The following is a 144,179-nucleotide window of genomic DNA, read 5'->3' as shown; positions in this document are numbered from 1 at the left end:
CATATTCATGTATCTCCATATACGAAATGAAGCAAGGGTGTAGACATAAAAATTATTGGCTGCAGGGGGACATCAGAAAATCCACGTACTTTATGTACATCTTTGGAATAATGCATAAAAAAAACTTTACTGGAAATGACCATGTGCATAAATTCAGTTTGGGTTGAGGTGGATAAATGTTTTATCCCAATAAAAAAGGTGTTCTCAATATCCTCTTAGAAGACATGGTATAAACTATGATGGAAACGCATTTACCGAATAAAACGCATTCGCACAGCATCTCAAATCTTGGTTTGATCCTTCTGAAATGCCTGAGCCAAAGTCTGTCATCAGGATGATTTGGTTCATTTCCCTGCCTGAAGAGTCCCGAACACCATTTTTTTACAGTCTATGGTCCGAACGCAGGAGAACATGACAGCGTTTATTGCGTTTTGTCTGCGTTCTCTGTCTCTTTTCTTCTCCATCATAAATGCCTCAGTTTCTTGCCTGTTTGCGGCAAATTCCATTTTTATTTCAGATATTTTCTCATATATTTTGCCAATTTCCCAGGAAGTGATGATTTTGTCCTCTTGAACACATGGGGTGGAAACGCTGCTTCATTCGCAGATGTTTTATTGATATTCCAATTTTGCACATAAGTTAAATTCACATCTTGAATGGAAACATAGCCAGTTAGACACCTATAGAGAGTTGTTCATCTGATGTCAGACATGTGTTTTTTTTTTCTCAGCATGCAGAAGTTAAGGAGGATGGGATGGAGGTGGAGGAGGGAGAGATGGGTGACGAAGATGCACCTGCTCCGTGGTAAAAGATATTCGAGTTTTCACAGCCTCTAAGTTAAAGTCAGTGGCTGCGTCCGAAATCACATACTTCCCTACTATATAGTAGGCGAATAACTGTATGTGACAAAAGAAGTATGTCTGAATTCACAGTTCTCATAAAAGAGTAAGCAAAAAGGGCTTATGATGGACACTAGAGGCCACAGGAGAGGATTTGTGAATGGGTAACACTTTATTTTGATAGTCCACTTTAGAGATTCTACTAACAATAAGTAACTTTGCAACTACATGTCAACTAACCGTCGTTAGAGTATTAGTAGACTGTATGCTTAATATCTGCTAACACTTTATTTTGATGGTTCTCCAACAGAAATTCTTCTGACTATAAGTAACTTGGCAACTACAAGTCAATTTATTCTACTAACCCGAACCCTAACACCTAACCATAACCTAACAGTCTACTAATACTTTAATGACAGTTAGTTGACAAAGTTACTTATAGTTAGTAGGATGTCTAAAGTGGACTATCAAAATAAAGTGTTACCAAGTGATGTAACTGGCACCGGTAGGTCACATGATAATGACATCATAGAGGATGTAGTACGTCCAGGTTACATTCATACTTTGCGAGCGCTAAAAAAAGAAAGATCCATATAGTAAGTAGTTATTGGAAATAGAGTATGTGATTTCGGACGCAGCCCAAGTCTTGCGTTTGCTTTATTTAGCCTGTTATCAGACTCTTGTTTGTTAGTCTAATTCAGAGGGCTTTTGTTTTGTAGCTCCATTCCTATTGACTACAACTTGTACAGAAAATTCTGGACCCTGCAGGACTATTTCAGAAACCCTGTACAATGCTACGACAAGTTCTCATGGATGACTTTCCTTAAGGTATTTGAATTTTTTTTTTATTTTTTTTTATCCAAACCAATATACAACAATCGGTTACACTTTATTTTAAAGTGACATTGTTACAATGTAATTACACAAACATGTACTGAGTAATATTAATTAACTGTACTTACTACAGGGTTATGGTTAGGGTTAATCACTTAACCAGAAAATTATGTAGCACTATTATGTTATTACTGGTACGTGTCAAAGTACATGTAACAATGTAACCTTAAACATGTTATAAAATAAATACATATTTTAATAAAATAAAGTGTTACCAAAACCTCATCCTCAAAAACAGTCCTGTTGGTTTCATTTGAGGTGAATATATTTTATGAATGGCAAAGTGGTGATAGTTCATGAATCAACTCTTGAAGAGTTTGCACTTCACTTTTTCTGGTCAAGCTTCTCTTAAAATTTGGTTATTAAATGTAATTTTAAGTCATTTGTCTACATTTAGAAATGTAACCATTTAAGACTAAAGTATATCAACACTGTGGTTGTCCGTAGTGGATGTTTACTCTGATAGGACACCTTTGTGAGCTTGAGGGAAACTGACTAGAAACATCTGAAAAAGGAAACCTGACAGGATTGGTCCACATGCATCTTGTTTTAATGTTCCCTCACTTGTATTCTGTGTGCAGTATTCAGATGAGACTCTAGCTGTGTTCAAGAGCTATAAGCTGGATGACATGCAAGCGTCGAAGAGGAAGATGAAGGAGATGAGGACCTCTGCTGGAGACCATGTCTACTTTGCCAAGTTCCTCACCAGTGAGAAAGTCAGTTCTTCCAGTCTTTCAATCAACTACTCAATAAAAAGAAACCTCCAGTCATTGACCTGCTAACACAAGGCAACTTCCCATCTCTCTCTGCAGTTGATGGACCTTCAGTTGAGTGACAGCAACTTCAGACGACACATTCTGCTTCAATACCTCATCCTCTTCCAGTATCTCAAGGGCCAGGTCAAGTTCAAGAGGTCAGGGGAAACCGCACGCTTATCTTTTCCAGCTGTGAAGAGAAGTTTACCCTGCTGTCAGTGTCAATAAATGTTTTTGTCTTTAACCTTTGCAGTTCCGGCTGTGTTTTGAATGATGATCAGTCTTTGTGGATTGAGGACACGGCTAAACTAGTCTATCAGGTCAGTCTTAACCTTACGTGTCACTGATTGGAGGTGTGTGGCACATATTAAGAGAGTATACCTATGTTCCCAGATATGAAAAAGTGTCCCATGTTCCCAGGATCCTATGTTCCCCATTTCAATGGTCTGTTAACACACTGTAAATAACACACTCTCAACTTTATAAACTTCTAACCCTAACCTAAGGAAGCAATGACCTTTTGTGATATCCCAACCATTTGTTTAGTTCCCTCAAGTCTATGATATTGAGAGCCATGCGGCAGTGCAGAGGAGCAGAAAACCCCTTTGACAAGTTCCACAATATCCCATGCAGAGCTTTTTCAGGTTCCCTCACTGTAAAATATAAACTCATACAATGTACATTAAAAAACAGCATCTGTGGTTGTCAGCACTTTGACATAAAAACATGGTAGCGGCATTTTAAGTTTTATGCGAGTGAACTTAAATTTACTGTATTTCATTAACTTGTATGATGTTAACACATATAGGCAATAGGACCCTATGTTTTCTTAAGAACCCTCTGAATCCCGGGAACAGTGGACCCTGGGTACAGCAAACGGGAGTGACTTCTATATCAATCACTCCGCTGTGTCGTACTGTGTTATTACTATTTCCTTACCATTGCAGTTACTGAGAGAAACCCCTCCTGATGGTGACAAGTTTGCATCTATGGTTGAGGTAAGTTGTGTCTATAAAGTATGCATATGGGGACGTATGGGTTTTAGGTTTCGCTCTCATCTTGAGAAATGTATGAATTATGTCTCCAACAGCACATCCTAAACACAGAAGATAACTGGAACTCTTGGAAAAATGAGGGCTGCCCAAGCTTTGTGAAAGAAAGGTATTGAATAAAAACAGCACACAAACCGCTTTATCCCATTACACATTAGATACACACTGCATTCATGCGAGGTTAATGATGACTCCTTTATCATATTGTACTTTTACTCTGAAATCAGTGAAAAAAAATCTGTTCATCTCTCATTAGTTTGCAGTTTTGGTCACTGCTATTTTTGAAGTTCTAAATGAATCTGTGAATCAAATCTTTTGTTTCTCTCAGACCCGCGGAGACCAAACCCATCCGCCCCAGCCGAAAGAGACAAGCACCTGAAGACTTTTTGGGGAAAGGTCCTGATCGCAAAATCATCATGGGAAAGTAAGATAATATTTGATTACTGTGTAACTTCATCGAGACTTCGATTCAGATCTTAATTTGCGTTTCTGCTTGTGTTTTTGACCATCAACAGTGACGAACTCACAAGACTCTGGAATCTGAACCCTGACAATATGGAGGCCTGCAAGTCAGAAAGCAGGTGTGTGTTTGGCAAACACTTGCTTAGAGGCGTTTAATACGGGACATTTTGCATTAATACATGTTTTGTTTAAAGGGAATTCATGCCATCACTGGAGGAGTTTTTTGTAGAAGCTATTGAACAGGCAGATCCATCAAACATGGTGGAGGATGAGTACAAGTACATTAATCATTTACTCTCTTAAATCAACATGATTACAAACTATACCTCAGAATTAATGAATTCTTCGTCTTCCCTCAGAGTTGTGCGCAACTCAAACTACGGCTGGCGAGCCTTGCGATTGCTGTCCAGGAGGAGTCCTCACTTCTTCCAGCCCACCAATCAGCAGTTCAAGAGCCTGGCCGACTATCTGGAGAACATGGTCATCAAACTGGCCAAAGAGCTTCCTGTGAGTGGACATCCACCTTATCAAACACTAGTTTTCTAGAAAAGTAGATAACATTCAAACTTGTGCTTGACCAATAGAGCCTTTTCAGTGGCTAATATTGATGGGCTTTCGCATCGGGTAGGAACTCAGTTATAGGAACTAGGCTCCAGGGTGGACCCCGACTTCTACATGTTCCTCCTGTGAGAAAGCCTCTATTATATGACATGTATGCAGTGCTGTCAACACATTTTGCCACCGTTGGTAAATATGGCCATGGAAAATATGGCCATGGTCTTTGGTGTTTATCTTTTTGGTTTTTCATTAAAAATATCCACAGAATCTAACCTTTAATAAAATAATCGAAAGAAGGATAAAACTTTTTCTTCTTTTTTTTTTATCTATGCGTTCCATAATTATTGACAAGCATTCATGCGTGACATAATTATTCATGGTGAATGTGTGTAGTAGAGAAAACTGTGCCACTTCACTTGGGACTTGCATGCAGACTTTTTAGCGATACACACCTGATCATCTAGTGATGTAGGTGGAGTAACAATAAAACAATATATCAATTAATTAATCGCCTATCCCTTGTTTAAACAGGGAGGCAACTATGGTAATTAATCCAAAACTCCTCTTTTTTTACTCAATAGAATTTGCAGCTGTGCCAATAATTTTGGCACATAATTTGGAGAAAAACGTTTGTACCACATATATATTAGTTTTGCTCATATTTATGAAGGATGCCCGTATTAGTGGAGGACGATGTATAATATAATTTAAATCAATTTAAGTGAGACACAAACTCACTCAAATATTTTGCTTACTATTTTACTCAAATATTCAGTATTTTATGAATGCATAAATGTGACAGAATGTTTGTTTTTCTTTTGACAGAAAGACCTTCCTTCTGAGGAGATAAAAACCGGAGAGGAGGATGATGATGAGAATGGAGATAACCTGTTGAAAGAGAGCAATGACAGTGAGTCTCTGTTGCTCTTTTTTTTTTTTTTTTTTTTTTTTTTACCTCAAAAGCTGTTTTCATTGCTATTGCCTCCACTGGACTCTGTTCACGCTAGACTCTTTGGATCAGAACGGCATTATCAAAAGTGGCAGCTGTTGCTAGGTAACAACTACACTGGAGAACTCAGCGAAACGAATGGTGTTGCTATTAGTAAAACATACAATAAATTATACAATCAAATGACTCATGGTAATTATAGCTGAAAGCCGTCCTCCAAACCTAAGGTAGGGACAGGGTTGGAAAACACTGTTTCAGGGCTCGGTGGCGATATCATATCAAGATTTATAATGACACACCACTGCATTTGTAAAATAAAGCTTTTTTTCTTTTTGGTCAGAATTCCAAAAGACACTCAAGATGGTCAGTATGAAAATTGGGCTTGGTTTATCTCTATATGCTGCACTAAATCTAAAAAGTCCAGTCTTGTAATATTATAAAAATATTTTGGCCAATTTAAAATAGCCATTTTTCTTATTTCCTTTCCAAAACTGCTCATCAGGTCATGCGTGTGATGGAAGGTTGTCCAGTTTCATCTCAACACACCAGTGTTTCAGAGATGAAGCCTCACCTCTACTTTGGCATAAACAAAACTTTTTTTTGACAGCTTGGCCTCACAATGATCTGAGCCAATTTTCATGATGGACTGAACCGTATAAGACGAGTAGGTTATGAAAATTCTAATTGGAAATATCTTAAACTGTTATGCATTCGACTCAGAAATTGGTTATAGGCTTTGTTAATGCTAATAATTATTTAATTATAGAGTATCTCAAAGTCCTATTTTTTGTTTTGTTTTACCATATAGTTCTATGGGCTGCCAAACCTAACAATTACATGAGGTCTTTGCCCCTTTGTGGCTTCACCCTTAAAAACATATATACAATATGGATGCCCGTGGTTTGCCTTATCTCCATTTGGGCCGAGATCTCCTTTCAGCGAGTCAGTGGAAGTAAGGTAGATTATGAAATCCAAGAACAAGTGGTCACAGGAGATAAACGGCTTCTGCTTTATGAATGGTGTAGATTTAGGAGCGTTTAGTTTGACTCGAAGTGAAACTGTCTTTGTCCAGGTCCCAGCATTCGGAGCAAGGCGGTGACCAACAGTCAGATGGACGAGATCGCAGCCAAGCTCGGGTCCCGGTGGAAGACGCTGGCGGATCAGCTGGAGATGAGCGAGAAGGAGATCCGCGTGATCGAGTCAGACAGCGAGGATGTAGAGCTACAGGCCAAGATGCTGCTGGTGGCCTGGCAGGACCGAGAAGGCCCTCAAGCCACGATGGAGAGCCTGGTCACGGCCCTCAACACCGCTGGATTCAGGAACATCACAGATGGCCTCAACGAAACATAACCTTTTTATTCTTCCGTTTTAACTATTTGATATGTTTTTGCTGTACTTCGATGAGTTGTTTTAATAAATGGTCATTTGAAATGAATCAGTTTTGTTTGTAAAATACACACAAGAGTGTTAATGGCATGTTTATTTGTCTTCACGGTTTATGAAAAGCCAGTAAACAATAACTTATTACAGAGGTAAATTCTCTTTGTTTGATTGTTTCTGAGTATTTCAGGACAGATAAGTTTACAGTGGCATTTGTTGCATGGCAGCTAGAAGACAGAAGCAGTAATCGAGCAGAAAAACATCCTCTCAAAGTGCTTTGATATGAAATCCACCTTTTGATAGATCAGACACAACAGATCCCAGTATCATACAACTCCTTGTTTTACATGTCCAAAACTTGTGGCCAAGAGCATCTTTAGATACCAAGTCACTACTTCTGTCTATTGAGCATGAACACCTTTTCACAGGCTTAAAAAATATTCAATGCATATAGAAAACATTAAAAAAAAAAGTCCAATAAAAAGGATCAGGTCCATCAATCTACCATCCATGAAAGGGGGAAAACACCCTTAACAGACACGCCACTCGAGTTGATGCATGAAGAGTTCAGAAATTAAGGTCGTGTTTTTAAAGACACAAATTTATTTGCACATCTATACAGACAGTGCTTTGAAAATGGCAATTATGGTTTTAAGTTTCTCCTGTGAAACACCGTTACTCGAGTATTTCCAGACGCCGCGGGCCGTACAGAAGGACATATGCTATATGCCAATCGCCTCCACCAGACAGCTTCAGGATGTCCTCAGGGGTCACCACGCTGACCTTGTCATCGTCAAACTTCATCCATTCATCTGTTCAGAGAGAGAGAGTGAAGTATCAATACCAGATACAACAGCAAAGCACTCTATAGCATTAGCAGGGGGATCCAATTCTGGTTAAAACTACTAATCAAGGTCTTAAAGGGTTAGTTCACCCAAAAATGAAAATTCTGTCATTAATTATTCACCCTCATGTCATTCCAACCCAATAAGACTTTCATCTTCAGAACACAAATGAAGATCTTACTGATTAAATCTGAGATTTGCTCAACGTGCTGCGTAACAGGAGAATGAACCTCATTGGTTCTCACACGTCAAGCGAACATAGTTGAGCTGATGTGTGAGTTGATGAATGTGAATAAAAGCCTAAATTCAATCTGTTCATCATATAACGCTTTCGAGTCTTTTCAGCAAATTTAGAGTAAACCGCTCAATTCATATGGATTAGTTTTGTGATCTCTTTATGAAGCGTCAAAGTTTCATCAAAAAGTTAATCTGTGTTCCGAAGATGAACAAAAGTCTCACGGGTTGAGAACAACATGAGTGTGAGAAAATGATGCAAATTTTCATTGGTGGGTGAACTATCCCTTTAAGGAATACTAGAAGCGGTTTAGCTGCTCCTCAACGCAGGACTGGACAACCCCTGCTCGACACAAATTACATCAGGAGAAATAAACCGTCCAAAAAATAAAAAGCTTGAGCCGGAGATTTATCTTGCAAATTTGCCTAGATATTTTGCCAGGCAGTGTTGGGTAACACACATTACAGTAATCAGATTACTTTTACAAGTAACTAATTTAAATATACAAGCGTAGTTATTATAAACAAGTAACCCTGTCACTCTTTCCATTTCCTGAGTGACTGGTGTCCTCGGGATGGGAGTGATGTGGCAGGTGTCCTAGGAGTGCTTTGAGCATGTAGATACTGTAGTTCAAGAGCTATGATGCACTGCACACAAAAACATCTATTTGAGACTCGAGTTATTTTGAGATTGCATGCAACAGCCGTAGTGAGTGTGTCATTTTAAACCGTGCTGCGCTAATCATAGTTATTTCCAGCACTTGATCAAACCACTTATTTAAAACATGACTTTTTTTCTCATGCATTTGTGCTGAATCTATCGAGCTGTTTTGTACCCCGTGCATTAAAGTGTACCGACAGGGCGTGATCGGGCTCACATCATGCTCTATGAAACCTGTCTATCTAACTCTACAGCGGTTGATCCAAACACTGCAATTATGTATTATTCACTAGAATACAATGTAATGGCTTTCCCCACACATATTACTTCTACCTTTTCCACAGCGTTTTATTTATTTTTTCGTGTACGGACGTGCCTAGCTTAGAGGGAACAGTGGGTACATAACTTTCTATAAAAATCAACTAAAATAATGAGTTACTTTTCAGGGAATAATGAAATATTGTAATGGATTACTTGTAAAATTACCCAACCCTAGGAAACAATGCTATCAAGTCGCGTTTACAGTTACAAAGGCAAAAATCAAGTACGTTTAACAAATAATGAAAGCAAAAACTTGATTTGACAACGACAATACTTGACCTTCTTTCCTTTTAACCCAGCCGACATAGTGGCCAGATGAACTGGATCGGCCCTGGTGCGTCAGAACCGCTTGCAGGTCGTAGTAACCGCTGTTGTTGGAGCCCAAGTCTGTAGAGAAGAAACAAGTAAACAGCTTATAAATCAATCTGCAGACTCAACTTGCAGGACCATGTTGAAATTAGCATCTTTGCAGTGAGTGCTCACCTTCAGAAAAACAGAAGGGTTCATATTTTTTATCCTTTGGAGCCCCAACCTTCTGAACCACCTATTGAATGAGAAACAAAATGTTAGATGGCTTTTCAAAAAGCACGAAGTGTTCAGCATGACATCACAGGGCACTTGCTTTCGGCTGCTGTTGCATCTCCAATTTCTTGTCTTCGTCCTCCTTAAACTTTGTCCTCATAGGAAGCATCTTCTCCTGAAGTTCAGGAGTGCACAGCTCAAAGACGTCCAGCATAAGAGGAAATTTGACATCCTAAATGCAGCAAAATTAAAGTTTACAATCAATTTATAGATATTTTGGTGACAGCACCTGATATCCCAAACCCCTCCTCAGTAAAAGACCTACCTTGAGGACTTTGGCATTCACAGACTCTTTTTCTTTGTAAAAGAACCGCACCATTTGAACCGTGAGGTATGCCGGGAGACGGCTGATTTTGGACTTGAATGCAGAAACATAAAAAGTGACTGTTCAGTTTATTCATGTACGAAAGAGGAAAACATTGAACAAAGCAGCCAAAAGGTAAAACATACCGATTTGATATAGAGGGCATTTCTTTGTAAGGATGGGGAGAACTTCGTGATGTCCTCCTGTAGCCTCTGGATGTAATGAGAGACGGGTAAATATTAACAGGGATTGTGAGCACCGGAGGCTCATCTGCGTACGGGACGTTCCACTCACCAGTCGGAGTCCAGTGGCGAGATACTTCACTTCCTGGTTGATGAAGCAGCTGAGCTGCAGTTGGCTCTCTGAGCCTTTAGTTGGATCCTCGTCCTCTGACTCGGTACATTTCATACTGGACACATTAAGGCTAAGTACCGTGATCTATGGGCCTGGTGAAAATTAGACTACAAAACACATTACGCTCAATCTGGCCATCCCCATAATATCTCATTATGGCTGCAAAGCATAATCGTGCAGTGAATTCAAAAGAGTTACATAATCAAATAGTCAGCGGGATTATAGATCATTCCCCCAAACGTGAAAAGTCGATCATCCTTCTCGTATCAATTTTCTTCAGGAGTTCATTTCTCAGTGTTATCAGAGTAGCGTAAAGCCCAAAGTATTCTTCAGAAAATAAAGTATACCCGGGCCTTAAGTGAACTCAGACTACAACATCTGATGCGTAATCTGTACACCTCCCAAACCAGCACATATCAATCAAATGACTATCTATTTATTTATCTTTAGGCCAGGCTTCCAACAAGCAATTACTTAGCACCAGGGTGTGAATTCATTTTATCGTTTTACTAAATCCAAATCAGGTTCTGGAGGTGCGGGGGAATGATTCACTGAAGCAGGTAAACATTAGGGTTGGGTATCGATTGAATTTGACCAATTCCGATTCTGCTTATCGATTCTGATTCTAATCGATTACTAATTTCGATTCCAATTAAGAAATAAACTTAGTTATTATTCACATTTATTCTAAGTCTTATTGCAAAGCATTTCATTGTAGCTGAATACCATTACCAAAAAAAATCAGCAGACTAAAGAATACGTAGACAAGAAATGTTTGCCTATATGGTTTAAAAATACCATAGCAAAAACAACTAGACAACTACAGTTGAGACAAAAACAACTACAATTAGCAATCGCATAAAAAAATACCATTGAAATAAACAGGTATTCAGGTACAGAAACTAATCAAATGTAAAAACACTGCACTTTATAAATAAAACAGACATTACAAATATAGTTAAGGTTATTCGGTTTTTTGTTTCAGGATCTTTTGACGTTTTTGTGTGTCCGTTCAAGTGCAAAAAGATGCAGAAGGAACTCAGTATCACACAGTATAAGAGACGGCTTTCTGCGCAGCACAGAAAACAGTGGGCAGGTCTTCTTGCGCTTAAATGGTTTAAAGCCATATTAATGCACACAAAGCAAATTCTTGACCTTAAGCATCCAATTTTCGATTCCCAACCCTAGTAAACATTGAAGTAAAAACAGAGGCAGCCCACATAATTACTGACTGAGAGAGCACATGATATAGACTTGTACAACAGGCACTTATCAAAGGATACGTAGTTTCAATTTCAACACCAAAATACTGATCGATGAAATTCTTCTTTTTTGCGGCGACAGCAGCTCCACTGTCACTGTCAGTCTGTTATTCCACCAAAAACAAACACAGAGGAAAATGAATACATTATTTGTAAAATTGTTTTTTAGCTTCCAGACAAATATGATAAAGACCCATTTTATTACACTAAATTCTCTGCATTTCTGTAATGAAAGAGTTTGAATATATTAGGGTTGTCACGTTACTAAAATTCCAGTAGTCGGTACAAATACCAGTGAAATTTCACGGTTGTCAGTACCAATTTCAATACCATAGCAAGAACTAATTTACTATTTTATTGAACTATGTGAAAATAAAAAACTAAAAGTTTAATTATGATGATACTAATTATAAGTAAATATAAACATTTAAATGTAAACACTGCTTATAAAAAGATAGAACAAGTGGCAGGTCAATTAGTGTTCATTTACACTAAGACTTAACGTACATCTGTTTTGACGTACAGTATCAGATTGCTTCGTCCCATCTGTTGCTATGGTTATATCCCTGTCAATCATTGCAGTTTCGGATTCAATCGCGCAACTCAAAACCGATGTAAAGAAGCTTTGCAGTGTGCACTATGGATGTCAATTTACATAAATTCCCATGATCGGTCGTTGTTTAAATTAACGATCAATTAATCATTAGCATTAATACTGCAATACGCGTCCACTGCAGTGGCACATCGCCAACAGCATGACAGGTGTGCAAATCTGCTCAAAACGCCATGTTCCGCACCAAATTAATGAGATGGGGTTTTAATTTAAATAAAGGGCAGGTGGGATTGTAAAATGAGTTGATGTGATTGATCATTCACTAAATTACTTATTTAATAATTAGGGCTGCACGATTAATCGCAATAAAACCGCACGCGATTTGGCAAAGGCTGCGATTATTTTAAGCGCAGCTTGTCAGTGGAGTGCGGCTGATCGGTAGTAAACACTGCCCCATTTGAACACCAGAGGGCGCTCACACGCAAACACGCTAAATATGCCCCGCCGCAGAAGTACAATAATGCGCATCATTCCAGGAAATCCCTGTCGCTGTAGCTGAATAGTCAGAAGATTGAAACGCTTTGATTAAACATGACTTATAAATGCACGACTGCCTTATTCTGTGTCAGAAGCTCATCATCTCACAGAAGGAGGAGCTCAACTGTCCTTATGAAGTGAGTTTGGAGTAAATGCATGTTATTAAATGTTGCATGTTATTAAAACGAGGTTCATAAATGATTCTCGTGTTTGGAAAGATATTTGACTCGTGTTGTTTTTTTCAAATGCACGTTATAAGTGACTCAAACTCACAGTGCTTTCAGATGGAGCAGCGTTTACAGAGCCGTACATCAATGACAAACTGCGCATAAAAAATAATCGCAGCCTTTGCGATTTTAAAATCGCGATAAGCGATCTCGATTTAAGTGCGATTACATGGAAATTGCGATTAATCGTGCAGCCCTATTAATAATCAAATATAACGACTACAACGTCCCCAACGGCGCCTCAGATTACGCGTGCTTAGAACCGGCTTAATCGACGATCGATGAGTTATCGATAATAATTAATAAATTATTATCGACAATTAATCATTCATCGATTAATCATTAGCATGTGAAAACTCCCGGTATTGTCAAAAAAAGCTGTCCACACTGCACAAATTAATCTCTTATTTACATCGCGTTTACACTTTTTTGGTTATAAAGGATTCACGAGCATGTTGAGTGGATTATAACATCTCTGATTGGCAGTCATTGCATCCATGCGCAACACAAGTCTGTGATTGGCTACAATGATCAACGCTTCAAAAACACATTGTAAATAGAAACCTTTGATGCTCCTCATAGAGTTCAATACCAACTTGTAAACAAAATATCTGTACTTTTGAATGATGTATATATATATATATATATATATATATATATATATAATACAGTAGATAATACAGTAGCCTTGCCTCTGGGGGGGTTTCTAGTTCTTCAGGTTCTAATTTCTGCTGAAGGACCCGCATCATCTGGACCCAGCACTCATTGGCATCCTGAGTAAATGGAAAAATAACATATATATATAAAAACGTTCCACTTTGACAGAACATATTCTGCTTAAACGTATTAAGCCAGAGATATGTGACCTGACCTGCTGAAGGTACTGGCCCTGGTCTCCTTTTTCGGCAAACTGTGGGAAGGCCATGTGCAGGAACTGCAGCAGAATGATGGGTGGAATGCTTGACGAGGTCTTATCCATGGACTCGTACAAATCACGCAGAGCTAAGAGAAGAATCAAACATGAGCTACATGCGATCCACAAACCCTGTGGGATTCAGTATGGCTACACAGCTTGACTCTTACATGCATTAGCTGATCCCAAATAGTTGGGCAAATAAGTAATCAAAGAGTCAAGAATTTGGTAACCTCAAAACTGATAGTGGAAGTTGATCACCTGCTGTGATGTACTGGGAAGGTGCGTTAGCTCCAGAAGACCGCAAGGCACCAGAATACCTACAGATGGAGGCGAATTACCACAAAAACACATCGATGCATTACACCACATGACATCTGTGGACTTGACATGAAGGACATGCCTAAACTGTACCTCCTGAGAGCGCCTTTGAGCTCAGGCACGGAGCGTAGACACTGCACTGTTGCATTCATGTAGCACGTGTTGCCCAGATTCGTCAATCCACACGGCAGCTCCATCTGAACATGACACAGATAGCAGAGATGATTTCACAGCTGTTGGCTTGTTTCTCTGATTCCTGCTAAAATATTGTAACAGGCAAATCTGTCGGCTGCAAACGTACGGCAGACGCGAGCTGCTCCTCCGTCATGTCCTCTACAAACATGGGTCGCACTACGGGCTCCTCAGGCAGGGCATCAGCGGAGCCCATCATCAGAAGAGTCATCCCCTACATAGATCAAAACATCTATTTAGCTGAAGAAAACGCACATTTAAAGTCAACATGAAACCATGGAGCCAGACCTCAGTATGCAGCGAAAGCAACTATTTATTTTTACCTAGAAATATCAGTTTCAAAATTATTCTAATGGTACACTGACTTCTAATAAGCCAAATGTTCTTTGATTCTTTCCCAAGCGCCTCTCAACGGAGTAGGTTTGGTGAGCAGGTTCAAAATTCAGCTAAATATGACAAACTAAATCAAAACTGTCTGTCAAAATTAACACTGTATTTTAGTTTTTTTTTTTAGCTAAAACCTTTTTAGCTTATTTCATATAATTTAATTATGTACAGTTTCGTTTTTTTTGTAGTTGTGCATTCTGAAGCACCCTTAAGCACCCTGGTCCTGGAGGAACGCGGGTTCGTTTCGCTATGTAAGGGCTGCATTGAGCTGAAATGACAATAAAACTGCTCACTCGGAAGTTATCAATAAATCTTGCCAATCATTTTGTATTTTGAACTGGAGTTGTGTAATGGGAATGTATTTATACGATTTATGAACGGCTGTAACATTGTTTTCGGTAGTCCACCAACACCTGAAGTGCTCCAGCACAGTCATGCGATTAGCTGCTACGCTAGTCAGTCAGTCACGCGACTGCTCGCTGTTCTAGACAAGCGCGCGATTGGCCATCAACAAACGCGCTCAATAAGACCAGGAACGTGTATTAAGGAACGAATTAAATTAAGGTGTACTGTTGGATAAACTATTGTGGATCTTATGTTTCAATATTTAACTATTAGCTGCTGAACTCTTATTACAGGTCGACTCTTAAAGGGCATTTTCTGAATCAACCAGAAGTCAGGATACAGCCACATACTTACATTTTTCAACTTGATATTGCCCCACTCATCATCCTGGTGAACAAAAAGTAAAAGAAGTCACACACCTGCAATAACAGAGGACAGTAAATATGAAAGCTCTCCATTACAGATCCCAGCCAGTACCTTCAGTGTTCCTCCTTTCACCATGACTTTCTGTCTCTCCGGCTGAACTCCTGTTAGAGCGAAAAGCTGGGCTTTGAACACCATGGGCGGCTCCTCCGTGTTCAGCTCCACCGCATCAAACTTCTCCTTTCCCCATTTCACATTCACTAAGATATTCAAAGAAAGAAAAATCAAGACACAAAAAAATTGTGACACAGCAAAATGACTCAGTACCACGCATCTGCACATTGCTGATAGTCTACAGAAAGAGAACATGTGTGTGTGTGTTGCAGCTAATAAAACTTCATCAGAAGGCTTTGTATGTTTTTTCTAGTCTCAAATGCCTTGGCCTCATATGTTTTTTGCAAGTTGAACTATCCCACATCCAAAGAGCACCGAGATACAGACTTCATACTTTGCATCTTGTGTTTTAAGAAAAGATGTATGGTTTTAATTAAAGCAGGGGTTTTCAAACTATCCCATGGTTCTCCACACCCAGTACTGCACATTTAACTCATCAGCTGATCTGCAGAGTGCTGGAAACCTGAGTGTTTCCAATGGACTTTTTCACAGACAGTGATTTTCACAATTATTAACATAAGAAAGTGTCAAATATTTAGATTTTAATTTTTAAAAATGTATTGTACATTAATAACTACACTTATATTACCTTGGTGTTAAAAAGACAAAAGACAAAAAAAAAAAAAAAAACGTGTTCAGGAGAACATAGTCGTCACTTCCTGGGAAATTGACGAAACATCAAACAGCCCCTACATCCCCACGTGTTCGTTTGGGAGGGTTTCAAGAAAAATCCTCCTCGCTCATCCAAAAACAAACTCCAGCAAATTCAGCTGTCAGACACGACTGGAACTTCAAACGGGACAGGGTTCTGTGGTCAGATCAAACTAACAAAAAAAGGGCTTTTTGGCAGCAAACACACCAGATGGGTTCTGTGCAAACAGGGATTTAAAAAGTCCCCCATGCCCACGGTTTAATATACCGCTGGATCTTTAATGTTGTGGGCCTATTTTTTTGCTGGAGGTCCTGGACTTCTTGTTCAGATACATGGCATCATGGATTCTAGCAAATACCAACAGAAAAAAAAAAAAAGGACTTCTCCTAGAAATCTTATAATGGGCCGTGGTTGGATCTTCCATCAGGACAATGATCCAAAACAAACTCAAAATCAACACAAAAATGAGTCTCTGAGCACAAAACCAAGCTTCTGCCATGACCATCTCAGTCCCCTGACCTGAACCCTATAGAAGATGAGTGGGCTGAACTGAAGAGAAGCGCCAACATGGATCTGGGAATCTGAAGGATCTGGAGAGATTCTGTATGGAGGAATGGTCTCTGATCTCCAAACTCATCAGGCGTTATAAGAGAAGACTCAGAGCTGTTATCTTGGCAAAAGGAGATTGCAAAAAGCATTTAATAAAAGTGTGGCAATAATTATGCCCAACGTGTTTTGGAGAACAACATTTATTTCATAATGTGATTTTGCCCCCACTTTCAATTATTTTACTTCAATGAATGGTTAGAATTTTTGCGAATGAAAGATCAAAAGGATAAACAATGCAGATTTTTTACAGCCATCTTTGATCATATTTATCAGGGGTGCCAATAATTGTGATCACAACTGTATGCGCATCTTGACAATTCCATCCAGCATTTTTTTTTTATGTGATATCCCAAAATGCGCATAACAATAGGTGGATGTAAACATGGCTCATGATGACACTTGCTGCTTCTGAGAATCCCAGAAATGTGAAAAGGGTCCATAAGGGAAACCTCCCAAATGTGTGGGGAGCTGGGAACAGCTTTAAAGCACATGCTTTACAAGTGACCCAAAAGTAGATATATAATCATATTTTACTCACCTTCATGTCTTTTTGAAACAAGACAATTTTATTTCTGCTTAGGTTAGTTTGAACCCCCATTAACACAGCTGACATTTGAGACTACACACAAAACATGCTAACCATATGAGATGCTACAAAAATAACACATGAAAGTTGTTACAGCAGTAAGACATATATAAATAATATAGCTTTAACACATTTATCACTGGAAATCTATTGCAGTGAACAAGTAAATCTACAACACACCAGATTTGCAGCACGGCGGATACAACTATGGATACAAGCCATGATGCATCAGTTTTGATGTCTACAAGCTATCCTAGAGCCAATTTTGCAACAACAAAAATGTTTTTAGTGCAAAGTCTGTATCCACTGTTCAGCAATACTGTCTGTTGATTGAAAAAGCTAATAGGTTAGTTTTGAAGGTGTTTAAATAAAGTGTGAGCCGCCTAGCCGGCATGATAACATGCTTCTTCACTAATAACGTTCCTCAAGTCTGAACGTTTACATTTCACATCATACATTTCCATGTAAAATAAACGCAACGCCTAAATACAAGTCACACCAGAACGCTTGCTATGGGATTTCTGCTTCTTGTTTAGCTTTCCCTCTGTTTTTAAACTGAAACCATCAACTGCGGCCTGAAGCTAATGTCTCATGCTAACGGCGCTGCCTCTTCTCAATTACCTCTTATCGTTTAAAGACTAACTATGATTTATGTCAAATCATACTGTGAACAGACCTGTAAATACGGGCATCTTTCTGTTGGCTTGTCCTTTAAACAGCTCTACTCCAAAGGCCGGGTTTTAAGTTGGGATGCGGAAGATCTGTGTGTCTTGTAACTTCATTCAAACGACAGCCCACAATGACGCTGCAACTGCATGATGACCAGATCGATGAGCTCGGCTAGCGACTAACTAACCTCGTGCCAGATTACTATGACGAAGGATTGGGTTATGAATATTAATAAGGTCTTCCTTCTTCTTCTTCTTTTTTTTTTGAGATTTTATAGACTTTCAGCCCTTATTTATGAATATTAATTACATAATGATGAAGGCTTGAATAATGAATATTAAAAAACCAAGCAGTCCCATTAACAATTTAAACAAATCCTTAGACACTAAAAGTGATACTTGAGGCCCACTCACTGAAACCATTCACTCATAATCTTTAGACCAAGTCTGCAAAACTACAAGCATTGCTATTGTAAAGCAAACTTCTTTTTGCACAACTCTAAACAGTTCTCTACATTAGACACTTCAAAACTAACAGCTCTTGTGTTTCATGTGAGAAACACTATCATTTTAAATGCCACTCATTTACTGATGACCTACACCCAATGATCATGTGAAAGCACTTATAAAGGCCTACATAGCCTAAATTGATCACTTGGTCATAAATCAAAACTCCGTGTTTTAAAAAATTAAATAAATTATTTTTACACCTTTGACAAAATCCTGTACACTCTGCACACTGAACAAGCAAAAGAGTAACTTAGTGTTTTTACATCTGTGTGTATGCGTGTATGTTTGTGTGGAGTTACTACACACAAATAGCGTTTTTTTAAAAGTTAAAATAGTTTTGAATGTGTTTGCCTTTGCAAGAGACTTGTGACGTTTTGCATCTTGTGTGTGTGTTTTGTGTGTAGCGTTTATAGAAATGGAGTCATAGTTTAGTTTCAAAAATTGTAATACACTGCTTTTCCATTGGAGGGAGACCGTTTGCAGTAATATATCTACATTAACATTTACTCGCGTATAACTCTTTATATAACTATAAAATATTGTGTTTCTACTGCGAAGACGTCAATAATAGCTAATAAAAAACAAAATTACATTTACCTCAGGAAAGTCATTCAAAGTCCATAATAGCCAGAATGAAGAGAGGACATATTGCTAAATATTTGCACTATATGTTTTAGTTTTACTTAAAAACTGCTTAATACATATATCATTGCCTTTTTTCATTCACTCACTAAAACTAGAAATGTGTTTATTCTGAATGTTTGTATTCAACTGATTTGTTTGAGTGTTAATTAGCCTTTTATACCTGAAATACCAATTGAATATAACAGTTTGGGCTGTTTTGCCAAGTTTAACTTGTGAGAAGTTCAGTCAAGTCAGTCATGTCAAGTCACCTTCATTTATATAGCTCTTTTAACAATATAGACTTTCAAAGCAGCTTTACAGTGATAATAGGAAATTAAAGTAACAGAGATTGTTTTGGCTTTACAGCAGCTCTAGAATAAGAATAAAATAAGAGAGAGTAAGCCATTAGCCCTATAGGTCACAGCATTTTTTTCTTTAAAAATGACATATATTTAGAAATGAACTGGTATCGAATCACATTGAAAGCTTGTGAAACCTATTCAAATTGTGAAATCTGTATCAATGCACCAATTTAATTGTCTTGAGTGTGGCTAAAGGTGTTTTTTTTTTTTTTTTTTTAGCTCTGAAATGTAACAAATGTGAAAACGAAAGGTTTTTCCACAAACAATTGATGTGCCTGTTATAGACTGTGGATATTAGTTATAGTCTTCATTAAGGTTTTGTTTCAACCTTTGATTTCCAAATGCTCCAAACTCTACAGAGTAGAGTTTTATAACTCCACATTATAATGTGTGATTTATTTTCTCAAATTTATTGCCATGTCCAGATTTTATGGAATTTTGTTAATCTCAAAATTAACAAATGAATGCACAATTAACTTGAAATGTTGCAAATGTATCTTACTATACACAACCAAATTAAATGTTTTATGTCTGCGAAAGTCAGAATTAAATGAATGAACAGTGATTTGTACAAGTAGAGACATGATCATCAATACAAATGTTTTATTTCATGTAGGTGTATCATTTGACATTCAATTTGTAATCTACGAGGACACATCATCAGTGATGTTTTGGGTCTCTTGAAAATCAGTCAACCTCTATCAGGTGAGGCGACCCGGATGAGATGTTTGAAGCCTCAGCTTGCTAGCTCAGTCTCTTGATCCACAGCTTTCTCTGCTGTTATAGATGGCCTTCCTCCTTCTCTCACCAGTGATGCCAAATGTAGTATAAACCCTGAAGTGGGACTGTCCTGTAAAGTTTGAAAGTGACGTGTAGCCAAGTATGGTCTCTCATCCAAGTGCACACACACAGCAGTGAGTATTGAACACACACACCATGGACACACACACCCGGAGCAGTGGGCAGCCATTAGTGCTGCAGCGCCCGGGGAGCGATTGGGTTAGGCGCCTCGCTCAAGGACTACTATGTTATGGGTAATGAGAGTGGAAGAGATTTCCAGCCGCTACTGAGACTCAAACCCGCAACCTTTGGGTTACAAGTCTGACTCTCTAACCATTAGGCCACAACTGCCCTAAAGCCTCTGTACCTTACCGACGTTATGTTCTCAGTCACGGTTCTCCTGTCTGATTTGAGTGCATCTACGCCGGTTCACGCATGCAGACAAAGTCGTTGTGTTTACTGTTGCTGTTCTAGCCAGAGCAAGTGTAAGTTGAAGTCGAAGGTGAAGTAGGCTAATGACAAATTTCCATGATTTAAACAGGGCAACAAACACAACATAAAGAAAGAACAAGGCTCTGAGTTAGACTATTTGCAGGGCGGTACAGCTCTCTTCATCTGCTAGTCAACGACGAACATTAACTGCAAGGTAGTTGGCTAGCACTCCAGCTTGTCACTATTGACAGAGACAAAAATGTCCATGAATACTTGTTTCCTAATTGGGAAACACGTGGCTTATTGTGATAATAAAATCGCAAAGGCTGCTATAATTTTTTTGCGCATCATGTCAGTGATCAGTAGTGAATGCTAATCCATCTGAAAGATCTGTGAGTTTGAGTCACTTATGTGCATTTGAAAAAGCAACACGCGTCATTTGAGCATCCTTTTGTGAGATGATGTGGTTTCTTACACAGAATAAAGTGTATTCTCCCTGTAAAGGGGAACATAGAAATATTAAAATACAGACAGACACTTGTTGTGTTTTCCTCAATCTCTGTATTATGAGTAGGGGAAGGGAACTGTGTGCCTGATAACAACTCTCCATGCTCGCCCCACCCCCTGCTGGAGTCTTTCGGTACTGCACCATAACAAACTACATGAACCAATGAAATAACCAATCATAACAATAAAATATTCTCTTCTCAATACCTGCTACATTATTGAGTTCATTGACTTGTGAATACGCTTAGTTTTGTCTCAAGTCATTGAGGGTCTATTCAACTATCAAGAAAGTATTTGAACTTACATTCCATAAGAGTATACCGGCTGATAATAGTAAGGTTGCAATTAATATTTCCACGCTTGAGGCATGGTATGGAATGGTAGTGCAGTAAGGCCATAACAAGAGGGGGACCCAATTTTATCATATCTAAAGATCTTTGGTGATCTACATTCCCTCTGTGGTCGCTTTGGCATAGTCTCTGTTTCACTTCCATCACTGCTTCCAGAGAACTGTGGAATTTCCTCAACTGTTTCAGTTTCAACTAAATCCTCCGCTACCCCAGGTAAGTCACTGGCTGGTTTATCCTGACTGAGACAATCATCATTCCTCTCGAGTTCTGTTGTTTCTACTGCATGCCTTTCGACTTGAGGTGTTTCTTCACATTCAGCCACTTCCTGTGGTAGCTGGAACTCCATGACATAATCGTAATCCTTATCATCCTCTACCTCTCCATCCAGCTCTCTCCTGACTTTCGCTGGTCTGGCATCTTTTCTTTTTGGTTTTACAGGTGGAAGCCCCTCAGTTTCCAACGGTAAGTGATCACATGGTAATAAGAGGTTTCTGTGCATGACTCTCGATCTCCCTTTTCCATGTTCAGGTCTCAGTTCATAAATAGGAACATCGTTTCCCACTTGTTTAACAACAACATGAATTGAGTCCTCCCAATGATTTCTCAATTTTCCAGGTCCACCTCGTGGAGTCAAATATCGGACCAACACACGGTTGCCAGGACTCAGTACTGTGCTCCTTACTTTGCCATCATAGTTTCTCTTATTTCTCTGGACAGCTTTGTGAGCATTTTCCCTTACAATAGTGTATGCTTCCTGCATTCCATGTATCCATTGTTCCGCATAATTCTGTTGACCACCTCCATCTACATCACCCAGAAGATTGAACAACATGTCGACAGGTAATCTCGGAGAGTGGCCATACAAAAGGTAGAATGGGGAAAACCCTGTCACTTCGGTGCGTGTACAGTTGTAAGCAAATATAAGCTTGTTCAGAGAGTTCTTCCAATTGGTCTTATCTTTTTCTGTGAGGGTCTTAAATATCTGTAGCAAGGTTCGATTAAAACATTCCACCTGGCCGTTCCCCTGTGGGTGGTAAGGGGTTGTTCTCGAGCCAGCTACACTGCAGTACTTGCTGAGTTGTGAAAAGAGTTGATTTTCGAACTCACCTCCTTGATCATGATGAACGCTTATCGGAAAGCCAAACTTGAGGGCATAATCATTGAATATTTTGTCCGCTACTATACCTTGCCTGATTTTGATGTGGTCTGGTACGCTTGCGCAAAGCACGTAAAGTGATCTAAAATATATTCATAGCCACCTTTACATTTGTCAAGGTGGAGGAAGTCAACAGACACAAGTTCAAATGGATGGGTTGAGGTGATGCTTACGAGAGGTGTTCTAGTTTCACGGTTGGGTTTCTTTTTTTTTAAACATGTACAACTCATAACATGCTGTTCTGTTTCATGCTGCTTATATGGCCATATATGGCTGCATCTAATGGCATCCTAGATAAGAAATCAGCGTCTGTGTTTTCCTTGCCTGGGCGGTACTTAAAGGGGTTATATAATGGTACATGCACTTTTACAAGTTGATTGTACTGAAATGTGTGTTGGCAGTGCCTGTACACAACCATCATAAAATGATAAAAATCCATCCAGTGTTTTTTTTTTTATCTCCTTATATGTTTTCCCCTGTCTCAAATCAAGCCGTTCGATTTTGTGACGTCACAAGATCGGACGCCCCTCCCACGATTGTTGATTGACAGCAGTGTTTCAACACAGACCCGCCCTCGCTCGTGAGCGAGCTGTCTGTCATCATAGTCCGTGCGGTCATTGTTGATACGCTGGAGCAGAATGGCGTCTAAGCAATTGTGGTGTTCTGTTCTTGGGTGCAATAAGGAACACAGCAGTCATTTTGGTGTTCCTAAATCCGAACCGCTGAAGACGCAGTGGCTGAGTTTTGTTTTCGAAGGGAATATTCCCCACGATCAACGTCAATGCTTTCATGTTTGCGCGAACCATTTCACACACCAGACTGCTTTACAAACGAGGGTCAGTATAAAGCTGGTTTTGCTAAGAAGCTGCTCCTGAAAAAAGGATCGGTACCAACTATTCGTGTTCCTGCTGCACCCCCAAAAGAAGAAGTGAGTGTAACGTTTTATTAACCTTTATATAATATATGGTGATTGTGTTACAAACAGTGTACGCACAGAACAGAGGGGCGGGGTGAGCAAAGCTCATTATCATTTAAAGACACATGCACTTAAACGGCGTGCTGAAAACAGAGCTGTTTTTGACCAGGTAAAATTAGTGTTTTCTTACAATACTAATGAGAATTTTTAATTAAAGTATATTACAAACTTTTAATTTAGACCCTAAAGAATCATATTAGCTTGTACAAAAATGGCATTATATGACCCCTTTAATAGTAAAGTTGAAGCCAGCTAATTCTGCCACCCATCTTCTTCCTGTAGCATTTAACTTAGTGGTGGACAGGACATATGTTAGTGGATTATTGTCACTGTAGACTGTGAAGAAGGGTGCACAATAAACGTAGTTGCGGAACCTCTCAGTTATCGCCCATTTAAGAGCAAGGTAATCGTTTTTCTCCGATTTTATCAACGCTCGTGATCCATATGCAATTACACGGAGCTTCCCATCTTGTTGCTGATATAATACAGCTCCAAGTCCCTTGTTAGAAGCGTCTGTATGTAACACAAATGGCTTAGAAAAGTCTGGGAATGCAAAAACTGAGGGTTGAACCAGGCAATCTACCAGTTTCTCAAGAATCTGTTGATGGGTATCAGTCCATTTAATGAGTGTATGTGATGGCACTCCCTTTTGGGTGCAGCTTTTGGGCAGCTTTCTCCTCTGTTGCCACACTAGGCCCTTTAGTTAAATCATACAGGGGACCGGCAATGCAGGAAAAGTCTTTCACGTAGTGACGGTAGTAACTTATTAACCCCATCACTTGTCTCAACTCACCAATTGTACTTGGTCTCTTCTCTTTCAGAATCCTGATGGCAGCAGTGTCGGCAGGGTCCATTTTGTTTCCTTCGGCAGACACTATCCTTCCCAGGTAACGAATCTCAATTCTGAATAGCTCACATTTACTGGGTTTTAATATGATGCCGTACTGCCTCAGTCTTTGTAACACGTTTCTGACAGCTTCAACATGACTCTGAAATGTTTTACTGAAAACAAGAGTGTTGTTTAGGTATGGAACGCAGATCTTGTCACGGAGACCCTCTAGGCACTCCTCCATACAGCGCTGAAAAGCGGCTGGCGCATTCATAAGCCCAAAGGGTATCCTAGCCCACTCATACAATCCCCAGGGGGCACGAAGGCTGTCAAGTGTTTGCTGTCCTTTGTCATGAACCCCTGGTGATAGGCTTTTCCTTGGTCTAATAGCGAGAACATAGTGTTACCTCCAAGGCCATCCATCACATCCTGAACTCTAGGGATTGGCTGCCTGTCAGGGTGTGTCTTGCGATTTAACTCTCTATAATCAATGTACAAGTGGAGAGAACCACGTTTTTTCCTGACACACACTACCGGGGCGTGCAGAATGAGATTTCTCTATCCACCCTTGTGCTATTAGGTCAAGTAAGTAATCTTTCATTTCTTCATATAAGGGCTTGGGGACTGACATGTAGGTCCGTGCCACTGGTTCTTGGTCTTTCAATGAAATCTTGAGCTGCAACTTTTCAATACAGCCTATGTCAGGAAAAACAGCCTGACTCTTCCCGCAGCATCTCACAAAATATCTGTCTCTTGTCTTCTTCTAGGTGGCTTAGATCGATTGGGGGGTCCCAGAGGTCTGCATCCGCTTTCTGGACTTTAGCATGTTCAATCTAAATACTGCTTACTTCAACAGGTGAGTGTGTGTGCGAGGGTGTACTAAGTGGACACACAGACGCAACTGGTTGCTCAGTGCAAATAGTGATTTTACCTGTCAGCATAATATCATGGGTGGTTGAATTCTGCACAGTGAGGGTGATGTGTGGGGGTGCTCCCTTTTTAATCTCAACTAGGGTATCACAAAACTCAAGTCCATCTGGCCACTGGCTGGTGTCATCAGGCTCAAAAACTAACACTGTGTCCTCTTTCAGTGGCTTAGTTTGTACTCTGCACTTAACTTGCATAATACTGTGGCTCGGTACATTCACTCCATGACATACTGTTCTCACAAGATATTCACTGGAACGTTCAACACTCGCTGCCTTAATGAATGCTCTGGCCATTTTTTTCTGCAGGTTAGGGAAAGCCTTAGTCACCATTGTAATTAGTTTTTCATCCTCAACATTTCCTTCCTTTGTTTGACTGTTGGTCACAACAAGCTCAATCACATTGAAGCCGATTATAGGGCGTGGCTGTTGGTTGCCCTTCATGACAAGCATAGGAACATGAAATTCTGCAGCACTGCCAACAAGTCTAATAGTCACTTCTACCCAACCCACATATGGCATGTTTGTGCCATTAGCTTCTTCAATTTGCAAGGGTTATCTGGGTCGACTATCTCTGCTATGTCTCTCAACCCAATGTCTGGTAAGTTGTCAGCTTTCCACATCTCATCAATAGCAGATACCTGTGAGCCGGTGTCCCAAAGCACCTGAGTTCTCTGTCCCTGTATGTAGCAGTTGACGAGACACTTCTTCCCAACCAAATTCAGGTACTGTCGAATGTTTTTTCGTCACAACATTTCTCCTTTTGTCAGTGATAGTTTTGCATGAGTGTGTTTGCTGATTTCTTGGATGTGCATGTAAGCTCTGGGTTTTTCTTTGTTCAGACCGATTTTTCTCTGTACCACAGCTGACAATTCTATGGGACATTCTAGTCAGCTCAGCTACTCCCTGTCCCTCGGGGGCAGCCACTGTCCATTTAAATGAGCCTCTCTCACCATGTCAGGTTGTCTCTGGTATCTCCTGCCACCAGCACGGAAATATTCGCCACTTCCACACCTGTTACTGGTAGTATTCTTCCCCTCGCTGCTGGCACCCAAAACACCTAGGCCTAGGACGGGGCATGGGGTATCTCTGTGGTGCAAATCTCTGCTGAAACTGGGCCGGCGCCACAACTCGCCTGAGATATGTGTCTCACCTGAATGTGAGGTTCTTATTTATACCAGTATTTAGTTTCTCCACTGACAGGAAAAGGACAGCAACCACTTCTAGAATTTATACAATTTATTTAATAACAATTTACTCACAATGATAAAATAGGCAACAGGATAAAAAAGTAAAGAAAGGCAACTCACTGGTCAGTTAACGCTACAGCACAATTCATCACAATTCATCAATTCATCAGCTTACATTCATAATCCAAATCCTGTCCTATATCAGTATATAAAATCATCAACCAAGCATAAAAATCACGAATATAAAATGTATTGAAAGAAAAGTTCAGCAGTCTTTAGTCAAATCCCAAACCACATTCAAGGTCCATTGGCCTTATATGGAAGTTTGATAGACGAGCGGGCCGCGGAAGGGGGTGCTGATTCAGATAAGGCAGTCTAGTTAGTTCGTCCCTTCACGTAGCTCTGTGATCCAATATAAGCAGCGGCAGCACTGAGGAGGAGTAAAAGTAGCCTTTAGTCTCACGCAAAATACTGGCCCAGCTCTCACACACGCACATAAGTTGATAGACAGGACAACTTTCCTTTACTTAGCTCAAATCAGGCGTTGAATCCACCGCATGAACATCTACGTCCCTCTTCTGCTCCGCTGTACACAAAACCCTCAGATCGCAACACACACAGGCATGGATCACACGCACCCAAAACACCAGTAAGCTGAGCACTTTCCTTCACTTATCTCCATTAATGCGTTGTAATCAGATCTGTGCCCACTGCTCGTCTGGCTGTGACTTTCTGTAATCAATCGCAGCGATCGTTGTTCCTGCCCGTAGGTTCAGCTCACGGTGTGCGTGCATTCCCCTGCACACCTTCACTCTGTCCCACTCTCCCCTCCGTTTCCTGCTTGTCTCTTCTTATCATGCAATCTGCCGCAACTGTCCTTAATCAACAATCCATTAGTCCGAGCAGCGCTGCCAATGCTGCCAATGTCAGAGAGAGAGGGTGGGGTCTGTCAATCATAACTGTTCATGAGTATTTAGGCCCACAATTAAGCAACCAGTGATTAAGCGACCAGTCACTGATTGAGTGATCAAAAATACACATAAGGCACAAACCAAATAATAAATTACGTGGGTGAAATAAATGACACACAGGGGGTTCAATACTATAGACAGACAGATATTCCACATTTGACACCCCCCCCCCCTTTAATGGAGGGCGTCCTGACCTCCTACTCACTGCGGTACTGGGCTGGGGGTATTCCCAAAATGGGGCGCTCGGAGCAACGTACAGTAGGCGAGCTAGCCTCACCATGCTGGGCTGCAGGTTCAGCTGGAGGGTCAGGTGATTGGGCCAAAGCTGGATCTCGCTCTTCAGTAGGTGGCTGACGATTGTACGTCACCACCTGGCCAGGAAGCCACCAAGTTGGAGGGGCCATTGGTTCATCGGGCGGCATGTTGGAGGTCGTGGTTCCTCTGGTTCCTGACTGTGCTGCAACATATTCAAGGGGCATGGTTGGAGGTTATTTCTATGTTCTGTGTGGGTGGGTGCTTCCTTACCCTCTGGTCAAAGTACATAGACTGGGTGGTTCTCCCGGAGCTGCTTGACCACCACATACGGTTCTGGTGCCCACCTCAGGTTCAGCTTCCCTTTTGCCCTCCTGCGGAAGTTGCGGACAAGCACTCGTTCTCCTGGGAGCAGGGATGCCAGCTTGACTCTTCTGTTGTGTCTGGCCTGGTCCCGGTCCTGTCGTTATTGAGTATGCCTGGTTACCGTCTGATAGGCATGATTCAAAGCTTCCTGGTGCCTCTTCACCCATCCCGACAGGGTATGAGGCTCGGTTTCAGGTTTCAGGCCAGTTGCCCAGTCGACAGGCAGCCTGGCATGCCTCCCAAACACAACGTAGTGAGGGGTCATCCCAGTGGTGCTGTGGATGGTGTTGTTGTATGTCTGGACAAGAGCAGGGAGCCGGTTTGGCCACTGTGCTTGGCTGGTTTCATCCAGGGAGTTTAACAGCCCCAACAGGATCTGATTGAACCTCTCACAAGCTCCATTCCCTTGGGGGTGATAGGCTTGGGGGTGATAGGCTGTGGTGCGGCTCTTCTGGCAACCGTAAAGTTGGCAAAGTTCCTTCATCAGTGATGACTCAAATGATTCCCCCCGGTCCGTCAGGATCTGTTCGGGACAGCCAAAGGTCTGGATTAGGTTGTTGTACAAGGCTTGAGCTGTTGTGTTGGCAGACTGGTCTCTCATGGGCACTGCAAGGGCATACTTTGAGAAAAGGTCTGTTACAACTAGGATGTAGGGGTACCTGTGCTCAGGCCGCCCCAGGGAAAAATAGTATAGCCCAACCACCTCAAATGGGTAACTAGTTAGAATGGATACAAGAGGAACCCTTACCTCTGGCCCAGCCTTGGCACAGACACATTGAGGGCAGGTAGTCGTCCACTCCTTTATATCCTCAGTCATCCTTGGCCAATAGCAGCGCTGTTGCAAGATGGTAAGGGTCCTTTCACTACTTGGGTGTTACCGTGAAGTCTCCCACACCTTCCTAGCTTATTGCTTGGGGACTCCCACCTGGAAGATCTCTTCTCCGGACCCTGCCTGCTGGTATAGTCGTCCCAGAATGCTGTCTCGCAGCACAATCCGATCCCTTTCTCGTTGTTGTTTCGCATGTGAGGACAAAGGGCTACTAACCTCCAGGGGTGGAAGTCCCTGTTCCTTCCTCTGCCGTATCTGCATCAGCTCTGGGTCCTTGGCCTGCAGGTCTGCCCAATTCACAATTATCTGTGAACACAGTAAATTCAGCCCCATACAGATAATCTTTGAATTTCTCGGTTACAGCCCATTTCAGGGCTAATAGTTCTAGCTTAAAAGAGCTATAATTCTGATCATTTCTTTCCGTTGGCTGGAGACTATGGCTAGCATAAGCAATCACTCTCTCTTTTCCCTCTTGTACTTGAGCTAATACCGCCCCCAGACCATCTAAGCTGGCATCAGTATATAGCCTAAATGGTTGGGAAAAGTCTGTGTAAGCCAAAACGGGTTTGGTGAGTAAGGCTTCCTTAAGTAAATCAAAGGCCTGCTGGCATTCAAGTGCCCATATAACCGTGGCAGTCTTGTGCAGCAGTGCCACATGTCAGAGCATTCAATGGAGTGGCTATTGTGGAGAAGGCAGGTATAAACTGTCAATAATACCCTGCAAATCCAACGAAGGATTTTACCTGCTTCACAGTCTGGGGAATTGGCCAGTCTCTTACCGCAGCGGTCTTTACTGGATCGGTTGCCACCCCCTGCTCACTGATAACGTGCCCCAGGTATGTCACTTTGCGCTGGAACAAGTGGCATTTTGCAGGTTGGAGTTTCAGCCTGTGGTTGTGGAGGCATTGAAATACCTCTTCAAGGTGGCGCAGGTGACTACTAAAATCAGGGGAAAACACCACTACATCATCCAAAAATATCAGTAATGAATCATTTACTAAGTTGCCTAGGCTGCATCTGCAGTTGCATTAGTCTTTGGAATGTAGCAGGGGCATTACATAATCCAAATGGCATCCTATTGAATTCATACAGCCCAAACAGAGTTGTGAATGCAGTCTTCTCTCTATCTATTGGGTGCATTTCCACTTGCCACTGCTTCTCTCGTTGCAAGTTGCGCCCTGACCTCTTCCATTAAGCTGGCCGAAAGGACCTCCATCTGCTCTCGCATCTCCCCCATTAAGCCCTGCTGCAGTTCCTCTCTTAACTGGCTTTTCAGTTGTTCTAGGTGGGATCTATCATTTCTTGGTGGTGGGGCTGTGACCCTCTGAGAGATGGCAACCTCCTCCCCCTCCTGTAGCTCCTTTTCCAGAGCCTGCGCTTCTTTGCAGGCTGTGCTGAAGTCAGGCGTTCATCTCGCCGGAGCTGGCGGCTTAACTCCTGTTTGATGGGCCCTGCGCATAGGCCAACCATCAGTTGGTCCAACAGTAGGTCCTCTCCATCCTCAGTTCCACCTGCATCTCGCTCCTGCCATCTGGAATAGAATTCTCTCAGCCTTAGTATATAAGTACTCACAGTTTCTTCTGCATGCTGTCTAAAATTGAAAAAACTTGCTCTCAACTATGCCTTAGTGGTTGGTTTAGCATACAGTGTTTGTAACTGTTGCAATACTTTTGCTCCTGTGTTCTTGCTTGCAGGTTGCACGAGATGCAGCTCACGCTTGGCATCGCCTTCCAGAGCCCCCAGCAAAAAGCCTACTTGCTGTGTTCACTCAGTCCCTGGGCCCTCAGCATGGCCTCCACCTGAACCCTCCATTCTCCAAATGTATCTCTATTGCCATCAAATTTCGGGATCCATGCAGCCCCCATGAACCATGGCATAACAAACTGAGCCATAATGGCTGGATTATTGATACCCCCTACTGACGAGTTACCGCTATTGCCTGGAGTCGAGTCCATTACCTTTCAGTATAGCTGGTATCCTGCAGACTACGCCACTTAATATGTCACACCTGAATGTGAGGTTCTTAATTATACCAGCATTTAGTTTCTCCACTGACAGGAAAAGGACAGCAACCACTTCTAGAATTTATAAAAAAAAATTAACAAAACTTTACTCACAATGATAAAACAGGCAACAGGATAAAAAACTAAAGAAAGGCAATTCACTGGTCAGTTAACGCTACAGCACAATTCATCACAATTCATCAGCTTAGATTCATATTCCAAATCCTGTCCTATATCAGTATATAAAGTCATCAACCAAGCATAAAAATGCATTGAAAGAAAGTTCGGCATGTCTTTAGTTAAATCCCAAACCACATTCAAGGTCCAATTGGCCTTATATGGAAGTTTGATAGACGAGCGGGCCGCGGAAGGGGTTGCTGATTCAGATAAGGCAGTCTAGTTAGTTTGTCCCTTCACGCAGATCCGTGATCTAATATAAACAGTGGCAGCACTGAGGAGGAGTAAAAGCAGCCCTTAGTCTCATGCAAAATACTGGCCCAGCTCTCACACACACATATAAGTTGATAGACAGGACAACTTTCCTTTACTTAGCTCAAATCAGGCGTTGAATCCACCGCATGAACATCTACATCCCTCTTCTGCTCCGCTGTAGAGGAATACACAAAACCCTCAGATCGCAACACACACAGGCATGGATCACACGCACCCAAAACACCAGTAAGCTGAGCACTTTCCTTCACTTATCTCCATTAATGCATTGTAATCAGATCCGTGCCCACTGCTCGTCTGGCTGTGACTCTCTGTAATCAATCGCAGCGATCGTTGTTCCTGCCCGTAGGTTCAGCTCACGGTGTGCGTGCATTCCCCTGCACACCTTCACTCTGCCCCACTCTCCCCTCCGTTTCCTGCTTGTCTCTTCTTATCATGCAATCTGCCGCACCTTTCCTTAATCAACAATCCATTAGTCCGAGCAGCGCTGCCAATGCCGCCAATGTCAGAGGGAGAAAGTGGGGTCTGTCAATCATAACTGTTAGTGAGTATTTAGGCCCACAATTAAGCAACCAGTGACACAGCAATCAGTGATCAAAAATACAAATAAGGTACAAATCAAACAATAAATTACGTGGGTGAAATAAATGAAACACAGGGGGTTCAATACTATAGACAGACAGATGTTCCACATTTGACACATGCACCGCTACGGTAGTCCTGTATTAGCCTGCCATTTTGATGAAGAGCAGTAGGGCTCTCTGTGTTTCAAGGGGCAAACTGAGGCTGGGAATTCACTGGTTGTTGGCAGGGCCGGCTCTGTAAATCTGGGAGCCCTAAGGATAATTTTGGGGCCCTGCCTTGAAGTGAATAATGGAGTATTGCCACAGCAAACCAGCAACTGTATACAATCTAACCCTTACACATTTCATCTGTACCTCTTTTAACATGATTGCCCACAATTATTTTACTGCTTATTAAAGTACACTCACTGAAACAGTAAAAGTAAAGATTACAGATTTGCCAAATTTCTACATCTACTTTATTACTGTCTGAATGCTTTGTAAATTAAAAAAAAATCTAAAATAAAGTTGTTGCACATACTACAGGTGTTGCTGGAGTCTCGATCTTTGAACTTCTTTTCCCTTTTCCACACTTTAAAAAGAGGGAGAAGTTGGACCAGTAATTTCTTTGCTTCCTTCTAAAGTGATTTAAACATATTCTTCTATATTAATGTATCAAAGAGATTAAAAATTCTACAAAAGATTCTAGTTTGAGTTGGTATTTATTTTTTATATATTCCAACTACAAAAACACTACTTCAGCGAACAATCATTAGCCAAATGTGTATATAAAATGTTTAGTTATAAAATATATACATAAATCTAATAAAAACTCTAGGTAACACTTTTTATATTTTACAGTAAAAAAACAAACAAACATTTTACGGAGTCATTGGTAAACGTTACATGTAGTTCATACAAAAAGAATTCTACAGTAAAAACTGCTTAAAATGTGGATTTCGTTGGAGTAGTGCCTCTACTATGATGGGATAATGTCCACTTTAACGCACCCTCTGAGGCTGCCGTGAAATAGCACCGCGAATTGTGCAGAAAATGCAATAGACGGCTCTTTGTGCATTGTGTAATGTCAAGTTAAAAAATTCATAAGAAAATAATTCTACACTAAAAACTTCTTAAAATTTGGATTTAATTAGAGAAGCAGCTCTACTATAATGGGCTTATGTCCACGGTAACGCACCCTCCGAGGCTGCCGTGAAATAGCACCGCGAACTGGGCTGAAGGTGCAATAAGCGGTTATTTGTGCATTGTGTAATGTCAAGTTAAAAAATTCATAAAAAAATAATTCTACAGTAAAAACTGCTTAAAATTTGGATTTCGTTAGGGTAGTAGCTCTACTATAATGGGATTTTTTCCCTCTTTTTTCCATGGATAGACTTGTTTCATTTTTGCGGTCGAATTTCCAAGTCCAGGGAAGACAACGATTTTACACGGTTGGTTGACTGTTAAACCGCGGCGACACCGGCGAGTACCATCTGTAGTTAGGGGGCCCCCTAGTGGTGACGGGGCCCTAAGCAGCCGTTTAGTTCGCTTATAGGGAGAGCCGGCTCTGGTTGTTGGGCTGACTCACAATCCATTTCCCTGTTGACAGAACAGTTTTGAAGTCTTTTAACAATACCATATCTGCTTTGAGACCCTTTAAATCTGTCAACACATCTGGGGGCAAAGTAACAGTGTGCTACTGAGCTGTCTGTTTTCTATCTCCACTGGCATCACTAGACTTTACAATGTGCATACCTGCTGACCGCTGTGGTGTCTGCCGCCTTTTATCTTGTCTCTCTTTCTCATGCCCACATGCTACATTGAGTCTCTCTAGAAGCAACTCATCTGAGGTGGTCGGCTGCAACAGGTAGGGTTGGAGGTCACTTCTGATGTTATCACTCTGCAGACCTGTAAGTATAGTGTGCATGAACATGCTCTGTACGAGTACCGGATCATACTTCAGATTCGACTCTGCCTCTTGTGATGCGAACAATATTTTTTGCCTGAGGTCCATGGCTCGAATTAAATAGTTCTGCGGGGTCTCTTTATTGTTCTGTACTTCGGTGGTAAGCTGTCTATAAAGCTCTGTGGCACTCCGTTCCTGATAGTGTGAACGGAGAATTCTGTAGGCAGAGACAGATCACTTTTACCTTCAAGGTAGCTTCACAGTTGCAGACCAGGTACAATGGCCCTGATAACAGCATCCACTATTTCTGCCAATGAATACCCTCTGCTAAGGCTATTCTCAATTTGACGCGCTAAACTGGAAAACGTGAGTCGGTCCTTTTGGCCCGGTTCACCAATCTGGCCTGAGATTTTAAAGTCTTCTCGCCATGTGAGGCTATTTACCTGGGTTGTTGGTAGGTTTCTCTGGAACAATTCACCATCACCTCTGCTTTTCATTTCCCTTGTTGTCAATTCCTGCATTTCAATTTCCTTTTGTTGGACTGCTAATTTTAAACTCTCTTATTCTCTCATTAATTTGGATTGTACATCTATTTTAACTTCTTTCTCTTTGGTGTTTTCACGAAAGAAAAGCAAGCCTTTGACAATGTCCAATAAACCTAACAGTTCCGCCATGCCCTCATCTTCGAGTTCGGCTATTTCGTCACGGTCAATATACTGACTGATGTAAGAAACAAGAGAGCTTCGGCTTTTTTCTGCAATCTTTTCCCTGTCAACTCCTGATATTTTCAAAAAGTCACTTACTCGCATCAACTGTTCAATGGTGAGCTGAAATAACAATCCTTTAATTTCAAATTGCAAGTTCTCAATCTCTGACTCCATTTTGGCAGATGAGTAATGGGTTGGACTATGGGTTAGTGTTTTGCCTTGCCTGGTCGTTGTTGTTGCCTCCCTAGTGAATAAAGCACCTTGGGCCGGACGGGGCCACCTCCACTTCCGTAGCCAACACACCTCGCTGTCTACCATCTGGGTCGATTTTGGAGAATGGTCGATGTGTGGTCAGTTCCTCTGTTAGAGGACAACCTCACTTCGAACATCCCAGTGGTACCTCCAAATGTAGTCTCCCTGAAAAGGGGAACATAGAAATATTAAAATACAGACAGACACTTGCTGTGTTTCCCTCAATCTCTGTATTATGAGTGGGGGAAGGGAACCGTGTACCTAATAATAACTCTGCATGCTCGCCCCAATCCAATCATAACAATAATATTCTCTTCTCAATACCTGCTACAAAAGCAGTCGTGTGTTTATTAGTCATGTTTAATCAATCAAAGCGTTTCAATCTTCTGTTTATTCAGTCACAGCGATCGCATAATGCCCATATTTCCTGGAATGACATGCGTTATCTTCTTCTGCGGCAAGGCATATTTGGAGTTTCTGCGCCAGAGCGCCCTCTGGCTTTCAGACGGAGCATTTACTACTGATCACAGAGCCGTACTGCACTGACAAGCTGCGCATAAAATAATCGCAGCCTTTGTTAAATCACGTGCGATTTAATTGTGATTTATCGCGATTAATCGTGCAGCCCTATTGGTAATGTTAATTTCTTCATAACTTGATTCTTATAGATGGAGGAGGATGAAAATAAGAGAGGATGCAAATGAAAGATCACTGATTGTTTCCAAGGGTAAGGATTGGTCTGGAAATGCTGCCTAAACAGAAAAGGAAGAAAATTACCCTGAAGGACTAGCTGATAGCCTAAGTCATTGTTTTTAGATTTTTTTTTTTTTAATCAGGCAATGGATAGCCTATAAAGTCTACCAAGCATTGTTGTTATGTGATGTTTTGATAATGAATTGGACAATAAATATTTAGTGTTTTAATATAACTTTAGTCTTTAGTGTTATTTAGTGGCCATGCCATGTGAATGGACAGTTCCAACCAGTCCATGCCATGGAACTGGGTAATTTGCGCTGTGCTGGACTATAAAAATGACTTATTTGGCCAGATGCAGAACAGATTGCGCTCTCCATTTTTTACTATAGCCCAGAGAAGCATCAGTAGAAGCATCGCAGCCCAATATCAGCAGCTCAGCCCAGCTCAGTCCAGCATCAGCACCACTGCACAGCTCAGCAGCAACCCAGCGGCCCAGCCAAGCAGTAGCAGCACAGGCCCGTAACAGCGTAGCCCAAAGCAGCATCAACACCACAGCCCAAAACAGTTCCAGTAGCCTAACCCAAAGCAGTAGCACTCACATAGAACAGAATTTTCCAGATTGCTGGGGAATTTCTCAATATGAATATTTCAAACAAGCATACCCATTTATCTATGTCTCTAACAAGAAGTTACGGTGTTCTGTGTGCAAAAGTGCCACATCACTTGGTGTTTACAGACAAGGATCTCAAAGGTACACTTTTTCCAGTGAATGGCAAAACTGTCAAATTTCCCCATATGGAAGAACAAAAAACAAACAAATGACATCACTGCGGAAGAAAATACATCAACACAAGTCATCGCAAAATCACATACAGGCAGTTGCAATACTGAAAAAGATCAGAAAAGCAGCTATACTCAAGTTTACTTGTGGCACAAGAGGAGATAACCTCCTCTACAATGTCAGTATTCAGAACAGCTTATTACATTGCAAAACGTAATAAACCCTTCACAGACCACCCGAACTTCTTGACTTGCAAAAGGCAAATGGGATCAACATCGGCAGAGTACATTGTTTAAACCATAGACATGAGCTGAGATGCTGTTAACTTAAGCAGAGCACATAAATGAATAATTCAAGTTTCATGGACAAATTGTATTGTCTGTACCACCAATCCCCCAAGAATCAAAGGGAGCTCAGTTCTGCCGTCTCAGAATTAGGAATTGTGGTTAAAAAGATTGGCAGAGTCCTGAGTGTGAGATGGGTGGCCTCATCACACGGAACAGTGAAGGCAGTGTGGACAATGCATGAGGCGCTTTATGCTCACTTCTGCAAAGCCAGTCATGATGCTGAACCCAGTCCAAATGAGAGATGCATGTTTCATGGTCTTGCAACAAAGCTCTCATCAGGGGACTTTATAAAGAACATGGGTCTCATGCTCAAGATTTATCTGAAAGTTTGCAGTCAAGGGACATATACAAAAGGACCCTAGGGTAAAACCAGTTGATCCTCAAAAAATGTATAAAGCTCTGGCTGAAAGTGTGCGCTCAGAAGAATGGTGACTAAAAGTGAAAAGTCACTTTTTGACAAAATGAATGTTCTTGTGCCAGAAGCCTGGCCATCACCGTTGCCAGTGTTTTATGGAGAGGATGAGATAAGAGAGCTCTGTGACCTTTTTGACATCAGCTTTTCTGGTGTCAGACAGAGATTCAGAGATTTCAAAGAGCATCCAGAAATTCCTGTAACTGATGGCCTGCTAAAACTGCAGCAGGCAGTGGAATCACTTGCTGTTAGCAGTGCTGACTGTGAAAGGGGATTCTCTGAAATGAACATCACAATAACACCACTGAAGAGCTCAACTAAAAATCCTAAAGGTGTCAGCACTGATGTTCATTTCTTTGCTTGGGGCGTCCTGTGAATGTGTACAAAACTATAAATATTGCTATATTTCACTACTATATGGGATCATACACAAAATATGCCATAATTTAAAGCTCAATAGGATTTGAAGATAATGACTTACAGTCATAAAACCAACTGTAAAGTGTTCATAGGTGTCAGGTATGATGCACACCTTTTATATTTTTGATATGCATTAAAATAAAAAGTCAAATCATACAAAATATTGCTATGTATTTCACCACTGTATAGGATGTAATTTGCTATAATATGTTTCATAACTATATTATGTCTGTGTTTAAAAATACAGACAGGATCATGGGAGAAGTTTTGTAAAGTGCTTGCTGTGATTTGACTATACAACAACTGATGCCATATGACCTGGAGGAGGCAAATCCTTGGCTTACAGCCACAAGTCTCAACAGCTTTTTGAGTAATTCACAATTGAGTTTCACGTACAAATAAATATTGTTATTGACAAAACCATTTTAAAAATACAATGGTACATCAAAATAATAATAATAAAAAATATATACGTACTTCGCACACTTCATTAGAAACATCTTGGCATCAATCTATTGCCCTATACATGATAACCAACACAGATAATCAACATACTGCCTTTAGAATGACATAACCACACGTGACTGAGCACAACAGACAATAGCCTACATGTATCATTTAATGAATAAAATTATTTTGGACTTTCCTGTCCGTGTCCGAGGCTTAAAGGGATAGTTCACTCAAAATTTTTAATTCTGTCATCATTTCCACTATGCAGATGAGATGATACTTAGGTATTTCTTCCAGGCTAGATACAATTTCTAAATCCAAGTGTTTAAGACATTAAAGACTGGATGGCCGGTAGTTTTCTTTTATTCAATTCTGATAAAACAGAGATATTATTAATTAGACCAAAATCCTATACACAAAAGCTTTTAACTTATCTTTTGAAATTCATATTTACCATGTTATAAAAACAGCATTTTTCGCACCTTAGAAACTCCTCCGGGAGTATCCCCAACACTGCACATTTTGATGTCTCTCTTTTCTATCACACATGTTTGAGGTTTTGGAGTCTTTACTGAGCCTTACACTTATTAGTGAGACATCTAAAATGTGCTGTGCTAGGGATAATCCAGGACCAGGTTTGGGAACCAATACCTAAACGGTCTAGCTATTTTGTCCTTAACAGATCTCATATCATGCTAGCCTACAATCCATCATACTCTTTAAGGTCACAAAACTCTGCGATTTTGATAGTACCAAGGAAATCAAAGTCTACTAAAGGAGGTAGAACCGTTTCACATTTGGCTCCTAAATTCTGGAATAGCCTTCTTGAAAATAGTCGGAGCTCAGGTACACTCACACTCTCTCTATTTAAATCTAGATTAAAGACACATCTCTTTAGCCAAGCATTCCCTTAAACTTGTAATACAATTATATCCTATTAAATAGTACCAAATACACATGATCATCTATTTTCTGAAATGCTATGAACAGCAGCCATGCTAAATTTCCTCTGTTCACTTTATTGCATCTCGAAGTAACTACAGATTAAGATCCAGAGTTTGGATCTTCCCTTTGCAAAGGCTTTAGACGATGCCAACACTTGTGAAGATTCCAGATAATGCCAACTTTGGATTATACAAAAATGTCAAATATTATCCTTATATTGTTATATCATTACAAGCTCAAACTGTAATCACTGACTAACATGATCGGTGGGTCTTGCTAACTGACTTTGACAGGTCACACTGGTTGTCTCCAGAGCCGGACAGTAACGGAGTACATTTACTTGAGTACAGTACTTAAGTACAATTTTGAGGGATCTGTACTTTACTCGAGTATCATTTTTGGGGAGTACTCATGACTTTACTCAAGTACATTTGAGAGGCAAATATTGTACTCTTTACTCCGCTATATTTCTATCCATAACCGGGAGTACCTGTTACTTCTTCTAAAAAAAAAAAAAGAAAAAAAAGGAAAAAATTTAAATCTCGGAAACCCTCAATTTGTTGTTTACCTCTCAAACGTGATTGGATTGTGCAGGCACAACTGATTGGGACAGCCTATCAGCAATCACCTTCAGCTTTCCGCCAAAGTCAACTCCATGGTCAGATTTAGATAAGAGACTGAACCATGGACGAAACAATGGATGAAGACGCAGCAGATCCATATCGGGAATTTGCCAACCCGTGGCCCCACCTCGCCAGACTATTTCAATTTTCTGAACAAGTTAATGATAGTTTTCGCTTCAAGTGTTTGCTGTGTTTACCAATGTAAGCACTGTGGCAGTAGTAATGCAATATTTAGAAAATGTACTCTTGTACTCTTGATACTCAAGTACTTTTAAAAACAAGTACTTCAGTACTTTTACTTAAGTAGACATCTGACTGTAGTACTTTTACTTGTACTTGAGTCAAATGTAGCAAGGGGTATCTGTACTTTTACTCAAGTAATGAAGCTGTGTACTCTGTCCGCCTCTGGTTGTCTCAAAGGAAAGTAGGAAGAGGGGGCTGTCAGTAGTGCATCTTTTTATTTATTGGAAATGATGAAAACAACAAAATGTGCTTTTCAGCATAGGACAAATTTCTCATGGGACACACTCACAGCGGTTCCCTAGTCCGGCTCTTTCTCTCTTCCCATGGACAGTCAGCTTTTATTCCATCTCTTCTGACTCACTGCAAATTGATAACAGCTGTTAGTAATTTTTCAACAAATTCTCCCTTACCACTCACTTCCGCCACTCGGGAGATCACATGAAACAGACCTTCCGCAAAATTTTGTGCCGACACGTTGCAGAGAAGTACTGCCTCGGGGTATTGTGTTTCATAATCCACTATACTGACGAGTACAAAGTGATGCCAACAAGCTGATCGTTCTAATGGCCTGAAGAGGTTTGTCCCAATTCTTTCCAAGGGGACCTCAATTAATGGGAGAGGGCACAATGGTGCTTTAGGAGTGGCTGGGGGATTCACCAGCTGACATTCACGGCTAAAAGAAACAGGCAATGAGATGATTTAAGTGATTTTTGTTGCCTGAGGTGTCCAACCATTGGATTATGTTGAGTCACCTAGAACAACATTTCCCGACGGCTCTTCAGGACTAAGAGTTGTGTTGTATCATCTTTTGTTTGTCAACCTGTGCGTGATCCTAGAAAAATAGGGATAAGTGCTCGCTGTACTGCTCTACCGGCAGAAAGCTCCCAAGCATATTTCCCCAATAACAGTGAAAACGCAGGCCAATTAATGACCAAGATCAGGGGGTTATTGAGGTGGAGATTAACCACCGCCTCCACTATATGCTTTTGGCCCCTGATGTGAATTATGGCTATTACTTGTGGGTACCTAAGAGGGAAGAGAGGGAAATAGGAAAAGGGAAGCTCTGAACACGTAATACAAATGTGCATGACGTCATCGTCTTCAGAGATTGCTGGGGACCCACTGTCCTGCAAAGTTTAGCTCAAACCCTAACCAGCTAATCAAGACCTTCAGGATCGCTTGAAAATCACTGGCAGGTGTGCTGAAGCAGGTTGGAGAAGAACTTTGCAAGACAGTGGGTTTCCAGGAGCAGGGTAGATGACCTCTGCTTTATATAATGAAAAAGGGGATATCAGATTAATGTGATGTTTAATGTTCCTGAAAACGTTAAGCATGCGTGATAGGATGTATGAGCTGGAATGAGAATGGAGTTTGCAGGGAATTTGGGGGATGGTTGAGAAAATAAGGGAATCTTATCTCTCTTTATTTTTCTCAAAGTCACCATAAAATTAAAATGGACAATTCTTTTTTATATATATAATATTGCAGTGTTTATTTTAAAAGATTTATCCATGCACATCTTTTTTTAATTCATGTGCCATTGAAATCTTTAACAAAATAACTTTCCCTTCCTCTACAATAACCTCAACAACTGTCGAATCAATTCTGGATGGACAAAATCAAATCCTGCCCTACATTTTTTCTTGTTCGAGAAGCCATTTTACTCAGATATAAGTCACAATAAGTCACAATCACAGCAAGGTAGCTGTCAAATCTAATACAGTTGGCTGCTAGAGAGTTTTATGTGAGCTCTCCACTACATCGTGCCTTGACTAATATAGAAGTCAAACGCTCCGAACAAACATATAATCCTCTAATGCGATTTGGGACGCCATTAAAAATAAACCCTCCACAAGTGGGTGCAGAGTAGCAAATGAGCTGTTTAAAACAGAATGCTTTAAAGTAAGCATTATTTTACTTGTCAGCAGACTCATGCATGTAGAGTGTAAATTTAACGGGCATCTGTATACTGTAGCTAGTGTAGACAGCGTCAGTGCTTATAATGGGTTTTGTTTGCTTTTGTAGACTGGTGCAGCCATTAAGCGGAGGAATGCCAGTGGGTGGGGCATATGGTGCAATGATGTTTAAGCAGTATGTATAACTATTCGTTGATGTCTGGTTCTAGAGGCAGTCTTATGCAAATGTATTTGCCCCTGTGACATCACAGATCCCATAAAATCTAAACAAACCATTTTTGAGCTTTGTTAAATAAATGCTTTGTTTATAATGTGAGGGGAATATTTTAAGCTCTGAAACTTGCAGGATGTTTTAATGGTACAAAGACCTCTTATATGTCAAAAGATCAAGGGAAATTTTAGTATTTTCTCCTTAAAACTGCAGTGAACCAAAGAAAGTCTCAAAAATGCGGTTTGAAGTCGCTGGTGTTTCTGACGTCACAAACTACCCTGTAACCAGTCAGGTCAACGTGTGATCATCAACGAGTGGATCTCTGAGCTGCTGTGAGTGAGTGGAGACGGGGCTAGGGTTGCAAAGGGGCTGAATATTTCTGGTAAATTTCCAGAAACTTTCTAAAAGTTCCAGAAAATTTCCAAATAATCCTGAAAAGTTTCCAAAAGTTTCCAAATAATCCTGAAAAGTTTCCAAAAATTCTGGAAACTTTGCAACCCTAGACGGGGCTCATATGCATATTCATAGAACCATGTATACTAAATGAAGCAAGGGTGTAGAGTTACATTCAAGCTTTTTTAAGGCATGGATATTTTATTTTTTCAAGGAAAAAACTTTTAAATACGTCATTTTGGTGATCAAAGATGAGTTTTAAGGGATAGAATTATTGACTACAGGGGGACTTAAACTGAATCTGAATTCAGATTCTGAATCTGTGCACGTCTTTCAATCTTCGCTCTTGAACATCAAAATGGGCATACCACAGGGCTCTATACTTGGTCCTTTGCTGTTCAGTCTTTTTATAAATATATTTTCATAAACTGTTCAGGTGCCAGCTTCCAGCTCTATGCAGACGATGCAGTTCTTTATCACCGCCAAGTCACCAGAGCTGGCTGCTGATGTACTGTCTACATGTATGGCTGATGTCACACAGTGGCTCAATCAAAATCAGTTGGTGCTGAATCTTACAAAGACAGTCTCCATGTGTTTTTCTATTAAGAAACTTGATCTAAACGAAAGATTTAAAATGAACTTACAAAATGAAAATATTCACTCTGTTAAATAACTTGGATTTGTCCTAGATCCTCAATTTAAATTTACTAAACGTATAGAAAATTTCTAAAACAATACAAAGTAATCTTAACTGTTTTAACCTAATCAGAAACTATATGGCAAACCAGGCAGCCCTGCTGTACATGCATGCTATGGTGTTTTCACATATTTCATACTGCATGACAGTTTGGGTGCAAGCAGCTCCGTCTGCAACAAAACACATTGGTTCACTTTACAATCAAGCAATAAAAATGATGGATAAAAAGCCAAATACCATCACTGTCACATCCTCAAGAAATATAATTTATTAAACTTTGAAAGCTTCAGTAATTTATGTTTTCTAAAATTAATTTGCAGGTGTATTCATAATTTAGCACCTGAGCCACTTAGCTAATTTATTCAAATACAGAACAGCAAAAGAGTTTCCATAACTGTACAACACCACACTGCAGAACAAGCTTCGCACAGACAGCCTTTTCTGTTAAGAGCTGTAAGCTCTGGAAATTGTTACCATCTGACATTAAGACCATATCTGACTTCACTTCCAGGCTTAAGTTGTGGCTAAAGACAAACCAAAATTGTAGCCATTTTTAAATATAGTCATTTTTCTGTTTGTTTGAGTGAGTGAGTGAGTGAGTGAGTGAGTGAGTGAGTGAGTGAGTGAGTGAGTGAGAGAGTGAATAAGTTAATGTTTGAAGAAATGTGAATGTTTTATACTTTTATGTATCTGTTTTATAATGTACTTAGAAAAGCCCAACCAGGGACAGGAGTTGAAAATTAGCACTAGCTATATACTCTATGCTGCGCATCAGTTGCAGGATTTGTATTGTAACTATGTTTGACTGCATTGTCCCTGTTAAAAAATTAAAAAAAATAATTAAAATGTTTTTATTATTAAACCTTGAATTTATTGTCAGGCTTTATTGCATTATACACACACACACACACACACACACACACACACACATTTGACTTCTAAATGGCTGTTGGCCTGGTGTTATAAACCAGAGAAACTAATATATAACAGGTTTACAACAGCTTACATGAACTTCACAGTACAGTGGTTAAAAATATTGTAAAAACGCACTGTTTATGTATTTGTTATTCTTGGTTAATATAGTTTAAGCATTTATTCATATTTTTAATACAACATTGTATATTCTACTTCATGCAATGTGAGCAACGAACTATTATGTTTGTATCCATTAACTTTAAACATGATTACTATGTAAAAAAAAAAAAAGAAAAAAAAAGGTCGTTATAAATCATGATACATTATGCATGTACGATTTGAAAAGTGACCGTATTTAAACGGTAGCTTTAGTAGAGACTGGCCTGGAGCTGCTGTCCTGAAACTGATGGCTATACCGTTCTGCAAGCGGATACTACTACAACACGACCCGCCATTGTACTAGTGTGTGTGTGTGTGTGAGAGAGAGAGAGAGAGCGAGAGAGCTTCTGCGCATGCGCAGTCGGAGAGGTTTCGAAGTTGACTCTCCGGGGTGTTTCAACAGGAAGGCGGACATGTTGGTCAGGCAGTGGGAGAAAATCGGGCACCCAGTCTTTCTTTTTTTTTTTTTTTTGAATAATAACATCGATTAAAGCTTGAACTATCCTCACAGTCACAGCACAGCGGATTACATACTTTTTTGGAAAAGTAGAAGCCGGCGTGCGGACTCGGAGATGTTTTTTGCAGAAGAACCGTAAAGGATCGTTTTAACCAGGATCTTGTTTTAACTGATCGAAATTTGTAAGGCGAAGTTTTTTTTTTCGCCACTTCTCACTTTGCAGCTGTCAGACTCGTTTGGCCTGGCAGGCATTTATGGACAGAGGCCTGGAGAAACTTCATTTCATGTGGCCGCATGCTAACTCTGCAACATTTATTTTATCCCTTCTTCTTTTTGCGCGGATATGATCTGTTCGTCTGTTTTAAAAGAGCTTGTTCTCCACATATCTCCTGAAGCTAAATTAGCTTAGCGCACTATAATCTGTTGCTGCTGCTTTTGTGTTTGCCAAGTTGTCATGGACTAATCCGACACCTTGTCTTGTTGTTGTTTTGTTTTTGAAAATGTGGCTTTTCGTCACCTCTCGGTGTTGTACACGTTTCAACGAGAGCGATAATAAGACTGTAAGACACAAAACGCTGCTTTGATCAAACTAGTGCTTGCTTTGTGAGGGCAGAGGAAGTTGGCGAGTTCATTTGCTAACCTTAGCCAGTAGACTCGCATCTCTTTCATACGTCTGAATCGGATCAGTTATGAATATGTCTGCTGGGGAAAGTTTGACAGCTCGCTTCGAGAAGATCGATGCTATGCTGAAGGATCCCAAATCGGAGATCAACACAGACTGTCTGCTGGTGAGTTTATCAGATTTATTGGAACTCTGTTGTTGCTTTTATAAGGAGTTTGTTTGCGTAATTGTTACTAAGGTAGGCAAAAATCTGATATAAATCTTGAAATGCATGCATGCAGAACAGTACAGTAGAATAATACGCTATATACGCTGTAAATATGCAAAATCATGCTTAATGACATTGCAATGCACGCGCCAGCCTGTAATCACTTGTGTACAAGTCAGACTTGGTAAGCGATGCTGAATTTAAATTTGAATATTTTTTCTAGAATCTAACTACCTTAAATAATTAATTTTTTTCATGAATTACGATAATTACTGTATTCATTCTTGCTATTTCAAAGTTAGCCGTTTGCATTTGCAGTTACAAACACAGTCATTGCAGGACCACTGGCCCCGGAACCAGCAGGTTCAGTTTCTTGTTTAAATAGGGAATAGGTCATGCCTAAGTTTTCAGGGTTGAACCTACAACCATTTGGTAACCAGCAGGGTATTTAACCACTAGGCCTCACCACCCATATTCCATGCTCAGATTTTTCAATAAACTTAAATTTGATCTGCATTTGTACTTGAAATGTGCCATTTGTAAAGTGATTTCTTACATTTGAGCATCTATTTCTTTAGGAATTTGAGCCCTCCTGACTCCTGTGAGTTGACGTTGCATACTCAGGCACACAGATTGTGTGTGTTATAGTTATAGCCTAGTATTAAATCTTGCCTTACATTAAGAGCTTTCTCACTGAGAGCTTCAATTATTAATAGTGGCATCAATGACACTTCATAAGTACTCTTTCTGTATAGTCTTGAGTCTCACAGGCTTTGACAACCACTGTAGTAAATACAGGTCACAGGATTTCACAGTATAGTAATGTAGGCTATTGAATCAGGCAGCTATAAATTATATGTGTGTGTGTGTTTAAATGCATATTTATACATGAGTGCAGCCATTCATAACCCTTTTCGGTTGATCAATTACAAGTGTGTTTAACAGATAGTTTCGTTTCGTCAACTTAAAAATGTAACTACAATATGATTCAAGTAACAAACGTTCTCTTTATTAACCATCTGGTTAAAAAAGTTCTATTCCAATAAGTGCGCCACACCTGAAGTGATCAACATGGTGTAAATGTAAAACAAATGACTTATTTGTTAAATATCTTTGCAGAAAATATGCATGAAATATGAAGGCAAATATTGTACAAACTTATCCTATATACTAATATTAAATAAGAAAAATGCTGAATATTTCTTAGCCAACAAGTAGACATTGAGTTTTGGAGGTCAACCCAAAAAGTCAAGGCCATTCAAATTCAAAATGACTGTAAGTATAATACCAGTAATAGGCCATTAGTAACAGGAAATGCTTTGTAAAAACAAAATAACAGCACCTTTCAGCCTGTCACCATCATACAAACATGAAATATTAAACATACAGTAGTTCTTGACAAGTTTTTGCATTCCATTGTGCTGCTTTTCTATAGTTTTTATGTTTGGCGGACGTGTTTGTCTGTTGCGCTCGTGTCTTTTGCAGCGTCCCAACCGTGAAACGCCATTTTAAAAAAGCGGTGCTCAAGTTAGAAGTTCAACTCGTGTCTAAAAACTTTGCTTTTTTTTAGTCATCACTGCCGTGTTGTCAACATTTCTAATTGTAACGTTTGCTAACATGTATTCAAACCAGCAATTTCTCAATTTAAAAATAATAAAAGGCAAAACATTAAATTCAAATTAATCGAAAAAATCTGAAAAATCGCCCAGCCGTAGTGAAATCTCCAATAAAATAACAGCTGTGACACGAAAGAGCTGTTACCACACCATAGGCTATATTTATGCTTATAGCAGCTTGCTTTGCATTCAGGTATGCATTTTATCAGTTCATTCTGCTGTTCATGCAGCTGTTGGAGCTACAAGAAGGCTATACAGTTATATACTAGAAATGTTTGTTTTTTTGTTGTTGTTGTGGTAATTATTGTTTTAGAATATAGGTCTTTGAATGGTTTTATCATATACCTCATGTTGTGGACATGTTGTAGTGCTATTTGACATGAAAACCACATGTCTCCCACTTATTCTGAAACATTTTAAAGGGTTTTCACCCAAAAATGAAAATTCTGTCAGTAATTACTCACCCTCATGTTGCTCCAACCATGTAAGTCTTTCGTTCATCTTCGCATCACAAATTAAGGTATTTTTGATGAAAGCTGAGAGCTGTCTCACTCCTCCATAGGCTTTCAGAGGGACCGAAACTCGCCGGCCCAGAATAGTTATTAAAAACATCGTTAAAATAGTCCAAGTGACTACAGTGGCTATACATTAAGTTTATCATGCGACGACAATACTTTTTGTGCGGAAAAACAACTAAAATAACGACTTTATTGTAAAAACGACAAAAAAAAGACAAGTAAACATGACTAATAAAATAAGAACAAATAACGAATTGCAAATGATAGCACAATTACATACAACAGAATAAATAGACAAATGAAATAAATGTGGCTTTACATTTTTCAGGTAAGTCTAACAGTAGTATTCAGGTAAGAAATACTACAGAAATTAAATAATCAAATGTAAAATAACACTTGATTAATTGCAAGCATTAATAGGTATAATTTTTACAATGGAGACCATTGTAAAAATTATACCTATTAATGCTTGCAATTAAAGTTATTCATTCAAAAGCCGCAAGTGATTTTTCTCTTTGTCTTTTGTTCTTTGATTAACATGACAGGTTTATTAGGCTGCTGTCACTTTAAGAGCTTAATATGCACAGGTTTAATTTACTGTTACACAACATGCAGTTTCTTTCTTAATTTAACTATTAGGCTAAAAGGGAATGTTTTGTATTTACCTGTGGAGTAGACATGCCACGTTATAATCATTTTCATAGTGGTGTTCAGACTGGCAATACAAGTATTAGTGCTGTACTGGTTGGATGCTAAGTGGTGATATGGGATAAGTTTCGTTGCTCAATTGCCTACACAATGATGCAAGGCAGTTTGACTCAAAACTTATTTGAATACATTTTTTTATAGTAGTCAACCGATATATCGCCAAGGCCGACATGTTGGCCGATTTTTCAAATTTCAGCATCAGGCCAATAGGGGTTCTGTTTGGCCGATGTGTCTGAAGCAGGACTTTTATTTTGACGACGCTGAGAACGCCTGAGCACACAGCGCATCCCTTCTCTGTCTTCCATTAGTTTATGGTCTCTGTTTAACAGTTTGTTACATTATTGGATAAACAAAGAAATTAAAAGGTAGGCTGTATGAAAAAGTATTAGCTTATAGCCTATAGCTTTTGATTTGATATTATCAGTAATAACAAGGAAAACGCTATAATACTTTCTCATTTACTGTCAACATTCAGCAAATATGCATTTATAACATGTAATAAGTAAGCAATGAGCCCCGCGAAGTCGTGTTTTACAGTGGATTACAGTGGACTCCGTTCCGCGTCGTAGCTAACAACGCCCCTTAGCGGAGTCCACTGTAAAACACGACTTCAAGGGGCTTATTGCTTTTATAAAACGGTTACTCCATAAAAATATTCATTTCAATATTTATTTTATTCATAAAATAAACACCAGCAACAAAAAAATAACGTTATAACACATTTATTCCTCTGTCAAGCAATGTAGTTCCACAGAGGTTGCTAAGCAACACATGCGCCAACAAAGCATCACAAACAGCAATTGTGCAGTAACCACTAATGTAATGCGGTCACAGGTGTGTGTTTGTTGAGTCATTTACAATGGCTTCGAATGCAGCTCAACCAATCAGAATCAAGGACTGGAACTATCCGTTTTTAAACAAGTCTTTGAATATCTAATAAACATTTACAAACCTTACAGACTTTCAGTTGTGAGATGTTCTGAAGTACGCATGTGTAGCCTCATGAATGCGTGTGCTGTGTGTGATGGTTGGTCTGTGTGAACTGAATGCAGACGAGAGTTCAGCTTCACTGGAGGCTCGCGATCGACACTTTAAACCCTTGATTTCAATGCGCAGTATCCATTCGGCCACTGTCATATTCATGTCATTTTCACCGTGTGCTGTATGTAGAATTAGTGTTTATTACTGAGTGCCCTGTTGGTTACAGCGTTTACTTCCTTTTATTCATATTTTTTAAAGTCCTTGTGTCCCTGTGGCGAAACCCAAGTTTTTAATGTTGTTTATATGTCTATGTGGTGATTTTAATATGCTTAAAAAGTCAATACCATTGCTGCTTAAAACTGCAGTGAACCAAAGACAGTCTCTAAAACACGGTTTGAAATCGCTGGTGTTTCTGACGTCACAAACTACCCTGTAACCAATCAGGTCAACGTGTGATCGTCAACGAGTGGATCTCTGAGCTGCTGTGAGTGAGTGGAGGCGGGGCTCATTTGCATATTCATAGAACCGCGTATACTAAATGAGGCAAGGTTGTAGAGATACATTCAAGCTATTTTAAGGCATGAAGACATTTTTTTTCAAGGAAAAACCATTTAAATGTGTAATTTTGGTGATCAAAGATGAGTTTTAAGGGAAAAATGATTGACTATAGGGGGACTTTAACAATTTCTTTATTTGTGAAAATAGTCAAGTCAAGTCACCTTTATTTATATAGCGCTTTTTACAATACAGATTGTATCAAAGCAGCTTCACAGTGATAACATGAAAATAATACAACAAAGTTTGTTTCTAGAAGAAAATTGCGTCATCGTCCACCTTAAGTAAGGCAGATCAATAATATTGTTGAATGTTAAATGTCCCCAACTAAGCAAGCCAAAATACTGTAATAGGATTACAGAATCAAGAAGTTTTCATCTAAAGTATAAGGGTATACTAATATTTAGTGATAGCCTCAGATGCAGGTTATTTTCAAGCACAGCCACAAGCAGGTATTGCTGTTCGCTACCATGTCCTCGTTGAATGCGCTTCATGTATGAAATAGGGACGTGTGCAAAAAAATATATTTGTCAGTTTTCAGGTCCAATCAGATCCCAAAAGCAAACTACAAATGGTAGTAATATACACACACAGAATGCTGTTGGCTGTTCCGACATGTCATTCCACACAAATTGACGTATTTTCGTAATCAGCATCACCGATTATTTGTGTGCAGTGTGTGTATGCGTCTCACTGTTTATGTTCATCCCTAATCCCTTGTCAAGTTTCACAAAACAAGACTTAGGCTTACCTAGAGCAGATGCTCATGACTAGTAGTGCAGCGCTATGTGTTTTACGACTGTGAACCGCGTTCTGTAACCGAACGGACACCTGCACGTGTTCAGGACTCAGAACCACATTCTCGACAAACCCGCGCTGAATGAACGGAACCGCAGTAAACAGCTGGTTTTCTGCCACACCATATAATGGGGCTGCGACAAATGATTATTTTGATAATCGATTAATCGAATGATTTTTAGAACGATTAATCGACTAATCATTGATTATTTCACCGATTAATGAGAAGGCTTTGATCGATTATTTAGCATTTTCAATTAGTTCAAATATTGAGTTATACCTATTCTAACTAAATGAATATATCAAGGAAATCACTTCAGTGTTTGGAAGTGTCTTTTTTTTGGACTTGACCAGTCTCCTTCCGGTTTTCTGTCCTCCTCGGAAATCATCAATAGTCCACTGCTACAATTACTGGTACTGTGTTTTTGAGGCTGGACATTGACACAAATTTTCTTAAAAATAAGCATAAGTTTGTGATTCGATTCCGATATAGATTCAGTTTGATTCATTTGGATAAATATAAGGTACAGTACAGTACATAATTTTTCTCAAGGAAAAAAACTTTCAAAATGCTTTAAACTATACGGAGAACCCAGTCAGCTGGTACATATAATATTAAAGGTTAAAATTAACAACTTATTTATATACAATTCCATAAAGGGCTGGGCGATATGGCCAAAAATATTATCACTATATTTTTTCCATATCATACGATATCTATATTTATCACAATATTCATTTACCATTCAGGAAATGCTTTCCACATACAGTATTTGTTAGACCTTGAGAATGAATGTAATCTTGTTTGTTCACAATTAAACTCCACAGAATTGCTACTTTTAAATGTAGGGCCCCATGAAATCCATGTTATCCCCCCTAAATTCTGTTTTCATTTAAATATGACAATTAATTTACAACAAAACATTGCATTTTTATTTTTGTCCAATAAGATGCTGCACAACAGAAGTGTATAAATTTAAAACACGAATGAAAAAATATCTTGGCTGTATGATGTTACTTAGAAATAAAAAGATTATTATTATTACTTTGAGAAGTACATTTTAGTATACTCTAAATGTAATTCTATACTCACTAGTATACTTTAGTATATTTCTGTCATCATTTCTTGAAGTTAAACCAAACTTTTATTTTGACGGTTTGTCATGAAGATCTTTCAGTTTTATTTTCAGTTTCAATGTGTATTTGATGGTAGTTTTTCTCAAATGAAACGGTGAAAAGCCTGTGAAGTGACTTTCAAAGCCGTTCTGGAGATGAAGTTCACGTGGTCATGTCCTCGTATATTGAGACGACAGACGCTGAAAACACTTAAAGGGTTAGTTCGCACAAAAAGTAATTACTCACCCTCATGTTGTTCCAACCCCGTAAGACTTTCGTTCATCTTCGAGCACAAATTAAGATATTTTTTATGAAATCTGAGAGCCGTCTCACTCCTTCATAGGCTGCAAGGTAATTTCATCAGCCGGCCCAGAAAAGACAATGTTAAGTGACTCCAGTGGCTCAACTTTAAGTCTATCAAGCGACGAGAATACATTTTGTGCGCAAACCCCCCCCCCCCCCCAAAATAACGACTTTATTCAACTCTTCATTTTCTTCTGTGTGGGCCTCTGAGTGAGTTCACGAGAGCGTCACGACGTAACAAGAACTGAGAAGATGACCAGATGGGTCTCGATGTAGTGTTTAAAATGATTCTAAAGTGTGCATGTCCGAATGGATGGCTTACCTTTCACGCTTTCCCATCAATCGATCGTGAGCGTCATCTTCTCAGTTCTCGCGCATGCGTCGTGGTGCTCTCGTGATTACATGAACTGTGTGTGTGTGCGTGTGAGAGAGACTGTATGGAATAGCTGTAATACCACCTATAATCTTGTGCAAATATTGCACCTCTGAAGTTGGCAAACCATGTGATCAGGATGTAAAAAAACACATTTTCTATTCAGTTGTTTGTGCTCATGAAATAAAAGCATTCTGAGAAATAACAATGTCCTGGCCAACTTTACTAAGGTTATAACTTACGCTAAACTGGTGCAACTTACCTTAAAAAATAACTGATTCTCAGTAGGTGTATATTATCTATCTGTTCCAAAGGGTAAATCATTTTCTGCTCTGAGATGCTTCATTATTTGGAAGTTATTATCACAGCTATCTGGGGCTTCTAGAGCCCTTTACGTTTTTCAGACTCCCAGTAAATAAACACCACACGATGAGGGTGAACATGAATAACCCATGAATAACTCCACCGTCACGCATAAATAACTCTTCGCAAATCACTCTCCCGTTTAGATTCCATAAAATAGTTGCAAGTCTTCCTGGGGTCCATATTAAATTAAATGTAATTATGTCTAGTATTCCAACCACAATACATTATACATACTTATACAAATAAATTGTTATATTTAAATGATGTGGTATATTATTATACAGATAATATCTGTTGGGTTGTGTGCTTGGAACCTTACTGGAAAAGTTGAGGATGAAAAACTCCTGGTTTCTGTAGATTAGAATCGATGGGTTTATAAAAAGATCCTGTTAGATTGGCTGTGAATTACATGGCACAAGTGATTGATAAATTCATACACATTTGTATGGGTTTACGCCTTGTGTTTGCGCTCTCGAAGAGCAAACAGAAAGAGTAGAGTCGCTTTTGTTTTATTCATCTGAAGCTTTCACCTCTGGCCAGTTTTTTCCATGTGTATCGTCTCGCCTGTCCCCGCATCCGCCTCTAATGCTTCCTAATCCAGGGTTAGTTCGAGATATGACATGTCTAATGAAGCTGCAGTGTTCAGAGCGTCTAGAACTGCGTTTACCTCAGGGCAACTGGCCGATCAAGCACACTTTGTGCTCGGGAAGCTCGTGACAGTTTCTTTTCCCTGGCCTCTGCTCTGAGCGACCGGCATCAGTGTTTCCAGCGTATGTTATATTTTCCTCTGACTTTACATTCCTGGAGGAATGTGTCAGAAATTACTACTTCGACAACATTTCTCACCGCACACTGACCTCATTTTGATTTTGTGAATGTGTTTTAGTCATTGTTAGGGCCCTACCTACTCTACAAATGACATCAACTGGAACTTCATTGGAGTTGCACAATAAGCTGACTATGCTTTGAGGTCTCTAGACAGATGAATATAGAACATAGTCATCTGAACATAGGCAAAGTTTAGAATTAGAGGTCATAGCCTCTAATACATATAATACAGTATAAATCAGGTGCTTTTTTAGTTGTATGTTAAAAAACCCTGATATAAATAACAATTTGAGCAACAACAACAACAACAAAAAAGCTATAGATGAAGATTACTTTTAAAATTATTGTCTTAATGCCAGAAATGAATCAGTAAGTTCAATCAGAATAGTAATAAGACACCATAGGGCTGTTGCCAATCAAATGAAATCATCATTGGTCCACTAATATAGTATATGTGAGTGAATTCGGACACTGGCTGCGCTGGAATTCGGACTGCCGCTTGTGCATAGTTTGTGCTTTCTGTTTAATAATACTCATTTGAAACTCTGCCATGGAAACTAGCCTTAATTAAACAATTTAATAATCAATTACAAAAGAATTTATACCTGTATGATATTAGGCTGGTCCAGCGCGGTTTGGAAAATGGATGGATGATTGGTTGAGCTGCGGGCGAGATTCAGCGCGCGACTCTCACAGTGCATTACGGGTATTCTCTAGCCGTTGAGCATACGTCGGTTGTTCACTCATTAATGGGGTCATTGAGTCATTAATCAGGAACGAAACACCAGCGTGTTGCTTGGAGACATAAAGTGACTTTATGACCTTGTTTGGGACTTTTTTTGGCATAGCAGAAACAAACCAAATAGAGTGGTGCAGGAATGACGTCAGTTTGTTGGCCAACCGGCAGTTCGCATCACACTGGCTCCCTCGAGAAAAACCCAATAGGATTTTCCCATCGACTTTTGGATTATCGCCAAAAGCAAGTTCTGTGATCAACAAAAGTTTAGGATACTTGCATGTTTTGTCCATCAAGATAATTATCACAGATAAACACAACTTTTATGAATTTTGAAGCCTAAATGCAGTCGCCAGAAGTAAAAAGCTAAACTGGACGATGGAACCGGAAGAGCTAAAATGTTAACTCGCTACAGCGTTTTAGCCTACACAGTACCTGCACCACTCTATTGTGTCTAAAATAATTTTTACTTAGTAATAACTTCTTGTTTCTGGAACAGTTGCATAAAATCAGCGACACATTTGTGATCATGTTGATTTTTGTTTCTATTGGAATTATCACCATCACATTGAACCAATGTGATTTTTCTCAGACTCAAACATGAAAAAATAAAAACTGGTCTACATAAAACGACCTATACTCTTATCAGCTGATCAGTTTTAAATATTGCAAAAAGGATTGGAACGAGAGTCAGCTTCCATGAGCCTTCCCTCTCAAAGTCAAAGAGCTTTTGTCTTCGTTGAACTAAAATGAATGAATTCATTAACATCAGGATAAGTCTTAACTCTGTGAAGAGAAAGCATGTCTTCAATACATCACGCATTGACAGATGCAGGAAGTCCTGAGTAATGAGCATTCAGGAATCTTCTGATCTTTCGAACAGGAGATCCCATTTTACTGGTCCTAAAATACAGAAAGAGATCATAGAATAAGCATGCATATTTTTTTGTAAGGAAACGTTCATTGTAATAGTAATAAGACCAAGTGTGTAATAGTGACAATCATGTCGACGATAGATGATTTAAGAAAGAAAGATACTGCTGATTTAAGGTTAAGAATTTGCAATTTTCATCAATTAAAATAAGTAGTTAGATATATAAACAAAACACTGCATAGTCTTCAGTGTATGAATTAAATCCACAACAATACTTATTAAATCTACTAAAGTTTAATTCATTCAATTCATTTCTCTTTTTCATTTGTTTTCTGGTTAACATTAAAGGGACATTTCACCCAATAAATGAAGATTCTGTCATCATTTACTCACCTTGATCTTGTTCTTAACCCAAAAGACTTTGTTTAATCTTTGAAACACAGTTTTTTTTTAAAGAAAAAACGTGAGGTCTCTGCCCCTCCATTGAAAGTCCAGGTCACCAAAACATAAAAGATCCAAAAAAAGATGTGTTGTAAAACAAATCCATATGAATAGAGCGGTTAAACCCAAGTCTAGTGAAGTGAAATGATCTCTTTATATAGGTTGAGGATGAATAGTAATGATCTTTGAAGACAAGCTCCCAGGCCTCTGAACACGAGAGTGTTGTTTTTGCCCTTAAGAAGTTTCCATTGATAAATGAAGTCCTTTGCTCGCCCCCTCCCTCCCGCACCCTCCGGCCACCCAACCCACCTCTTAATAAAATTCCCAGATTATCAACAAACCTCTTGTCTTGGACCACAGGGTGGCTCCAAGTGTATGCGTGTTACAGTGCAATGCTTTATGGCCCATGTATATTCTTGTGGTTCGAGGCACAGATTTGCAGTTTGGAGAAAAAAAAAAAGTTGGTGATTCATAAATAGCAGGACTTGATCCCAGACAAGCAAAGTTTGAGTCATGTGGAAAAATGAAACTTTTGTTGGAGCAATTTTTTTTCCCATTCCTGAATTACGTAGTATGTCACTAACTAAATGGGCCATTGGGTGTGTCTAGAGCAGGTGACAATCTTTTGACCATTTACAAAAAATATATATATGAATAATTGTTTCTAGCTCTTGAAGACTCAAACAGTTTTGACTTATCAGTGTGAGATGCATATTCTCTCTGCAGTGTTTAGAGTTAAAGCCTCTGATCTCGTTTGCTTTGGTCCTCGCAAGGTCTTGCTTCAGTGAAAATGAAGAGCAAGGGTTTTACCTGATAGCTTTATAATGGCATGTGAAATTGAAAATCAGGGCATAATAATTATTACTATATACAAACATCCAAAAAATTAACTGTGTTTGTCTAAAGAAAGTACTGAGACCCTATCACATTGATGTGGTCCAGAACAGGGACTGTGCGAATTTAACCAGAACCTTTTTCATAACAGAAATTGAGGAAGGAGGAATAATAAAGTTTAATGTGACAAACGAAAACAAGGCTACGTTTACATGCAAACTAATAATCCATTTAATAATCCATTTGATGCCTCAATTGAACTAAACAAATCCTTCCTGTAAACACCTCAGTCGGTCTTATTGCGCTTGATCTGAAAAAAAATATGGAGCTTAAAATCCATTAAATGGGTGAATATTAGACACATTTGCATAAGACTGCCTGCCTCCAGAGCAAGACATTGACGTATAGTTATACATATTGCACTATTGGTCATGCCCACTGGTGTTCAATCTTTTAATAGCTGACAACTGTCTACATGGGCTGTTGTACACATTCAAATCCCATTGGGAAGTGGCGTTTGGGACACAGACATTGGCGTATAAAGTGAAATAAGTGCTGCATTATGGGACATTCACACAGGACATTGAATGGAACAGGAACTGGCAGTTTCATACTGACAAGCACCACTCATTTTCTTCAGGAAAAATAAAAAGCTAGTTTGAAAAAGGAAATTATGACACAAAGTTTATCCTCTTCTTTAGAATAGAAAGTGACTATTTCGCTTCACCTACCTGCCATCAAGATCACATCTAAACCACTTCTTCATTCTGAAATGCATTCCATGCATTAGCTGTGCGTCGCTGCACATGTGCTAGTGAGTGACATCACAGCTGAGACTTTGGCCGTTTCTCAACATTCACCCTTCTTGTGTTTGAAAGCAGGAGTCTATCAGTGGATATATTGGGGATCCGCTGATAGACGCCTGCTTTAAAATGCAGTAAGTGTGTATCTGTGTAAGCGCTCGGTGAAGACAACATGTTTTCGAAGCGTTGATCATTGTAGCCAATCACAGACATATATGTTGAGCACGTGAACACAATGACCAATCAGAGACATATATGTTGAGCGTGTGAACACAATGGCCAATCAGAGACATATATGTTGAGTGCGTGAACACAATGGCCAATCAGAGATATATATGTTGAGCGTGTGAACACAATGGCCAATCAGAGACATATATGTTGAGCGTGTGAACACAATGGCCAATCAGAGACATATATGTTGAGTGCGTGAACACAATGGCCAATCAGAGACATATATGTTGAGTGCGTGAACACAATGGCCAATCAGAGATATATATATGTTGAGCGTGTGAACACAATGACCAATCAGAGACATATATGTTGAGCGTGTGAACACAATGGCCAATCAGAGACATATATGTTGAGCGTGTGAACACAATGGCCAATCAGAGACATATATGTTGAGTGCGTGAACACAATGGCCAATCAGAGATATATATATGTTGAGCGTGTGAACACAGTGGCCAATCAGAGATATATATGTTGAGCGTGTGAACACAATGGCCAATCAGAGGTGTTTAAGAATCTGTTCAACAGCGTTTAAAACACTAGAGGGAAATGCTGGTGCCGAAGTCTGTACTTTTGACAACATTAATATAAATATTGATCAACGCACATGCATAGAGCATATCAAATAGGGCAAGTGGATTCAGTTAAGAGAGTAAGATGTTTCATTGAGAAAGTTTAGTCACAGACACATTAATTCATTTACAAGATCGCCAGAAGGCAAAATGTTAGGTACTGTATCTGTATCAGTGTTGCTGGCTTGTACAACTGTGTAAAGAAGGCTGAGTATGAGGTCAACTAGATGTTTAGTCCAGGCCTACACCACACAACAGATCTGGATTAGTGGTTCAGTTGTCCCATGTCACGTGTCACTTCTGAAAAAAACAAGACTTTGTTCCAGCCTTACATAGCTGTTTCTCTGAGTTTAATTTAATAATTAATATAAAAACTCCACCGGTTGATAACTATGTTGTAAAACTAATCTAAAACAGTTTTGTAAATTGAAATTTGTCATAGTGATACTAACAAAGCATGGCACTTCCTTTACACCTCTCGCTAGCAGATTTGTTTCTTCGCCCTGAGGTTGTGTTAACTGCTTAAAGACTTCCGGGCTTTCTCATGCTTTTTGTCACGTAATTACTAGAGAAACACCGTCTGTGGTTTTGTCAGTGCTTGCTAAAGTAGGAGGTGACTGAGTGGTGAGTAAGGCTGTCTCTCACTCCCAAGAACACACAGAACTTGTGTTCTCGTGAAGACCAGCCAAGCTACCTTGAAAGAACGAAGGACACGAGGACACCAAACGCATGTTTGTGAGGATTGAGCTTGTTGCTCACATTTTAAGTTGGTAGACTGATTAAAACATTCACTTGAATTCTTTTTTTAAATATATTTTTATGCCCATGGTTTTTAAATGTTATATACCAATGAGAAGTGCTGCAGGCTTTCTGGAAGTGATGAAGTGTTTTTATATCACTTTATTAAAATTATGCCAAACAAAACATCAGATGTGCACTCTCATCAGCCATCACACATTTGCGCTTGCTGCGGGAATCTCTTAATTGAGAACAAAAATATTCTAATACTTGCTGGCTTCTGCCCACAATGACTTCTGGGATTTCTGTTGGTTCGATTTGATCAAGTCCGCAATCGATGCGTCCTTATCAAAAACACGTCCAGGTAATTTTATGTGTCCTCTGTGAATGTTGAGAAACGGCCAAAGTCTCAGCTGTGATGTCACTCACTAGCACATGTGCAGCGACGCACAGCTAATGCATGGAATGCATTTCAGAATAAAGAAGTGGTTTAGATGTGATCTTGATGGCAGGTAGGTGAAGCGAAATAGTCACTTTCAATTCTAAAGAAGAGGATTGACACTCACACAAACCGAGATCATCATGCACACGTAGAAACATTCAGGAACACAGAAATTCATTGTCTTCCCGCGGGTCCTTTAAAGTCTTGAATTGACTGAATTCATTTTGATCAAATTTAAGATCATAGAAAAATCTTAAATAACTTAAACGGTAGGCTATAACAAAAGTCTTGATTATCGTTGTAAGAGAGCTTAAATTTGGGTCATAATATGGCCTATTGTGATTATTGTTGACAGACTCAAGTATGTCAGAAACTGAACGCACATCTGTATACTGTATCAGGTGTAGACAGCGTCAGTGATTATAATGGGTGCCTCACATCCAATTTAGGCAAATGTCAGCCGTTAAGCGACTGAGCGCCAGTGGGCGGGGCCTACGGTGCGATGATGTATAACTATTTGTCGATGTTTTGCATTGGAGGCAGTCATATGCAAATGTATTTCCCGCGTGACGTCACGGCAATTAAATCCTTTGTTTATAATGAGGAGGGTGTTTTATGCTTTATGCTGTTTTAATGGTACAAAGACCACTTATATGTCAAAATATCAAAGCAAATATGATTTCTCGTCATATGCTTCTTAGGCTGATTTGAGTGTTCAGAAGGTTTTCTTATGCTGAGAGATAATCAGATGTATGTGTATTAGAAAATATCATATGCTGTGTTTAAAAAAAAGTAAATGATAGTTTGGATCCTAAAGTTATTCAAATATCTTCTGTTTCACTTCACGTTATCTTCCATTTGTCCTCAAATACTGAACAAAATCAGTACTCTATACTACCAATACTGCAGAAAGACAGTTTTACAATTTCAGTATTTAAATTTTTTTGACAACACTAGTCAAATCTGTGATTGCTGAGGTTACAAGAGACATTTTAAAAACACTTTTTATTATGGCCTTGGCTTTTGGCCGGTTTTTAGAAACTGTTCTCAGTCTTCATGTTTATCTTTTGAAATAGTCTACAGGTTAAGGACCTGCTTGCACTGGTGCCAACACCAATTCCTGTTCCACACGGACCATTGATCAGCTTTGCTCCAAACAACAGCTCAGCATGAGCTTAGAACAAATACGTTTACTCGTTGACTCATGATCACGTGATCAAACTGTTCGATTTCTCTGATAAAAAACACAAATGTCTCAGTGATTTCAACTAGTTTATAGCCAGATGAACCAGTGCTTACATTTTCAACAACACTGATGCGGAAAACAAGAGAAACATTGAGCCATTGAGTTTTTTAACCCACAAATCATCAACATTTTCCATGGATTTACTGTAGTAACACTAACTGTAACCATGGTATTGTGGCAGATGCATTGCATATTCAAATAGAATTGTATTAAATATTAAGCTATAGCAGTTGTTGTGTATTAGTTTCTTTTAAATGTGTTTAGGCAACTATTTTTCATAACAAATAACCATAGAAACCATGGTTAAATTTTACTATTGTAGTTATCTGCCTTTTGTGGTTTAACCTGTGGTTATCATGATCTACTAATGGATGATACTATTGAAGACCAATGGCTAATGTTAATAGGTAGTAATCCTAACTCCGTCAGTTAGAATATAACAATTTTATCTTATAAAAATGCTAAAAATATATATTTTTTTTGTTTATGAAAATAAATTTACATCTGCATCCCAAATTGAGCTCCTGTCAAATTTCTGAGAGACAAAACATGTAATATTAATAATCGGCTTGTCTGTAGAAGTTGGTGGCACGCCTCTCGGATCTTAGTCTGGAGCCCTGTAAGGCCCTCTTCACTTTCTGACTGTGGTCTCGGCTGTTTTTTCCTCTACTTTGTTGGGAGCTTGTTTGGCTGCATTCTTAAAATAGCTCTCTGACGTGTACAGTCCTGCTGAGGAATGTGACTGTGGCCATCCAGAATTCTCTCTGGCAGGATGTTATGCAAACATTCATTTCTGAACGGAGAGGTTTGTTATTACCACAGTTTGTAAAATGTTTAGAAAATGCTTGATTTTATTTTTTCTAGGTTTAAAATTGCCGGAATTTTGAATATTGTCCTTGAAAATGCTTTAAAAAAAGATTATATTGTGTCTGATTACATCTAGTGTGATTTTTAAAAAACCGAAATAATTGTACGTACAAGTACTTGTGATACATTGGTGCCCAAAATCATTGAATCTGCTCGTCCTGTTTTCAGTTTTCAGTTTAATGGGGCACAGAATTGTTCATGGCATTGTTTTAATGACAGCTGATTGGAAGAGGAGAATTATAAGCTATGGTCGAGGAATAACACAACCCTAAAGCTAGGCTATAGCTCGGAATGCCAAAAAAGAGACATTGATGTGGGGGTGCACGAATAATCAAAATAAAACTGAAATTGCAATATGGCTTAATGCGATTATCAAACTGCAAATTTGATGATAAAATGAATATGGTGCGCCGCATGTTTCAGTGTGTTTTTACACATTAGCAGCTCATTGTCTGCCGCTGTTTGCAACTTTACAGTTGTAATTAGAGCTGCTCTAGAATTGAGAATCACGATTCTGAAGACAACTTAATGACAAAACAATGTAATTTACTAGAGGTTCTCACAAAATGTGAATTGCTGCAGTCTATTTAAAATTTGAATGAAGGAATCATTCAATGACTCATTCCTAAATACTTAACTTTTTTTCATTACTGGATGAATCAGCATTTTTGAACAAATCTCTTGAATGAATGATTCAATAAAAAATTTTTTTTTTTTTTTTTAAGTTAGGCTACTCGATGACGTAACGATGTAATCTATTCAAGCGTTATTTGAAGCGCCATGTTACTTTCTAAAGGTGATTTACTGTATTTTAATTGCTTCCGTAGCGGCAGTGTTTACATCAGAACAATAACGTTTTATCCTGGTTCTTCTTTCATTGACGACTGCTCTCTCTGGATCAGCAGAGCGGCAACACACATCTGAATGTTCTGGTGTGATATTGTCGTGATTTATTAATTTAATAGAGACAGACGAATCATCGTTTAGGAATGAGATTGTGTGGGTGTTTAAATCGAGATCTTTTAACGATTAATCGTGCAGCTCTAGTTGTAATGTTAAGTTAAATTATTATTATATTAAGGATACTCTTTATTTTAAAGTGTGTCCTTGTAACAGTGTAAATATACATTTAAGTACCGAGTAATATTAATTAACAACTTGTACTTACTATATATGTGTGGTTGGCGTTAGGCTTTGGTTTAGGGTTAGTTGCATGTAATTATGCATAATTTACTGTTATGGTAACACTTTATTTGGCAGTGTCCTTGTTACATAACATGTAATTACCATAGTAATAACAGTAAATTATGCATAATTACATGCAACTAATCCTCAACCAAATCCTAATCCTACCCTAACCCTATAGTAAGTGCATGTAGTTGCTTAATATTACTCTGTACTTAAATATATAATTACACTGTAACAATGACACCTTAAAATAAAGTGTAACCACTGTTGGATTACTATTAAGTAGGCTACTTGTAACATGTAAAAGAGACACTGTAAAATGAAGTGTAACCTTATTGAATATAATTATAAAGGTATGATAATCATTTTTTACAGTAAAATATAACAATTGTAATAAAATAAAATGTGAATAAAATTCATTCAATCTGTTCATCATATAAAACAATCGAGTCTTTAGAAAATTTGGACTAAACCACTCAATTCATTTGGATTATTAAGAACGTTTTAAAGTGTCAAAGTGGTGGACTGTCAATGAAAATATATAATTCTCTCATATTTCATTAAAATATCTTCGTTTGTGTTTCGAAGATAAACAAAAGTCTTATGGGTTTGAAACGATATGAGGTTGAGTAATTGATGACACTTTTTTTTTTTCCTGCATCTTGTTCTTTTGGAACCAGGAACGGCAGCACAGCTGAACGCCATCACAGGAATAAATTACATTTTAAAATATTAAAATAAAATAAAAAATTCTTTTAACTCTTTCCTCGCCATTGACGTAAATTTCCGTCATTAATGAGAAAACGCTTCCCTGCCATTGACGGAATTTTCCGGCTTTCATTGTTTTCACTATTATAAGGTAGGGAGAGCTATTAGGCATCTTCTGAAAGAGTACTGAATCTCCTGATCAAAACACAGGCTAAGAAGAAGCAGAAACAAGCGATATCATATGTAAGCAGATGCATACAGTTGTGGTCAGAATTAATGGCACCCCTGGTAAATATGATCAAAAAAATAAATCTGCATTGTTTATCCTTTTGATCTTTCATTCGCAAAAATTCTAACCTTTCATTGAAGTAAAAGAATTGAAAGTGCGGGGGAAATCACATTATGAAATAAATGTTTTTCTCCAAAACACGTTGGCCATAATTATTTGCACCCTTTTATTAAATGCTTTTTGCAATCTCCTTTTGCCAAGATAACAGCTCTGAGTCTTCTCCTATAATGCCTGATGAGTTTGGAGATCAGAGACCATTCCTCCATACAGAATCTCTCCAGATCCTTCAGATTCCCAGATCCATGTTGGCGCTTCTTCTCTTCAGTTCAGCCCACTCGTCTTCTATAGGGTTCAGGTCAGGGGACTGAGATGGTCATGGCAGAAGCTTGGTTTTGTGCTCAGAGACTCATTTGTCTGTTGATTTTGAGTTTGTTTTGGACCGTTGTCCTGTTGGAAGATCCAACCACAGCTTTGACTTTTTTTATCTGTTCATATTTGCTAGAATCCATGATGCCATGTATCTGAACAAGAAGTCCAGGAACTCCAGCAGAAAAATATGCCCACAACATTAAAGATCCAGCGGTAGATTAAATTGTACACATGGGGTACTTTTTATCCTTGTGTGCACACCAAACCCATCTGGTGTGTTTGCTGCCAAAAAGCCCTTTTTTAGTTTGATCTGACCATAGAACCCTGTCCCGTTTGAAGTTCCAGTCGTGTCTGACAGCTGAATATGCTGGAGTTTGTTTTTGGAGGAGCGAGGAGGATTTTTCTTGAAACCCTCCCAAACAACATGTGGGGATGTAGGGGTTCACCCCAAGACTCAACTAATCTCTGCAATTCTCCATCTGTGATCCTTTTGAAGAGTCTTTTGCCACTCAAACTCTCCTCCTCACCGTGCATTAAGACAATATAGACACACGTCCTCTTCCTGGCAGATTCGTAACATCTTTAGTTGATTGGAACTTCTTGATTATTGCCCTGATGGTCAAAATGGGGATTTTCAATTCTTTAGCTATTTTCTTACAGCCACTTTCTATTCTGTGAAGCTCAACAATCTTTTGCTGCACATCAGAACTATATTCTGTGGTTTTACGGTGATGGATGATTAAGGGAATTTGGCTTTTGTGTTTCCTCATATTTAAACTCCTGTGAAAGAAGAAGTCATAGCTGGACAATTTCATGTTCCTAGTCACCCTGGTGTGCTAAAAAAAAGGTAAATATTAATGGAAATATACTTCAGAGATATTTTACTCGCAAAAAATTCTAGGGGTGCCAATAATTGTGGCCAACAATGCAGATTTATGTTTTACAGCCATTTTTGATCATATTTACCAGGGGTGCCAATAATTCTGACCACAACTGTATGTAAAATAACATGATGATCATATTAAACAGCAAATAAATCAAAACTGCCTAAGGTTACTGAATGAAATGTCGACCCAGGACGAGGTATTGGACTGTGAAGCATTAGGGATGATGGACTCGATCTACTCCATCTGTGTTTTGATCATCGTTCTGAATCCGATCCAGATGTAGTCTTTGAGAACAACTCGATTTTCTCAGCTTTTTGTTTAAAATGTTGCTTTTTCTTTTTTTATGCACTTTTTTTTTTTATGCATATATTTTTCCACACATTTGTGGTAAGAAAGAATGCATGCTAGAATAAAACAAACATTTTTGTTTAAAAGCAGAGGATCTGTTCTGTTTTTTGATATATTGCATTCAGAAATGCATAAAGCTAAAGGGGCCATGAGACTTTTGTGAAAATGATCAAAAATGCTGGCGCTGGCGGGGAAAGAGTTCATTTGTAATATTTTATATATTGTTACTTTTTTTTTTACTATATTTGATTAAACAAATACAGCCTTGGTTTGCATAAGAGACTTCAAAAACATTAAAACTATATTCTAACTTTTGACTGGTAGCGTACAGTGTATATACTGTACATACTGTATATAACGTATACATGCCCATCAACTTTTCAAGGTTAAGAAACTGCAGACTGATCTAACCAGGTTAGCAGTGGCATAAGTGACATCAGCAGGATTAATCTTAATCTAGTGTAATCCTCGATGTCTAAGTCACCCGTGACTTGTTCAAGCGTGCTGTGTGATCACTCAAACCCTCAGACTAACCCTAATCTTCAGGCTCCTCTTTTAAAGGGGGCATGACAGTCTTTTTTATCATTTTAATATTTTCCTCGACACCCTTTGCAGGAAAACACTAAAATATGGTGTAATGTTCATTGCTGCTTATGGTGTAATGTTCATTGCTGAATTCAATGAATATTATATGTAGCACATTATTTTTGTTGATTATTTCGAGATCAACGTGTTCGTGTTTTGTGTAGTCAGGCACAAAGTTGATCACATAAAATTTACTTCAGTTGGCATCCCTGTGACACATCACTCCAGAGGGATGGACAGCTAAAAACTGCAAGAATTAAAGGGGACCTATTATGCCCCCTTTTACAAGATGTGATATAAGTCTCTGATGCGTGTTCACAGAACACAACTTCACAGAATGTGTCTGTGAAGTTTCAGCTCAAAATACCCTACAGAAAATGTATTATAGCTTGACAAATTTGTCACTCTTCGAGTGTGAGCAAAAACACGCCGTTTTTGTGCGTGTCCCTTTAAATGCAAATGAGCTGCTGCGCCCTGCCCCTTTCCAGAAGAGGGCGGAGCCTTTACAGCGCGTGCCTCGGATACTCCGGCAACAACAAGACTGGAGAATCTCACGCAGCCAAAATGTCACAAATGGTCAGTAGCGGTGCTGAGCCTTACATGTTCCAACCGGAGTCGGACATGATGATGGAGACACTCAGGAAGAAGTTACAACTTTTAGACTTTTCTGAATGGTTAGTGGATACATTTATGTAGTTGTTGTGGGGTTTATTCAGTCATCGACTAGCATGTACCGTCATGTTAATCTAAACATCTTTTAGAAACAACTTTAGTGCAAATCCAGCATGGAACTGACCCTTGTTTGTGAAGCAGTCTGGCATATAACACTTTAACGGCTTTCTTGGACACATTTCCTTCATAAACGAAATTCAACATGTGTGTCCTCAGTGGCTCAGATGCTATGGAGTCTATGGAGACTCTTATGTTTGTTGGTACATCCAGTAACAGAACATTTGTAATGTTTATTTTTATTTGTGGGTGACATTGCGTATCTCCAGCTGCTACAGCGAGGAGACAGAAACAGCGGCTGCTGCGTCTCACTCAGGGCGGGATCTATGCTGATAGGGCAGATCGTCATCAGTCAGGGTAAAAGAGTTGAGGGAAATCTGGAACTGCTCGTTTGGAGAGACTATTTATGATTTATTGGGATTATAAAAAAGGAGTGGGTGGATTTTTACCATTATAGGCCGGTTGTTTACACACATTATGGACACACGTTTGTGTGGACACAAACACACCTTATAAAAGTGAATTTTGCATAATAGGTCCCCTTTAAATGAATATCTCTGCTGAGAATCACTCTGTGCAGTCATATAAAGACTAAAACAAGCCTTAATCTCTGTCTGTGGACTCACTGCCAGGTCTGTGCCATAATAGTTGAACAGTTTATCAAAACGATCCTTGAAATGTTCCTGAGCAGCAAATCAGCACATTAGAGTGATTTAGAGTAATGATGCTGACAATTCAGCTTTGATCACCGGAATAAACTACATTTTATAATATACTACAATAAAGTTATTTTAAATTGTAATGTTATTTCACAATATTACTGTTTGTACTCTATTTTTGATTCAAAATATAGGCCTATATATATACAGTACAGGCCAAAAGTTTGGAAACATTACTATTTTTTATGTTTTTGAAAGAAGTTTCTTCTGCTCATCAAGCCTGCATTTATTTGATCAAAAATACAGAAAGAAAATGTAATATTGTGATATATTATTACAATTTAAAATAACTGGTTTTCAATGTATTATACTTTAAATTATAATTTATTTCTGTGATGCAAAGCTGAATTTTCAGCATCATTACTCCAGTCTTCAGTGTCACATGTGACATCCAGTCTATCACATGATCCTTTAGAAATCATTCTAATATTGTGATTTATTATGAGTGTTGGAAACAGTTCTGTTGCTTAATATATTTGATGAATAAAAGGTTAAAAAGAACTGCATTTATATAAAAAAAAAAAAAATAATTATAATAATATAAATCCTCTTTACTATGACTTTTTACCAATTTAACACATCTTTGCTGAATAAAAGTATTGATTTATAAAAAAAAATAAAAAAAAATTACTGACCCCAAATTACTGACCAGTAGTGTATATTGTTACAAAAGATTTCTATTTTTTTTACTTTTTATTCATCAAAGTATCCTAAAAAAGTATCACAGGTTATGAAAAAATATTAAGCAGCAGAACTGTTTCCAACTTTGACAATGAATCATCATATCAGAATGATTTCTAAAGGATCATGTGATAGACTGGAGTAATGATCCTGAAAATTCAGCTTTGCATCACAGAAATAAATGATAATTTAAAGTATAATAAATCGAAAACCAATTATTTTAAATTGTAATAATATATCACAATATAAAAAAAAAAATTCTGTATTTTGATCAAATAAATGCAGGCTTGATGAGCAGAAGAAACTTCTTTCAAAAACATTAAAAATAGTAATGTTTCCAAACTTTTGGCCTGTACTGTATGTGTGTGTGTGTATATATATATATATATATATATATATATATATATATAGGCCTATATTTTAAAAGAGCATTATATGTTTGAGTAAAATTACCATTTTTGTTGTATTCTATAAACTACTGACAGTTTCTTCAAATAAAAAAAATGGTCATTTTGAGAATTTATTTGCAGAAAATGATAACTGGTCAAAATAACAAGCTGCCATGTTTCCAGACCTCGGAAAATGCAAAGAAAACAAGTTTATATTCAACACCATGCTAAAGTTTTATTTAAGGAAGAGTTCAGAAATCAGTATTTGGTGGAATAACCCTGATATCCAATCCCAGCTATCATTCATCTTGACGTGCTCTCTATCAGTCGGTCACATTGCTGTTGCGTGACTTTATGCCACTCCTGGCACAAAAATTCAAGCAGCTCGGCTTTGTTTGATGGCCTGTGACTTTGTGTCTTTCCTCTTGATCACATTCCTGAGGTTTTCATTGGGTTCAGGTCTGGAGATTGGGCTGGCCGTGACAGGGTCTAGATCTGGTGGTCCTCCATCCTCACCTTGACTGTCCTGACTGTGTGGCATGGAGCAAAACCAATCCTTTGAGTTGGGGAACATTGTCAGAGCAGAAGGAAGCAAGTTTTCTTCCAGGATAACCTTACATGGCTTGAGTCATGCATCTTTCACAAAGACGTGCAACGGTTCTGCTGTGGCTCTTGTGTTTACGAGGATACTCGGGCATTTTGACTGTGTTTTAGACCGTTTAAGTCTAATAAGGCGCTAAAGAGAACTCTGTTCAGGACTCGCACGCTGAATGAGCAGCGGTTTTATGCGCATGCGGTGCACGTTTCAGGTGTGTGCGCTCAGAAACGTCTCTAAGAAGAGAACGCGCATGTACCGAAATGCGTATTGGTATAAAATCACATGTTTTTTAACCACAAGGCTAACGTGAGCATAACCACGATAGAGACGATAGTCCAGTATCCCTACAGCTTGACGGATTTCTGCTGGTATATTGCCAATGCCCACCCCTAATAAAATCAAAATCACATTTGCAATGCTAATATTAGCAAAAAAAGCACCCTTGCTTGTGTAATATTGCTAAATAATAAGACCAAAGCACACAAGGGCATTTTTCTGCCCCCATATGTTGAATTTTGGGGTAATTCTTCTAACTGCATTCTGGTAGACTACATCACACAATCAGAGTGTGCTCTCTCAAGGCATGTTTTGTTTGGTTGTTGCAAAGTGAGTGACTTTTTTGTTCCATAAATGTACATTCACAGTTGATCACACATTTGCTTTTTGTATTGTCAGTATGAGGTGTGGAGATGGATGTGAAAAATAATACACACATAGCCTAAGGCACATAACAATGAACCGGCACTTGCTGGTGTGTATTTAAACAGCAGGTAAATCAATCAGTGTGTGATCGTGCAGAATCAGATGGTTACTTTTATCAACATCTCCTGTATTACTCCTGTTTTAAATAGTTTGCATTATCTTCCTATTGAGTTTAGAATTGAGTTTAAGGTATTATTATAAGTCCCTGGTAGGCTTGACACTGTCTGATCTTCTTTCTTACCATCAGACCAATAGGCCTCTAAGGTCATCGCATACTTAACACTTGAAACTTAAAGGCAGGGTAGGTAGAAATGGTCTAAAAATTTTATTTTTCAAATTTGTTTAAACTTTATGTACATATCAATACATAATTAAAATGTAAGTACTCTGAAAAAGAAAGTATCAAAATCGAGTGTCTGTAGACCTCTCACGACTGTTTTAAAGACATCTCATTATTTCCATTCACTCCACCGCCTCATTTCTGTGCTTCTTCCAAAGCCACGCCCCCAAAACACATGAACGCGCGACTCCGACCGCTGAGCTAGAGGACGCATTATTTACCTGAGACAAGCGGAGGGGAAGGGGCATTTTTTTGCCTGGTTTGCCTTCACTAACTGCATATGCTGGTACTGTAAATTTAGATTGCTCTTTCTCTGCCATTGTTTTGGTATTCCTAGGTTCAGTGCCTTCTTCTTCTTCTTCGATAGATTTTATTGGCAGCTTGCAAACATAGTGCATTACCGCCATCTACTGGACGGAGGTGTGATCAGGTTCCGTGCCTCTCGCACTCCTCAAATCAAACGGTCGCGCGCAAGTGGGCAGGTGCTGTGTGGCAAAAGGGTGGTTGCCATGGTTGCGAGAGAGTGACAGTCGCCTAAGCCAATCCTTTGATTCGTCCCGAATCGAAATAATGAGCTGTGTTTAATACAGATTAAACGGTCTAGAGTCACTTGATTTTTATACTCTTTTTTTCAGAGTTCTTACATTTTAATTATGTATTGATATATATAGAAAGTTTTAACAAATTTGGATCTTTAATTTTTAATAAATCCTACCTACCCTGCCTTTAAGGGAGATCGTGCATTTTCAGCGGCAGCGCTCAGATTGTGGAATAATTTACCGTTGTGTGTACGATCTGCCAATTCTCTTCAGGCTTTTAAATCATTGCTTAAGACTTCTCATTTTAAAATCGGTCATGGGCTGGAGTAATTGCTGTAATAATACTTTACTTTGTGTGAATTTTTATTGTTGGGTAAATGTGTTTTTTGTATCTATTTTTCTTTTGTGCAGCACTTTGGTCGACGCTGTCGTTATTAAATGTGCTATATAAACCAATAAAACTTAACTAACTAACAATGATTTGTGGATATAGGTGCATTGACTTGTGAGTTAGAACTTGAGCTTTAATATTTGTTGTGGCTGTGCTTTAAAGATGATCAATTTCAAGTCTAGAGTTGTACAAGTTGTTAGCATGCGTACAGTGTGCTGTGCTTTATCATGTTGACAGACTGAGGCCACCTACGCTAGAGTTTCTGCTATCAGAGAACACTGCAAATTCGTTCATTTTACCGCGGATGGTTCATTGATGACTTGCAAAAGCAAAAGGATGCAAAAACATTTATCGTCTAGTCTGTGAAAGTGATAAATAATGATTATATGCAGCACAACTACTGATCAGAAGACACAAAATGCACATTCCACTGAAGTAGGCTAATCTTTGTTTTGTTTGTTTCATTTCAGGACAGTTTGGATGCTCTGGTTTATGACCTTGATTTTCCGGCCCTGAGGAAAAACAAAAGCATCGATAACTTCTTAAATAGATGTAAGTATTTTGTCTGGAGCTTGTTCTAAACCGTTGGAGGCTGCTTAACTGCAAGCGGGGATTGTTTTTGGGTCAGTACTTTCAGTCAGACACTATTTTGTCTGTCCAAGTATTCCCTCAACAAAAGGTCTTTCGGGACTGCATGGTGGTCACCCACATGTCATTATCTCTCTCTCTCTCTCACCGTTACATTGGAGGCATAACGTTGTATGACAGTTTTTACTGCTCTAAGTAGCAAACTTGGGCCTGTAACTTTAATATAATTTGTGCTACGGACACAAACCGCATCACATATTGCGCTATTACTCTTAATAGACTTATCTGGGATGTAGAATGTCATAGAGACACGGGTGGGTTCTTTGGACTTGGGCCAGTAACCAACCACCCGGAACAACCTAGCATTTACAATGGATCCTTTTTACATTTCCAAGTTTGGAACGCAGAACTATTTTAGGGTAAATGAGAAAATAAGAGATCATAGCAAATATAATTTTCCCATTCCCATTTGCTCCAAAACAAAACGAAAAGCAACAATATTGCATTCTAGCCACTCATCTATGGCGGACCTGATCTCATTCACCATGACTGGATTGCTCACAGAAACTGCCAGCAGGCGGTGAAGTGTTCAAGCCAAACAGCCAAAACCTTGACCTAAAGTCACCCGTTTTTCAGTCGCACAGGATTAGTTTTTATTATATATGTATGTAAATGAATTGTTACTTTGCTTATCCTGCTTGAATATACAGTTAATGTTACAATATATGAAATCAATTAAATGGGTATGTCTACTGCACACTGACGACACAAGTTAGATAACTCAACACAAAATATATTTACGTATGTAAATCTAAGCATTAACATATCTGGGATTTTTTTGCAGAAATTGATTCACATAAACAATACATTTTACAATAATAGTCTCTGTTACTATGTTGCACTCTACTATATTAAACCAATTTAACCTTTTTTGTACATTTACTATTACTTTACGAAATAAGATAATATTGTACAACACAACATAATTGCATAACCTTAGTGAATAACTGTACAAGGCAAATTAGGCTGTATGCGCACACCTTATATTGCGTACATCTGTATGCAGATTGTATAGATTGAGCACTTTGACATGTGTAGGACATGCTGAGGTGTCTCGTCCTTTTGCTGATCTGATGTTGTGGTCCAAAATAATTCCTTCGTTAATAATTCGTTACGCAGAACTTTATTATATTAAATATTAATCAAAAATGCTTCACACCTTCACAAAATCCACACACCCAACCCAAAATCCACACATTTAACACCCTAAAGATGACATAACAGCTTATATAGTGTTTTGACCTCGACAACCCAACTGCATTTGACCGCAAACTTGCACCTAACGTTAGTTAACTTACTAAAGAAGGTGCAATCGCTTGTTTGCTAAGGGTCGGGTCGGGACTCCAACTTTAACACACTGACAACATTGTATTCAGAATATAAAATATTTTTTGATCTCGTTGATCTCGGATGATCTCGTTTTCATGGAGACAGACGCGGTGTGCACGGAGGGGAGGGGCTGTGTGTTTGTGTGTGTGAGTATGCATGTATGTATGTGAGTATGTATGTATGTATGTATGTGAGTATGTATGTATGTATGTGAGTGAGAGAGATGCATGAGTGACAGAAAGACAGAGGGAGAGCAGGGAAAGGAAATGCAGCTGAACGAATACGCTGCGTGTTTTAAATAACCTAAAAAAAAACAACAAATGAATAACGAAACAATATGTGGCGGCCGGTGTTGATTCTGTAGTGCACCGCCACAAATTAGTCTATGTGTAGGCATATTTACCATGCCTAATATGGATCTAGCTCACTGCAGTGTGCAACAAGTGTCTTGTATAGTAGCCGCCGAGCGAACGCACAGAGTAGCATTATAACAACCTTCATGACACTCGAATGTATCTATTATGATTAGGGATGTCCCGATCAGGTTTTTTTGCCCTCGAGTCCGAGTCCGAGTCATTTAATTTTGAGTATCTGCCGATACCGAGTCCCGATCCGATACTTAATACATAAAAAAAAAGAATAAAGAAGAGCGAAAAAACAGATCCAGGATGTTCCTTATTTTTTATTTAATTCACCTTATTTTAACATTCAACAACTCTGTTAACAAACAGAGCACTTCTGTGAGGTAGCTTGAACAATCAAGTAATAAATAAATTCTTCACTTTTGGACTTTAGTGCAACAGCAAATATAAAAAAAGTCTAATATATAAACAAATAGCACCTCAACTTAAAATACCCGGCAGGCATGTAAACAAATAAAAAATAAAAGTGCTACAGTGTTTGCAAAGCCAGTAATGTGCTTTTAGGAACTGCACTCCTAACTCTTACGCCGGTTTCACACTGCACTGTTAGCAGAGCGTGCAGTGCGTATTTTTTCGCCGCCCATGTTAACAGATTAAACCAGGCTTTAGAGCATTCACACCGCGCGCGGAGGTGGCGCAGCAGTGCGTAGCAGAGCAGAAGTGCCGCGATCGTTTGGGCGCCGAGTCTATTATTGCTGCGCCGCTTTTGCTGAATTAAAGTGACAATACATTGATCATGGCCAAAATACACCGCAGTTTTATCCCAAAAGTGCATTGATGATATCTATTGTGTTTTAAACAGTCAATCAAATGACCAACAGCAATTTAAAAAGAAAACAAATGTCCAAAAACAAACTTGTTGCCATAACAATAAAAACAAAGATGAACCAAAAGTTATATGAAATTATTAATAAAATAAGCTTCTTGACAAGTCTTTTCTCTTAAATGTATTTGAAAACGAAATAAAGCAATGCCAACTTTTCCATTATAGAGTACTCTGTCTGTAGCCTACACAACCCGCGGTTCAGCCGCGCGTGACAAACACTGCCAGTGTGAAAGCAAAACGCGCGTGTCCTGCTCCTGCTCACCATACACACTGCTCCTGCGCTGGTTATGCTCTGCTAACGCGTGCAGTGTGAAAACGGCGTAACTCTGTGCCACCGCATAACTATATATGTGTTAAAAAATAATGAGAATATATATACATATATATCCGAGTCCTGATCGGGAGGTAACGTCCGATTCCGATCGAGTCTGAAAACACGTGATCGGGCCCGATTTCCGATCACGAGATCGGATCGGGACATCCCTAATTATGATAAAACAGCGCTGTATTACCACACATACTCTCGAGCCGTGTGTCGCGCTCGTCTCTCATTAGCAATCGCTCCAGCGGCTCGTTTCGCTCCAGCGGCTTTTGTAACGTTAATAAATCTTTAAAACATTACCGGTCATCCATGAATATGATTTCTGCCCGAGTCCCATCGTATTCTCCACCGGCTGTAGAGGCGAAGACAACAACTCCCACGATTCAGCGAAATCAAGGCATCATCAAACTACACCTTTGTTTAGAGTAAACGACCTCTAGCGGCGAAAAATGACATATTGTGCCTTTAAGTGCTTTTAACTTTCCTTTATTAACAATTAATTTAATTGAAAGTAAGTGGTCCAATTTTTTTTACAAATACATTAACCATAAATGTGTATCAATTCACATTATACATTTACATTTCTTTACTATTAATTAAACACTTTGTAATGAGCCACACATGCAAGTGTGCAATTGCCCTATTTGTTCTAACATAACTTGAACGAATCATTAAATTGAATGAATATGATTCAAATCATATTGTTTCTCTGCTGTATTTTTAAATCTGTTGGATGCCCCGCCGCCCCGTCCATGCATACTTGTGCCAAATGTGACTAAATCTGTCTGAATGTTATCTGTCCCCTAGGGAAGCAGAGCTGTTGTGTCAGATAAAGCCTTTAGGGCCCTCAGTGCTACACAAACTCACCTAAATGATTCCTTTCCACTTCCTCCTACAGCGAGGTTGTCTAATTCCTCCCTCTCTTTTGTTAATGGATTCTTAACAATATGCAGATGCTTGTCTAAAGGCACAGCCAGAAGTGCTTATGATGAAATGGTTTATCAGAGTGGAGGGGGGAGATCTACAGGACTTTATAAGAACTCACTCTAGCTGCTTTTCCACCATTGTGCCGAACAACCCTTGTGGCGAAACGTGCCATTCGCCGTCGAGCTGGACCAGCTGGCAGCCGATGCTGTGTGCAAACACTGAGAGAGTGCGCCACGATCAGTTAGTCCAGGTTTTAGGACAGGACAGGTTGAAGCACAGAAATGATACGGCCTGTGGTGCACAACAGAAAGCAAACAGAAAGGTGTAGCATTAAAGGATTAGTTCACCGAAAAATTAAAATTCTGTCATTCATTTCTGCCCCTCATGCCGTTCCAAACCCGTACGACTTTCATTCATCTTCGGACAACAAATGAAGAACGTTTTGATGAAATCTGAGAGCTTTCTGTCCCTCCATCCATGTGACTCGCAGTGGTTTAACCTCAATTTTATGAAGTGACACGAATGCTTTGTTTGTGCAAAAAACATAATTTATCACTTTATTCACAAAATATGAATCTCCAAAGCGCTTTATAAAATTGGCCCCTTGATGGCCTCTTGCAGCTCTGGGTTATATTGTGCATGTGTGTGTTTGTTTCTAGATAAGGACACAATCAGCAAGATTCGGGAGCTGCGGATGAGAGCAGAGGACTATGAAGTGGTAAAGGTCATAGGAAGAGGGGCATTTGGAGAAGTACAACTGGTAAGTGTATCGCGTATTGTCGTCTTTTATGCTGTCGACCGATATTGTTCTTTTAATGGCCGATGCCGATATCTTAGCGGGCAGGATGACCGATATGAAGCCTATATATATAAATATATATATATATTGTTTTTAAATTAATTTTAAAAATGAATCTCTAAACTAAACACTTACTTATTTAACAAAATAAGTATTACTTACTTAATAAAAAAAATTTAAAAAAAAAATGTAACTAATAGAGCACTCTGTAATGTGGTAAGTTTGTACACACTGGGAATCCTTTAAAAAAAAATAAAGACAAGGTAACACTAATTTTACTTGATAATGACATAAATATGACACACTGGATATAGCACAGCATAGTTTAAAATCAAGGGTTTAAAGTGTCTCCAGTGAAGCTGAACTCTCCTGTCAGCGCTGAATTCACACGGACCGACCGCCACACACATTCTCAGCGCCGGCAGAATAAAAGTCCCACTACCAACACATTGGCCAAACAGAAAAGCGGATTTTTAAAAAAGGCGTAATATCGGCTGATATATCGTACTTGTCACTGCCATTACTGGTTAGGTTTTATGCTGTCTTACTGTATATACCATTACCTAGAATTCCAAAAAAAAAAATTTGTTACAACTTTTTACCAGTACCTTTAACATTTGCGTAGTAAAAACTACCTCTCAGGTTGTCTTTTTTTGTTGTTTGTTTTTTACATAATACATTAGTGCCGGTTTTAATTCCACATATGATATGTATTTTTTACATACTACCATACTGGATGCGTAGCTGAAACTACGTGACGCTGTTCATCATGAAGAGCTTTTACCATGGCTTTCTTATTTCATCTTGACAGACTGTCTATCATTAGAATGATTTTGGACTTTTTATGAGTTCTATTTATGATAAAACTGTTACAGTGACAGTTGTCAACATGCTAAACCAATTGATAGATATTGATATATTTTTTTGCGAACACAAAAAAAACATTGGGGGCATTTAGCCCAAAAGTGTGCATTCATATTTCTTTAGAAAGAATCATCATACATTTTTATCGCCTGTCTTCCAGGACTTATTACTATGACGTACATGCGTGATCATATACCTCTGTCTTCTGATGACAAAGATTCAACATAAACATCCATGTTCTGACATGTGCAGAACACTAGACGTGAAACATGAAGCAAATAAACATATGATTATGATTACATAGAGTACATTACAATAAAGAAGCTGAGCAGGTGTAGCGTTTAGCTTATTATAAAAAGTGTACATTCGCAGAAATGCACCGCCAAATGGCATGTTGGGTATTGCTAGCCAGTCAGCTAGCATAACACTCTGTTAACAACAGCTGGGAGACGTTCAGTCGCTACAGTACATCAAATAAGTCAGGTGTCGAAAGCTGGCAGGACATGAATTTACTGGAGGCCGTGAACAAGGTGTTGAGGACACTTCAGGAGCTCACTGATGCCTTGTCTGGTGAACACTGTTAGTGTCCCGTACCTCAAACCAGAGCTCCATCTCTTCAATGAAACTGTTCTTGCTGAGGGAGAAAATGACTCGCAGCTGACCGAGGACATGAAGACAACCATTCTTGAATGAAAAGTGCTCAGATCCCGCAAATGTCAAATTATACAGAATAAAACAGTATAGCGTTTTTGTTAACGCATTTTGGCCCATACGACATCTGTGGAAAAAACTGTAAAAAAAGTCCAGTTAAATCTACTGTAAGATCACTGGTAGCTGTGGTTCCCAAACATTTTAAAAAATAGTACAATATGATATATTCTTTATACTTGTTTGTAGGGCTGTGAAAAGGCATCCAAAATCAAAGTTTGTGTTTAGATAATATATGTGTGTGTGTGTGTACTGTGTATAATTATTGTATAGATATATATATGCATGTATATATTTAGGATTTTTTTTATTTATATATAAAATATTCATTTTTATACATAATATAAATAAATATAAATATAAACTTGCTTTTTTGCAGATTGTCTTTTGCAAATTGTCTGCACTAATTTACTAGTGTAAATAATCACGGTTCATCTGTCAGCATATTTTTTACCTTTTAATACTTAAGTACATTACATGTAAAGTGAAATGAAAATGAGTACTTTTACAGGAGTAATATTTTATCAGGGAAGCTATTTGTTCTTTTACTGTATTTGTAGTACTTTGTGCACCATTGCTGACAGAGAAATAAGCAACTATAAGTAAATGCCCAGTCAATGAAAGGAGTAAAATACAGTGGGACTGCTAGATGCTAGATTTTTGGTCACACTGTCCAGCACTTCTACATGTGCAGTTTGTTTTTGCATTACATTTTTAACTTTCCGTCAGCGTGAATGCAGTTGAAGTCATGTGAGTGTTATTTTCTATATTGTTTTCTTAGTGTGTCATAGTGAAGGTAAAGTAAATAACAAGCTCTATTCATGTTCCCCGTCTTCCTGTTCTGTAGGTTAGGCACAAAGCCACGAGGAAAGTGTACGCCATGAAGCTGCTCAGCAAGTTTGAGATGATCAAGAGGTCGGACTCTGCTTTCTTCTGGGAAGAGAGAGATATTATGGCCTTTGCCAACAGTAATTGGGTAGTACAGGTATGAATCAGTTGATTAATTATGTTTATTAATCATAATCAGCTGTGTGATTTGTCTTGAATGTGGATGGATGTCTAGTTGCTCTCTAGTCTATATAAAAACAGATTTAAAAACTGAATACATTATATTCAGGTTATGTGCAACAAACCTCAGGTCTTTTGTATGCGCTTCGTTAAATATACCGTTTTGCTCAAGATGCCTTCAAAGCAGCTACGAATGACGGAGCCACAACCGATGTCCATCGCAGATTGTTATCTAAACGTTTTTTTCTTCTTCTTCCCATTAAAATTTGGGTTTTTAAGTTGAATAAAATGGCAACAATAAAAATAGCTAGCTAGGTTAGCTGATTAGCATAAAAGTGCATAGATATCGCGTCAGTTCGTATGTCTGCTAACACTTTCTCCGACGAGCGGATACGATGAGAGCTGTTTTCCTGTTTGCTCATGTGACCCTCGGCATAAAGCTTATTGTTTTTGTTGCCATTGATCATGTTAATTTTTTTATTTTTTTTTATGCTTTCTTAGAACATATTGTGATAACACTTTACAATAAGGTTCATTAGTTAACATTAACTACCTTAGTTAACATTAACAATACTTCTTCAGCATTTATTAATCTTAGTTAATATTAATTATAACATTTACTAATACATTATTTAAGTCAAAGGTTGTATTTGTTAACATTAGTTAATGCACTGTGAACTAACATGAACAAACAATGAACAGCTGGATTTTTTTATTAAGATGAATTAATATAGTAACAAATGTATTTCTCATTGTTAGTTCATGTTAGTTAATACATTAACTAGTGTTAACTAATGAACCTTATTGTAAAGTGTTACCCATTTTGTTGTATTCTTGAGCATGATGCTTGTATATGTATAAAATTAACACTCGCCAAGCGCCAAATGCGAGTAGAGATCAGTGTTGGCGAGCATGTGGAATTGTGTCAGTCACCAGTAGGGCTGTCAAATAAAAATGCAAATTCCAAATATTTGTCGAATAAAAACCCCCGGCACATTTGAATGCAAAAACCGTGCATTCGAATCTTTGGTGTGTCACGAGGCGCGCATGACATGGTGATGACGTAACTGACGCGGTTTGTTTTTGTTAGCTTATCCAGTAAACAGCACATCATTTGAAAAATGGCGGGAAAAGGCCTCCTGCTGACGAAAACCCCCTCAGTTGGTGGCAGAAATCATGCAACGACACACTTGACCCCATACCTGCACATCGGTCAGAGTGCGTAGAGTGTGTTGTCAACAAAAAGCGCTTATTAGTTCTCGCTGCAGATCAAGTTGACCATCTGGTGTTTTTAACTATTTTGTGTTGATATTGGTCATTATGGTGTATGTTGAAGTGTGTTTTCTAAGGTTACTGATGCACGAACAGTTTTATGTTTCACTATTGTAACCTAATTTCTTAACATTAAGGAAATATTTTTTTATTTAAGAACAGTTGTTTCAAAAGTTAATGCACTTTAAAAAGTGAATGTCATTTCATTTCAATAATGAATAATCGAGATGCGATGCTCGATTTGGTTTATATTTGCTTATTGCGCTCGTTTGCTCCCTCTATTGGGCATAGGAGACAAAACAGCACTTTTTTCCTCTAACATGAAGTATTGCCTTTAGAATTCGAATATAATTAGAATTTTGCTATTATTTAAGAAAGAAATTCGAATTTAGATTTTCGACAGCCATTTTGACGGCCCTATTCGCCAGTTGGTCGGTTATGTTTTTATGAATTCTAGCAATGCAATGAACACAAACAAACGTGAACGACTCTCGGGACAGTTGATGGGCCAGTAATGCATCGTCACGAGAGTTTAAACCTCGCCACATGAAATATTCAAGCGTAAGAAGACGAGAAAGAGAACTCAGTTACCCGCTGTGTGGGACGTTTTCTGTGCATAAACATCAGAAATCTGTGTCTGCAGAACGCGTGAATACTGAACTCTTTCACGTCGTCTTGCGCTTGAAATGCCCATATTGGGAAGTATCCTTGTAAACAGTCAGATGTGTCTTAAGTGAACATAAACAGTTGAGATGTTTATTAAGATGTATGTATATAATTTTTTTTCTTTTTTACGTCATCCAGCTGTTTTATGCATTCCAAGACAACCGCTACCTCTACATGGTGATGGAGTATATGCCAGGCGGAGACCTGGTCAACCTGATGAGCAACTATGATGTGCCTGAGAAGTGGGCACGTTTCTACACTGCTGAGGTTGTGCTGGCACTGGACGGCATCCACTCCATGGGCTTCATTCACAGGTCTCACACACACATTAAACTGCACTTTTCTGGTGTGCTTGCTTGCTTGAAATTCTGAAGATAACCAATATGCGCGTGTTAACATTCGTCTTAGGGACGTGAAGCCTGACAACATGTTGCTAGACAAGGCAGGCCACTTGAAGCTGGCAGACTTTGGGACCTGCATGAAAATGAACAAGGTAATAGAGACGTGCGAAACTACACATTTTCATAAAAGTCATTGTCACGTGTGTGTGTGCTTAGTGTAGAATACCTAATCCTTTCCTAGATCTGATTACCATATTGTTGTGTAATAAACGGTAACATTTTACAATAAGTTCTCGCTACTTAACGTAGGTTAATGCATTACCTAACATTAACTACAATGAGCATTACACTTGTTATGGTATTTGTTATTCTTTGGTAACATTGGATAATAAAAATACAGCTGTTCATTGTTAAGTTCATGTCAGCTCAAGTCCATTAAATAATATTAACAGATACAACTTTTGATTTTAATAATGTAGTAGTAAATGTCAAAATTAATATTAATTAATATTAATAAATGTTTTAGAAGTGTATTAAATTGTTAGTTCATGCTAACTAATTTTACCAAATGGAATCTTATTGCAACATTTTACCTAATAATATTTATTTCACATATATAAATAATCGTCTCAAAAGAAATGTTTTGAAATTGTACCTTTTTAGCACAGTATTGTACAGTATATTCCCACAATACTGTGTACAGTAGAGGCTAAAGGTGTTGTCCGGAGGTGATATTTGTTTTTAATGACCGACAAACTGCATAGAACAACAAAAACCTCGCAGGAAAACACATACATTGACTACAACATAATCAGTCATTAATATTTAGTTGATTTTCTCTTGTGTTTGCATTTTCATCGTTTCTTTGTATGACAGCCTGACCAAAAATGTTGTCTGCACAATAAGTTTCATTGCGTTCTCACAAATAAAACTACAAGCACAACTATGCAATATGCTTAAAAATATCTTTAACTAATTTTTATTAATATTTAAATAAAGTTTGAAGATGTTAATTTTCCTATGCTGGACATCACTTCTTACTGTGTGATAGAATTTCACCTGATATATTGTAAATTAAACTGTGTACGAATCTTATTGGGGAAAATTACATCAATTATAACCCCATACTTGATGTTCAATGGAAATTAAGACAGTTAAAGGGATAGTTCACCCAAAAATGAAAATTCTGTCATCATTTACTCACCCTCAAGTTGTTCCAAACCTGTATGAGTTTCTTTGTTCTGCTGAACACAAAGAAAGATATTTGGAAGAATGTTTGTAACCAAACAGATCTCGGTCCCCATTGACTACCATAGTATATTTTTTTCCTACTATGGAAGTCAATGGGGACCGAGATCTGTTTGATTACAAACGTTCTTCCAAATACCTTCCTTTGTGTTCAGCAGAACAAAGAAACTCATACAGGTTTGGAACAACTTGAGGGTGAGTAAATGATGACAGAATTTTCATTTTTGGGTGAACTATCCCTTTAACAATTGAAATTCAACAATTGCTTACAGGGAAAATAAAACTATTCTCATTTATAGCTTAACTAGACAGTTATAAAGTCAGGGGAGCTGTGTTCAGGAATCTGCATTTTACATACAGACGATGTAAGAATAATTCATCATATGATTCATCATTAATTAAACATTTTCTTTAGCTTTTCTACTTGGGGTATGACCCAAATATAACCCACCCATCATAGTTATCAATACAATAAATACAGTTATCAAAAAATAAATAATTATCCTTTGTACTGGATGAAATGACAGCTGTGAATGTTGTTTACAGCAATCCACACAATCTCTTATACCTTTTAAGCACCATTACTAAAAAATATTAAAATCAAACCTATAATCTAAAAAATATTTACATCTAAAGCTATTCAACCTCAAAAATGAACAAGTCAGTTGGTGAATGATATTCTGAACCATTCCTACCAAGTACTTCAGTCACATTTAGTGTTGTTTGAGTTCTGCCGCAGACTATATTCTGTTGTTTTCCTCCTCTCAGGATGGGATGGTACGATGTGACACAGCAGTAGGAACTCCAGACTATATTTCTCCAGAGGTACTGAAGTCGCAAGGAGGAGACGGCTACTATGGCCGAGAGTGTGACTGGTGGTCTGTGGGAGTCTTCCTCTATGAGATGCTCGTTGGTGAGTTTAGCATCAGTCTCGCTTGCATGCATTTGCAGCTTTTGCCCACAGGTTATCAGGCGAACGTTTATTTTTCATGAGTGTTAGTCAACCTTTCTGTGCCATTGGGTTAGATTTGACGGTTGCAGTCAGTGGGTAATCTAAGAAAAACACTTTAGGTTAAATAATTCATATTCACAGGAGCAAATTTAGCTTATGTGAATATGTTTGTTATTCAGAACAAGTTCAAGCAGAATAGTAAATGTCATGTGCTTGCGTTTGACGACAGGCTACACTGTACTACACCGCATTATAGATGATTCCTCTGTTACGAAAAGTTGGTTTGATTTGCATGGGAGCATTAAACTGGTAGTCCGTTTCCCATACATGGATTTATATGCTAAATGTCAATATTAATAATAATAATAATTCGTTACATTTATATAGCGCTTTTTCTGAGACCTCAAAGCGCTTTACATAGATATTGTCACCACATTATTTCATATGTCATCACATGTTTGTTTTTTGCACATGACATGCAGAAAAAAAGATAGGCCAATATATTTGTCTATGAATTAAGTGGTTGAGCACGGTTTATTAATATTAAAATGTTTATTAATTAAACGTGAGGACGTTGTATTAATTTGTTTCTATTATTTAAAGGGATACTCCACTTTTTTTGGAAATAGGCTCATTTTACAACTCCCCCAGAGTTAAACAGTTGAGTTTTACCGTTTTCGAATCCATTCAGCCGATCTCCGGGTCTGGCGGTACCACTTTTAGCATAGCTTAGCATAGATCATTGAATCGGACAAGACCATTAGCATCTCTCTCAAAAAAATTAACAAAGAGTTTCGATATTTTTCCTATTTAAAACTTGACTCTTCTGTAGTTACATCGTGTACTAAGACCGACGGAAAATGTAATGTTGCGATTTTCTAGGCTGATATGGCTAGGAACTATACTCTCATTCCTGCGTAATAATCAAGAAACTTTGCTGCCGTACCATGAGTCCAGCAGGTGTAATGATATGACGCAGCGCACAACCAAAACAATATTTTTCCACAAAATGGATGCAGTTTTGCTTTTTAACCGCTATTATTAATTATATATAAATTATATATAAATTTTATATATAAAAAAAACCCTTAAATATATTACATGCATGTGTGTGTATTTATATATACAAAATAATTATACACAGTACACACAAATATATTATGTGTAAACAAACTTTTATTTTGGATGTGATTTAATCGCGATTAATCGTGTCACAGCCCTACAAGCATTAACTAAATTTAGTTTTCCTATTTGAGTTTGCTCTTTGAAGAGCATTAAAGGTTAATGTTTACCTTGTGGTTTTGAACGCCTTAACGTAATGGCCAATCAGAGGTGTTTAAGTTATTCAGAATCCGCTGCTCTGAACAGAGTTTCATTCGAGTTTGAGCTCAGCGACCTCTCATTATAATCAGTAAAGTGCAAACTCGATGAAAACAAGAGATTAATTGTTTAGTGTAGTGAGCTTCAGTTATTATAACTAGAGTTTTCACAGAAGTGATTGACCGTTTTAGTGATTTTAAAAGGATTGTTCTTTTCTTGATTTATGTATGAACCGGTCACTTGTGTGATTTGATTAAATAACCAGGTTATAAGCCATTTGTTGATGAATCAGAGTACATAGTGTTTGTGCAAGGACAGCTCATTAGAAACACATGTTCTCTTATTATTCGTATTATTTTGTGGCGCACAGTCTTTTTATCTCATCACATTTCAAACTGCTTTGTTTAGAATCCTCTTGTTGCAAATTACCATACAGAGTTGTCGTCTATTAAAAGCTACACTTCTGAGCATAGATCCCTTCATCAAGAGGGAAGGTCTTGGCAGAAGCACAAGAGTAGCTGTTCGTTCATTTTTGCTCCAAGTTAAATTCTTAGAAACTAATCTCGAAAAACGAAGACACATTCCTAAGAATGCGAGACTTCCCAACAGATGGAGGGATCACAAAGCTTGGGATAGAGGAAGCATTCAGAAGAATAAGTGTTATGTGTTGTTCAATGTATCCTCAGGTGACACACCATTCTATGCTGACTCTCTGGTGGGCACCTACAGCAAGATCATGAATCACAAGAATGCCCTGACCTTCCCCGAGGACAGCGACATCTCAAAGGATGCAAAAAACCTCATCTGTGCTTTCCTCACAGACAGGTTTGCATACAAAAAATACTTTTAAACTACAAATAATATATAGTAAGTGTTTTCAGCACTGATCAGTTGCATATCAGGGATTGAACGAAAGCATGTTAACTCAAAATACACTGTGCTAATCTCATCTCATCTCATCTCTCACTAGGGAAGTGCGGTTAGGACGCAATGGAGTCGATGAAATCAAGCGACACGGTTTTTTCAAGAACGACCAGTGGGCATGGGAGAACATCAGAGAGAGTGAGTTGAGTTTCTGAACCTCAGATCTGCCAGCTTAGTCATCTTTTCAAAATTCTGACCTTTTGATTCTTGTCTTTTATCTTTGAAACCATCTACTGTATATACTACGGTATGAAAGACACCGGGGTCCAAAACAACACTCGACTCCAAAACAACACTGGACCACAGTGACTTTAATTATATGGACCAAAATAAATAATAATTTGAAGACATTTTAAAATATCTTCTTTCATTTTCCACAGAAAAATAAATGCACACAGGTTGAAAGACCATGAGGGTTGAGTTGAGCTCTTCAGTGAGAGTTTCCTTTTTCAAATGCACTCTAGTGCACAATACAATCAAATAAAAAAATGAACCATCTAGACCAGGGGTGTCAAACTCAGTTCCTTGAGGGCCAATGTCCAGTAGAGTTCAGCTCCAACCCTAAATAAAAACACCTGAACCAGCTTTCAGGATTACTAGAAACGTCCAGGCAGGTGTTTTGGAGCTGGTTGGAGATGCATTCTGCTGGACAGGAGCAGAGTTTGACGTGATCCAGACACCAAGGGCCAGATTTACTAAACAAGGCAAATTAGCGTGGGAACGCAATCCAATAAAAGTGCCGATGGGAGTGGAAAGTTCTGCGCGTGATCTACTGACGACGCAAATGAAAGAACATTTAATGGATAATTTCCATATTGGCCAGTGCAATCTACCAAGAGCAGCGCAAATTAGCATCTGGTTTACCTGACACCATTTTCAACTATAAACGTCAAACTTTTTATGCATTTTGGTCGTTCGTTTACACGACAACGGCGTTTTGGGTGCCTGAAAATGCAAACTTTTGAAAGCGGGCTTTAAAGTGTAAGTCTCCATTTAAACAACAAAAACATGAATCTCTGAAGATGATGATGTCATGCACATGCGTATTACGTGTTCAGTCTATAGTGTTTCATCGCCATCTAATGGCCTGGCAGCAAATACAGCGTTTTTAGTCATTTTCGCGGATCCGTGCGAATGGGGATCGTTTTGACAATGGTGTCGTATGTACGCGGAAAACTCAATGGAAAAACTTCTCTGTTTTAAGCATTTCGTTGTCGTGTAAACGTCCCCCAAGACATGCTTTTTGGGGCGGTAAATAATGGAGCAAATATCAGTGAATTGACTAGCGCAGACCTTAGTAAATTACCTTGCATCATTAATTTATATACTCTCCACCCATCAATTTTGAATCTGAAAGAGAAACTCTTACAAATGCATATGCAATAAGGTCAGCTGCAAAAATAACCCTGTCCGTGCCTTTTCAGCACTCATTTTTGTCTTTAGTAAATCCTGACAGTAGTTTTTTAACACCAAAAAAGGGTTTGCGCTAGTAATCTGTTAGCTGTTAGTAAATCTGGCCACAAATATCACTGAAGTTTGGGGGTGAGCTCCTTTGACTTGAGTTTTAATGCAACCACCCAAAACACCCTAGCAACAACACAGCAATGCAATAAAACTCACTGGGAACCTTTAAGCCAGTGGTTCTCAACTGCAGTCCTCGTGACCCACTGCTCTGCACATTTTGTATGTCTCCCTTATTTAAGGGTGCTTTCACACTAGCACTTTTGGTGCGCACCCGGGTTCGAATGACGTCATAGTTCGGTTCGTTTGGATGATGTGAACGCTGTTTTCCGAACTCGGGTGCGCACCCGCGAACCGTACTCGAGTCCGCTTAAAAAGGTGGTCTGGGGTACGGTTCATGTGTACTCGGGTACGATTCGCTGCTGATATGAACGCAATCGTACCAAATCGCGGAAGTGAACCGCTATTGATGACGTATAATGTGGTGCGTGCCTGCGTGCGTGTGTGTTTAACAACTGTAAAAGGGTCTATACGCTTACCTTGACGAAAACAGGGATTGACGCATGCAAGCAGAGAGATGATTTCTGCTTGCCTCCACAAAAATTGTCTTCGGCGGACATCCCGCTGTCTTTGGAACGGTTTTAATACTTTTGCGGCAGACAGACGCAAGTGTGTTTCTGTATATTTTCTTTGAAAACAAAACCAAAGGTTAAAAAAAAGAAAAAGAAATGTGAAGCGAGCAATTCTATCCATTTTGACGCCTTTTCATAGCAGTTACCAAGCAACACGAGTACGCGCCAGCTGCAGCTTAGTGATGCAAGCGTACCACGGTTCGGATGCAAATAATATAATGTGAACACAGTCCATCGGGGGCAGGGGGAGGGGGGAGCAATCGAACTCGGGTTCGGAACAGACAATCGAACCAAGTGTGAAAGCACCCTAACACACCTGAACCAGATCATCAGCTCATTAGGAGAGACTCCATGAACTGAACTGAGTGTGTCAGATAAGAGAGACATACAAAATGTGCAGAGCAGTGGGTCACGAGGACTGGAGTTGAGAACCACTGCTTTAAGCAACTGCATAGTAAGTCCATGGCAAACACTCACATTTCCTTAAGAAAATATAAACACGTGTGCAGTGGAATCCATTGCGTATTGTCCAGTGTGCTTCTCTATATTAAGATTCAACAGTATCTGTTCACACCAAGTGCAAATAGCCTGGCTTGTTGGCAGAGGCTATTTACACTAACTCCACCCACAATTGTCTAACTGAGCCAGACAAAATTACAAAAGAAATCCTGTTGGAGTGTCTGAAATATTCTGCATGGATTGAGTGATTTACATCAAACTTGAGCTGTAGGTTTAGGAATGATGGTTTGTCTCATGGATGTGCTATTGTGAGTGAGTCACAGTTATAGCACCACCAACTGGCAGCAGGAAGAGATATAAACAGAACAGTCGCTAATGCCACAGCCGTATCACCCTGTAGCCCAAGACTGGTCGCCCACTGAAGCTAAGCAGGGCTGAGCCGGGTCAGTGCCTGGATGGGAGTCCTCTGCTGGAGGAGATGTTAGTGAGGTCAGCAGGGGTTACGGCTCACCCTGTGGTCTGTGTGGGTCCTAACGCCCCAGTGTAGTGACGGGACACTATACTGTAACAAGCACCGTCCTTCAGATGAGACGTTAAACCGAGGTCCTGACTCTCTGTGGTCATTAAAAATCTCGTGAAAGAGTAGGGGTGTTACCCCGGTGTCCTGGCCACATTTACTCCATTGGAATTGTATTCACCAGATTTCAGCACTGTTATATTTTTTTCTTTTTGTAATTTTGCTGTAATTTTGGGCATGCTGTCCATCTGATTCTGAGTAGAGACACGAATATACCAAGAACAACTGTACTGAAATTGTACCTTCCTTTAATCAGACTTTACTTTTTGCATTTGTAGCATTCTTTGTTTGTTCTCATTAAAATGTACTACTTTATTGTTGCATGTAGCGGCTGCTCCAGTGGTGCCGGAGTTAAGCAGTGACGTAGACACAAGCAACTTCGATGACATTGAGGAAGATCGAGGGGAGGAGGAGACATTCCCCATTCCTAAAGCGTTCGTAGGCAACCAGCTTCCGTTTGTGGGTTTCACCTACTACAGCAATAACCAGTGAGTACAGGCAGTCAGTGATTAGATCCCAGGTGTTTGTGTTAGTTTGGAAAAAGTGAGAAAAAAATTATTAATTATGTACTCCCTATCAGGTTTCCTCGGGAATCAACTATAAAGAGTGACAAACGCAGCTCAACAAAGGAAGATAAGAGTCACGTAAGAACCTCTAAGCAGAGACTTTAAATGAAAGAGTTTAAAGCACTATAATAGTGAATCTCTGTCTTAAACTGTGAGGATGATTGATTGTGTTTCTCTGATCTCTCAGTTGGAGAATCTTCAGAAGAGAATTTATCAGCTAGAAGAAAAACTTCACAGTGAGATGCAGCTGAAAGACGAGATGGAGCAGAAGTGCAGGTGATTATCTGTCTGTTTGCCCATCCACCCAAATAACCTTATCCAACCATTCATCTGTCCATCTAAACCAATCTAACACCTCATCCACACCACGCAACCATTCAAAACCTCCCAAACACCTCATCCATCCATCCAGAACCAAACTCCTCATCCATCTATCCAAAACTAATTAAACACCTCATCCATCCATCCATCCATCCACCCATCCAAAACCGAACACCATGTCCAAACAAATCAAACATTTCATCCATCCACCCATCCAAAACCGAACACCATTTCCAAACAAATCAAACATTTCATCCATCCATCCATCTATCTATCCACCCAGAACCAAACACCTCAAATCCATCCAGAACCAAACACCCTATCCAAAACAAATAAAACACCTTATCCATTCATCCATCCTGAACCAAACACCTCATTCAAACAAATCAAACTTTTCATCCATCCATCCACCCAGAACCAAACATCTCATCCAAACCAAACATCTCATCATCCATCCAGAACCAGACACCCTATCCAAAACAAATAAAACACCTTATCCATTCATCCATCCTGAACCAAACACCTCATCCAAACCAATCAAACATCTCATCATCCATCCAGAACCAGACACCCTATCCAAAACAAATAAAACACCTAATCCATTCATTCATCCATCCTGAACCAAACACCTCATCCAAACAAATCAAACATTTCATCCATTCATCCACCCAGAACCAAACATCTCATCCAAACAAATCAAACATTTCATCCATTCATCCACCCAGAACCAAACATCTCATCCAAACATTTCATCCACCCAGAACCAAACATCTCATCCAAACCAAACATCTCATCATCCATCCAGAACCAGACACCCTATCCAAAACAAATAAAACACCTAACCCATTCATCCATCCAGAACCAAACACCCTATCCAACTATCCCTATCCAGACCAATCAAACGCCTCATCTATCCATCATACATCCAACCAAACCAAACACTTCATCCATGAGCCACAATACATCATCTACCTATCCCAAATCACCATCTTCAATCTCAAATCAAACTCTCAGCCATCCATGTGAAGATCTATCTATCCCCAACAATGAATCCATCTTTCCCCAATGTAATCTCCTCATTCCTATAGTTAAAGTCCAAACCAAAAGTTAAATAATAAAATCAGGCCTCTGAAATCTGTTCTTTGATTCGTTTCCCCCTCAGGGCATCCAATACAAAGCTAGACAAGATAATGAAAGAGTTAGATGAGGAGGTGAGTGAAATGATTTAATCTCTAAAGCATGAATATAAATGAAGACAGAGGATATGCATTTTGTATGCAAAGCTCCAATAGATAATTAAAGTTAAATTTAATTATATCTGGTGGAACTTTTATATTTTATATTATGTTAATTCTCGGTTTCTAGTCATTCTGTTGTCTTGGCATGTTTCAGAGTAACCTAAGGAAGAGTGTGGAGGCTAACATGTCTTTACTGGAGAAAGACAAGATCATGATCCAGCACCGAGCAACAGAACATCAAAGGAAGGCTGACCAGGAGGCTGAAAAACGAAGAAATCTGGAGAATGAGGGTGAGTCGTCGTCGGGGTCTCATTCTAATTTTGATAAGGCTTCAGGTTTCGCTCAATAATACATTTATATAACTATTTTTAAAAATGAATTTAATATAACAACATAAAACAAATTTTATTTATTTGGATTTGCATTTAAAAAAAAATTAATTCCCCAAAGTGTTATAATGCATTTCTATAATAATTCTTTTTTTTAATAAATGAGATACATCTCACTTTACCACAACTGTGGAAGTAAAACAACTATACATAAAAAAGACTTAAAGAGCCATATTATCTTTGCAAGCACATACTGTTTTTTAATTCAATCATTCTGTTTTTTTATTATTATTTATTTAGCTTCAAACTTATATTATAACCCTACAAATATATTATTGTTCACAGTAATAAAAAAATAAAAAAACATTGTTTCAAAACATCAAACATTGTCAATAAAGTATGACATGGGGAAAGAAGAAAAAGGAAAAACCTATAAGAAAAAAATTCTTTTACCATCCTTTTTCTATGGTGATCTTGATCCATTTCTCAATATGCATTCTTGTCTGTATTTGTGAACTTGTGAAACCTCATCAGTCTCTGCCCAAGTACTGTTCCAATTCAAAGTTCACATCTAGCCAAATACAGTTCAAATCCCTGGATGTGTTTTTGCTCCGTTCCTTTTATTGAGGATTCATAGGTTTAATAGTTTAAAAATAAAACCCAATCTTTTGGCAAGGCAAGGTTGTGTTTTATATTATATTTCATTTTGTTATAAATATGTATACAGTGAAGATAATCATAGTTTCCAAGATAAGTTTCTCAATGTAAAGAACGGACTTGCGCTCTTCGAAGACTGGTCTTGCCCTGCTACCTTGAAAGAACGAACTCGGAAGGACACGAGGATCGTTCAGCACATTTTAGGCATTGGGACAGTACCATCCAATGCAAAATAAAGAAGTACTGCAGACTTTCACAAGCCGTCGGGTATTTGTGAGCTTTCGGCGGAAATCTCTTGAGTGAGAACAAGAGAAGTTTAAAGCTTACAGGCTTCTGTACATAGTCCGCTTGTACTGATTTCTGGTGTTTTCTGTTCGATTCTCTCAAGTCTGCACTCGATGCATTCTTCGATATCAAGAACACATCTGGGCACTTTAATGCATTCTCTGCACTTGTGTTCGTGAGGACGTTTATTGATAAAAGGCCTATGACTCTTCTGCTTCTTCCTGTGAGGGTTAGGACTAGGTGTGGGCTTTAGAGATAGGGGCCGGCAAATTAGCTGCCCCACTGAAACCAATCAGAAGCAGGGGAGTGACATTTTGAAACAGCACCGTACTAAAGTCCTTGCATCCTCCTGTCTTCATGAGACCGTACTGCTCAGTCGTACTTGGCGTTCTTGGTATTGAAAAATGCCTTTGTATTCAGCACTTTGTTGGCAATGTCTTTGGGTTTTCATCATGAACTCACTGATCTTGAACTCGCAACCATGTTTTCTTCTGTAGAGCTCCCCTGCCTAATTTTTTTACATTTTCATGGCATATTCATTCATACTGCTCAGCCTTAAACAGGCTTTTGAGTTGAGCACTGCAGTTCATTAAATGTTCTGTGGAAAACCACATCCAGCAAAGAGCAGTTATATGTCTGATCTTTGACTATGACAGTCTGTAAATTAGCTAATGGAAACAGAACAATAGCCTGAACATGAATATAATTCACCCAAGCGCCATATAGGGCCGTATAATACACATTTCATTGCTCTGTTAACATGTTATAAGGAAAGATGAAGCATTCTCCCGCCCCGTATTAAATCCAATTTCCTTTTCTCTAGTGTCTACTTTGAAGGAGCAACTGGAAGACTTGAGGAAAATCACTCAAAACAATGACAAGATCGCCCAGCTACAGAACCAAGTAAGCTTATCAAGAACACTTCTCGAATTTAAATATATTAATATAAATATTTATAAATAACTTTTAACAATAACTGTTTTTGGTTTTAATAACCCTCCTGTTTTTTGGGGTTGGGCCAGTGAATATGTTTTTAGGGCAAGTAAAAATGGGAACCACTGGCAGTAGAAAAACTATTTAGCGTTGAGCCCCGCTCCCCAAATTGTGACGATTGACAATAAAGATTACCAACAAAGTGTCAGGATAAATCTGTGTCGTGTAAATGCAGACTTATAATCCTGCTGCCGCAACACTGACAAGAAAAGGAAAACAAAGACATTTAGTAGCTTCAAGCCTTTAGAGTTGACTTTCTTCTATTACTGTCAATGTGATTCTTTTTAAAGCAATGTTTGAAGGCTACATGCTAATGCTTCAATGTATTATTAACTTATATTTATTATTAGCATTAATAATTGACTTACTAATTGAATTGAATTTATGTGTTTTTATTTTCATATATTTAAATAGTTAAAGGGAAAGTGTTCCAACAGCTTTTGCTATGGTATTGAAATTGTGTAATTGTTTTGGAAGCCATTTGTGGGATGATTTCCTCAAAAAATCATCCAGCAAGTGTGGCTCTGGGGTTCTTCGAAAGGTGTTTACACCACATGATAATTAAGAAACATCATCTCACACAGCTGGGGGAAGCCAACGACCTCCTGCGGGCTGAGTCGGACACGGTGGTGCGTTTGAGGAAGAGCCACACGGAGATGGGGAAGTCCATGAGCCAGCTGGAGGGAGTGAACCGTGAGCTGCAGGAGAAGAGTCGCGCTGCAGAGAGTGTCAAACAGCAGCTGGAGAAAGAGCTTCTGCAACTGCAGACCACGCTGGACACCGAGAGACGCTCCTGCAGCCAGGGCTCAGAGGAGATCAGAGAACTGCAAGGTGAGAGCGGCTCACACTTTCCCCCATTTGACTCCATCAACATAGACCACAGATGAGACACAGGCAGATTATATTAACACAATATATATATTGTGTACACAGTGCATCCGGAAGGTATTCACAGCGCTTCACTTTTTCCACAATTTGTTATGTTACAGCCTTATTCCAAAATGGATTCAATTCATTATTTTCCTCACAATTCTACAAACTTTACCCCATAATGACAACGTGAAAGAAGTTTGTTTGAAATCTTTGCAAATGTATTAAAATGAAAAAACTAAGAAATCACATGTACATAAGTACTCACAGCCTTTGCCATGACATTTAAAATTGAGCTCAGGTGCATCCTGTTTCCACTGATCATCCCTGAGATACCTGTGGTAAATTCAGTTGAATGGACATGATTTGGAAAGGCACACACCTGTCTATATAAGGTCCCACAGTTAACAGTGAATGTCAGAGCACAAACCAAGCCATGAAGTCCCAGGAATTGTCTGTAGACCTCCGAGACAGGATTGTATCGAGGCACAGATTTGAGGAAGGGTGCAGAAAAATGTCTGCAGCATTGAAGGTCCCAATGAGCACAGTGGTCTCCATCATCCGTAAATGGAAGAAGTTTGGAACCACCAGGGGCCTCATTTATAAACGTTGCGTACGCACAAAAGAAGGCGTACGCCGCTCTCTACGCAATAATTGGTATTTATAAAAAGCAAACTTGACGGGAAAATGTGCGGTCCTTCACGCAAACTCTGACCCAGGCGCACAAAACCGGGTGAAATGAGAAATGGCGACACCGTCGGCAGATGGAAGAAACACGTGAAAGTGTGTGAAACTGTAGACCGTTGTGTAAAAGAAATGGCAATACTGCCTCTCATAAATAACATGACGACTTCACAAAGCAAGTCTTACAATTAACAGCCTACACGAACACCCGTTTGATCGATCTGCAGTGTAAAACAAACTAAATCAAACGAAGATTACAACATTAACACATATTTGCAAAAAGAAAAGTGAAATATGTTCTGCAATAATATTGGCATGTTATGCAATTCATCCTCATAACAAATCTGTAGCTTGTCAGATGCAATCAAATGGATGGTAATAAAATGGCATGATGCCATCACAACAACATTGACATCATTGATGTCCGACCATTTTTTTTTATTTCGGCCACGGTCCGAGGTTGTGAGGCTGCAGCATTAACGGCATCTGCAACCTTTTGCCACTCAAGTGCCTTTTTGGCATTAGTAATGCCCACACTGTGCCCTCCAAACAACATTTTACTCCTCTTTTCCATCTCGCCAACGATAATTTCTACTTCACATTGAGTGAAGTTACGTTTCTTGGTTTTCCTCTCTGTGTTTGCCATGATTTCGCAATCGATGAATATTAACTTGTGGGCGTTTCACGGACTATTTATGGGCAACTATGGGCGTGACATGAAGCCGCAAAAGCTGCGCTACATTTAGAATTGATTGTGATTTATTAAGGGAAACCTGCGTAGGATGTGCGTGCGCACGGTTTTATAAATCCGAATATTTCTGTGCGTACGCACGTCCTATGTTTCATCCGTACGCCACTTCTGACGCAAATCATACGCAAAGTTTTATAAATAAGGCCCCAGGACTCTTCCTAGAGCTGGCCGCTTTCGGGGGAGAAGGGCCTTAGTCGGGGAGGAGACCAAGAACCCGATGGTCACTCTGACCGAGCTCCAGCGTTTCTCTGTGGAGAGAGGAGAAACTTCCAGAAGAACAACCATCTCTGCAGCACTCCACCAATCAGGCCTGTATGGTAGAGTGGCCAGACGGAAGCCACTCCTCGGTAAAAGGCACATGACAGCCCGCCTGGAGTTTACCAAAAGGCACCTGAAGGACTCTCAGACCATGAGAAACTAAATTCTCTGGTCTGATGAAACAAAGATAGAACTATTTGGCCTGAATGGCAAGCGTCATGTCTGGAGGAAACAAGGCACCGCTCATCACCTAGCCAATACCATCCCTACAGTGAAGCATGGTGGTGGCAGCATCATGCTGTGGGGATGGTTTTAATAAATTAGCAAAGATTTCAAACAAACTTCTTTCACATTGTCATTATGGGGTATTGTTTGTAGAATATTGAGGAAAATAATGAATTGAATCCGTTTTGGTGCACTGTCTTTTATAAAATACAATGTACAATATAAAAATATATTAAAAACCTGAATGGGCGATATCACAATTAATTACAGAAAAAATTCAGTATCACCACGGGAACAATATCACTGTTTGTAGCATTATCTCCGCTTGCAGCATTTCTCTCACAGCGAGTGTCATGGCAGACGAGCAAACCCCATCATTTTACAAATACCACTGTTGTTGTGTCACAGAATGTAGTTTTAAGAGTTTTTTTTATTATTTTAATCGAATAATCTAAAGTGCCTGCTTGAATATGTTCATTCAGCTGCATGATCAAACAGCTGAAGCCACAACCACATTCTAACTAACCACGGCGACAGTATCAAACATGGCGGTGTCCATAAAACCTTGAAATTTTACCACGGTGGACACTTCACCCATTTGCATTAAGCTTTGTATTGTTAGAAACCCAGTCATATATTATAATAAACGTGGATTTTTCGGTCATTTTTCCCTGAGATGGGAGAAATAAGGATTTAAGTGTTTTACTTCCTGCTTATTATGACGTAAAAATCATCATTTTGCGTCATAATAAGCAGGAAGTCACATTTCATTGAAAAGTGTAGAGACTACAAACACTAGCTCCTCATTATTCCAGGGGGCGGGACCCGCTCACGCTACAGACCTATTACAGATCAGTGGGTGGGACTTCACTTTCTGAAACTGAAAGCAATATCCTCCATCTTGTTTGGAAGCTAAGCTAACAGGCACTGTGGAGCCAGCTGTGAAGATATGACAATAGCGGAGGGTAACGTTACTCAATATGATGTAGAAGAAGAGGATTTCGGAAGTCTGCTGCTCGAATCGGGTTTTTGTGGCTACCTTTACAAGCCGCATTATAGCGAAGAGCAGCCGAGGCGGAAGACCTGCCTGCCGCGGACGAGAAGCCCAGACTGGCTCGAGTTAGGGCGGACTGGTGGCGCCGGTGATCTCACTATGCAACTACGAACCGCTACGAACACAGAGATAGAGTCCGTCTGCGGCAAAGAATTTCTCCTAGACGAAATCTCTGAATCAGACGAGGACACGGACGTTTGTGTTGTGAACCATCCTAGTTTCGCACGGTCGCACCGCATCTGACTGAACATCCCGGTAACGTTACCATGCAATAATTCACCATTTCGAAAGAAATACAAATGAGGAGTAATTCATTAATGAGTTCGCCAAATAACTAACGTTAGACATTTTGTGTGAAATGAATTTCAAGCTCCGGTTGTAGGTAGCTAGCCTTATGGACGGATGAGTAATTCATATGCTGTTCTGGATTAGTGGGAGTGGCTTGCGCAGCTGTGCAATGTGGTGCATTGTGGGAGTTGTTGTCTTTCATACAAATGCGTCCTGAAGTTACTTTCTTTCTTTCCTCGGTCAAGAAGGCACCAAATTCAAAATTTATTTTACATTTCGACTACATATATGACCCACTTTCAATGAAGATCAATGTTCCCATGGGTGAAATGCTCCTTTAAATAAATGAGTCCAATTGAGGCGTGAGTTCATCCATTAGGTATTTGAAATAACCAACACCGTTAAGATCTTTGTAACTGGTTGCAGACAGTACGCCTCGCTGTATGAACGCAGCCGTATTAAGCACAAAATATGGGACTGACAAATTACTTTAATTACTTTAGAGTGTGCAGAGCACTATTTTATTCGGGCTCTGTTTAAAACATTTCCACTTACACTTTAGATCGGGCCAGATATTTTTGTAATAACGGCTGATTTTCAGCATGCGTCACTGGGGAACATAAACAGCACGACGAATTGATGCATTCCACGCAAATCGACTAATTGAATTTTCCACAGATTTATTCCAATCAACGTGTAGAAACATCTCAAAGAGAAATTGGATGCACCTGAGCTAAATTTCAAACGTCATAGCAAAGGATCTAAATACTTATGTCGGTGTGATATTTCAGTTTTTTCATTTTAATAAATTTACAAAGTTATCACAGATCTGTTTAATTATGGGGTGTAGTTTGACATGGAAAAAAAAAAATCATTTGAAGCATTTTAGCAAAAGGCTGCAACAAAACAATGTGAAAAAGTAAAGGTCTGAATTCTTTATTAATAAAAACATTTTCTATGGTGTGCAAATAGTGTAGATAATATTCATTTAAAATTTCAAAACATTCCCTTTGCAACTATTGTGATAATCCAGTGGGATCTAAGTCTGTTCTTTGTCTCTTTGAAGCTCGGATCACTGGTCTACAGGAGGACAACAAGAACTTGAAGCAGAGTTTGTCTAAAGTGGAGCTGGAGAGGAAACAAGTCCAAGACAGATGTAACGTTCTTGAGAAGGTTTGGCGTTTTTATATTATTTTAAAATGAATAAAAACACACTTTCTAATGCAATTTTTAAATATATTTTACATAATAATTGCAGTCTATTAGGGGCTATTAAGATATTTTTGCATTGTGACACTTTTGATTTACTTTTCCGTACATTACATTATCAATTTTAAGGGTAGATATTGCCCTTATAAGGTTACAGCTCCAGTGGCAAGCTCTTTTATGCCTAAAGCTGCATTTTTGTCACATTTTTCTGACAGTGTAGGAAAGTAAATGTAATGTTAAAAACAAATAATGGTCCTAAAATATACATTTTTGTGTTTAACCATTCTCTTGACATGGTTTGTTGGTCAGTCAGCACTATTTTGGTAATAGAGTTTGGGCGGGAAAATTCAAGACTTTCTGCCATTTAAGCTGATTTGGCTATATATCACTTCTCATGGTATTTCTCTGGATAGTCTTAGCATGTTAGTGACAGTGACATGACTGCTACGCATGCTGCTGCTATTATTGCTGCCGCAGAGCAAATATGGAGACTTGCTACTGCCAGTACATACACAGACAAACTGCTATGAGTATGTAAGACATGCTGCTGCTGCTACATAAATAGGCACACTTTAAATCCCATAGCTGGTCTAAACAAGAGCTGGGGGAGGTGGAGGGTCTCAGAAACTCTGATAGACCGGCTTACAGCAAACACTGAACCAGACTATTCAAATGTTGAACAAGCAAGCTCATTGGCTGCAATACAGCAGAGGCCAATCAGCTTGTACCATGTAGTAAACAATGTGATTGCTAGCAGATTGTATGTAAAGGACCTATCAGCCTGCGCCTTAGTTTCATGACTGAACTAGTCATTTTCAGCAATGCACTTAGAATGGAAACCTAGGCAGCAACGTTAGGATTTAACATTTCTCACTGTTTGCAACTGTCTCACTATTAAAAAGTCTGTTTCAAGTGAATAACCATTTTACACACAGTAGAATGAGACTGGTTTACAGTTACACTTAGAATTGCTTCGAGATAAACCGTTTTGAAAATATAGTCTCATGCCATAGTCTCACTCAAGGATAACTGAAAGTTTACTTGAAGAAAAATCCACCGACATGTAGTAACTGTGTTTTGTGTAACCGGTGTTTCTATGTTCTCTGTGTCCTCAGGAGAAGAACAGTCTGGAAATTGACCTAAACTACAAGCTGAAGACTCTCCAGCAGCGGCTAGACCAGGAATTGACCGAGCACCGAATCACGAAGGCTCAACTCACAGACAAATATGAGTCTATCGAGGAAGCCAAGTCAGCTGCTATGCACGGTATGTGTGTGTGCAAGACGCACCAATGCCATCTTACTGCGTGTCCAGAGCTGCACGGCGTCTTGTTTAGCTGCATGCCCGGACACCACCCCCTCACTCATTCGTTTCATTTGCTCCGGATGAATATTGTTGGTGTTACAGGGCTGGAATTTCAGTGTGGGATTGCGTTTATTGCCCATAATTTAACTTATTCCTGCAGATTTTGTGCTCAAACCCAAAGTGCGTGCACATAAAGCCGCCTCACAGTACTAAATTGACTTCTTTTTGCTGCTTATTGCGCTTAAAAATGTCAAAATGCTGGTCTTGGTGTTTATTCACATAAACATAGTTATGTTTTTACTGAACGTAAACAGTTGAGAAAGAAATCGGATGTGTAACAGTATAATGGATCCGTGTGTTAGGTCCTAAAGTGACAGCAGCCTAATAAACCTGCTCCCAAATTATGAGATAATATTAAAAATATCTATGAAGCCGTTTTCCCCCATTGTATCGATGCAGTGAGAATGCTGAGTGGCTAGTAACTTTGGAAAACCACTAGCCACAGTGGCTGATGAGCAAAAAATCTACAATTAAAGTTGCTCTCTCATGCATGACCAGGGACAAATTACATTTTATTTAACAAAACGTTCATAAGTCAGAAACTCAAAAGGTACACTTTTTATGATACCATGCCTGATACGATGAATTGCATATTTGCCAATTATCGACCAATATATCGATCGACTGCTCTTGTCCATGGTGTTCAGTCTTTCTCTTTCTGTTTCTCTGTCAGCGGTGGAGCAGAAGGTGTCGGAGGAGACCACCCTGCGGATGCGAGCGGAGAGCAGGGTGGTGGAGGTGGAGAAGCAGTGCTCCATGCTGGAGTTCGACCTCAAACAGTCTGTGCAGAAGATGGAGCAGCTGATGAAGCAGAAGGAGAGGCTGGAGGACGAGGTGAGTGTCAGCCCACCAGACAGCTTGGCTTGAAAAGATTACAAACTGTTAAAGGTGTTATGAATTCAGCATCTTTCGTCTTCTCTCCACCCCACCAGGTCAAGGAGCTGCGGGTGCAGTTGGAGCATGAGTCTGGGAAGCGTTCGCAGGCCCATAATGAGCTGAAGACCTGGACGATGGAGGCTGAACGCCTGAAAGGGTCGGAGAAGCAACTCAAACAGGAGATCAACGCGGCCCTCGAGAACAAACGCTCTGTCGAGTTCCAGTTGGCACAGCTCACCAAGTACGCTCTTTTGCTCTCTCCTGCCCTCATGAATCTCCCTTTTTTAAATAAAAGACACAAAACTCATGTTCTTTGGAACTATTAGCCAGCAATAGTAAAATTATCTAGTTTCTAAACGGGGTCCAAATGATATAAATAAAAGCCTAAATTATTCTGTTCATTATATAAAGTAGGGATGCACGATATATCGGCGTCGGATGATATATGTTCATTTATGGTTTTATCGTTATCGGCCCGATAAGAAAATTGGGCTGATATATTAAAGCCGATAAAATAATGGATTATTTCACTTCAGATGTGCACTTTTCAACGTGAAGATTTTGAATTGCTTGAAATATGATTGGATTCACTGAAAAAAAGGAAAATATGGTAAAATAAAAGTCTGTCATATAGGCTACATAAAATTGAATGAGAACATTATAATTGTGTGCTTGGGACATGGCTTTTAATGGTGAGACTTTTGTTTTTGTAATGAGGCTCTCAAAAATTATATAAAAATTATATATATATAATATATCGGCCAATATATTGGTTATCGGCTTTCAAATATAAAGCATTATCAGTAATCGGTATCGGCCAAAATTTTCATATCAGTGCATCCCTCATATAAAGCAATCAAGCAAATCTTCCCAAGACTTGGATTAAACCGTTCAATTCATGCGAATTCTTTTTATGGTGCCTTCCTGATCGTTTTGGGTCTTCTAAGTTTTGATTACCTGGACTTAAAATGAAGGGACAGAAACCTCTCATTCATTTAAAGTATCTTAATTTATGTTTCGAAGATTAACCAAAGTCTTATGGGTTTGAATGACATGAAGGTGCGTAAATTATGACAGAATTCTCATTTTGGGTGAACCATCCTTTTAACTTATTTATTTCTGTATTTTTTTTTATTTTAGTACAAGCATTTCTATTGGTCATGTTGGACCCTAATTGTAACTGTTCTGTCCATAAAATGCCTTACTGGCAACAGCTATTACATTACTGAATATTTAGAAGGCTTTTCTGTTGTAGAAAAGGCTATTATTGCAGATTATGTTTAAATCTGGCCAAAACTATTGGCTGCCAGTATTTACACGCGTGGATTAAGAATTGACCTCCGTCTGGAGTTCCACTGCCAGTTAATCTTTTAACTTCCCCTCTGTCGGATTGTTTCGTACCTCAAAGTCTGCATTAAATCATTAACCGATTTATATTAACAGGCTCCTATGGAAGCTTGTTTCTGCCATGGAATAAAAACGTGTAAAAGAGAATAGCGACTTTTTATCTCTCAGTTATGACTTTATTTCTCACAATTGCGAGATTTTGTCGTTGCGAGATAAAAAGTCGCAATTATCTTTTCTGTGGCAGAAACAAGCTTCCATAGGAACCTGTATAATTTATATCGGAGCAAAAAAGTCAGGATTGCTAGATTATATCACGCGGTTCTAAGAAAAAAAGTCAGAATTGAAAGACCAAGCTTCCGTAGGTTCCTGACCTTATTGTGAGTTATGCATCATTTTACATTATTCCAAGAAAAAAAAACTGTAATCTTTTATCAAAATATAATTACTTTGTTTATCTTTCAAATGACTTTTGCTTGAGACAACTTGCCCTAATGTGTCAAAAGACCTAGTGGGTGGACCTGCCAGGTTTACACTCATTTCCACTTGCTTGAGCTGTAGAGTCTGAATAAATACCGTTTGTGAAGCTGAAGTGACTGTGATTGATGGAAGCGTGTGTCTCCTCAGGCAGTACAGAGGAAATGAGGGTCAGATGAGGGAACTTCAGGACCAGCTGGAGGCTGAACAGTATTTCTCAGTGAGTATCACAGACTGCTGAACATTATTCATGTTTTCAGGTGAAAACGCATCAAGCGCTTTGTGCGATCATTCTTCGTGTGTGATCATCATCTTGCTCATTACATTATTTGCTTGTGTCGTTGGCAATTCTTGCCTCACAGAGGTAAAATACTTCCTAATCCTGATATTGTAGCATCACAGTAAAAAAAAGGAAAAATGCAACTCAACTTTAGCAATGCTTTTGTAACCTTTTCCGGGTGTAAAGCGCATATAAAACCCCAAAATTCTTGCTGGGTTCAAGGCATGTTTCATATGTGCCAGGTTTCCATTCAAGCTGCGAATTCAATTTATGTAAAAAAAATTTTTAAACAAAAGTGGAATCTTGAAAACACTGATTGCAAATAAAGCTACATTTCCGTTAGTATGTACAAGAGAAATGCTTCAGTATATCAACAGAAATGGAAATTATAGATACAGGAGAAGCTACCGTGGCTTATTTGTTTACACCTATATGTAACACCTGATATTAAAATCATTTTGGTCGATCGGATCACAAGTGAACGACGTTAAATACAGGTGTAAACGGGGTCTCAAACGTTCTGAGCGCTTCCACTTCCAGAGGGAGTCAAAAACTCATTCGCCCGGATTGCTTTAGTAGAGTCAACGCTTATGTGGTCGAATGTGTTCAAACAGCCACAAATGACCGTCTACTCTACGCCTACTGACGTAATGTGTAAACATGGGAAGTGTGTAGCCAGAGGGGGATTTAAGAAGACCCAAGTTTGGACCCAAACACAATGTTCTCTCACCATTCCTGATTTCTGATCTTGAGCAGAAACGAAAGCTGCTGCTCGTCGAATGTTATACTGTTTTCTCCAGTCAGTTCATAATTAAATTGCGTGAGCTTATTTTGTCCGTTAGATGGAAAGATCTGAAAAAGCCCATATATTTCCCTGCCCATAGACCCTGCCCTCGAAGAAATCAGTCAGAAGTGGTTGAAAGTGGACAAAAGAGAGGGATTAAAACATCAGGTGTAAACGGTCATGTGTCTCACTCGTCTGCTTATGATCCGCTCGACCAAAACGCATCTTAATACCAGGTGTAAACAAGGCCAAAGATGATGTAAAACCATAACAGCCTTCTGTCTGTACCGTCTTGACTTCTTTTCTCATTTTCGCCACTTTCGCTTTTATTCTCGAGCACTGATTCGTTCGCTAAGCTAAACAGCCAATCAGAGTGATCCCTCTCACCGACAGCCCGACGCTGATTCAACATGCTGAATAATCCCCCAAAAAACCCTGACGCTGTCCGACTAGAGCCAACAGTGCAGAACACAGCGAAAAAACCAAGCCAACCGATGCTCAACAACCGTCGGCATGATGTGTCCCGGTCTTAAATAAATATGATAGTCACTTCCAATCTCATCTCCTTAATTAAAAACCTCTAACTCCTAACACACAGAGGACCACCACTGCAATTAAGTGGTGCAGAGTTAATTATTCTGCTTTTACCACAATTACCAGATGTGCATGTCTAATATACTACATTTTTCTCAATACATTTCTCAGGGTTTTGGCCTGAAGCCACTCTTTTGATTAACTTGGCACTAGCCTTGGCTTAGGACGGAATTGATGGAGTTTGGCAAAGTTATATGGAAATTGAACTTGAAATTGTATACAGATGACCTAAAACATCAATCAACAAATAATAATCAACAATGCCATGGTATAAGGCTCAACTTAATGAGTTACGGCCATGTCAGGGTGTTATGTTCTTGTGTGTGGTCATATCATGAGAGGAAATCAGCATCGTTTATATATTCTCAAGCCATTTTTATCTGTTTTCAGACACTCTATAAAACTCAGGTGAAGGAGCTAAAGGAGGAGATAGAGGAGAGGAATCGACAAACTCAAGATGCTCTCAAGAAAGTCCAGGACATGTACTCAGAGAAGTAAAAGTCCTCTTCATGAATTTGTGACTGTCTTGTGACTTAGAAATACCGTTGAACGTTGTGGTGAACTTTTTTGTAGGGAGTCGCTCTCTGCCCAGTTGGACCTCACCATGACGAAAGCAGAGTCGGAGCAGTTGGCCCGTGCGCTTCAGGAAGAACAGTATTTTGAACTCTCTCAGGAGAACAAGAAGGCTGTGTCACGTTACAAACTGGAGATCTCAGAGAAAGACTCCAGCATCACACAGGTCTGTTATTACCTTCTCTCAATCTGACCATTTCATTTATATAGTCTGTTTGTCTTCCAGCACATTTGCAGGATTAGAACTCTATATGCCACCTGCAATTTTACTCTGTCATTATTGTCAACTTTGTGGTTGTATTAGTGGCTTTTAATTGGAGTAAAATGCATTTTCGTTTAGCTCGAGGAATCCATTAAAACCCTTACCAAAGACGTGGAGATCCTCAGTAAGGAGAAGACCGAGTTGGATAGAAGGCTCCGAGCTCAAGAAGAAGGTAATCTTAATTCCAAGTGGTCAACTACAGTTTATCTTTACGCATTAACACGACTTTTCTAATGTCTTCCTGTAGAGTTTGCAGCAGAGAAGGAGGAGGTGGAAAACTCAGTAAAGGTGAACTACGAGAAGATCCTTAATATAGAAAGAACTCTGAAGATCCAGGTATGACCACCATGCAGCAACTTTGTGTAAATAATGTATGTTCTAATAGTGAAAAAGCCAATGTCAGCATCACCATAGATTTGAATGTGTGAAAGTGAACAGAATATGAGAACTCAAAAAGTCTTTTTAGAGTCAAATGCAAACATAGACTAAATTTAAAGTCCCCCTGTAGTCAATATTTGTATTCTGTAAAACTCTTTGATCACCAAAATGACATATTTAAAAAAAAAGAATTCCTTGAAAATAATTCTTCATGCCTTAAAAAAGCTTGAATGTAACTCTACACCCTTGACTCATCTATATGAATGAATATGCAAATTAGCCCTTGCCAAAAACCGAGTTTTTGAGACTGTCTTTGTGCAGTTTTAGGAAGAAAATACTCCGCAATGATGTTGACTTATGAATTTACACATGGTTTGTCTTAAAGCATATTAAAAATCATCCAAATTGGTGGAAAATTCATTATTAGAAACATTACAATCTTTTCAAATTTAACCTAATTAATAAATGCAATTTTACCTAATATTTATATGGTATATGTTTAATTTTATTGTTATTAGAATAGCAGGTCGTTAACTAATATATTAACTAGGATTGTCAAGAGATTAACATTTTTAATTAGTTAATTACACAATGTGGCAATTAATTCATATAATTGATTGCATATTAATCGCACATCAAATTTGGCAGAGAAATTAACCCCGAAAAATAAAGTCATTATTGTGTTAAATGAAAAAAGCATGAAATAGACATTTCAAAAATTTGCTTTACATTTTTTTTTTTTTTTCAAAATAATTTATTACACAAACTTTTAGGCCTCAACAGCTGTGAGGGTGAGTAAATGATGATAACATTTAGATTTTTGGGTGAACTATACCTTTACTGGGTTTTTTATTAATATGGAAGTATAAAATATTTTTTTAATGAAATGATACTCTCAATAAGAATCTAAAACTACCAGTAGGTGATGGTAAATGCTTAATGACGAAGTCATGGAGTTCGATTCATTCGATTCGCTCAAACAGCTGATTCATTCAGGAATGAAGTAAATGGCTCTCTTTATGAATGAGTCATTGAATCATTGGTTCACCCGATTGATTCGCTCAAAAGAGATTTATTCTGAACGAAGCACCGCTGTGTGTTTTCTCGGAGACGCTCAACAGTTCTGCTCTGGCTCTGCAGGTAATATTTTCATTGATATTTTCGTTGGCAAAATCGAGCTAAAATTAGACCATATTCTGTCTAAAATATAACACAATATCAACTTATTATTTATTGAACTGTTTTATGAAATCAATATCACATTTGCACTCTTTGTTGCTATTTGAAACAAAACAGCACTCGTGTGATATTGCGCTTGCTACACGTGTGAAATTGCTTAAGTATATCAAATAATATAAATATGAGACATAATTTTTGCGTTGTTGCCCTAATATCTTGAATTTTTGGGCCATTATAACTGCATTCTATAGGCTCCATCACACAGTGATGCTTCATGCTCACATATAAAAATATAAATATAAAAATATTTAAATTTCCATGTTAATAAAAAACCCAAAAATCAAAGTTTTATCATCATCCATCAACTGGATAAAATCTAAGATGACCTTCGTAGCTCTGGGCTGCGGAGCTGCGGAGCTAAATGCTAAATGCATTTTAACGTGTTATTTTTCCTCCACAACTAATTAATCAAAGTAAAGCATTAAATCGACATCCCTAATATTAACATCAAAATCAATTATGTGCTTTGTCTCTATTTGCGTGGTGCCTATAATGAGCGTTCCTTATCATTCAGTTATGAGGATCCATTTTAGTTAGGTTTCTGTGTGTAGGCAGCTGACTCAGTTCACTCGGTTTACAGCCAGACTTGTTTGATATGACATGTCTGAAAGGAAAAGAATCTTTTGCTCTTTGCTCAAACTTTGACGCCTCATCGTGTCCCTGCAGGCGGTGAATAAGCTGGCTGAGATCATGAACCGGAAGGACATGAAGTTGGACCAGAAGAAGAGAGGCAGCACCACTGACCTGCGCAAGAAAGAGAAGGAGAATCGCAAACTGCAGCTGGAGCTGAACCAGGAGAAGGAGAAGTTCAACCACATGGCCATCAAGTACCAGAAGGAGCTCAACGAGATGCAAGCGGCAAGTTCATGTTTAATCGTTTTCACAGGGACAAAACTGATGCCAATATCAGTGGAATCTGATGATTCTCTAAATCAGTTTCAACAAGACTGTTCTAGTGGAGGATTGCCTCATGAAAATGTATCAAGTTTCACAGCTGCACACTCCAGGAAGCCACATCGGCATGATAATCAGCATGATAATGATGTTGTGTGTATTTGCAGCAATGGGCTGAGGAGTGCACGTATCGCAATGAGCTGCAGATGCAACTGGACAGCAAAGAAAGTGACATCGAGCAACTCCGCGAGAAGCTGAACGACTTGCAGCTCCGCGTGGAAAACTCCAGCGTCACCAGCCTGCAGACGGACGAGCTGGACAGTAACATTGCTGGTAAGGGAACGTTCACGAAGCATGAATATTTCTGTTATATAAATGTCAGGTAAATTAAGGAATAGAATTTTAAGTAATTTGGTTAGCATTTGTAGTGATTGGAAAGCCCACAATAGCCAGATAATTCTGAATCTTTGACTACATGTCTTGCTATCATCCCTGTCCGTGTTTGAAAGTCTGCTAGGAATGGATTTAAAATCGTTTCATTGAAAAAAAAAAAAAACACGCAGAGCAGATGAAATGCAAAACATAAGAAGCAATTTACCCAAATTTCTTAATGCTCATTTGTATTTTATCAATCAGCATTTTTGCACTGTTAAAATGCAACACTAGAATAGGTAACTAACAGTAAGCAAACTTGCCTTTGTTATCATAATGCCACCGTACAGGCCTGTTCGCATCAAGTTTGGTGTGACTAAGGGTGTGTTCAAACTTGCACTTCGATTCTTGGACCAAAAAAGAAAATTATTTGTATAATTTTAAAAATAATTTTCTTATTAATTTTGCCCTGATTCGCTTGGTGTTGTTATTTTTAAGACCGAACTTAAAGATGCAAAAACTGCTTTTATAATGTATATTTTGCAACAGAACTTACCAAACATCCAAAACTATGGGCGCATACATACGTTTGTTTTAGTTTTTGTGCTGAGACTAGGGATGCACTGATATGAACATTTTGGCCGATACCGATTACCGATAATTCTTTATATTTGAAAACCGATAACCGATATATTGACCGTTAAATCTAAATCCAAATATTTTTTTTATATCATTTTTGAGAGCCTGATTACAAAAACAGAAGTCTCACCATTAAAATCCGTTTCCCAAGCACACAATTATAATGTTCTCATTTCATTTTATGTAGTCTATATGACAGACTTGTGCTGCACATGTTGCACTTAACTGTATTTTCCTTTTTTGAAGTGATTTCAATCATATTTCAAGCAATTCAAAACCATCATGTTGAACAGTGCGCATCTGAAATGTGTCAACTGAAGGAAATAATCCATTATTTATCGGCTTTAATATATCAGCCCAATTTTGTTATTGGGCCGATAACAATAACATTAAAAATATACTGCTCAGTTCTGCTCTGGCTCTTCAGGTAATATTTTCATTGATATTTTCGTTGGCAAAATTGAGCTAAAATTAGACCATATTGTGTCTAAAATATAACACAATATCAACTTATTATTTATTGAACTGTTGTATGAAATCAATGTCACATTTGCACTCGTGCTATTTGAAACAAAACAGCACTCGTGTGATATTGCGCTTGTTACACGTGTGAAATTGCTTAACTATATCAAATAATATAAATATGAGACAGAATTTTTAATCACTAAGCGAACCAGGACTAGATGTATCATTTTCTTTTTTGGTCCGGACCAAAAGAACCAAGAGAATCGAACTACATGTGTGAACACACTCTTAATCCCAATACCCCAAACTGAGTTTGATTTCATTCTCTGAAAGCAGTTATGACACCTATAGGCAAAAGTCATTCATATTGTTCCAACTTCCATCACCACACAGAATTGCATGCTATAACGAAAAATGAATATGAAAGCCACTGGTAAAACTCTGAAAGTAAAATCGACAGTATAGACAAATTGAAATTTTAATTTATTACCACAATGCTGGTCAGCATTTCAGGAAAAAAGACTTGGAGAGAGGGGATACTTTGGAATGCATTTTTTTTAAATAGACATGAAAAAATATATATTTTAAAGTGATTATGCCTATATTCTGTTTATATTAGTCAGCCATTTCAGAAAAACCCCTTGATCTTGGCTATATTATTTGGCTAATGAATGTCATTTTGTTAGGGTATATTTATCAGGACTGTATTTATGATGTTAATTAGATTTAGCACACAAATTGTCCTTATGACTTGTAATGTTGTGATGATAGGATGAAGGTGATGATGTTTCATGTTGCCAGGTGGCGTACATAATCATCATCTTCCAATGTCTGTGTTTAAAGTCTAATCTCTTGTTCTCCCTCATATATAGTCAGTTCTTCTTGCTCTCCTTATCTGTGTATCTTCTATTCTTTTTCCTCTGTGAGTAACCTTAAGATTGGGATCCCGTTATGCCTGGATTGTGCTCTTGGGTGGCATTTTGTCTCTTCTCATTACTTTTTTTTTTTTTTTTTTAATGAACGCATCTTACTGAATGTCAAATGTGTTTTGGTGATGCCTCAGAAATAAGCTACTCAGAGTGACTTTACAGATAGAGCAATGCTAAAATAGACTTATTAAACGAAATTGCTGAAATCAGTGAAACGTATTTTGCTTATTAAAATCTTTTTAGACTAACCTACTCTGAGCACCTTTCAGAGGTGTTTTAGGTCAAGTCACACTCTTTTAATGTGTGTGTGTGTGTGCGTGCGTGTGTAATAGCTTTACTCTTTGTTTTCCTATTGGCCTGGGTTAAAATATAAATATGTGAATGTGATATAGAACTTGGCGTTGCCTTCAAATTGCAAGTTATGCACAAAAGATCATGTAATAATTGCAAAAGTAAAAGTTTATTCATTTAGCATGGCTTTTCCTCCCTTGCTCTGTAAAGTTTGAAAACCCTTAAAGTGGTCATGACATGTTTTTTTCTTTATATTTATATATATTTTAATGTGTTCCTTGGGGATCACTTACAATGTTAATAAAGGTTTTTGTGCACACAAAAAAATATATACAGTTGCAATCAAAATTATTCAAAATATTGGCAAAATATTCAGACTTTCAGCTGTTTGCAATGAACAAATCAAACAAAAGTAATTGTAAAAGTAATTAGCTCAACACAACAAATGTTTCAAATGGTTTGCCCAAATTTAACTTTTAATGACTTCTTCAGTCTCAAAATTCAACCCCCTGAATCGAATCCCTCTCGACAGCACACATCTGCAAAACAAGTGTTGCCTCAAGCAAACCTTATGCGACTAATCAGGGGCTTCATTAGTTACACCAGGTGTGCTTGAGCTAGAACACATGAAATATCTGAACTGGCTAGGTTTGTTGGAAACCTAGGTTTGGTCCAAAAAGTTAAGAGAAGGTATGATTGCCCTTCACAAACAAGGACCAGGATACAAAAAGATAGCGAAGGCACTAAATGTTCCTAGAGACACAGTTGGAAGCATAGTTTGTGAGTTCAAAGTTAAGGAACAGTGGTTACTCTACTTGGACAGGGCAGAAAAAGGAAGCTATCAACGGCTGCAACCAGATTTCTGAGAAGGCAGGTTCAGAAAAACCCTCGAGTGACTGCAAAAACAAAACAAGCCTTTTTTGAGCTTGATAAATGCCTAGTTTATAGAGGGCAATATCTTAAGCTCTGAAGCTTGTTGGATGTTTTAATGGTAGGAAGACCTCTTATATGTCAAAAGATCAAGGAAAATTTTATCTCTCATGTCATGACCCCTTTAATTTATCCAAATGATTTAAGTTATCCAACCCTAAAATTGATCCAAAGTGACCTGAAAATTTAAGAAGGAATCTATCTAATCATATTGGGAATTCTGTGTCAATACCCAGCCCTGTGAAGCACACATGTTCCTGTATGTTGACTATGTGTACGGTTGGTTTATCTATTGCACTGGAAGCATGCTCACTACAGAATGAATGACATTAAGCATTCACACTCAGTTGTGGTCACACAGTTTTTGCATGATTTTTTAAAAACAATTCTTATGTGACCTACCTGTCTTCCTCACAACCACTGCGTGAACATATGCCTTTAAACCAGTAACATTTTAATTTAATTGCATCTTAGTTTGGTTGACATTTCCAGAAAGGGGGCAGAATTACATTCTTTGATGATAAGATGTACTTTGTAACAAACTGCTGTATTGAGCCAGTTACTAATTACACATTCCTGGGTTTATTATGCAATATTTCAGAAAAACATACAAATGTAGTACTGTAATAAATTAGCATCTCCTATTGGCCTATTTGTTCATGTTAATCAAGCCAGAGAGCTAGTACTGTAGCTGCTGTTGTTTTGAGCGATCGTGCCCATTATTCCAAATAGAAATACAATTCTTTATAATTGTTAATGAAAATGTAATAACTTTGATTTGATTGATTTGATTTTTTTTTTTTTCTGGTAAATTTAACAATAAAATAATTAAATAACAATGAAATGACAATGAAATAACCAAAAAAAAAAGGAGTAGGCTGAAGCCAAGGCTTATATTTGCCTACCCTATTATAATAACTTGGTGTTCCTCTTCCACTGACATCACTAAGGCTGTGGTCCATGTGAGCTATTATAGTCAATATTGATTGGGTAATGAGTCAAATATCTATTTAGCCATTGTTTTCTCACATTCACAATAACATCAGGATCTGTTTAGGTATGGGACATCTCATTTTCTGATCGATAAAATAAAGGCCTGCCCTGTTTTCCTTGTTAGTTTCACTTAACAAAACAGCATGGGATTTTACAACTACAACCCTGTGATGTGGGCAGTTGTTTTAAAGTGTACCTGGTTTACGCATGTTAGTAAAGGCCAATCGGTTTTTGTAGATTGTGTCACAACCTTGGTTTGTGTTCCCAGTTTTACAGCATGTCTATTTCTATTGCTTGTTTAAATTCTGACTTGGATATAATGGAATTGATTTGTTTTCAGAATCAAGGCTCGAAGGCTGGCTCGCAATACCTAATAGGGTTAATATAAAAAGATATGGCTGGAAAAAGCAGGTAAGACTTGCATGAAGAATTGTGTATTAAACTATTATTGTCCATGAATTTAGACGTGCATGACCTGCTCTATTCCCCCCTTTTCAATATTTGTTTTTGTTTCCCTCAGTATGTTGTGGTGAGCAGTAAAAAGATTCTCTTTTACAATGATGAGCAAGACAAAGAGCAGTCCAATCCCTCTATGGTACTAGATATTGAGTAAGTATTCTGATGAATAACTATCCATGGATCGAAATATCCATGTTAACTGGCCACTTGATTCATTTGTGTATGTAAAATTGAATGATTACACTTTCTGCTAAATAACTCAAATATATTATTTCAAAACAGCAAACTTTTCCATGTACGTCCTGTCACACAAGGCGACGTTTATCGAGCTGAGACGGATGAAATTCCACGAATATTCCAGGTCAGTTAATTTCAATGTTTTGCACGGAGATTCTATTTAAAAAATAGTCATGAAATTCCCTGTAATGGCGTATCACTGTATCAATGCTGTATTCAAAAACTGTGCTGGATCATGTTTGGGAAACTATTCATAAGCTGACGTTTCACACTGTACTTTCCTAAAACCTCGGATAATGTCCTTATTTGCATGTGTGAAATGTCAGTGTCTTTGATTGGGCGAACACAGCACACGACCTGTTTGCAGAAAAGGCTCTAGCATTGTGCATCCTTGTATAATATATTGATGACTAGGGTTAGGGTTAGGGTTAGGGTTAGGGTTATACTGCAAGCAAGTTTATACTGAGTGGACTTTCCAGACTGTAAATGTCACGTTTTCTGTCACCATTTGCTGAAACATAACCTACTTTTTATACAACACATAGCAATTCTGTGACTAACCAAAGCATGTGAATATGAGACATGTGATTGGGTGTCCTTTGCTAAGCCTCTAGCGACATCATTCTTACACCGTATCAATGCAGGGTTAACACCTCCAGAGCAGAGGTTCATAAACCCAGATAAGAAGTGTTAACCCTGCTTCTAAATTACACGTGTGAAACGTTTCTTTACCCGGAGTTCAAAGATTTAGTACAACGATAACCCGGGGTTAATTGCAGTGTGAAAAACCCTGTTGGAGATTAACAATACAAGCCGATATGTGCATGCAGTTAAGAGAATGTAGAACATGCTGCTGCATCAAATAGCTAGTTAACTACAGTTCCTCACAGTATCAGTTACTGATGCAATGTAAAGTGAACCAAACTGGAAAGGGAACTTCTTCAGCTACATTCATATTATCCTTGATTCCCTGAGATGAAGGAACATGATATTGCGTAAGCTGGCTGCATTTCTAATTCTTGAATTTATGAGAACTGGAATTCGGCACTACTTTATATAGACGGAGAACCCGCACAAGTAACCAGAGACGTTTACAGTTTACACAGAAATACATTTTTTGTACAAAAGATTGGCAGGATTCTATGTAAAACAGCTGTAACAGTTTTTGCTTTTATAAAAAATGTGTGATACATTGTGCAGTATGCATGTATGTTAATGTCTCAAAAATGTTTCATGACCCTCTAACTTTTACTTAAATGTACAATTTGGAAAATATGTTTTTGTTCTTCAGATACTTTATGCTAATGAGGGTGAGTGTAGGAAGGAAGCGGACATGGAGAGTGTTCCTCAGGGTGACAAGGCCAACTGCTTGCCCCACAAAGGCCATGAGTTCATCCCCACCCTCTACCATTTCCCTTCTAACTGTGAGGCGTGCTCCAAACCCCTGTGGCACGTGTTCAAGCCGCCGCCAGCCCTGGAGTGCCGCCGCTGCCACGTCAAGTGCCACAAGGACCATCTGGACAAGAAGGAGGACGTTATCGCCCCTTGCAAAGGTGAGCCACAAGCAGAAAATGCCTCTGTGTGTTTACTCTTTTATTATTATTTTTTTTTACATTTTATAAGGTTTGACTGAAACCAAGTATTGATTACAACATGCAAACATGAACTATCAACTATTTTGATATTGAGTTAATCTCTTACTTGTTTCTTTGATTAATAAAATAAAAATGATTTAGATTAAATTATTTCCAGCACATACTGATCTTGATTTTATATATAACAACAAACTTACTATTTTTCTCACGCAGTGTAAATTAGTTTTATGATGTATCTCTCTTTGCTACTGTTTATCCCATTTTACAAGGTTTTTGTAATTCAGCTTTATCTTCTCCATTTGGCCCAGTCCTTAGCATCTTCTAGGCAAGGTCCACGGCCCACATATATACTGGAACACTGTCCATCCACCGTTTCTTTGGTCTTCCATGCTGTCAGTGGCCTCCTGGGTTGAAACAGGGCTGTTCTTGCCACAGAGCTCGTTACTGCTTATTATATAGCCGTATACAATGCTTCCCGCATATTCTCCATGATCGAGGTGATTCCAAGCCTTTGAGACGGTTCAGGCCAAGTGTCCCCTGGAGCACATTCACATCCTTGGTGTGGAGGACTTGCTCATGCTGCTTTGTTGTGGCCCAGCACTCTGCCCCATAAAGGGCCACTGAATGCATTACGATCTTATAGATTTTGACCTGTTGCATCGATTCTTCCCCGGCCATCGAGGATGGTGTTGCGAGGTATTTAAACTAGATGATCTTCTTCAAATTCTGTCCATCAATGTTGATGGTGCCATTGCTTTGGGGGGCCAAACTCCAGGCGATGAAGAATGCAAGATCCAAGAATGAACTGAAGGGGCGAGAGGGCTGAGCCTTGGTGAACACCGACAGTGATGTTGAAAGGTGGTGAAATCCCAACTGGGCATCAAACAATGCATGTGACATTACAGTAAAGAAATTAGACCACATACACCTCAGGGATGTCATGAGATTGCAGTCCTCGCCAGATAAGGTTGCGTGAAACTCAATCAAATGCCTTTTCCAGGTCCAGGAATGCCATGTGCACCGTTCTTCTCCAGGTGCTTCTCCGTCAGCAATCAGGTGGCAAGAATAGGGTCACATCCTTTGATGAAGCCACACTGTTTGGATGTGATGGCAGTGATGTTTTGGAGGTGTTGGTCCAGTACCCGCTGAAATACCTTTTGAACAATCGAATTTGGGTGGTAGTTGCCCTTTACCTTTCCTGAATGGCACAGTTGTGCTGGTTGTTCAGGTGTGGGGGGCTTGTTCTCAGCTATGACTCGAATGAGTACCTCAAAACTGCTGCTTCACACTCTCCAATCATCTTCCAGATCTCAGCTGGTATGTCGCTGTGGCCAGTCCGCTTCCCATTTTACATCTCACTGGACGACTTCACCTCCATAGTTGAAATCAGTGATGCGGGTCCAAAGGTGGGCTTGATATTAGCGCTAACGTAATTCGTTTCAAATGCCGGCAAAGTAAATCAGAGTTTCGCAAGACCTGGTTGTCAGCCTCTACGATTTTCATGACGTGACCGATATCATGAATCGAATGGTGGCAGAACTTGGCGAGGAGGGAGATGTTGTTTGCCCCTTCTGTTGCGCTTCTTTGTTCCACCACGTTTGATTGTTTGATTGACAGTGAATTTTACCTGTAAATGCTGATTTAAAAAAATTTAGGTAACAGGCCCTCTAATCAGAAAGTTACATTTAATCTATAGCAAAGACTGTATGTGTGAAAATAGCTAATGACAAGGCATCTCACAGCAACACTTATTTTGTTCTTGTCCCTCAGTTAATTATGATGTGACATCAGCTCGAGACATGTTGCTTCTGGCCTTGTCCCAGGATGAGCAGAAGAAATGGATTGGTCATCTCGGCAAGAAGATTCCCAAGACCCCTCCTTCTACCTTCTCAAGGGCGTCTCCACGCACAATGTCCACCCGCTCCGTAGCAAACCAGTCCTTCCGCAAGAACCCCAAAAACATGCCAGGAAAGCCAAGGTAACTACAACCATACAGTGTCACACCAATCTGAAAGCACATTATGCATTTGGAGCAGAGAATAGGATTTTCAGTGCAGCATAGTTTTAACCAGAAAGCATTCTCTCTGGATTTGATTGCAAGTCATATTTCACTCCAAAAGAAATAATAAAATGTCTTCAGGACAATAAAAAGCACACATTTCCCCCATTTCTTATTACTGTAATGTAGTGATGAAATAGAAAACATGATGCAATAATCTTTCTGCAGCACTGGCAGATTCTGGTCGTTCCATTTAGTAGTGATCATTCCTATGTCCTATCAAAGTCCCTTTAAGACAAGTCATTTCACTCGGCGACCATTTTGAAACACCTCTCGGGCATGCAAGTGCAGCTCCTATCTCTTTGAATGGGGAAAAATCTAATTCTCCAAATCTGTTCGACAAGCTTACGATTCAATTTCATATTTGAAATCACCAATGAAATCTGACAAAAACGGTCTCATAAATTTTGTTTCTAAATGCTCGATTCATGACAGAAACATTTTTTTTATGCTGGATCAAGCTCATGCGCATCTGACTGTTTCTATAGAAACCGGAGCTTCTAACGGAAGGCGAGAATTATTCCGCCATATTAAGCGTTGCACAATACGAGTGAGGCGTCTTGTGTTATTCTGTAGTGTTTGAGGGTGGTTCTGTCCTGCCCGTTTCCCCCAGCCCTCTCAAAGTACACACCACCCCCAAACATCACTGTCTGGTGGTCGATGGCCCTTCGCCACGGCAGTGTGTTTATTTATTTTTTAAAAGGAAAAGAAAAGAAAGAAATTGCCACCGTCACATCCTGTGCAGATTGTCTGTGCTATCATTAATAACAACCAAAAAGAAATAATGCTAATGCTGAGAGAAAAAGAAAAAAATTCTGTTGATTGACATGTGCATCTTTGCTTTAAGTAAATTTGTATAAATAAATATCTAGTTAAACGGTTAAAAGGAGTGTTTAATCGTATTGTTAAAGACCACTATTTGGGTATTGTGACAATAATACAAAAATAACTTTATTGTAGCGTTAAACAATATGCATTTAAAATGTATTTATTTAATAGTATTTGCGGTACTGACTTTATGCTGATTGAAATATTTTGTTTGTTCTTCATTGTAGGAAATAATGGTAAATAACATAAAACAGCTAGATAAAAAAATGTAATGACAAAACATTGACTTATGCTGTAGCTTAAACTCATCAGTTACGTTGTGTTTCAAACTGTTGCCACCAACCACACACACACACACACACACACACACACCAAGCTGAAATGATTGCTTTAACCGTTTATGATGCTGTTTAAAGCAATCCGTATATTTTATGACTTGAGATTCAGTATGGTATTTAAAATGGGTGAGGGAAGTGCTTGATTGTCATTTAAATAATGTCTTGATTCAAAAAACCCTATGGTCCTAAAAATAAACTTCATGCTAACATAATTCCTTATTACATTTTTTTAATATATACTACATTTGGGGTGAAATGTGACTGGGACATGTTTTTATAAGATTGAGATTTAAAGAGCTGTAATTATTGCTAATGAAGGCCATAAGTTCCTGGCTGTAGAGGCAGGGTAGTCTCGTGACGGGCTGTTTATTTGCTGTTGTCTTGTAGCAGGGCGCAGTCCAGTCTCCATGCGGCAGACACAACATCCAGTACATGCTGACAACATCATACAGCTTCTCCACACCTTACATGTCTAATGGTGTAGTCCACTGCTCCTGTGTTTGTTCAGTGCCTTCATTCACAGCTTTAAAGGTCGAGGTTAACTGTGGACAGTTGCTCTTTAGAGGCCTGTCCTTTTCTGTTTACTCTGGGTTTTTGTTTACAAGAATGGCAAATTCTTTCTGTTACAAACTTAACCAATTAAAAGGGAATTTCCTTTATCTGGACAGAGGCTCTCTACGGTCTTGGCTTTAAAACTTGAAATTTCCCCCTATATTCTGCCATTTGTATCTTGTATCCACTGCAGGAGACAATGGGTGAAGATTGACGTCCAGCTCCCCTTCGCTGGGAGTAATGGGTGCATCTAGACCAGGGGTGTCCAGTCCTGCTCCTGCGGGCCACTGTCCTGCAGAGTTCAGCTCCAACCCCAATCAAACACACCTAAACCAGCTAATCAAGGTCTCACTAGGCATACTAGAAACTTATTGAGGCAAGCTGGAGCTAAACTCTGCAGGACAGTGGCCCTCCAGGACCAAGTTTGGACACCCCTGAGCTAGACGGTCCAACCACACCCATAGCCCTATCACTAAACATAACCCAACTGGTGTTGTCAAAACCGACTTCGGTACCAAGTTGGTACTGATATTTGTTAAAAATGTGATGATACCAGCATTTCCCTCTAGCATTTTTGAGCGCTGTTGAACGGATTCTTAAACACCTCTGATTGGCCATTGCGTTCACGTGCTCAACATTTATGTCTCTGATTGACCATTGTGTTCATGCGCTCAGATGGATTGGCTTCAATATAAGCTGTTTTTAGATTAAAGTTCTGAAACTTACAGGATGTTTTTATAGTACTTTTATACTATACTATACTACTTCACTTTAAGCAAAATAATCTTTAGCCTATTACCAATTTAACCATTATGCAGCATGACAAAAATATGACTAAGTTTTCATTAATGCCCAGGCTTTTAGTCGACTAAAACTTGACTGAATGAAAACAGGGCAAGGTTGACTAAATATGATAAAAACTAAAAAGTACATTTGACACAGGGCTAAGACTAAATGTAAATAGCTGACAAAATGAACACTAGCACCAGTGCACAAAGCAAGGTCCATAAAGACATGGATGAGTGAGTTTGGTGTGAAGGAACTTGACTGGCCTGCTCAGAGTCCGGACCTCAACCCGGGAGAACAGATTTGGGATGAATTAGAGCGGAGACTGCGAGCCAGGCCTTCTCGTCCAACATCAGTGCCTGACCTCACAAATGCGCTTCTAGAAGAATGGTCAAAAATTACCATAAAACACACTCCTAAACCTTGTGGAAAGCCTTCCCAGAAGAGTTTAAGCTGTTATAGCGCCAACTCCATATTAAACCCTACCGATTAAGAACGGGATGTCATTAAAGTTCATGTGCAATGTAAAGGCAGGCGTCCCAAAACTTTTGGCAATATAGTGTATGTTGAGTGCATGAACACAATGGCCAATCAGAGACATATATGTTGACTGCGTGAACACAATGGCCAAACAGAGACACATATGTTGACTGTGTGAACGCAATGGCCAATCAGAGACACAAATGTTGAGCACATGAACACAATGGCCAATCAGAGACACAAATGTTGAGCACATGAACACAATGGCCAATCAGAGACACAATTGTTGAGCACATGAACACAATGGCCAATCAGAGACACAATTGTTGAGCACATGAACACAATGGCCAATTAGAGACACAAATGTTGAGCACATGAACACAATGGCCAATCAGAGACACAATTGTTGAGCACATGAACACAATGGCCAATCAGAGACACAAATGTTGAGCACATGAACACAATGGCCAATCAGAGACACAATTGTTGAGCACATGAACACAATGGCCAATTAGAGACACAAATGTTGAGCACATGAACACAATGGCCAATCAGAGACACACATGTTGAGCCCGTGAACACAATGGCCAATCAAAAACACATATGTTGAGCCTGTGAACACAATGGCCAATCAGAGACATACATTGAGCCTGTGAACACAATGGCTAATCAGAGACACAAATGTTGAGCACATGAACACAATGGCCAATCAGAGACACAAATGTTGAGCCCGTGAACACAATGGCCAATCAAAAACACATATGTTGAGCCTGTGAACACAATGGCCAATCAGAGACATACATTGAGCCTGTGAACACAATGGCTAATCAGAGACACAAATTTTGAGCACATGAACACAATGACCAATCAGAGACACAATTGTTGAGCACGTGAACACAATGGCCAATCAGAGACACATATGTTGAGCCCGTGTACACAATGGCCAATCAGAGACACATATGTTGAGCCCGTGTACACAATGGCCAATCAGAGACACATATGTTGAGCCCGTGTACACAATGGCCAATCAGAGACACATATGTTGAGCCCGTGTACACAATGGCCAATCAGAGACACATGTTGAGCCCGTGTACACAATGGCCAATCAGAGACACATATGTAGACTGCGTGAACACAGTGGCCAATCAGAAACATATATGTGTTGACTGCGTTAACACAATGGCCAATCAGAGGTGTTTAAGAATCTGTTTCAACAGCAATCACAATGCTAGAGGGAAATGCTGGTATCGTCACATTTTTTAAATTTCAGTACCGACTTGGTACCGAAGTCTGTATTTTTGATAATACTAAGCTTTGTTGACACCCATAATGTCCAGAGAGGGGGAACTGGATGTCGTTTTTCTGTTCTTTAAATTTCTATGATGGTAACAAAATGTCAATCACACAAAACCTGACAAAGGAAGTGATTATATTTTGCTTGAAGAAGATGAAGCTTATTTTTAGGATGTTTTTTTGTATTGTCGCATAATTAACATTGAGTATCACTAAAGCTGCTTCTGTGTCTGTATTGAAGACAAACATTGCAGAATATTGTTGTACTCCTACACCACTACCTGTACTGTTATACAGTGTTCAGCAACCAGCTGTTATACTAAACTCACCTATATTGCAATACATATCGTGGCCACTGTATCGTGATGACAGTTAGATATTCGTATCACTGTCATTTAAAATAAACAATAAGAATTACCATAGAGATTTCAGTACAACATCCAGATGCTTTGTAGTAATTTTAAGGATAAATGTCCTTATCATACAAATAATGTCATAATGCATACAAATATCTTCAGGCTGTATTTCCTTCATGCAAAATATAACTTCTAAAAGTTTCTACTGTGGTTGTTCTCTGTTTTCTTCAGTCAAATGTTGTGCTTTTTGAATCATATTATGATGATGACTGAAAAGGTCTGTTTAACATGGAATTTCAGTAAGAGTGATCATACATTTAAACTTTATTTCAAACACTGGACATTTTCTTTTCTTCTTTCCTCCAGCTAACCATCTGAACCTCTGGATTAAATTGGGATTTTTGTACTTTCCTCTCTAAGAAAAAAAAAAGAAAAAAAAAAAGTATACACAAAATTCTGTAACAAACATGTAATTAACCTTTTTAAAGTTGCATTTCACAACTGAAAAAACAGACAGTAATTGGTGCTGAAATTCAGGATTTACCTACCGCAAGGCATCATGGAGACTTTTTGGCATCATCTTTTTCTGCCCTCTTCTCCCCATTTATTCCACACCATATATCCTACTGTCCAGAGGAAAGCTTTGACATCTTTTCACAGCTTGGGAAGGAAACTATAGGCTGTTCTCATGGCCATGTCTTTCTGTTTGGACTCTGAAACCTCTGGGATTGGGACTATAGCTTGGCATCATGGCAAATGGGGAAATTTGGGGAATTAACCGTAAAAGGGTCTTTTTGTTTGCAAACCGATCCACTTTGATGCCGCCTTCTGATGGACTCTGGTTGCCTTATTCTATGCCTCAAAATGAATTGGGTTTGGTTGCAAAGTATTGGGTACTGAGAGTTTCTGAGGGGAGATTTTGAGGTCTTTTTATGGAGCATGGAAGATCATTACAGTCTATGCATAATATTATCATAATTGTCATTATCATTATTATTGTTTTTGGAGGCTCCAAGCCATAGGATACCATCAAAATGGCATCAGGAGACATAAAATGTCACAGAAACCATTGAAAATAAATTGTGTCTGTGTGTGTGTTCATTGGGTACATTCTGTAATATTCTTATGTTTATCTTTTTTTTTTTTTTTGTAATGTGTTGCCTTACATTTGATTCATAGATAAATGTTTCAAAAAGGAAAACATTAAGTTAACAAATGTAACTGCACTGTTTGAATTGTAATTTATTTGTAGAACTAAACATCTGTAGCGTTTGGCTCACCTAGTGCCTTTTGGATAACAATTTTACTGCCATATCTGTTTGCGCTCCTCTCCAAACAAATCTTTACTATTATCATACTTTGAAAACAAACATATCTATTACAGTGTGATTTTTACCAGAACCTAAAGGGTTTGAAACAGAGCGGACCATCTATTGCATGTCCTCAATGTTGTCAAACAAAGTTCAGAAGTTCTGCATGTGGAACCATGATGATGGCAACGTGTCCTGCTTTTTTTCTTTTATAATATCAATAAAAAAAGACCGTTAACATCCCCAGCTCCCCGTCAAAGCGGTTTCCGTCAGTGTACATACTCATGAATCAAGATGATGAATACCTCCTCAATAATCCAACATGGTTTTTACAAATGTGTTCAGTAAAATAAGCACTGGAACAATGATCTGTTTTGATGTGGATGTATTGCATGTTAAATTGCATTGGAGGCCGCACTGATGGATATGTGTCAATAAACATATCTTTATCTATCGCCTGAGTGTGTTTTACCTGTTCTTACCTACCTGGTTTTAATCGTTTCTGATGTTTTGTCAGGTGGGGCCTTCACAACTCAAGCTGACCTAAAACACAGTACAGTTTATAATGCGGAGTTGGTGTCAGACGTAATGCATTTCAAATGTGAATGGCTAATAAGCACGACATATGGGATATACTTTTTAAAACGTTTACAGAGATTAAAAGTGTGTGTGTGTGTGTGAGAGAGAGAATCCAGTGGGGCTATATTTAAAAAAAGTAACAAATCCTTCACTCACGGGTCAAATTGACCCCCATAGGAATGAATGAATGAGGCATTTATATAGCACTTTCATATGTACTACTGTACACCCAAAGCGCTTTACAATCATATCAGGGGATCTCTCCTCAACACCACCAGTGTGAGCATCCGCTGGGATGATGCGACGGCAGCCACAGTACAACGACGCCAGTGTGCTCACCACACACACCAGCTATAGGTGGAGAGGAGAGAGAGAGATAGAGCCGCTTCAGTACACAATGAAAAAGCTCGAAATTCGAACTAAAAATGCTAAATCTTTACCAAAAGAATTATTTTATAATGTCTACATGTGTATCTGAGTGCATACTGAAGACAAATGACTTTAGGACCCAGTGGAAACAACTCATGTGCTCCATATAGAGTTATAAGGCCATCTAGTGGGAAGAGCCATGAAATATCATGTTATATTATTATTTTTCCACAAGAGGTCGGCAAAGACACCCAATGTAAGATATTTTGAGCTGAATTAAAAGGGCTATGCATGAAATAGTAAGTTATTTTGAATTTAAGATGAAAGAATGTGAGGAATGTGCTGAAATTACTATTTATTTATTGATCAAATCTAGTAATTTAAAGGTAAATAAAAAAAAATTGCATTAAAAAATTGAAAAAATATTATCAAAATGAAACAAAATAAGCTTTCTGAAAGTATAATTTTAGGGCTTCAGGTAATTTTGACCCGCGAGGGAAGGATGAGGGTTAATTATATAATAGGCTAATAGCGATAGTCATGGACACATCACTGTGGCTCCTGTCTCCCTCGTCTCCTCCACGGAGAGCTCTCCCGCTATGTTGGTGTTGTACTTAATTTCGATTACCTGCCTAATTATTACCCCCACCCACGTTGAAGCTGCTACCTGATTGCCTAATCCCGTCCCGCTCAATTTGATGGATCCTTGGAAGGCAGCCTTCCTTTTGAGTCCTTCGTTCAGCTCACTTTGAAGGATGCATCAAGTGTATCCTTCATGTCCTTCAATCACCCACAATCCTTTGCACACATTCCAATTCACGAAAAAAAGGACTGACTGAAAACGAGTTCATCAGGAAATTTAAGAGAAATATGAAGGCATACATGTTATGTTTTGTTTTGGTGTAAATTGATCACGAACACTGAACTGCCGATGATGTAAGATCCTCAGAGTCAGGAGGCTTCTGGTCTTGAATTAGGACTCAAACCCTGTTCACTGTTCTGGATTGCTAACCTCTTTCTTCAACAACTTTCCTGTTTTTCCTGTGACTCCTTCGATTGCAGGAAATCTCCTCGTTGGTTACTCAGTGTCTGTTATCTTCTGTGAATAGACCATTTATCAAGTATAGTGCTAAGTGTTACTATTTTTTGCCAATGAACTCACCTCATTCTTCAATAAATACCTGTGATTTAGTTCATCTTCATGCCTACATTCCTCACTGACATAGGCTAATAATAATATACACTATATATTAGAAATACAAATATTGAGGAAGATGACCCTCTTAAGAAAAATGTATATTTACTTTTAAATTGTAACATGTTTAGATAGTTTGGCATTGTGAAATAATTTGAAACATTTGCTAATTCAATCGTTATAGCACAAAATGTAACATGATTCAAAGAGTCTTATTGCGGTACTATAATTAGTAGAATAAATAGAGTTCTCCAGATTTCATCAAAAACATCTCCATTTGTGGTCCGAAGATGAACGAAAGTGTGTCTGGGTTTGGGACGACATGAGGGTGAGTAATTAATGACACAATTTTCATTTTTGGGTGAACTATCCCTTTAACCTTAGGGGCAACAGGACATGGCAGACAGAATTTTTGTCCCATACTGAAACCCTAACATCACCAAGGCTATAACACTGAAAATCACAAATAGTATGTCTTTCACAATGAAAATCACTATGTATTTTTGGTAACACTTTACAATAAGGTTCATTGTAACATTAACTAACATGAACTAACCATCCATGAGGAATACATTTGTTACTGTATTTGTAAATCTTTGTTAACGTTGGTTAATACAAATACAGCTGTTCATTGTTTGTTCATGTTAGTTCACGGTGCAAGTAATGTTAACAAGATTTTAATAAAGTATTAGTAAATGTTGAATAACATTAACAAAGATTAATAGATGCTCTTTTATTTTTTTTAAATCAATTAAATGTGTCCTTGCTAAATTAAAGTATCAATTTATTTATTTTTTAAAAAAGAAGAAAATCTTAGCTTGTGATTGGTCCGGTCATTCTGAACCATCGCTGAGAAAAGTAACTTGTGTCACGTGACAACGCCGTTTACGTTGCTCTTCAGCCGTTATCTGGATAATAATTTAAAACTGAGTAATGACACTGAGCAACAGTAACTATGACATTAAACTAATGTTACGCAGTTAAGGATTAAAACTGAAGCAAATTAATATTAGAAACATTATACCGACTTCCTAGAGACAACTTCCGGGTCACTAAACTCAAGCTTGTTGCCGTTGTATTGCGTTTCCTTGACAGACACACACACACACACACACACACTGCAGACCCAGCAGACCCAGCTGACACAAACATGGCAGGCAAAGCAGGGAAACAGAATCGGCCCAGAAAGGCAGTGTCGGAGAAGGATGAAGAGGAGCAGCCGTTACAGGCTGTTCTCATAGCCGACAGCTTCAACCGCAGGTTCTTCCCCATCAGCAAAGACCAGCCGCGGGTGAGTGAAGTCAACATCACCGCGAGCACATGTGTGTGTGTGTGTGTGTGTGTGTGTGTGTGTGTGTGTGTGTGTGTGTGTGTGTCTCGGTCCAGTTCTGTCCTGCTAACTCATCACTGCAATACTGTACAAACACATTCTACAAGAAATAGATAATTGGTACAAAAAAACATGTTGCCATATTGATAACAATGTTTGTGGACACATGCACTACGATAATAGAAAGGGCTCTGATAATAGTATGTATTAAGCATGCAATATTTACTTTAAATTTGATTTGGTTTTTTTTATTAAACAACTTGTCATGTACAAAAATAATTAACATGGAAACAACTAGATACATCTTTGCATTAGAACAGAAGGATCAGTGTTTTTTTGTCGATCATGTTGAAATACTCCTGAAAAGTATTGCCTTTTTTATTTTAAACCTAGGTTTCACCTTCAAAAAAGCTACTTTGATTCGTGTATATATATAAAATTTGACCAGAATAAGGATGTTATTAAGAAAGTTGTTGTTATTGTTCATAACAAGTCCGTAAACATTGATATCTGTATGCATTCTATTGAAAGATAAATTATAACGATGAAAGAAATGTCAATGTTGTCATAAAATTAATATCTACTGGCTTCAGATCCAAATCTTTGCCTTTATTTAAATTTTTTAAACGGATTGCTTTGAGAATAGCAAATTTTAAATATGTGATTTTTTTTTTGTACAAGATATTATAAAAAATATTTCTAATAGTTTTGTTTGAGAATTTTTTTATATTGTGTCATAATTGTTTTCCATTCATTGAAAGTTTCAAAAAGTACATCAATTGAAAATGTAATCAAGCTTTTTAATCGTTCACACACAAAAAAAGTGTGAGTTCGGTTAGAGAATGCGGTTTTTGTCATGTCAATATAAAAAAAATAACAAAATAAAATAAACAGTGTGTTATTTTTTCCTGCTTAATTTAGATTGTGAAAATGGTTATCATTTAGTAACTTTGAATGTATAAAAGTACCCAGCTATTAGCACCTGATAATTTCTGAGGAGATGTTGACACGTTGATTTCTAGACTAACTTTCCACTCTTGCGTTCTCCCATCAGGCCCTTCTGCCTCTGGCAAACGTCTCCATGATCGACTACACACTAGAGTTTCTGACATCCACTGGAGTGCAAGAGACGTTTGTCTTCTGTTGTTGGATGTCCAGCAAAATCAAGGAACACTTACAGTGAGACACTGTGACATTGTATGTTGATATTGGAGAATGACTGTGATCCTGATGACTCATTTTTTTGTATTTGCTGTCTTGTTTTACAGAAAGTCGAAATGGTGTCGCCCCACATCTCCCAATATGGTCCACATCATCACCTCTGATCTGTACCGGTCCCTCGGAGATGTTTTAAGGGACGTGGATGCCAAATCTCTAGTCCGCTCTGACTTTCTGCTGGTTTATGGGGACGTGGTGTCCAACATTGATGTTTCCCAGGCTTTACAGGAACACAGGTGAGTGTCTTCTCTCCACAGAAAACAGTCCATTGTTTCGCATTTATATATCATTAAACCTGTGTTTTTGTTGTTGTTTTTTTAAAGACAACGGCGCAAAATGGACAAGAACGTCTCAGTGATGACCATGATCTTCAAAGAGTCCTCGCCCGGCCACAAGACTCGCTCTGAAGACGATGACGTTATAGTGGCCATGGACAGCAAGAGCAAGCGTATTCTCCATTACCAGAGAGCTCAGGCGCTAAAGAGACTTCAGTTCCCTATGGTGAGAGGCTTTCATTCAGTCAGCGCAAGATTGTGCACACATGCGTCTCCTCCCCGAAATAACCATATATGGAGCTTACAACGCCTAGTTTTACTATGCAGATCCTCATCTGCATATCATTTGCATATGCATATTAATCCAGGTGATACCACGTTTAACAGCACAAGACATTAGGAAAATTTGAGATACGGACGTGCCGTCACATTACATTGCTAAAAGTTATCCTTGCCTTGTTTTTTAATAAATAAATTTAATAGTATAAAATACATTTCAGAGAAGGTTTTTCTCAATCTTTTCCTCTGGCCAAATAGTATTTTTAATTGATTTATATTTTTAATGGAAACAGATAGGCCTTATTGTGCATTATTGATCATTATTTGTGCGAAAATATTTCCTCAGACCATATCATGCGCTAAGCAATCCTCGCTGTAGTTAAAACATTAAAACACAGCATGCCACAGGAAAAGTGTTCAAAAGCATCGCATCCACTACAAATATTCATATTTATTATAATATAAAAATGTGTAACTTCTTGGTCATGCTTTAACTTTATTAATGAGAATGATATATTTAATCTAAATGTGTATATCAGATGTAGCCTAAAGCATAGTTTAAATCATCATTTTATTTATGTGCAGAACTCGCCAACGCGAGGGGTGTTGTGGGTGTTTGCCAAGGCATTGTTACTCTTGCTAGAGTGTTGTGGTTGGTTTCTAGGGCGTTGTCAGGTAGTTGGTAATTCCTGCTACAGACTGTGTGATCTCGGCAATCCTATAAGATCATTACACTGTACGACATAGATCTAATAAACGTGGGTACGACATCTATGTAGACTGTACGATAATGACACCTATTGAATCGTAGGCTACGACGCAAGTTAGTATAAAGGAATAAAACGTCATTAGCATGCGCTAGTGGTAAACAAATAGAGCAAGATGAACTTTGGCAGTTTTGGTTTTATCTCCGCCGAAAAAAAGAGGAGGAAAGAGGAGAATATGTGGTCATGGCTAGTGAAAAGATGCCAACTTTGCATGCCAATTTAGCAAATGGAGTTTGAGGTTAGTAGTTTTCAGTTTTAGCGTCATGCCGTGTTGATCATTATGCCATTTCATGTTCCATTTTTATTGGCTAGTCATTAGGTGTAGGTTGTAGCAGTTGTAGACACTGTCAGAAAATGATCACAGGCTATCTTTAGTCATAAGACCGTGACAATGGCCATCTTTAAACCTCTTTCACTGTATGATGTACAGTAGGACCAGCGTTTAGGAGCCATTAACACTGAAATCGACCACCGATTGGCCATCTTTAAACCTCTTTCACTGTATGATGTACAGTAGGACCAGCGTTTAGGAGCCATTAACACTGAAATCGACCACCGATTGGCCATCTTTAAACCTCTTTCACTGTATGATGTACTGTAGGACCAGCATTTAGGAGCCATTAACACTGAAATCGACCACCGATTGGCCATCTTTCGTCTGGGACAGGCAGGGGCTTCATAAGGTCTAAATGATTGCTAGGGTGTTTTGGTTGCTTACTTGCTACAAGTCTGTTAGCATAAAGAAATAGTAGCACTATTCCTGTTTTACTTTTGAGTTTGTGATACTCGTTCTCAAGTCAGGCAGTCCAAAAAATAAAACTATAATGTATGAATACATTCTCAGTCAGCTCGACAAGACAAGAACGGGTATTGTTCAAAATTCATGTATAACTTTTGATGAAAGGTTTTGATCCACTTCAAATGTTGACTACTGTAGTTGTTCAATTCAATTCACATTTATTTGTATAGCACTTTTTACAATACATATTGTTTCAAAGCACCTTTTCAGCTTTCTACATTACAATTTAGAGTGATCTGTTATTAGAGGTAACTCTCTTAGTTATGTATCTCAGAAATGTACATAAACAAATTACACGGTTAGCTAATAATGTATTAATTTAAACAATGTATTAATTTAAGGCTCATCGAACTAATGATTGACATTTAGAAAAATGTAGCATTGGTGCATGTTGACTCTTGTTCTTTGTTGTGAAAGTTGTTCTTTCTTTTCACACAGAATATTTTCCATAGTGGAAGTGACGAATTTGAAATTAGGTTTGATCTTTTGGATTGTCACATTAGCATCTGTTCTCCACAGGTGAGTGTGGCTTTTTTGTTTTACAGCTCTGTTTCTTTGTTTAACTCATAAACATATTGCCTGATGAATATTGTGTAACGTAGGTTGCGGAGCTTTTCACAGACAACTTTGACTACCAGACAAAAAACGACTTCGTCCGTGGGCTTCTAGTCAATGAAGAGGTATGAAGCACACAATCAAATGACTTGCTTATTTAAGAATTTGCATATGATCTTATCAAGCGTTTCTTTTTCCATAGATCCTGGGAAACCAGATCCACATGCATGTCACTAAAGATGGATATGGGGTTCGTGTGTCCAACCTCCTCATGTACGACACGGTCTCCTCCGACATGATCCGACGCTGGATCTATCCCATCACACCTGAGGCCAACTTTGTAGACCAAGAAGGCCAGAGCTGTACACACTCCCGACATAACGTGTACCGTGAGCCCGGGGTCAGTCTGGGACACGGCAGCCAGATGGAGGAAAACGTGCTTATTGGCCGAAATACAGTGATTGGAGCAAACTGCACCATATCAAACACTGTGATTGGAGCAAACTGTGTCATCGGTACTGTCTTTATAGTTGAAATTGTTGGAAATGCCATGTGACAATGTGAAAATCTATTTGATTGACACCCTGCTAACTGCTGTTTTGTCTACTTAGGAGACAATGTGACTCTGGAAAGAGCGTACATATGGAATAAAGTCCACATAGCCAACGATGTGAAGGTCAAGCAGTCCGTTATCTGTGATTGTGTGGAGGTGAAACATGGAGTCGTTTTGAATGATCAGTGTGTGCTCGCCTACAACGTAAGAAACCACTCATTTGATTTAATATACACTGCCTGCCCCAAAAAAGTCGCTGTTTGGATTTAAATAGGCAAATGCTTAAGAGTGTATGACTGGATCATTATTGCTGTGATTATTCTGTTTATAGCATGTAATATGTTTGGCAACAGTTCTTCTAACCCTAATTGATGGAGTGTGTAGCTTTTCATTTCTTAAGCAACCATGTAGGGAGACACATAAATGTTGTGATGTTGTTTCCATCAAGAGGTGCATCAATATTTGGTCCAGATCTTGTGTTGTCAGTGCAAGAGTCAAGCGCTCTGTAAAGTCTCCTCCAGCACATCCCAAAGACTTTCAGTGAATTTAAGATCTGGACTCAGAGGAGCAGACTCATGTGTGAGAATGATTCTTCATGCTCCTCACAACCATTCACAGTTTGAGCCTGACGAATATGGACATTTTCATCCTGGAATATGGCCATGATTTGGTTTCCTAAATGGTTATTTAAGAAATGAAAAGCTACACACTCCATCAATTAGGATTAGAAGAACTGTTGGCAAACATATAACATGCTTTAAACAGAATAATCACAGCAATAATGATCCAGTCATAAGCCGTGTTTCCATTACCCTTCAAATTGCGCAAATTGAAAATACGCCCAATGGAAATACGTCAATTTCGCAAAAACGTCTCCTTTTAATAATAATGTCTAGTACGGTGGCTGAGATATACATAAACCTACCAACGTCCGTTGCTATGATTTTTGGAATGACTTATCACGAGACTAAGTTTTAGTCGCATATCATCGGTTAATGGAAACGCCGTCATTTCGCAATAGTTTTTTGACGACGTTTAGAAAAAATCGCAAAAGTTTTGTGCAAATCTGTAATGGAAACGCGCCTATAGACTCTTAAGCATTTGCCTATTTAAATCCAGACAGCGACTTCTTTTGGCCGGTGTATACACTTATTGAAGATAAAGGAGGTCACATTTTTAAATGAGTATTTGGTCTCTACACCTGATTTTACAGAGGCTGAATATTCTCCATCTTGTGTGTATAAAACGAATCACCTAGTTGCCTTGTTTTCTAAGCAAATGTTGATATGCAGGTTGTGGTGGGTCCAGATATTACTCTTCAAGAAGGCACAGTTCTGTCCATGCACCATCCAGATGAAGAGGATGAGGAAGATGATGATGAGTTCTTGAGTGATGACCATGATGTTGGCTACAATAAAGACAAAATCAAACAGAAAGGTTCATGCTCTTTTTATTTCCTTATGTGGACATAGTAGACAAGTTCTGTGAAACGCTAATAACTGTGACTGTTGTTCACATTGACAGTGATTTTAAATGCTGGAGGGCACTGGGATGATCGTAATTTGTGGGTTTATCATCATTTTATTTGAATGTGTCCTTGTCATATATGTTTCATGTATTTATTATAGCAGTAACAGCAAATTATGCCTAATTACAAGCAGCTAACACTGAATGTGCATTTTGTCAATATTACTCAGTTCTTGATTACACCGTAACAAAGACGCATGAAAATAAAGTGTGTTCTTATATTCTTGGGGTAAAAAAGATGTCATTCTATATTGACATGGAATGTTATTGCCACTAAAAATGTAAAAACATTCATAAAAATGTTCAATGCGTGATTGACATGAGCAAACTGTGTTTTGTCAGTGTTTAATCCAGCAGAGGTGGGTTCAGAGGGTAAAGGATACCGATGGAAAACCAGCTGTCTTGATGACACCGAGGAAGATGAGCTTGCGGATGGCATTTGGGGTGAGAGTCTGAATAAGGACCATTTAAAATTTTGGGTGAACTTTCATTTAAAAAGGGGGATTATGCAGGCATTGATGGTGATGTTATGTTTCCAGGCCTAGTGTTGAATCCCGACCCAGAGAGTGACAGCGAAAGTGAGGTCAGTGAGGGATCACATGACCTGGGAAGCCACACTGCGTCACCTGAATTGGATGATGTCACAGGTGAGAATTGTAAACGTGAAATACCACATTGTTGAATCCATGTTGCATGCATATTTTCCAGAAGTCCCAGTTTTATACCAGCCTTTCTTTTCCCCTCAGTGTTTCAGAACGAGGTTCAGGGTACGTTACAGAGAGGGTTGGATGAGAACATAGGCTGCGACAATCTGGTTCTTGAGATTAACTCACTCAAGTAAGTTAAAGTTACCAAGATCCAGTTATTAACACTTTGTTCACCCAAAAATGAAGAGATCAATTACTGATCCCGTGTTGCAAATCCAAATGCTGATAATTTCTCTATGGCACACAAGAGGAGATGCTCTGCAATAGGTTAAATGTCATTGTCACTTCTCAGGTATGCCTACAATATTACTCTGAAGGAAGTAATGCAGATCTTGATGAGAGTTGTGCTTGAGTTTCCATTCCACCAGCAGGGGGCACACATCAGCACAGCTCAGTATTCATCACACCTGCTCCCTGTGAGTATGTCTGTTTGATATGGACAGGGATTCAATTTAAAAAAAAAGAAATCTTCTGAGAACTTTTTTTCAGGCTGTATCACATTCCTTTAACCATCAATTTAAATACTTGTGACCAATAACATTTTAATGGAAGATGATGTTTTAGAACAGCTATTCAATTGCCTGTTTGCATCATTTCAAAGCTGTTTTTAATCTATTAAATAAACCTGATACTTTTGTGTGCAATGCTTGACACGCTTTAGTTATACAAATTATCAGCCATTTACACTCTGCAGACAGACATATATATTGTGACCATGAATTAAGAATTCGTTTTTGTTAAATTTAAGAATTTGTTCTTGTGTTTGTTAAATCGTGGCCTCAAGTTAGGAATTTGTTTTGGTTAAATCGTAAATGTTTCATTAAATTGTGGCTTGAATTAAGAATTCATTCTCGATTTTGTTAAAGAATTTGTTCCCATGTCTTAATTTGGTCCCTCATTTGACTAAATCGCGGCCACGTTGAACTAATTAGTAAAACATGCTGACGTATTAGTGAGTCGTGGGGACAAATTGTTAATTTGTGGCCATGATATACATGTTTACGTTACTGCCTTTAATATTTTAATAATTTTTTTAATGTTAAATAATATAATTTTTTTTGAAAAGTTTGTGTGGGGGGGGGGAAGGCATGTCATATTCTTGTCATATTCATACACAGACAAGGTAAGAATTAGTTTGGGGGGCACTTTCACCACAAGCCCCTGTCAATATCCAATCTAGATCTGCACTGATCTCACACATGGCTTCTCTGCAATTCAATTCATGGAGAACTTTAATCTCTGGATGTGTATAATCTTAAGTCGGATGCTTCTCCTGTACATTCAGTTATTTGACTATAGCAGAAGATACTGAAACCAGCCCCTGTGTTTTTTCCTCACAGTTGTTAAAGAAGTGGGCGCCAGTCTTCAAGAACTACGTGAAGAGAGCTCAAGACCAGATGGACTGTCTGACTTCCATGGAGGAGGTTTTCCTTGAATGTGACACTCATTGCGCAGTTATGGTCAAAGTGAGTCGCCTCTCTTTCTGCAGTCGACCACAACACACGTTCTGTCTGTTGCTGGCTGATCGTGTGTACTGTCTGTCCACTTCAGGTGCTGATGAGCATGTACCAGCTGGAGATCTTGGAGGAGGACGTCATCATGCGCTGGTTCACTCAGGGTGCCGCCTCAGAGAAGAGCCAACAGCTCCGCCAGAATCAAGGGGTGGGATTCTCTAAGCTTTATCTGCTGTAAAATGAAACTGATACTGGAGCTACTGTACATTGATTTGTGAAAATTACTTTCAAATTGCTGGAAAGCTGTGTGCATGAACACAAACCAGAGCCAGAATGCCGGAAAATACAATCCCAGTATCAGGCCCTAGTAATATTACTGGGATGGGATTAATCCCATGTGTGAACAGAGCCAGAGCTTCTTGACAAGGTCTTCATTAGATGGCGCATCGTTGTCTTTATGGGTAACACTTCAAGGTTCATTAGCTAATGTGTTAACTAACAATGAGCAATACATTTGTTGCAGTATTTATTAATCTGTTAATGTTAGTTAATAAAAATACAGCTGTTCATAGTACATAAACTAATGTTAACAAAAACCACCTTTGATTTTAATAACGTATTAGTAAATGAATATTAACTAAGATTAGTAAATGCTGAAGAAGTATTGTTCATTCTTAGTTCATGTTAACTAAGGTAGTTAATTAATGAACCTTATTGTAAAGTGTTACCTCTTTATGAACCTATCAATGATGTGTGAATGAAAGCACAGAACGTGGGAAAGATGTGAAGGCAGTGTGAATGATCAAAACCAGTGTTTCTGATAATTGACTGGAGTCTGTGTTTGAGTTGTGCTTATGTCTCGTCTCTCCACAGCTCTTGAAGTTCATTCAGTGGCTAGAGGAGGCCGAGGAGTCTTCAGAAGATGAATGAACGTACACCATCACGAGTGTGACTCGTACACTTTACAAACCTACACGTCATGGCATCTTCTCCATGCGATGACTTGTTTTGCTGCCGAAAGTGAAAATTTACATACTGTTATTTACCCTCATGCATTCTTCTTCTTCGGAAGGTATTTTTAAGAACAAACTCATTGGACCTCATCGTCCACAACAGAATTACAGTGATTAAAGTCAACATGATCACCCGTGAGTTGTGAATAGCTTTTAATATTGGTGACACAGTCAAACACAAGGTATCTGAAATATTAGATTCATATAAAAAGAGAAACGCTGATTTAAGGAGAGTTTGAGTCACTTGGAGTGTACTAGGCTTGAAAAAATATTTTCACTAGCAACAGAAAACTCTGAAATAAAATCAAAGACTGTAGCATGATTTAGTTTTATAATTATGTGCATGATTTTGTTTCATATCACAGTGCGCTAGTTCTTTTTATCCTTAAGACTACTATGGATAAACCCCGCTAATAATGTAGTCCCCGTTATTCCAAACACAGCCGTCAGCCCTTTCCACATGCTAGCGCTGTTCTCGTGTCTCTGCATGAAGCTCCTGTGATCTCCGGGGATCAGGACAAAGCTGCGTCCATCTCTGGGTGTCTGTAACCTCATGATCTTATCCTGCTCCAGCACAAGCTCCCCGAATCCGGTGAGGGACGTCCCCACACGCAGCAGCTCCTCGCGCTCCTCCTGGGCCACGGGCTTCTCCCCGCTCAGTTCATTCAGGACGACGTCCACCAGCCCCTCTTTGGCGGTCCTGAGGCGCTTGTGCACCTGCTCCAGGTAATCGCCGGACGCCTCCAGAGGCGAGTCCACGTGCACCGAAACCTCACTGGTGTAGGACCCGGGCTGGATCAGGCTGAAGGGCACCGTGTTGGTGGTCTGCTTCTTGTTCACTTTTTTGGAGACCCTTTGGAGAAAGTTTCAGACTCAATGTGCCAGGACCTCAACAGTTACAGTATGAAGAGCAGTCGCTACAGTAGTCAACATTTGAAGTGGATCAAAAGAGTTCTTCAAAGACAAGAACAGGTATTGTTCAAAATTCATGTATAACTTTGATGAAAGGTTTTGATCCACTTCAAATGTTGACTACTGTATATGCCAGGGACTATATCTGCTATTTACTTTATAACGTGCCTTATAGCCTTGGTTCAACTCGCAATACAGCTTGGCTTCTCATATCCAATTGCTTAAAGGATTAGTTCACTTCAGAATAAAAATTTCCTGATATTTTACTCCCCCACTTCCTCCAAGATGTTCATGTCTTTCTTTCTTCAGTTGAAAAGAAATTAAGGTTTTTGAGGAAAACATTCCAGGATTTGTCTCCATATAGTGGACAATGGGGTCCAACCGGTTGAAGGTTCAAATGTGAGTTTCAGTGCAGCTTCAAAGGGCTCTACACGATCCCAGCCGAGGAATAAGTCTTATCTAGACAAACCATCGCTCATCTTGCACGTCCACGACTTCACGCATTACGTAATCACGTTGGAAAGGTACCTGACGTAGGGCGAAAAACGTAATCTCATTTTCTCCTCCAACTCCTGAAAATAGTCCGACATCGTTTTTTACCTTTTATTTATTTATTTTGTTAATGGCGTTTAACTTAGTCTTTGCACGTTTGCTTTGTAAACACTGGGTCGGTACTTCCGCCTACGTCACGCGTGACCTTTCAACGTGATTACGTAATGTGTGGCGCATCGCAGCTAGTGCAAGACGAGCATTTGAGGTTAAAAAGTATATCAATGTTTATTTTTTCGAGGATGAGCGATGGTTTGTCTAGATAAGACTCTTATTCCTCGGCTGGGATCGTGTCGAGACATTGAAGCTGCACTTTTCCATTTGGACCTTCAACCCATTGGACCCCATTGAAGTCACTATATGGAGAAAGATCCTGGAATGTTTTCCTCAAAAACCTTCCATCTATTTTCGACTGAAGAAAGAAAGACTTGAACATCTTGGATGAAGTGGGGGTGAGTAAAATATCAGGAAATATAAATTCTGAAGTGAACTAATCCTCCAAACAAGCCAAATGATTGGCAGTGAAGCATTTACCATGACTTGAGAACAGAGTTCCAGTATTTCCAGTGCTCCTGCACGGTTATCTTTTGAACGACACCATAACACCGTGGCACGTTCCTGCTGGAAATGGGCTCTCCGATGGCCTGCACCAATCCTGCAATGGAGGCAAAAGAAAGATGCATAAATGAAGACTTTTCAAAGTATGAGGTGGTGTTTAGTGTTTTATCTACCTTCTACAGCAACATAATTAAGTCTCTTGTTGGACGATGCCTTCAGAATCCTGAGCAGGTGATGGTCTGCTTGAAAGTTTGGTATCTCCTGCAAAGTGGAGGAAACAGGCCGATGTTTCGACGAGCAAGCTTTTATAAAAAAAATTACAATTTAGCTGACTCATTCTGTTCCACTTTCAGCCAAAGTGACTTGCAATAAACTTTCATATAAAGAGTAAACTGAGGATATGTGTCTTCAACAAAGACACAATGATGATACTTTATGAATCAGAGCTTTTGGGATCTAGGCTACACTACAACAGTGTTTGTACATTGTACAATAGTTCTGTTATTTAGCAAGCAGTGAAGGGAAATCATTACCTTCAGCTTCTGTATTTCTTGTCTTTTTTCGGAGTACAGTTTATAAAACAGTCCAGAGAAGGCAAAGCAGGATCCTGCACATATGACGGTCAGTGGGTTAAGGAGAGGATCACTCATTTCTGCTCTGGAGAAAGACAGACAAGCTTGTCACAAATGTTTCGTTGTAAAACATAGTAAACATGGTAATCCATCCACTACGGTTTTACTACATGAAACCAAATGGTTAGTGTAGTTAAACTATGGTAACCACAAATTAGCCATGGTTTTGCTATACTAGCCATAGTTTAACCATGGTATTAATATTAAAATTGGTTATAAAAATGATAATCCACCAATAAAACGTGCTTTCTAAACTTTTATTATAAATATGGTTAATTTTCGTACTTTTCTGCACACTCAATAGCAATGTGGCGGGCTCTTTTTAAAGGAGGTTTCGTGTTTTTTAAAATGATTATATATAGGTACAATTAAGTAAAGAGTTTTTTTTAAAGGTTATTTAAAGCTGTAGATCAAACACGGAAATAAATCCACATTCTGTCCACCTATAACGTTAGCTCAGTTGCTTTCACTAACGTTAGCAGAATTTAGTTTTGTTTTCGGTTCATTTCACGCGATGATTGTGAACAGATTCAACACCTTATTCGCAACAACAAAATCTAAATCACAATTTATAGTGACTTAATGTCGTGACGTCTCACTGAAACGATACAATAACAAATGCGACATAATAAAATAACAAATATGAACCTCAGCTTGAGTAAAACATGTCAGAGTCGCTTACGATGAATCAGGAAACAACGGCTGCAATTATTCAAACTTATGTGCTATGAACACTAGTTTGATTATACTACATGTATATGATGTATTATATTTACTGCGATCTTGAGAATATGCTAGTTGAATGGTTTTCTCCATTAGGATTCTCCTTCTCACCTGAAGTTTATTATACAAACACTCAATGCGTCGTCCTCTGAGGTGCACTTGTGAATGTGTGTGTCCACAGGAGGGCTGGGAAGAAGACAAGACACTCCCACTAAAACGCAAATCCCAATCAGAAGCGAGTTTCCCTTCCCTTCCCTCTGTCCTACATCTACACGCGTGATTTGTGCAGTTTCAGTCCAGCAGTCACAGACCGGAAGAGCTTCTGTTCATTAACCGTTCATTTACGGCACCTTAAGGCGTCATTTCCTTTTATTAGATGATCTATTTGTACGTGGATTTTGTTTGGACTGATATTACAGTATTTAACGATCATATTTGTGAATAAGGTCTGCTCTTAAGCCAATGTTATCATGACAGTCCTGCACAAAGACCTCAGTGTCATCCCTGAAAATTTAAATATCTATTAATAATAGGCCTAACTTACTAGTTACTACTTTGACAAATGAAAAAAAAAATTCTCATAGAGTTCTCATAGCTTATATATTCATAAATAATCAATACCAAACATAGAGTGACTTCATTGCAAAGCCCATTTAAAAAATCTAATCTACAAAAAAAGTAATCAAATTGAATACAGAAAAAAAAAAAATATTCTGAACAATAAAGAAAACAAATTGAAGCTTCAATAATGAAATGAGAAAGATGTATTTTTAGCGGATAAACACTTAAATGATAAGTTAGTTCACTGTATTCCCCGTCAAGCTTGTTCCGTTGCACGTAACACTTCCGGCCTTTAGGTCTGCACCACGGATTTATAATATATAATATATCAGTGTGCACCTCTGGCCTGAAGCTGCTCACTGAGCCAACATGACGTCCAGCTTCCCTTTTTTTTAAATAGCCAATAGCGTTTGGTTTATATCACAGCTCGGCCAGAGCCGTTGAGCTCGGTAAAGCCACAGTTTCCTCCTATTCTCTAACCATTTCTCCTCCTAATCTCCTCCATATCACTTTAAAATTGTTTTATGGTGCGTCATTTTAAACACCTTTTACCTTATTTTAATTATTCTCAGGTTAGGTAAAGTAAGTCAAATCTGTCCTAAATAATAAGCATTTGAATTTCCATACTTACAATATTTAGATCACAGAAGACTTCTCCGTGGTCAGTTCAGCTCAATCTTTTGTTAAACAGAGACTTCTTAACAGGCGAGCTTCTTAATTTCAGTTATATATATTTTTTATTAAATACAGGTTAACTAGTTTACATAAAAGGTACTAATATATAAAATAAAAGTAAATCAAAACCAAATAATTTACAAGCTTTTAACTTCATGAGGCACAATGCCGGCAAGGCATCTAACACCGGAGAGGCCGTTGGTGAATCAGCGTCTGACTGGACATGTCATTCCAGCTCTTCTAAGTGATGTTGGGTGTTGACGTTTAAAGTATTGTCAAACAAAACGTAGGCTAGTTAAACCCTCCCTCCTCCTCATCCGCACACTAACCCCCCAAACCCCACCCCAAATCCTTCTTGTCGGTTATTGGGTGGAAAATGTGTTATGTTTCGTGGTCCAGGCTGGGCCAGTTTGTTTTTCTTGCCGTTTGTGGAGCCTGGGCTGTCTACAGAGACCGCGTTTCTTTACAGCGTGTTCAGGGGACAGGCAGCTAGCGGATGGTGAGGAGATGTTTGCTGTATGTGACAAAAAATGTTTTGGCCTAAAAAACGTGTGACATCGCTGAGAGCACCTTTAAAGTCCATCAACTTTTTGACATCTTCAGAAATCCCCTCCTGGAAACTCCCTAAAACTTGTTCATTGGTAATCCCCTCCTGGAACCCCCGCCTCTTCATCCTCCTTCTTCGGACCTCTTCTTGTTGCATTCTGTGTCTTGTCCGTAACACATAGACGGTAATGATTGCATTCTTCTTCTTTCTTTAGCAAAGCTCTTTCTAATACATTTTCAATTTATCTCTACTCTGCCATTTGCTTAATAAATGCTTACAACATTCAGTGTGGTATGTTTTTCTTTATAAACCATTTTCTCAATAAATGATTTTACAAATACTATTGCAACTATTACTTCTGGTGTCTTGCTTTATAACAACACTTTCATTATATAAGGTTACCATTATGGTTGACTCCAATACATAAGTGCTTCATACACAAAAAGGCATATTTATAATGGAAAAATTTACATATTCCATAACAAAATACAGTACTCTGCAGAATTCAAGTGGGTCCGATATGTTTTCTGGTTCACGCGTATGAGCTACTCTCTGCTTTCGTGTCTCTGGACCGGAGGGTTCGCGTGACACTAACATGAAACCAGACTTCATTCACCCCAATGGAAAGCACATTTACACTGTTTGAATCGTACCCTATCCCCTATATAGTGCACTGTGTGCCATTAGGGTGACCACCATCAAACAAACCAAATGTGGGATGATTATAAGTTTGTGTGGGACAATGTGGGACGTGTTACCAATAAAACATAACCTGAAACTGCTATGTCTATCTAACTTAATAAAAACATTTGTATTCTGCCTTTCAGCTGATAAAAATACTTTGTTCTTTAGTTCCTTCCAGAAAACACCATTACATCACAATGTATAACATGTCTTTATTTGACATGTCATTTAAATTCAACATCTGAGCAGCGGCATCATGCAGATAACTATTTTTGAAACAGTTCTGACCAAGTCCAACTAAAATCCAACAAAATAAACAGTGAACAAATAAAATATAAAACAACATGAAATTAGATCATTGACAGTCTTATATATTAAGGATATATTACACCAAAAACTCTAAATTCTGTTAAATTGATATTTTAATTGACCGAATTATCCATTTGTTTACTGACAGGAAACACATGGAACGAATCACCGGTCCACATTTTGATTGACAGCCGTCACAACCTACTAGTGACCGTGTTTACTCCTTTCTTTTCAACCATTGGATAGGATTTAAAAAACGGCTGTTGTAATTGTACATCTGACGAAGCGCTGTTAAATATAGATGAAAAACTACGCCGCAAAAAGAATAAATAAAATGCTTTCTTAAAAAGGCAAAAGAACGCATGCACGTTTTCTTAATATGATAATTAAAAACCATTAGACTGATGAAAATGCGGGACATTTTCTCAATATGGCACGTGCGGTACAAGGGGTGAAAATGCTGTGTGGTACAATGCAAAGCGGGACGGGGTGGTCACCCTATGTGCCATTCACCATGTAAAATAGTAAATGTGTAAACTAGTAACAGATTTCAGCCGCAGCTTCAGTGTCTCTTTATAATGTAGGGGGCGGAGCTTCAGATTCTTGAGAGCATTTAATTGGACAGAAAAAAGTTGGTGAAGTGCAGAGTGATGTCATCAAAATCATTGATCCATATTGGTGGAAGTGAGAGACTGTATGTTTTGAATGCTTATCTTCAAATGCAAATTTTGTTATAGATAACAGTAGCCTAAGGCTAACATGTTCATACCAAAAGCCAAAAAACTTCAATTTTGATTTCATGGGGACTTTAATCCTAATGAGGTTTAGGGATAGGGTTTAGGGATAGGGTGAGGCCGGACCTTCAAACTCCACCTTTACATCCAGAGAGCAGGAGCTTGATGTCAAGCTCCACCCTTTGGCTCTGCAGCAGTTAGATGGAACCAGTTAAGCACAAATCCCGCCCCACCACCGGTTTTATTGGTCAACTCAGTTATTTAGTCACCAAAAATTCAGACAACAAAAGTTCAGACTTCATGGATTTAGTTGAGAAAAGTCATGTATGGACCCGATCCCGCTATCTATCAGGATGTGCTTCCAAATATACTAAGGTTATGCTTAGCGTTTAAGTTAACATGAGGTGTTAGTATTTGTTTCAGGGCAGACCACTTATGTGACACAATGAAGGTGTTTGGGCAAAGAGAGCAATGAAAGACAACGCACTTTCCTCATTATCTTCACCTGAATTATTACCATGACACGCCGCGCTGTGACAACAGTAATTTATTTTTATCGCTGTTAATATTGCTGTAAATAAATATACATTTTTATACTAAAGTTTTTAAAACATTTGGAACATCCCTACAAATTGCATCCCCTTCAGAAACCAGGAACTTATCCATTCCACTGGACAATAGTTTCAAGCACCTCTGCATAAGTGAATGAAATATATGATACGTTATAACATGATAATATTTGTAATGTTTAAGTTCTGGTAAGCATGATGTCATGGAAACTCCAGAGATTTTAACTCACATAATAGAACACTAAAACATACTAAAATATTAATGATTTGCATAACTGTACTATAATTTTGTTTATTTTCCCCAAAGGATTATGTGTTCCTTTTTGTCTCTACCAAAACAATGTTGTCACAACCGAAACTTCACCACATGTTTTGGTCCTGACTGTTTCAGTGACTGTTTCAGATGCTAATCAGCACATGGTTAGCTAGCACAGTTCTGAACAGTTGTACACACATAAAAAAAATATATATATATATGTATGTATATGTATATATATATATATATATATATATATATATATTAGTGGTGGGCCGTTATCTATGAGGCGCCGTCTAGGGCTTAAATCAAACTTCATTCACGCACACATATGAAACACGCTTGCATACACATATACTAAGTAGTCACACATACATGTATATCAACTCTCCACGCACATACTCATATGAGACGCGAGCACACACACACAAACTCGCGCACATACTCATATGAGACGCGAGCACACACACACAAACTCGCGCACATACTCATATGAGACGCAAGCACACACACACAAACTCACGCACATACTCATATGAGACGCGAGCGCACACACAAACAAACTCACGCACATACTCATATGAGACGCGAGCACACACATATGGCGCTCGAAATGTTCCGTTCGGCGACGAGACTGACTAGCACGACAGATAACACACGTGTATACGTGCGTGTACGTCTCCATTTGTTTTATATGGAGACGTACACGCAAATATCACGTCACGTAGACACGTCAATAACGTGTAGCTGTTGATCTTTACAGACGTGACGGCGGCGTCACGTTAGAATTTAACGTGTGGATTACGTCTATGGCGTTCCGATCGGCTCTTTATTATGACTTTGCTACATGCACTCGTCTCAATGAACGTCTCACTCAACGTCTTATTTTTTTTTTCTTTCTGCTATTTATTCCATTCATTTTAAGACGCAGACGTGACGCAGACGTCACGCTGACGTCACGTAAATCACGCGTGGCAGTGAAGCGTCCAGTCAGACGTCACGCGTCATTCACGTGTGGCAGTGAAGTAAAAAAATTTTTTTTTCTCTAACAGGTATTTAACACTCCACTCAACACAGCTCAGTGCAGTGTGCCAGCGGATGCGATCGGTTCTTTAATATGACTGTGCAACATGCACTCGTCTCAATGAACGTGACACTTGCGTCTGTCTTATAACGTGACGTCTGCGTCTGTGATTTATATATTGGATATTGTGTGTGTGTGTTGTTTAACCCACATTTTGAGGGCCAAATGCCCCCACAAAGATAGAAATATGAAGAAACAAACTTGATATAGGCTATTGCATTTTTATAGCTTATTGTTAGGGTTGTTATTGTGTTTTTAATTTTTTATAGTTTTAAAAGGCCTAGGCTACAGCACTTTGGTAAACTAGAAAACAGACAACTCGATCGTGCAAACACTGTTTCTGTAGATCCTTTAAATAGAAGAATAGAATTGAAAAATAGGCTATATTTTTTATATATGTCACCTGTGGTGAAAAATAAAAACGACTGTAAACTTTTTTTTTTAAATAGTTTGTAAACTATTATTTGACTTTTTGTTTATGACGTTTTGCCCCTTTATTAAACATTTAAAATATTCACAAATTAATATGGATTTT

The 144,179-nt window shown here is 38.8% G+C and overlaps 5 protein-coding genes across 7 annotated transcripts in view; 3 read left to right on the top strand and 2 right to left on the bottom strand.

The window, feature by feature from the left end:
* thoc1 (THO complex 1) overlaps positions 1-6,944 on the top strand; it is an 11,057-nt gene extending 4,113 nt beyond the window's left edge. The window contains exons 9-21 of the mRNA XM_084410289.1: positions 731-804; positions 1,559-1,667; positions 2,315-2,449; positions 2,546-2,646; positions 2,742-2,808; positions 3,436-3,486; positions 3,579-3,649; positions 3,869-3,964; positions 4,056-4,121; positions 4,197-4,280; positions 4,362-4,509; positions 5,386-5,470; positions 6,582-6,944. Of these exons, the coding sequence (XP_084266415.1) occupies positions 731-804; positions 1,559-1,667; positions 2,315-2,449; positions 2,546-2,646; positions 2,742-2,808; positions 3,436-3,486; positions 3,579-3,649; positions 3,869-3,964; positions 4,056-4,121; positions 4,197-4,280; positions 4,362-4,509; positions 5,386-5,470; positions 6,582-6,859 (1,365 nt within the window). The 3' untranslated portion in view covers positions 6,860-6,944. The remainder of the gene's footprint in view (positions 1-730; positions 805-1,558; positions 1,668-2,314; positions 2,450-2,545; positions 2,647-2,741; positions 2,809-3,435; positions 3,487-3,578; positions 3,650-3,868; positions 3,965-4,055; positions 4,122-4,196; positions 4,281-4,361; positions 4,510-5,385; positions 5,471-6,581) is intronic.
* A 30-nt stretch (positions 6,945-6,974) lies between these two features.
* On the bottom strand, positions 6,975-18,577 carry usp14 (ubiquitin specific peptidase 14 (tRNA-guanine transglycosylase)). Its single transcript, XM_084410290.1, has 16 exons — positions 17,988-18,577; positions 15,405-15,550; positions 15,282-15,314; positions 14,305-14,409; positions 14,097-14,200; positions 13,944-14,002; positions 13,641-13,771; positions 13,462-13,542; positions 11,474-11,556; positions 10,131-10,245; positions 9,983-10,048; positions 9,798-9,890; positions 9,573-9,704; positions 9,434-9,494; positions 9,230-9,337; positions 6,975-7,701 (listed from the first exon to the last, which is right to left on the bottom strand). Exons 1-16 carry the CDS (start codon positions 18,001-18,003, stop codon positions 7,565-7,567), a joined length of 1,470 nt encoding a protein of 489 aa, XP_084266416.1. The 5' UTR covers positions 18,004-18,577; the 3' UTR covers positions 6,975-7,564.
* A 25,908-nt stretch (positions 18,578-44,485) lies between these two features.
* Positions 44,486-122,687, top strand: rock1 (Rho-associated, coiled-coil containing protein kinase 1). Of its 2 annotated transcripts, none has more exons than XM_084411629.1 (33): positions 44,486-45,373; positions 71,291-71,372; positions 75,954-76,054; positions 78,513-78,650; positions 80,750-80,925; positions 81,020-81,104; positions 82,969-83,113; positions 85,159-85,297; positions 85,443-85,534; positions 88,854-89,013; positions 89,106-89,169; positions 89,279-89,367; positions 90,575-90,623; positions 90,805-90,940; positions 92,745-92,824; positions 93,499-93,745; positions 98,111-98,217; positions 99,369-99,519; positions 100,292-100,452; positions 100,551-100,735; positions 102,466-102,535; positions 104,364-104,467; positions 104,547-104,712; positions 104,887-104,980; positions 105,056-105,144; positions 107,092-107,283; positions 107,487-107,652; positions 112,279-112,349; positions 112,459-112,547; positions 112,680-112,758; positions 113,926-114,187; positions 116,000-116,207; positions 121,288-122,687. In XM_084411629.1, the coding sequence occupies exons 1-33, from the start codon at positions 45,275-45,277 to the stop codon at positions 121,289-121,291; spliced, it is 4,080 nt and encodes a 1,359-aa protein (XP_084267755.1). In that variant the 5' UTR covers positions 44,486-45,274; the 3' UTR covers positions 121,292-122,687. The 2 variants fall into 2 exon arrangements, with proteins under 2 accessions (XP_084267755.1, XP_084267754.1); XM_084411628.1 differs by lacking the exon at positions 121,288-122,687 and adding an exon at positions 117,842-118,830.
* A 2,567-nt stretch (positions 122,688-125,254) lies between these two features.
* On the top strand, positions 125,255-134,985 carry eif2b5 (eukaryotic translation initiation factor 2B, subunit 5 epsilon). Its single transcript, XM_084411183.1, has 16 exons — positions 125,255-125,665; positions 126,759-126,883; positions 126,973-127,158; positions 127,246-127,423; positions 129,481-129,561; positions 129,645-129,722; positions 129,800-130,112; positions 130,209-130,354; positions 131,443-131,587; positions 132,020-132,121; positions 132,217-132,324; positions 132,424-132,514; positions 132,677-132,800; positions 133,725-133,850; positions 133,936-134,046; positions 134,712-134,985. Exons 1-16 carry the CDS (start codon positions 125,525-125,527, stop codon positions 134,766-134,768), a joined length of 2,112 nt encoding a protein of 703 aa, XP_084267309.1. The 5' UTR covers positions 125,255-125,524; the 3' UTR covers positions 134,769-134,985.
* A 2-nt stretch (positions 134,986-134,987) lies between these two features.
* mul3 (mitochondrial E3 ubiquitin protein ligase 3) lies at positions 134,988-138,586 on the bottom strand. 2 transcript variants are annotated; one of them, XM_084411184.1, is made up of 5 exons: positions 138,337-138,586; positions 137,404-137,527; positions 137,044-137,131; positions 136,847-136,967; positions 134,988-135,704 (listed from the first exon to the last, which is right to left on the bottom strand). In XM_084411184.1, exons 2-5 carry the CDS (start codon positions 137,518-137,520, stop codon positions 135,221-135,223), a joined length of 810 nt encoding a protein of 269 aa, XP_084267310.1. In that variant the 5' UTR covers positions 137,521-137,527; positions 138,337-138,586; the 3' UTR covers positions 134,988-135,220. The 2 variants fall into 2 exon arrangements, with proteins under 2 accessions (XP_084267310.1, XP_084267311.1); XM_084411185.1 differs by having other exon boundaries at positions 137,404-137,522; positions 138,337-138,548.
* Positions 138,587-144,179: the final 5,593 nt, after the last annotated feature.

This window comes from Rutilus rutilus, assembly GCF_951802725.1.
Source record: "Rutilus rutilus genome assembly, chromosome: 6".
NCBI lineage: Eukaryota > Metazoa > Chordata > Actinopteri > Cypriniformes > Leuciscidae > Rutilus > Rutilus rutilus.
The sequence above is the reverse complement of the archived record's forward strand: the minus strand, read 5'-3'. Positions and strand labels throughout refer to the sequence as shown.

Bases quoted from the DNA above. Each gene is read 5' to 3' on its own strand.
- eif2b5 (XM_084411183.1), top strand. From the start codon at position 125,525: ATGGCAGGCAAAGCAGGGAAACAGAATCGGCCCAGAAAGGCAGTGTCG. The intron at 125,666-126,758 runs GTGAGTGAAGTC...TTCTCCCATCAG, and splicing joins TCAGCAAAGACCAGCCGCGG to GCCCTTCTGCCTCTGGCAAA. The intron at 129,723-129,799 runs GTATGAAGCACA...CTTTTTCCATAG, and splicing joins GGCTTCTAGTCAATGAAGAG to ATCCTGGGAAACCAGATCCA.
- usp14 (XM_084410290.1), bottom strand. The intron at 14,201-14,304 runs GTACGTTTGCAG...TGTCATGTTCAG, and splicing joins AGGAGCAGCTCGCGTCTGCC to ATGGAGCTGCCGTGTGGATT. The intron at 14,003-14,096 runs GTACAGTTTAGG...CTCCATCTGTAG, and splicing joins CTCAAAGGCGCTCTCAGGAG to GTATTCTGGTGCCTTGCGGT.
- mul3 (XM_084411184.1), bottom strand. From the start codon at position 137,520: ATGAGTGATCCTCTCCTTAACCCACTGACCGTCATATGTGCAGGATCC. The intron at 137,132-137,403 runs GTAATGATTTCC...TCCACTTTGCAG, and splicing joins AAGAAATACAGAAGCTGAAG to GAGATACCAAACTTTCAAGC. The intron at 136,968-137,043 runs GTAGATAAAACA...CCTCCATTGCAG, and splicing joins TAATTATGTTGCTGTAGAAG to GATTGGTGCAGGCCATCGGA.
- rock1 (XM_084411628.1), top strand. From the start codon at position 45,275: ATGAATATGTCTGCTGGGGAAAGTTTGACAGCTCGCTTCGAGAAGATC. The intron at 89,014-89,105 runs GTGAGTACAGGC...ACTCCCTATCAG, and splicing joins ACCTACTACAGCAATAACCA to GTTTCCTCGGGAATCAACTA. The intron at 104,713-104,886 runs GTCTGTTATTAC...ATTTTCGTTTAG, and splicing joins AAGACTCCAGCATCACACAG to CTCGAGGAATCCATTAAAAC.